This window comes from Urocampus carinirostris, chromosome 6 (assembly GCF_059441175.1).
Source record: "Urocampus carinirostris isolate Australia breed hairy pipefish chromosome 6, RoL_Ucar_1.0, whole genome shotgun sequence".
NCBI classification, from domain to species: Eukaryota; Metazoa; Chordata; class Actinopteri; order Syngnathiformes; family Syngnathidae; genus Urocampus; species Urocampus carinirostris.
This window is the reverse complement of record NC_142354.1, coordinates 42,197,128-42,316,581: the sequence shown is the minus strand read 5'-3', so window position 1 is coordinate 42,316,581 and position 119,454 is coordinate 42,197,128. Positions and strand designations below refer to the sequence as shown.

Below are 119,454 nucleotides of genomic sequence, written 5' to 3'. Positions count from 1 at the left end.
TCTCCCTTTTTCTTTTAATTTTTTTTTTTTAGCTGAGAAAAAAAAAACGCAAGAAATTGAGAAGAGCAGCCCCGGGGAAGTTTCACTCGTGTACACACAGGCTTGTAAAGTGTGGGAGGGAAACGGGTACTTTCCCATCTTGTTTCGGGTGATTTTGTTTAGTTGTGAATATAACTAATTTCTCACAAACCGTGGCTATAACAATACACTATATTTCTATCTATCTACCTTGGTCATATCCCTCAAGAGGGGTGACCGACAGCAAGACCAACACATACAATAACAAAGAAAATAAAAGGAGAAAAAAAAAAAAACATACAAACATTTTTGGACCATGGCCAACCCAATTGCCCAAACAAGTTAGGCACCTCGGCACCTAAGTTGGTCATGCTTTCGTCCCTCCAGATGAAATGGGAGACCAGAAAGCGGCCATGTCACTTGGGTCAGGGTGACACAACACACTGGTTTACCCCTGCCGCATCATACGGGTGCCCAGCCCATCCTTAAGAACGCGTCCACAATCCCAGTATCCTTTCACAACACCTCTCCACTCCTTCCTATCACCAACAAGAGCTCTAGCGGCCTTCCTCTTGGTCTCCTTCCATTGACGTCTGCTCTGTAGATCCTCTTCAACATTCGCTCCTCGTCTATCCTCTCCATGTGTCCAAACCAACTGAGTACTCTCTTATCCACACGCTTGCTCAGTTCCACTACTACTCCAGTTCTCATCTCATCTCATTAGCTGCACCGCTTATCCTCAGTAGGGTCGCGGGGGTGCTGGAGCCCATCTCAGCAATCATCGGGCAGTGGGCAGGGAACACCCTGAACTGGTTGCCAGCCAATCGCAGGGCACACGGGGACAGACAACTCACTCGCTCAGTCACACCTAGGGACAATTTGGACCGGCCAATTCACCTGAAATGCATGTCTTTGGAATGTGGGAGGAAACAGGAGTGCCCGGAGGACACCCACGCAAGCACGGGGAGAACATACAAACTCCGCACAGGAAGTCTGGAGCTGGATTTGAACCCACGCAGGAGGTTCCCATGACATGAAATGTGCCGCACTTGCGCTAACCACTGTGCCGCCGTGCTGCCCTACTCCAGTTCTGTCTCTCACAATTTCATTTCTCAATCTATCCAATCTTGTCACTCCTAACATAGTCCTCAAACACTTCATCTCAAAAACATTCAACTTCCTTCTTAAATCTGCGTTCAGGCTCCAAGTCTCTGCACCATACAACACAGTCGGCACAATCACACTCTCATACAGTCCCCTCTTAACATCCATACTCATACTCTTGTTGTTCATCACTCTCCTCAGAGCACCCAAAACCTTGCTTCCTTGATTGACTCCATTCCACCGACTGCAGCCACATCACAACCCAAGTACCTAAAGCTTTCAACTTCTTCCAGCACCTGTCCATGCAACCTTATTTCTAAAGTCATGCCCGTTCCATCACGTGAACACTTCATCACCTTACTCTTCCCAACATTCACACATAACGTATGCCTATCACATACTCTTCCAAATTCCATTACCAACCTTCTCAATGTTTCCTCAGAATCAGCCACAAGCGCTGTGTCTTCTGCAAACAACAACTGACAATATAACTACCGTATTTTCCGCACTATAAGGCGCACCTAAAAGCCTTTATTTTTTTCAAAAGCTGACCATGCGCCTTATAATACAGTGCGCCTTATGTATGGATCAATTTTAAAGTTGCAAAGTTTTCCAACTAACTTGCAGCCGCCGACTAGATTTTCCCCCGAACGCCAAGTAGTCCGCGGTGTATGCTGGGATTTATTTACCGGCGTTTCATTGGCTAACCAATGTGTCAATCATCATTTGAATCGATCACTATTGTCTATATTATTCGGAGGTAAAGGGGGCGGATCCTTTTTATCATTTACAGGCGGCCATTGGCTTAAACGGCAAACAAAGCCAGCAATTGGCCAAAAAGATGTGTCAATCATCAGTTGAATCGATCACTATTGGCTAAAGTTATTCGGAGGTCAAGGGGCGGATCCTTTTTATCATTTACAGGCTGCCATTGGCTTAAACGGCGAAACAAAGCCTGCAATTGGCCGAAAAAGATGAATGTGTATAGCATGTGGCTAACGGCATAGAGAAAGCATTTTTTTTATTCTGTATTTGTAAATATTGTATTCTCCTGGATTTACTACCCTCACGGATAAAAGAGGACATTGCCTGCACATTATTATGAACACAACGACTTCGGTGAGCTACTCCGGGTTATATATTGTCCCTGTATCTTGTTTCAGACTGAACTGGATATTTCTGTGATAAGCGGTGCAGATAATGGATGGAACGGAGTGTCTATTTTCAAATTAAACTCAATTCCAAGTGTTTATCGTCATATGCACATTAAAGTTGCGAGCGAAAAAGAAAATAGATACTAAGGAATGGTTGGCATTTCTTGAATCCCAAGACTCTAACCTTCCGAACGATGGAACGATGCATTTGAGTGACATCGTACGGACACCGCATCCGCACGTGTTCTCGACACGTATTGGCGTCTTTGCAAGCTTTGGGAATGTTAAGAGGGTAATAATAATAAGACTGAACTATCTGACTGTTATGTCCACGTTCCCATTGTAGCGCCTTATAATCCGGTGCGTATTATGTATGTCAAAAATAGGACCAAAAACTATTTTTTCGGGGTGCGCCCTATAACCCGGTGCGCCTTATAGTGCGGAAAATACGGTATAACAATAATGACTAGAACGGCTGTGCGTCATTAGAGCATGACCCCCTCTTTAGACGGGAATCCGTTTTTTGAGAGGCATTTCCATTTTAGGCAGGGTCAATTGCATTTTTACCTTTAGAGCAGGGGTGTCAAACAGGAGGCCCGCGGGCCGGATCAGGCCCGCTAAGAGATTGAATCAGGCCCGCGAGACAATGCTCAGAGAAGCGCAAGAGAAAAACAAGCTGCTGGTTGAAATATATCCACTTGATGTTGACAAAGCCAGGTGCTTCTTGCAAGGACTCTGTACTTGTATTTCTTTCACTTTCTCTCTCTTTTCCTCCCGTTTTCTCTCACTCTCTGTCTCTCGCTCTTTCACTCTCTGTGTCTCTCTTTTTCTCTTTGTCTCTCTCTCTCTCTCTCTCTGTGTTTTTACCTTCTTTTGGTCTCTTTCCTTTTTCCCTTTCTCCCTCTTTTCTTTCTCTCCTTCTTGCTTTCCCCTTCTCACTTTCCCCCCTTCTCTTTTCTCTCCTCTCTTTTGTTCTTTCTATTTCTCTTTGGATTTCTTTCTTTCTCCTTCTTTCTTTGCCTCTCTCTCACTAGTTCTCTTTTTATCTCTTTTGTTTCTCCTGTTCTTTCTCACACTTTTTTCTCTCTCTCTTTCTCCCTTTCTCTCTCTTTGTCCCACACTCTCTCTCTTTTTCTCACCCTCTCTTTCTCTTATTTCTTTCTCTCTCTCTTTTTGTTTCTCTCTTAACTGCTATTCCGGCCCCCGGGAGAACGTTTGTTCTATCATGTGGAGTTAAAATGAGTTTGACGCCCCTGCTTTAGAGTGACCTACCTGACTGCTTAAACTACATGATCCTGGACAAGCTTTTTTTGGCCTGAGAGAGTAGAATGTCTTTATGGAAAAAGTCTGAGTCATCAACACAAAAAATGCACAGTCAGAATTTTTTTTTGTGGGTGGCAGATTTCCCTTAAGGGATAACCCATCAGAATACCTGTGCAAGATGGGTTTGAGATGGTTTATTAGATGTCATTCTGGCCTGGGAGTGTCTTTCTGGAAACAATGCTGAGTCAGCAAAACTAAAAGTGCTGAGTATACTTGTTTTGGATTTTTTTTTTAACTTATAGGTCAACTCTTCTGACTGTTTGAAAGGTCTAGAAGAGGGAAATGTATTTTGGTTAAAAACTGTTGTGTCAGCGAAACAAAAGTCCTGAGTCAGTTATTTTTTGGGGCATTTTCACCACTAGAGTGAAATTTTTCTGGACTGGGAGAGTAGAATGTCTGGGAAAGCTGACGAGTTCGCAAAACCAAAAAATACCAAGTTAGCTTTTTGGGGCTGGTTTTACATCTGGGTTAACTTACCTAACTGCCTGTAAACCACAGGTGTCAAACAGGCGGCCCGCGGGCCAAATCAGGCCCGCTGAGGGATTGAATCCGGCCCGCGAGACAACACTCAGAGAAGCGCAAGAGAAAAACAAGCTGCAGGTTGAAATATGTCAACTTGATGTCATGTGCCTCTCACAAAGACACTGTACTTGTATTTATTTCTCTCTCTCTCTCTCTCTCTCTCTCTCTCTCTCTCTCTCTCTCTCTCTCTCTCTCTCTCTCTCTCTCTCTCTCTTTCTTTTCCACCCCTTTTCTCCCACTCTGTCTCTGTCTCTTTCACTCTCTGTGTCTCTTTGTTTCTAACTTTGTTGCTCTTTGTCTCTTCCTCTCTTTGTGTCTGTTAACCTCTTTTGCTCTAACTTCCTTTTTTCCTTTTCTCTATTTTCTTTTTCTCTCTTCATACCCTTTGCGCTTACTTTTCTCTTTTCTCTCCTTCTGTCTTTCTATTTCTCTTTGTATTTCTTTCTTCCTCTACCTTTCTTTTCCCCCTCTTTCACGACTTTTTATCTTTTGTTTCTCAAGCTCTCTCCCTCCCTCTCTTTTTCTTTCTTTGTCCCGCCCTCTCTCCTTTTCCCTTCCTCTTTCTCTTATTTCTTTATCCCTCTTATTCTTTCTCTTTAATCTACTAGTCCGGCCCCTGACAGAATGTTTGTTGTATCGCGTGGCCCCCAAGTTAAAATGAGTTTGACACCCCTGCACTACACAATACAGCATCATCTTCATCTACAATGAATTTCAACACCATCTTTTACAGTGTAAACGATGGTGATGAAATTCAATGTTTTTCCTGACCTAGGAGAGTGGAATGTCTTTCTGGGAAAAATGCAACAAAACCAAAAGTGCTGAGTCACCTTTTTGAGGATTTTTTCATATCTAGGGTAACATACTTGACTGCCTGCATTGTTCATTTTACCTCTGAAAAGTGACGGGTCCCAGGGACTTGCATGCTCAAAAATCTATGGGTCCCCAAAATTTAGTGTTATCGAGGTTAAAATTGTAAATCTGTGACAAATATATAATAAAAATCTATATATTCATTTAGTTTTAATCATCAAATTATTAATTCATTTTCTGCATCAAATTATTGATTAAAGGGATAACCACAAACCTGTCTTTTTTTTCATTTTCTCCTTTTATACTTCTTTTTTTTCTTAACTTCTTTATACAACATCATCATTCGTAATATAATGCATCAAAGCAAGTGAGCCGTTGGAGAGCCGGCTCTCTTGAATGAGTTGAGCCGAAAAAGCCGGTTCTCTAAAAAGAGACGGACTTTTCACCACACAACTCGAGATCGGCGTGCAGACGAAAACTCGAACCGCGAGACCAAAACAACATCTGCCGGATCTGCCTGACAAAAAGTTTGGAGTGCGGTAAATCTTTGTTTAAAAAAAAAGTAACTGGGTAATAATGACAATTTAGTGTCAAAAAAGTTGCGTCCCTGGGACGCACGTTGATTTGAGACTATGCGTCCCCAGCAAAAATGATGCGTCTGTGAAAGATGGTGGTTGGTGGCCATATCTGACCTCCTAATTTTTGTTCTTGGGCGGACAGTCACAAACAAAGAGAAACAAACAAACATAACAAACCATGATATCCCCACTGTCTCTTTGTTTGCTGATGATAATAACAAAAAAAAATATCAATGCATTGCTGAACTGTCATCTAGAGCACCTGCTATTTAGAATAGAATAGAATAGAATAGAATAGAATATACCTGTATTGCCATTGTTACGATATGAGTTAACATATTGTGACAAGGCAGCACGGCGGCGCAGTGGTTATCGTGTGTGGGGCACAGTTCTAAGGTCTTGGGAACCTCCTGTGTGGGTTCAAATCCAGCTTCCGGACTTCCTGTGCGGAGTTTGTATGTTCTCCCTGTGCTTGCGTGGGTTTCCTCCGGGCACTCCGGTTTCCTCCCACATTCCAAAGACATTTCAGGTGGATTGGCCGGTCCAAATTGTCCATAGGTGAGAATAAGCGAGCGAGTTGTCTGTCCCTGTGTGCCCTGCGATTGGCTGGCAACCAGTTCAGGGTGTCCCCTGCCCACTGCCCGTTGATTGCTGGGATGGGCTCCAGCACCCCCGCGACCCTACTGAGGATAAGCGGTTCAGCTGATGAGATGAGATGAGATATTGTGACAACGAAATTGGGCATGACACTCCAGTTTCACACATTCACAGTGAGGTAAAAAAAAAAACCAAGATAAAGGAACAGAGAAGATAAGGTTATAAAACAAGGAGGATAGGGTTATAGTTATCATTTACACAAAATTTACACAGAAATGTCGGCATGTAGGATGTTACATACAGTTTGGTATCGTAATGGTTTGTGCAATATGCATTTGGTGCAAAAATAGTCATTTATATTCGAATCCGATGCCAGTCATGGATTCGACTCCATACGATCCTCTTTTAACTCCTGTTCTTCAGACAATGAAACAAACGAACACGAGTCGTCATCCTTCTTTTGAAACCAAATCTGCAATTTCTCTCCAGCTGCCAAACAGATTTGGACGGGTCGAGCTCTAAAAGCAGCTTTTAACTCAGCCAAGTCATCCATTTGCCTTTCTCTCGTTAGCTATCGCCTTACATCATTTCCATCGAAAGAATCGATTTCCACAGGTCATCGGTCCAGCTTTGGGTGGGAAGTCTGGGAGTTCAAAGGTCAAGGGCAGGTCGCGCTCTTACTCATTTCATCGGAGCGTCGATCGATAGGACTGCCACGGAGCAGATGGGAAAACCAGCCGTGGCAATTCATTCTATTGATTTTTACTAGTGATAATTAAGACTTGTTTTTTCCTTAAGTCAAAGAGAGAACATCAAACCTATTCAATATTTAAAATATTCCAATAGGTTTACTTCGATGTATCGATCGACCTACCTTGTGTTCTAATTACCTACCTAATTGCCCTTATTCCCTTCCTACTTAGCTATCTACCTACCAACCTACCTACCTACCTACCTACCTACATGCCTGTTCTAATTACCTTCCTACCTGATTACGTACCTACCTTCCTACATAGATACCTGTTCTAATTACCTTCCTACCTACTTACCTGTCTCCCTACCTACGTACCTACCTGTCTTAACTACCTACCTGTCTTCGTGGCTACCTAGCTAGCTACCTAGCTACCTACCCACATACATACTAGTTTTAATTACCTTCATACCTGTTCTAATAACCTTTCTACCTACCTACCTACCTACCTACCTACCTACCTACCTACCTACCTACCTACCTACCCACTTTTCTCCCTCCCTACCTACCTAGCTATCTACCTAGCTACCTAGCTACCTACCCACTTCTCTCCCTCCCTACCTACCTAGCTACCTACCTACCTACCTACCTACCTACCTACCTACCTACCTACCTACCTACCTACCTACCTACCTACCTACCTACCTACCCACCCACTTCTCTCCCTCCCTACCTACCTAGCTATCTACCTACCTACCTACCCACTTCTCTCCCTCCCTCCCTACCTAGCTAACTACCTACCCTAATTACATTCCTACATACCTACCTACATACTTATCTACTTATGTACCTACCTTCCCACATGCATACATACCTGTTTTAATTACATTCCTACCTGTCCTAGTTACCTACCTACCTACCTACCTACCTACCTACCTACCTACCTACCTACCTACCTACCCACTTCTCTCCCTCCCTACCTTCCTATCCATCTACCTAGCTACCTAGCTACCTAGCTACCTAACTACCTACCTACCTCCCTACCTACCTACCTACCTACCTACCTACCTACCTACCTACCTACCTACCTACCTACCTACCTACCTACCTACCTACCCACTTCTCTCCCTCCCTACCTACCTAGCTATCTACCTACCTACCTACCCACTTCTCTCCCTCCCTCCCTACCTAGCTATCTACCTACCTACCTACCTACCTACCCACTTTTCTCCCTCCCTACTTACCTAGCTATCTACCTACCTACCTACCCACTTCTCTCCCTCCCTACCTACCTAGCTATCTACCTACATACCTACCTACCTACCTACCTACCTACCTACACACTTCTCTGCAAGTCTGCACTCTGAGGTCAATCAGCTGACCAGTTAATTTGTTTGTTGCAATTCAAATGAACGGAATTCATTTTCCGGCAAGTGTTTGAGGTAAACTTTCAGTCATGGGAACGGAGCTCGGCATCATGCAGCAATGACCTCATGTGCTCTGAGTTCTGCGAAAATACGCTTAAAACACGTTTACCTCATTCACTCACATGCAAAATGTCATATGTGTATATTTATGAGAAAAAGGCCGCACTTGCACTCCGGAGATGTTTGTCATTAAAGTTTCGTTGCTGGCGGGCTTTAAAAAAAAAAGCGGAATCTCTCTCTTCTGATTGCTTTTTTTCATTCGCGTTACCGCAACGGCGAGTCTCGTTTCACGGCAACGCCGGTGTGATTGCGCTCGGCAATACCAGGTTTTGCATCATGTCACCGCAATGATGATGGGATTGTAATTAGGGAGAAATATCGTTTGTGGGGAGTCTATGATGAGAGTCATGCAGAAGGCGATCTGTTTTCAAATATCACAATGCATATATCAGAGTTTGTACACTTTTGATATCCAGGCAAGGTGGAGCGGAATCGGAAAGTACAATAAATTGGACCAACTAATGTTTGCAGAAAGAAAAAAGTACACGACCAATGTTCCCTGTCATTTTCCTTATGGGTCTGAGCGTTCACACAAAATCGGTGAGCAACGCTTGAAACAACAGTGAGCAACGGCAATCCCAAGTGTGGCAACTAAGTCATTATCAAACATGTCCAAAATTTGACATCAAGTTACATTTTGCTGAGTTTCTGGCAATGCAAAATTATTTTTCACTTTTGAATGAATTGACTAAAGTATTATTGCAAAGGTTGTACGGCCTAAAAACGTCATTTGTTTTTACAACAATTCTTTCACAAGATTTTCATTTCTTTTTTTTCCTGGTATCTTTTGTCAAATAATACTAACAGTTTTGGGGGCTTATTTAGTCGGTTGCACGCTACAGAACTGTATTTAATCAAATTTTTTTAGTGGGAGTACAATGTTGGCAACAAGATTAACTTGGTATAATTGGAAATTATTTGAATGCCACGCAAACTTTTTCTTCTTTTTGCCTGTTTTTTTTCTCCATTTTTTAAAATTCCTTTAAAAAAATCTCATTGTGTTTATTTTTTCCTAGCTGTTACTTTTTTCCTTTTTTCTCTATTTACCTTTTTTTCCTTTGTTTCTTTCGTTTCCTTTTTTTCTGGCTTTTTCAGAATTTTTCCTTCTTTTTTCTCAGCTTTTCACTACTTTTTCATTTTGGTATTTTTTTCATTTCATTGCATTTCATTTTTTCATTTTGTGCACAATTTTACCTAATATATGGTCGTGTAGGGATTAAAGAAGCAAAAACAACCCGAAGAGCCGTTTGTGACCCGAAAGAGCCGTTTCTCTTAAGTGAGCCGAGCCGAAGAAGCCGGTTCTCGAAAAACTCTTCTGACTTTACTCAACTTCGTTCTACTTCAAAATACTGCATTTAGAAAACAGCGGCAGGGGAACCCGTGTATTTTTCCAGCGTTTTTATTTTCTTATCGAAGTTCTGCATTAAGTTGCTTTGGCTTTATATGGACCAAAATCGGCATGAAATCACTTGACTTTGTAACGCCACAGAGAGATGTGCAATAGTTACATTTTATTTCGGAGCCATACGTACTCATGAAAAGAGCCATATATGGCTCCGAGCCATAGGTTCCTTACCCCTGGGTTAAGGCCCAAAATGAAATGGGTCTTAAAACTGCTACTATCAGATAAAATAAAATTAAAATGTTTTTTCTATGGAGTATCTTACAATATCGGCTATTGGAGAACAAGAAGTAGAACCATACAGTATTCCGTTGTTACAGCAAATCCGGCTTGAAAATGAAAATGATGCACAAGAAAATATTTGCGTAATGCCGTGTTGCATTGCACGCAGGAATAAGTTGAGTGCCTTCTTTTTTTCACACGCCATAAAAATATCGACGTGCATGAACTTTTGACATTGATGCAGGCACTTCCTGTTCCACAACTCGTCTTTACATTTTTGCACTTCACTTTTCTAAAACTTTCCATGAGCTGCTTAGCCTTTAATAAGCTGCAAAGTTCCTTTATCTCTTTGTTTTCCTTATATCCTCACTGTAAAATGTGGAACTGGAGTGCCACGTCCAATTTCGTTGTCACAATATATCCCATGTTGTAACAATGACAATAAAGGTCTATTCTATTCTATTCTATTCTATTCTATTCTATTCTATTCTATTCTAAAATGAAATGATCTGCATTTATTTAGCGCTTTTCAAGTCAAGACTTCCCAAAGCGCTTTACAGTGTGCTTCACATTTCCCAACAGCAGCCTTGTATTGCAGCCATGTAAGACGCCAACCTGCTTATTGGGGGTATTAGGGGTTCAGTGTCTTACCCAAGGACACTTCGACATGTAACACGGACAAGCCGGGATTCGAACTGGGATCCCTTGTCATGGTCGCCGTGGCGACCGGTCTGCCCCGCCCCCTGGGCACCAGCTGAAGCAGATCAGCTAATTGCGTGGCTGCTATTTAAGGTTGGGCTGTGGGTATTGCGGGTGTTGGCTCACTATACCTTTTCTGTTCTGTTATGCCTTGTCCTGTTTAGTTTAAGTCGGAGGAAACCTGTACCTGACCATTCTGAGTGTAAGAATGTTTTTGTTCTGTTTTGTCCCGGAGTTTTTGGACAACTTTTATTTTTGTAAATAAAAGCTTTGATCGTACGCAATTGAGTTCTCCCTTCTTGCCTCCTGCCTCCGTTCTGGTCCGGTCACCCCTTCCATCTCGTGACATCCCTTGATCCCAAGACGAGCGCTCTACCTCCTGAGCTACTGCCGACCCTAAAATCAGCATATTATAAATAAAAAGGTGGAGAAAATCAATCAATCTGATCATTAGCATAATTACTGGCATACTGTATTTTTTAAAGCGCGATTGCAATTTGGACCCGAGCTCTTCCTAGTTTGTCTTAGCGATGCCAACAAAACCACAAGCATAGTTGACTGAGAGGTCACCGTGTGAAAATATAATTAAAGTAATTCATTCTTCTTTTGGGGGAAGTCCTTAGCGTTCTTGCTTGTCAGTCGACAACCGATGATTGATATGTGGTTAATTTGTTTTGCAGTGAGTGACAAGATAATCCTTCAACTTGAATCTCAACCTAAACGAAAAATTGTACCATGGTTATTTCAAACATTGCATTGAGTCTATTTTGCTGATGTTTCTTTTTTTATACTGTTATTGGAAAATCTATCTATCTATCTATCTATCTATCTATCTATCTATCTATCTATCTATCTATCTATCTATCTATCTATCTATCTATCTATCTATCTATCTATCTATCTACCATGGTCATATCCCTCAAGAGGGGTGACCGACAGCAAGACCAACACATACAATAACAAAGAAAATAAAAGGGAAAAAATAGCAAAAAAACACACACAAAATTTTTGGGACCATGGCCAACCCAATTGCCCAAACACCCAAACAAGTTAGGCATCTCGGCACCCAAGTTGGCTATGCTTTTGTCCCTCCAGCTGAAACGGGACACCAGAAAGCGGCCATGTCACTCGGGTCAGGGTGACACAACACACTCTTTTATTCAACAGCAGGGCCCGACAGCTTTCACTGGTTTACCCCTGCCGCATCATACGGGTGCCCAGCCCATCCTTAAGAACGCGTCCACAATCCCACTATCCTTTCACAACACCTCTCCACTCCTTTCTATCACCAACAAGAGCTCTAGCTTCCATTATATTTAGACCTCTTTCCTGCAGAGCACTCATAACACCATCCATGTCCTTCCTCTTGGTCTCCTTCCATTGACTTCTGCTCTGTAGATCCTCTTCAACATTCGCTCCTCATCCATCCTCTCCATGTGTCCAAACCAACCGAGTACTCTCTTATCAACACGCTTGCTCAGTTCCACAACTACTCCAGTTCTGTCTCTCACAATTTCATTTCTCAGTCTATCCAATCTTGTCACTCCTAACATAGTCCTCAAACACTTCATCTCAAAAACATTCAATTTCCTTCTTAAATCTGCGTTCAGGCTCCAAGTCTCCGCACCATACAAGACAGTCGGCACAATCATACTCTCATTTATTCCCTTAAAAATGGTAAACTAAATTCCAAAATAAATGTTTATGTAAAGTGGGAATCATCAGTTATTCCCCAAAAAACATCTGTGAAGTTGGAAATATAACAAAAAATCCCAGTTTTTCATCATTGTAACCAGTGTTCCCGCTAAGCAATTGCGCACTGCTCGCACATTCTCAGCGCACAAGAAAATCTAGCCGGCTCACAAAAATCAGGGCTCGAAATTGCTAATTAAGAAGCGACTTAAGTCAAAGTTACAGTGCATGAAGGTAACGTTGTGGTGAAAAAGGGGTAATGCTGCCATCTTTTGAAGGAGAGGGATTCCATGTGCCAAATCATGACAGAGACACTCCATATCCATTTAGTCTCTTCTCTGCGAAACACTCGAAAACTTCAGTATCGATTTCTGCGTCCAAGACTTTTTATTATTTCTCCAGCCATAGTGTATTGCAAAAATAACAATACAAATGAAAAGTCAGAAATTCAGCACTTTTTTACCGTACTGTTCACGTTTGCCCCATTGATATTGTTGTTCCTGTATAAGCCAAGCCCCCCAGGTGCGGCCTAGCATTTGCTGATGACACACAACCAAATAAGTTTGTGCATGTAAACTGACCCTCTGATTTCAATATTTCATTTTTTTGGTTGAAAATATCAATTAGATGCGAGAATATATGGTAGGAAGAATATCACAAAATCAGTAGGGAGAAATTATGTGTTCTCATACTCTGTACTTCAGACAGCGCCACCTTAACTGTATTTTGTAGTTAGTTATAAACATCCCAGCCTTACCATATCAATGTTTTTAGTGTTGTGTTGCTGGTGGAATGAGGATGTGCATTACTACTGTCCCAATCAGATGCAGATGTTTTAATTCATGCGTTTATTACTTCTCTTGCTCCCGAGGTCTAGCATCAAAAGTTTGCAGCTGGTTCAGAATGCAGCAGCTAGACTTTTGACTAAGACCAAAAAGAGCATATTACTCCTGTATTGGCCAACTTGCACTGGCTCCCAGTCCACTTAAGATGTGACTTTAAGGTTCTCTTATTAACATAAAAATGTTTGCATGGACTTGCACCCTCTTATCTCTCTGATTTGATTTCCCCCTATGTTCCTGCACGGAGTCTGCGCTCGGAAAATGCCGGTCTACGTGTGACTCCGAGAGCCAAGAAGTCTCCAGGCTTGAGAGCGTTCTCCATCCGGGCCCCGGTGCTACGGAATGCCCTGCCTCCGGAGATAAGATCTGCAACCTCTACGGAAGTTTTTAAATCGAGGCTTAAGACACACTTCTATTCCAAAGCTTATGATTGATGCCCACCTCATATTCTGTATTGTCCTGTCTTTTTCCGACTGCCTGCCTGGTGGTGATACAAAGGAGAAGGACGATTTGAGATGAGTCACCGGACCAGCGTTTGACCTGAAGCATGTCAACGCCTGCATGGACCAGCTGGCAGAGATGGGAAGCTGCGTCATGGCCGTCATAGACTTTCTGGACTAGTTTACAGGCTGGGGGCGTCGCTCCTGTCATACACTTTCCGGACAAATTTTCAACATCTTACCTCGTGTTTACTATGTTTGTGTCCTGTAATGCTAAATGTAATTCACCCTGGTCATCCTGGAAGGGGGATACCATTTGTGAGGTCCCTTCTCAAAGTTTCTCTTTTTCCTCACGCTGAGGTTTTGAGTTGTTCCTTGCCCGCATGTTGGTTTAATATCAGGTCATTGTGTCATTGTAATTCTGTGCAGTCCTTTGAGACATTTTTGTGATTAAGGGCTATATCAATAAATGTGACTTGACTTGACTACATTAGCAGAGGAGAAACCGTCAAATGAACACGTTACTCCCTACCCTGGAAAAGAGCACACACACACAATAATATGGAAAGAGTCTGGAAAGGACCCTAAAGGAACGCTAACCACGGTGTATCGGAATAACCCACCACCGATGCGACTGTCCCCCCACCACCAAAACAGGCAGCATTGTCACCAAAACAAAGCCCTTGTTGTTGTGAAGGTATTTTGCCCCTGCCTGTGAGTCAGAGAAACCCAATCCTTTCGACACACCTCGTCTTTGTCAAAACCAGAGAACGTGGCTACGTTCTAGGTCCGCCCCGTTGCAATCCGGCCCCGCCGTGGGAACACGTTCAAAAGGGTGAACTTATCTCTCACCTCGGAGAGCTGAGGGTAGGAAGCCGAGGGGCTCCTGGAGGGGCTCCTGAGTGTGTTTTGGCGCTACGCTTTTGGGGAGCGGCCCCAGTATTAAGAGGCTGAAATTCTCTCAGGAGCTCATCCATCATGTGAGCGAGGCAGCCTGGCGGAGGTTTTTGCTTTATTTTGCATTCAGGAGGGGGATGATCAATCACCGCGCCGGTGTAAAAGTGTCAATCGCATGAGCTATTTTTTCTCCTAGTTGGAGACTGAAAAAAAACTCGAGACGCAAATTTAGATCCACATTATTATTGGAGTTTGAATAGTGCTGGCCAAAGTCAATGAGCTGATATTGTATTTTAATTCTTGCAAAAATGACAGCCTTTGATATAAAACGTAAAATTGTGAAAGACATGTGTCAAACTCGTGGCCTGCCACATCATTTTATGTGGTCTGTGAGAGCTTAAAGAGTGATTTGACCATAGACTAAATTTCCCAGTCCTCTATGAATATACTCCACTTTATCCATATCAGTGAGTGGAATTGAGAAATAAATGATCCTAAAAATCCTAAAAAGATTTTGTTTTACAGTGATACCTCTACATACTACATCAATCCGTTCCTGGTTCTTGCTCATATCAATAATTGGTGGCGTCTTGAGCGAATTTTCCTCATTCGAAATAGCTGAAAACCAATTAATTCGTTCTCTGCCTCCCCAGATTATCCACTCAGCAAAATTTAGTCTGCCAAGGACAGCAAGCCACAGAGGAGGTTGACTTTTTACATTTTAAATGACAATTAAAAAAATGCAGGCTTTGTTTTTTTGCGACCTTTACATTTGGGTTGTCGTTTAGCTCTAGAATTGTCTCTTTGGGGCCCACCATGGACATCAATTTGTCTCTCTTGGTCTGCCTACTTGAGAGTGCTTCACATTTATGCAGGGTCTACTCCAGTCAATATGGGCCTGGTTTTTAGGAATGGGGCTGAGTCCCATATCCATGGGCAGTTGATGATCTCCAATAAGGGGATTCTCCTCACGTTGCTTTTCTGTGCCCCATATGTTGTCTTAAACCATAACATTGCTGGTGGTGTATGGGATGAGTATGCTCTTAGGATTTGTTTTGGGGTCTTGGATGCGTACAGTTCATCACATTGAATTGTATTTCATGTATGAGGGGATGTTTACATAGGGGTAGGGTTACTTTAAGTTGATTACTTTCAATGACTTTTGGAATACTCCAATACCAAATATGCTAATAAAAGACAAAATAAACTAAATATGAATAAAATGACTAAATGTTGTGCAGGCTTGGGGAGTAACAGAATACATGGAACGGCAAAAATGATGTTTGGATTCATTTTCATTTTGTTTCTGTCGCATTTGATGTTAGTTTTGCCGGAGATCAAAGAGATCAAAACCAGGAGAGAAAGCTTACCACGTGTTGTGAGTCTGAATTTTATTCACATTTACTTTCTTTTGTCTTTTATTAGCATATTTGGTATTGGAGTAATCCAAAAGTCATTGAAAGTAATCCAGTTAAAGTAACCCTACCCAACCCTGCATAGTGGTCTATTTAAAATCTAATGTCTATTTCGTTACAATATACCTCCTGTTTTTTTACAAACTATTTCGAAGATTTGACAATTTGTTGATAAACTAAAATATTTTGCTAAAGTGTGAACAAAAAAAACCCCTGAGAACAATAAAGAATAAATAAATAATTCATGAGCGTTTCATTTGAAAAAAAAATGAACAATTTATTTCTATCAGTCCGGATTAGTTTTTGGTTTATTCCTATTCTGACTGTGATGAGTTAGCGTCAGGGTTGGGTAGGGTTACTTTAACTTGATTACTTTCAATTACTTTTGGATGACTCCAATACCAAATATGCATGCAAATATTTTAATATGCACAAATTCTTACGATACCAAACTGTATTACGATACTAAACTGTATGTAACATCCTACATGCCGACATTTCTTGTGTAAATATTGTGTAAATTATAACTATAACCTTATCTTCTCTGTTCCTTTATCTTCCTGGCTTTTTTACCTCACTGTGATTGTGTGAAACTGGAGTGTCATGCCCAATTTCGTTGTCACAATAGGTTAACCCATTTTGTAACAATGACAATAAAGATATATTCTATTCTATCCTAATCTAATAAAAGACAAAAGAAACTAAATATGAATAAAATGATGACTCACAACACGTGGTAAGCTTTCTCTCCTGGCTTTGATCTCTTTGATCTCCGGCAAAACGAACATCAAATGCGACAGAAACAAAATGAAAATCAATCCAAACAGCTTGCCAACATCATTTTTGCATTCAATTTTGCATATTTAGTTTCTTTTGTGCAGCACGGCGGCGCAGTGGTTAGCGCTTGTGCGGCACAGTTCATGTCATGGGAACCTGTCGTGGGTTCAAATCCAGCTCCAGACTTGTGCGGAGTTTGTATGTTCTCCCCGTGCTTGCGTGGGTTTCCTCCGGGCACTCCGGTTTCCTCCCACGTTCCAAAAACATGCATTTCAGGTGAATTGGCCGGTCCAAATTGTCCCTAGGTGTGAATGAGCGAATGAGTGGTCTGTCCCTGTGTGCCCTGCGATTGGCTGGCAACCAGTTCAGGGTGTCCCCTGCCCACTGCCCGGAGATGGCTGGGATGGGCTCCAGCCCCCCCGCGACCCTAATGAGGATAAGCCGTACGGCTAATGAGATGAGATGAGTTTCTTTTGTCTTTTATTAGCATATTTGGTATCGGAGTAATCCAAAAGTAATTTAGAGTAATCCAGTTAAAGTAACCCTACCCAACCCTGGTTAGCATCATGTCAGCTGGTGTGTTTGTTGAGTCACTGCATTTGTACTCAAAGCTGAGTGAGGTTCACACAGGTAAACAGCAACTCAGCACGCTGACAATCATGAGAAAAACAACACAGAAACATTAACACCTGCCCCGAGGTTCTTCAATTGGATATTTCCGCGCCAAACATTCCTCTCAGAGTTTATTGGCCCCAGTGTTACGCTTCCTGCACCGGGTGAGAAACGTGTTAAGCAACCGTCCAAATGTTTTCTCACGGTTCGCCAGCGAAACCCACGGAAGACTCGCCCGCACTTGCTTTTTCTGCAGACGCCAAAACCAAAACATTGAATGACAGGAAGTGAAAAGGATAGAGTTCCCTTTCCACACCTTGATCATCACAATATTTCTCATCTCCTGGGTTGCAATCTTGGGTGCTTCCTCTCTGTGTGAAATTTGCATGTTCTTTCGCAGAAAATATGGGTTTTTCTCATTTCTCATCTCATTAGCTGCACCGCTTATCCTCAGTAGGGCCGCGGGGGTGCTGGAGCCCATCCCAGCAATCCTCGGGCAGTGGGTGAGGTATTTTTTCTTTGACATAACATTAGACTCACCTGATTTCCCGCCATCTTGCTGCTATGGGTACCTCAAAAAGCAAAAACCCTGTGAAAGGCAAAACAAATAAGAAGAACCATTGTGAGGTTTGGTCTCTCTGAGTCGCTGCAGTTTATAATCATCATTTCTTTTTTGTACAGGGTTTGTACGGCTGCTTGAAATCCTTGAAATTGGTTGAATGGTTGACACGGACTGAATATTGTTCTGGTTTTAAGGTCAGCGGGGCGGCAGTAGCTCAGGAGGTAGAGCGCTCGTCTTGGGATCAAGCGATCCCAGTTCGAATCCCGGCTCGTCCGTGTTACATGTCAAAGTGTCCTTGGGTAAGACACTGAACCCCTAATACCCCCAATAAGCAGGTTAGCGCCTTACATGGCTGCAAGGCCGCTATTGGGAAATGTGGAGCACATTGTAAAGCGCTTTGGGAAGTCATTGACTTGAAAAGCGCTATATAAATGCAGATCATTTCATTTCAATGCTTGAAATTTAGATGAACTGCATGAACTGCATGAGAATCGAAAATTGTTGCCCATCTCATGTTTCTTGAAAGTCTGACTCGAAAAACCACACAATAAATAATGGGGAATGTGGGAGGAAACCGGAGTGCCCGGAGGAAACCCACGCAAGCAAGGGGAGAACATACAAACTCCGCACAGTAAGTCCGGTAGCTGGATTTGAACCCACACAGGAGGTTCCCAAGACCTTAGAACTGTGCCGCACACGCGCTAACCACTGCGCCGCTGTGCTGCCCGTTTTTCTCATTTATTATTCATAAAATTGTCTGGATTACGGTCCACTTGATGATTGTTGAGAATGGCAAACACTGAGCCCTCTGTCAGTCATCGTACAGCTAACGGAAGAGTTTGCCGAGAGCAGCCCAAACACCATCTGGACGTCCATTCTTGCTGAACAGATGGTAGAACTACAATAGTACGTCCTGAAAATGGGGGAGTCCATGCTGGTTCTGAGAGACTCACTTGTCTTTTGGGTTCAAACATCTTGCGCAATTACATTGAAATCAATGTGACTGGACACAGTAACACATGTCCATGTTGATGGGTACATTGTGAAGAAGGAGAAGGTTATTATTTGGTTTTAGGTCAGTTACTCTTTTTCAACTCAATAAATGTTGAGGTAGAGCGCTCGTCTTGGGATCAAGATATCGCAGTTCGAATCCCGGCTCCTCCGTGTTACATGACGAAGTGTCCTTGGGTAAGACACTGAACCCCTGATACCCCCAATAAGCAGGTTAGCGCCTTACATGGCTGCACGGCCGCTATTGGGAAATGTGAAGCACGATGTAAAGCGCTTTGGGAAGTCTTGACTTGAAAAGCGCTATATAAATGCAGATCATTTCATTTCATTTCATTTTGGGGGATGGACCCAAATAAAGGGGAAGCATGAATTGAGGCAGGGGTGCTCACAATAATGGCATTTAAAAACAAAATCAGTAATAAAATAACAAACGCAAAAGGGTGTGAGAAAAACAAATGACGTGTCAAAAAACAATCAAACTAGACAAAGTCCAAACCGGAAACAGATACTGAAACGGGAAAGTGAAGATGCAAGGAACAAAATAACAAACAAGTGAGTGCTAAACAACCAGGGTTGGGTAGGGTTACTTTAACTGGATTACTTTCAATTACTTTTGGCTGACTCCAATACCAAATATGCTAATAAAAGACAAAATAAACTAAATATGAATCAAATGATGACTCACAACATGTGGTAAGCTTTCTCTCCTGGCTTTGATCTCTTGGATCTCCGGCAAAACTAACATCAAATGCGACAGAAACAAAATGAAAATAAATCCAAACAGCTTGCCAACATCATTTTTGCCGTTCCGTGTATTCCGTTACTTCCCAAGCCTGCACAAAATGTAGTCATTTTATTCATATTTAGTTTCTTTTGTCTTTTATTAGCATATTTGGTATTGGAGTAATCCAAAAGGAATTGAAAGTAATCCAGTTAAGGTAACCCTACCCAACCCTGAAAACAACTAACAAAATGTCCAAACCAGAAACAACAAAAAACAAATCAGATTTTGCAATGACTGTGGAAATGAAATGACTCGACTATGAGTGATGTCCAAAATGTCATTATAAATGGTCATGGTAATAACTGGTGTCTGGACACACCAGTACTCAATTGCAGACCCGGTGTGCACCCACTGGTGTAAAGTTGCGTGCCAGATCCTAACAGATAGGAAGCTTATGGCCATTTAAAAAAATGCTGATTATTCACGATTGACACAGGCAATGTTCCCTCTAAGCTGCGCGCGTGCGCAATCGCGCACTGCCCGCACATTCTCAGCGCACAAGAAACTCTAGCCAGCGCAATGTTCCCTCTAAGCTGCGTGTGTGCGCAAATGCGCACTTCCCAGAGCTTTTCCGCGCTCAAGAAAATCTAGCCAGCTCACATGAATCAGGGCTCAAAATGACTAATTAAGAAGCGACTCAAGTCAAAGTTACAGTGCATGAAGGTAAAAATACACGGGTTCCCCTGACGTTGTGTCCTAAATATTTTGAAGTCGAGTCGAAGTTGAACGCAGTTGAGTAAAGTTAGTAGAGTTTGTCGAGAACCGGCTTCTTTGGCTCGGCTCGCTAAAACGAACCGGCTCTTTCGGGTCCTAAACGGCTCTTCAGGTTGTTTTTGCTTCTTTCATCCCTATATCACCAAATATTATGTAAAATTATGCACAAAATGACTTAAAGGAAGGGGGAATAGAACAAAAAAGAAAAAAAATACCAAAATGAAAAAGTAGTGAAATGCTGAGAAAAAAAAGAAACAGAAGGAAGAGAAAAAAGAAGGAAAAATTTGAAAAAAAAAGCCAGAAAAAAAGAAAAGAATGAAACAAAGGAAAAAAAGTAAACAGAAAACAAAAAGAAAAAAGTAACAGCTAGGAAAAAATTAACACAATGAGATTTGTTTAAAGGAATTTTAAAAAAAGTAGAAAAAAACACAGAAAAAAGAAGAAAAAGTTGCATTCAAATAATTTCCAATGATATCAAGTGAATCTTGTTGCCAACATTGTACTTCCACTAAAAAATGTGATTAAATACAGTTCTGTATTGTGCAACCGACTAAATTAGCCCCCCAAAATATTAGTATTATGCGACAAAAGATACCCGGAAAAAAAAGAAATGGAAATCTTGTGAAAGAATTGTAAAAACAAATGACGTTTGTAGGCCGTACAACCTTTGCAATAGTACATGAGTCAATTCATTCAAAAGTGAAAAATGATTTCGCATTGCCGGAAACTCAACAAAATGTAATGTGATGTCAAGTTTTAGACATGTTTGATAATGACTTAGTTGCCACACTTGGGATTGCCGTTGCTCACTGCTGTTTCAAGCGTTGCTCACCGACTTTGTGTGAACGCTCAGACCCGTAAGGAAAATGACAGGGAACATTGGATGCCAGTGTTCACTTGTAGGTCAAAAAAAACCCTACAAGTCCTTTAAAAGCAGCACGGCAGCTGAGAGAGAGTCCCCTCAGGCCATTTTTGATTTTTTTCTTGTCACAGGCTTTGTCTTCCTTCTTGGGGTTTATATTTGGGGTCAAAAAAGGCACATGTGATAGATCAATAAAGATAGGGGAAGGGGCCAGTTCTGTATAGTGTTGAAAGTGATACAATTAGTGCTTATTAAGCTCATTTGAGAAGCTCGGGGTGGGAAACCCGGTCCTTGAGGGCCGCCTACCCTGCTTGTTTTTGGAGGTTTCTCTTCTTCAACTCAGCTGATACAAATTATCAGCTTGTTAGCAAGTTGGCATGAGCTTGTTAACACTCTCGGTGATTGCAGGACACGCGACCCCTCGCCGACTGGGTTGCTCACCTCTTCTACAGGAGTACTTACAATAGATGTCAACAGGGTTGGGTAAAGTAACTTTATGAAATGAAATGAAATGAAATGATCTGCATTTATATAGCGCTTTTCAAGTCAAGACTTCCCAAAGCGCTTTACAGTGTGCTTCACATTTCCCAATAGCGGCCGTGCAGCCATGTAAGGCGCCTACCTGCTTATTGGGGGTATTAGGGGTTCAGTGTCTTACCCAAGGACACTTCGACATGTAACACGGAGGAGCCGGGATTCGAACTGCGATCTCTTGATCCCAAGACGAGCGCTCTACCTCCTAAACCACTGCCGCCCCAACTTTAACTGGATTAAAATGACTAAATTTTGTGCAGGCTTGAGGAGTAACGGAATATATGGAACGGCAAAAATGATGTCGGCAAGCTGTTTGGATTTATTTCCATTTTGTTTCTGTCGCATTTTATGTTCGTTTTGCCGGAGATCAAAGAGATCAAAGCCAGGAGAGAAAGCTTACCACGTGTTGTGAGTCATACTTTTCGGGTACCCATCAAACAATCAAGTTATTTTGGGGGGAGAGAGAGTAGGAATTATTTGTAATCGTAGTATTAGTATCTGGCATTACGGGGTTACTTTATCTGGATTACTTTCAATTACTTTTGGATTACAATGACTAAATGTTGTGCAGGCTTGGGGAGTAACGGGATACATAATACGGCAAAAATGATGTTGGCAAGCTTTTTGGATTTATTTTCATTTTGTTTCTGTCGCATTTTATGTTAGTTTTGCCGGAGATCAAAGAGATCAAAGCCAGGAGAGAAAGCTTACCACGTGTTGTGAGTCATCATTTGATTCATATTTAGTTTCTTTTGTCTTTTATTAGGATATTTGGTATTGGAGTAATCCAAAAGTAATTGAAAGTAATCCAGTTAAAGTAACCCTACCCAACCCTGGATGTCAATCATCTGAAAAAAAAGCACCCAAAATCCATTAAGACGTCAGGGTTTTTTCTTATAATATTTGAAAGTTCCGACTGGTCTTTGAATGCACCACTAGTCCAGCACAGAATGCCAGAGGGTGCTTTGCGTCCAACTTCCTAGGGATAATTGTCTCCACCTAGATACATCGTTTTATTAGATTATATGACACCCTCGAGTCAAAAGTAAAATAGAGTTGTTCTATTGTTTATTTGGCTTAAAAATCACAGGATACAGTGGGACCTCGGTTATCGTGGTTAATGGGGACCAAAACCACCTGCGAAAAGTGGAAATCTGCGAAATAGCGACACCCATTTTTTTTTTTTTAATTAAATTATTAATTATTAATTATTTTATTCTGCGGGGCAGCACGGTGGCGCAGTGGTTAGCGCTTGTGCGGCACAGTTCATGTCATGGGAACCTGTCGTGGGTTCAAATCCAGCTCCAGACTTCCTGTGCGGAGTTTGTATGTTCTCCCCGTGCTTGAGTGGGTTTCCTCCGGGCACTCCGGTTTCCTCCCACGTTCCAAAAACATGCATTTCAGGTGAATTGGCCGGTCCAAATTGTCCCTAGGTATGAATGAGCGAATGAGTTGTCTGTCCCTGTGTGCCCTGCGATTGGCTGGCAACCAGTTCAGGGTGTCCCCTGCCCACTGCCCGGAGATGGCTGGGATGGGCTCCAGCCCCCCCGCGACCCCAATGAGGATAAGCGGTACGGCTAATGAGATGAGATGAGATGAGATTATTTTATTCTATTATCATTATTTTTTAGGCCCGCAAAGCTCTGAACCCGGGAACGTCGAACCGCGAAGTAGTGAGGTCCCACTGTGTGTGTGTCATGTCCTGCACGGTTGTCATGGCGCCCAGCTGGCCCCGCCCCATGACACCGGCTGACGTGCATTTCCTGATAACTCCTATGGGTACTTAAATGTGCCTTTCGGAACTGCCCTTTGCCAGATCGTTGTTTACCCTTGTTGAAAACGTGTTGATACCTGTTTATTCTTGTTTTGCTTGTTGGACTTTGTTGCACTCCGGTGTAACATTCTGAGAGATTCCTGCAAGTTCTGTTTGATTCTGAGAAATGCCTGGATTGTAATTTTGCCTGCATTTGAGCCTGCTTTGTTTTGTTTTTGGTCCGTTTGTGTGTCGGACATCTTTTCTTTCTCAATTAAAGTGACAGATCGTCTAGGCAAATGAGTTCCTACTTCTTGCTCCCCGACAGTCCCGTTCCATTTCATGACAATGTGTCTTTTAAATAAATACGAACAGCACGTGAAATGTTACAACAGACTGTATTGGAGTACCGTATTTTCCGCACTATGAGGCGCACCTAAAAGCCTTTATTTTTTTCAAAAGCTGACCATGCGCCTTATAATACAGTGCGCCTTATTTATGGATCAATATTAAGTTTTCCAACTAACTTGCAGCCGCCGACTCGATTTTCCCCCGAACGCCAAGTAGTACGCGGTGTTTGCTGGGATTTATTTACCGGCGTTTCATTGGCTAACCAATGTGTCAATCATCATTTGAATCGATCACTATTGGCTAAAATTATTCGGAGGTCAAGGGGCGGATCCTTTTTATCATTTACAGGCTGGCATTGGCTTGAACAGCAAAACAAAGGCTGCAATTGGCCGAAAAAGATGTGTCAATCATAAGTTGAATCGATCACTATTGGCTAAAGTTATTCGGAGGTCAAGAGGCGGATCCGTTTTATCATTTACAGGCTGGCATTGGCTTAAACGGCAAAACAAAGCCTGCAATTGGCCAAAAAAGATGAATGCGTATAGCACGTGGCTGACGGCACACAGAAAGCATTTTTTTCTATTCTGTATTTGTAAATATGTTATTCTCCTGGATTTACTGCACTCACGGATATAAGAGGACATTGGCTGCACATTATTATGAACACAACGACTTCGGTGAGCTACTCCGGGTTTTATATTGTCCCTGTATCTTGTTTCAGACTGAACTCGATGTTTCTGTGATAAGCGGTGCAGATAATGGATGGAATGGAGTGTCTATTTTTAAATTAAACTCAATTCCAAGTGTTTATTGTCATATGCACAGTAAAATTGCGAGCGAAAAAGAAAATAGAAACTAAGGAATGTGTGGCATTTCTTGAATCCCAAGACTTTAACCTTCCGAATGATGGAACGATGCATTGAAGTGACATCGTACGGACACCGCATCCGCACGTGTTCTCGACACGTATTTGTGTCTTTGCAAGCTTTGGGAATGTTAAGGGGGTAATAAGTTGGACTGAACCATCTGACTGTTTTGTCCACGTTCCCATTGTAGCACCTTATAATCCGGTGCGCCTTATGTATGTCAAAAATAGGACCAAAAACGATTTTTTCAGGGTGCGCCCTTTAACCCGGTGCGCCTTATAGTGCGGAAAATACGGTAACTATTTTTAAAATCAATTCCTTTTTTTCCCCAGATGACGCTTTTATCTAACGATTCTTCTTTGCGTATGATTTCTGCTCTTTCAGAGCCATAAGCCCACTGGATTTGAACAACATCTCATCTCATCTCATTAGCTACACCGCTTATCCTCAGTAGGGTCGCGGGGGTGCTGGAGCCCATCCCAGCAATCATCGGGCAGTGGGCAGGGGACACCCTGAACTGGTTGCCAGCCAATCGCAGGGCACACTGGGACAGACAACTCACTCGCTCATTCACACCTAGGGACAATTTGGACCGGCCAATTCACCTGAAATGCATGTTTTTGGAATGTGGGAGGAAACCGGAGTGCCAGGAGGAAACCCACGCAAGCACGGGGAGAACATACAAACTCCGCACAGGAAGTCTGGAGCTGGATTTGAACCCACGCAGGAGGTTCCCAAGACATGAACTGTGCCGCGCATGCGCTAACCACTGCGCCGCCGTGCTACATAAATTTGTCTCCTTCTGAAAAGATGTCCAAAAATGAGTTACTCAAGTCACGGTGAAGAGCCGCCTGGAATTGCCAAGGCGCCAACAGACAGGCAGTATTTCAAAATGATGTCTGTTTCACAGTTGTATTTTACAAAAACATTTGACAAGATAGATAAATTTAGATTTAGGGGCGGCAGTAGCTCAAGAGGTAGAGCGCTCGTCTTGGGATCAAGGGATCCCAGTTCGAATCCCGGCTCGTCCGTGTTACATGTCGAAGTGTCCTTGGGTAAGACACTGAACCCCTAACACCCCCAATAAGCAGGTTAGCGCCTTATATGGCTGCAAGGCCGCTATTGGGAAAATGTGGAGCACATTGTAAAGCGCTTTGGGAAGTCATTGACTTGAAAAGCGCTATAGAAATGCAGATCATTTCATTTCATTTCATTTTGGGGGATGGACCCAAATAAAGGGGAAGCATGAATTGAGGCAGGGGTGCTCACAATAATGGCATTTAAAAACAAAATCAGTAATAAAATAACAAACGCAAAAGGATTTGCAAAACAAATGACGTGTCCAAACACAATCAAACTAGACAAAGTCCAAACCGGAAACAGATACTGAAACGGGAAAGTGAAGATCTCATCTCATCTCATCAGCTGCACCGCTTATCCTCAGTAGGGTCGCGGGGATGCTGGAGCCCATCCCAGCAATCATCGGGCAGTGGGCAGGGGACACCCTGGACTGGTTGCCAGCCAAACGCAGGGCACACGGGGACAGACAACTCACTCGCTCAGTCACACCTAGGGACAATTTGGACCGGCCAATTCACCTGAAATGCATGTTTTTGGAATGTGGGAGGAAACCGTAGTACCCGGAGGAAACCCACGCAAGCACGGGGAGAACATACAAACTCCGCACAGTAAGGCCAGGAGCTGGATTTGAACCCACTCAGGAGGTTCCCACGACCTCAAAACTATGCCGCACACGCGCTAACCACTGCGCCGCTGTGCTGCCCCGAAAGTGAAGATGCAAGGAACAAAATAACAAACAAGTGACATTTTTATTTCATTTCATAGACGGCTAAAACGCACGAGAAACGATGACCGCGAGGAGAAAAATCCCCGATGCTGTTCGAATGCACGCAAGAGCGTTTTTATGATCACATATTAGACGGCCATCTTTGGAACCCCGCCCATCAGCTCTGTGTTGTGTCGCTTTAATACACCATAAAGTGGAGAAACATTAGTAATATTAGGCCGTATATCAAAGCGGAGGGGCAGCTCCCGCAGACTGAGGTTTCACCCGGCTGTGTTCCGAGCGCCGAACATCTGTTGTAATTTCTCTCAAATTGAAGTTTTATTAGCTGGTCATTAAAGCTGCCGCGATGGCGAAACCAGATGGCTTTTGGGTGACCTTAAAACTGCCCCCCCCCTTTTTTTTTATGGCTTTGGTGAAAATTGAACCAAAGGAAGCCGTGCGCTTTATAAAATTAAGGCAATCATTCCCACATTCCTGAGACACGGGGGGCACAGAATGCGAGTGCAATGCAGGGCAGTGGGGGGATACCTTGCTGGACCCTGATCTATTTATGTTCCAGAACCAATACGCATGTAAAATATGAGCCCACTATTTCTTGCTTTTGCTCATACAGTGGAACCTGGGTTCTCGACCATAATCTGTTCCAGAACCCTGTTCGAAAACCGATTTGTTCCATCACCGAAATCATTTTTCCCATTAAAAACAATGTAAATCGTTTTAATCCGTTCCAACACCCTGAATGTTTAGCAAGAACGTAAACATGAAGCTAACCCAGGCTAATCATACGTTCGCGTTATCAAAATCTTCTGTACGAAAGATTACGCTAACATGAACGTGTGAAAATAAAAAAATCAGGTCGTTTACAAGTCATTTAGCACCCAGGTCTCCGCAACTATTGGTGAGCGGTTCATTGGAAAGGGGGCTCCGTTCCAACACCCTGAAAGTTGGGCTCCGCTCGAACACCCTGAATGTTTACCTTGAATGTTTAACGTTAACATAAAGCTAACCCAGGCTAATCGTACGTTCGCGTTATCGTAATCTTCCGTACGAAAGATTACGCTAACATGAACGTGTAAAAAGTTTTATTTAACTTTTAAACTATATCACTTTAAACATCTTTAATTCCAGAAGCTCATCTCATCTCATCTCATCAGCTGCACCGCTTATCCTCAGTAGGGTCGCGGGGGTGCTGGAGCCCATCCCAGCAATCATCGGGCAGTGGGCAGGGGACACCCTGGACTGGTTGCCAGCCACTCGCAGGGCACACGGGGACAGACAACTCACTCGCTCATTCACACCTAGGGACAATTTGGACCGGCCAATTCACCTGAAATGCATGTTTTTGGAATGTGGGAGGAAACCGGAGTGCCTGGAGGAAACCCACGCAAGCACGGGAGAACATACAAACTCCGCACAGGAAGTCTGGAGCTGGATTTGAACCCACGCAGGAGGTTCCCACGACCTCGGAACTGTGCCGCACACGCGCTAACCACTGCGCCGCCGTGCTGCTCAATTCCAGAAGCTCCACATTTTAATTGTCCAGGAAACAAACGTTAAATTTTTTAGTAAATCTTCCAACCCCCAGTTAAGAAAAATAAATTAGAAAAGTAATCAAGAAAAATCTAGTAAAATAAGTAACTTTCGTGTCGAGTATTTTTATTACAGATTTTTGTTGACAATGTAGACCAGGGGTGTCGAACTCATTTTAACTCGGGGGCCACACGATAGAACAAACATTCTGTCGGGGGCCGGACGAGTAGATCAAAGAGAAAGAAAAAGAGAGATAAAGAAATAAGAGAAAGAGGAAGGGAAAATGAGGGAGGGCGGGACAAAGAAAGAAAAAGAGAGAGAGAGGGAGAGAGCGTGAGAAACAAAAGATAAAAATTCGTGAGAGAGGGGGAAAAGAAAGGGAGAGGAAGAAAGAAATCCAAAGAGAAATAAAAAGACAGATAGAGAGAAAAGAGAAAAGAAAGCGCAAAGGGTATGAAGAGAGAAAGAGAAAAGAGAGAAAAGGAAAAAGGGAAGTTACAGCAAAAGAGGTTAAAAGATACAGAGAGAGAAAGAGAGAGAAAGAGAGAGAGAGAGAGAGAGAGAGAGAGAGAGAGAGAGAGAGAGAGAGAGAGAGAGAGAGAGAGAGAAATAAATACAAGTACAGTGTCTTTGTTCGAGGCACCTGGCTTGGGGAACATCAAGTTGACATACTTCAACCTGCAGTTAGTTTTTCTCTTGCGCTTCTCTGAATGTTGTCTCGCGTGCCAGATTGGATCCATTAGTGCAGGGGTGTCCAACTCATTTTAACTCGGGGGCCACACGATAGAACAATCATTCTGTCGGGGGCCGGACTAGTAGATTAAAGAGAAAGAAAAAGAGAGAGAAAGAGGGAGGGAAAAGGAGAGAGGGCGGGACAAAGAAAGAAAGAGAGAGAGAGCGTGAGAAACAAAAGAAATAAAAAGAGAAGTCGTCAGAGAGGGGGAAAGAAAGGGAGAGGAAGAACGAAATCCAAAGAGAAATAGAATGACAGGAGAGAAAAGAAAGCACGAAGAGTAGGAAGAGAGAAAGAGAAAAGGAAAAAAAGGAAGTTATAGCAAAAGAAGTTGACAAAGACACAGAGAAAGAAACAAAGAGGAACAAAGGAAGAGAAAAAGAGACACAGAGAGTGAAAGAGAGAGACAGGGAGAAAAGGGGTGGAAAAGAGAGAGAGAGAGAGAAATAAATAAATACAAGTACAGTGTCTTTGTGAGAGGCACCTGGCTTTGGCAACATTAAGTTGACATTTTTCAACCTGCAGCTTATTTTTCTCTTGCACTTTTCTGAGTGTTGTCTTGCGGGCCGGATTCGATCCCTAAGCGGGCCCGATCCGGCCCGCGGGCCGCCTGTTCGACACTTGTGATGTAGACTAATTGTTGTGGCCCTATTTTGTACCTGAACTTTTCCAGTTGTAAAGAGACAAGTCAGCGCTGTTTTACATCTCTTATTTCCATTCGGCGTTTATTCCAGACGACATTTGTGGTTTTGTGTGTTAAACAGCGTAACATATAATATTACATCCGCTTCCCCTGGTGTTTATGCGCTCTCGTCTTCACTTTGCCGAGTCGCTGCCGTGCGACACTCGCTTTGGTGCCGACAATGTGACCCCGACCCGACATGCTTAGTATTAAACCCTTCGCGTCTTTACACACTGTAATCGCACCCGGAAAGCTCATCTTTGCTCTTTAAACACATCTGGGAGAACGTACGTTACGTTCAGGGTTGGGTAGGGTTACTCTAACTGGATTACTTTCAATGACTTTTGGATTACTCCAATACCAAATACGCTAATAAAAGATAAAAGAAACTAAATATAAATAAAATGATAACTCACAACACGTGGTAAGCTTTATCTCCTGGCTTTGATCTCTTTGATCTCCGGCAAAACCAGGGTTGGGTAGGGTTACTTTAACTTGATTACTTTCAATGACTTTTGGATTACTCCAATACCAAATATGCTAATGAAAGACAAAATAAACTAAATATGAATAAAATGATAACTCACAACACGTGGTAAGCTTTATCTCCTGGCTTTGATCACTTTGATCTCCGGCAAAACCAGGGTTGGGTAGGGTTACTTTAACTAGATTACTTTCAATTACTTTTGGATTACTCCAATACCAAATATGCTAATAAAAGACAAAAAAAACTAAATATGAATAACATGATGACTCACAACACGTGGTAAGCTTTCTCTCCTGGCTTTGATCACTATGATCTCCGTCAAAACCAGGGTTGGGTAGGGTTACTTTAACTTGATTACTTTCAATTACTTTTGGATGACTCCAATACCAAATATGCTAATAAAAGACAAAATAAACTAAATATGAATCAAATTATGACTCACAACACGTGGTAAGCTTTCTCTCCTGGCTTTGATCACTTTGATCTCCGGCAAAACCAGGGTTGGGTAGGGTTACTTTAACTTGATTACTTTCAATGACTTTTGGATGACTACAATATCAAATATGCTAATGAAAGACAAAAGAAACTAAATAGGAATAAAATGATGACTCACAACACGTGGTAAGCTTTCTCAACCTGGCTTTGATCTCTTTGATCTGCAGCAAAACGAACATAAAATGTGACAGAAACAAAATGAAAATAAATCCAAACATCATTTTTGCCCTTCCATGTATTCCGTTACTCGCCAAGCCTGCACAAAATTGAGTCATTTTATTCCTATTTAGTTTCTTTTGTCTTTTATTAGCATATTTGCTATTGGAGTAATCCAAAAGTAATTGAAAGTAATCCAGTTAAAGTAACCCTACCCAACCCTGTTGCGTGAGTCAAGCCAACCTCCAGCTGCCGGGATGATCGACAGATGACCGATCAGAGGAAGAGCGAGACAATGGCGGCTTTTATTTCGCTTGCTTGCATTCCGCCGTCAACCTCACACTGAATGGTTTAGCGTCTGGCTCAAGGTACTTCCCCGCACTCGGCGTCATTTTGCGTACGACTTCTGGAAAACATGTCGAGTGCGAGTCGACCCGGGCGGAGCGGATTTCCTCTCCCGCATCACCTCATAGGTGCCATTGTGATAGTAGAGATGATGACGTCATATTTTTACCTTTGACCTTTTGAGTCATAACGCAGTCTTCATTTGAGCTGTGAAAAGTGATGGGTCCCGGGGACTCGCATGCTCAAAAATCTATGGGTCCCAACAGAGATCTATGGCTCCCCAAAAATTAGTCTTATCCAGGTTGAAATTGTAAATCGGCGACAAATATATAATAAAAATCTATATATTCATTCCGTTTTAATCATCACAGTTTATTGGTAATACAAATCAGTTATCACTTCAGATTTTTCAGTTCACAATATTGTACACTATACAAAAAATATTGCTGAAATATTTATATATTCATGCAGTTTTAATCATCCCAGTTCATTGGTAATACGAAGCAGTTATCACTTCAAATTTTTCAGTTCATATATTCTTCGTGGTTTGCTGTCCTGCCACACTTGTAATATCTTCTCAAGTTTCAATTCATTATCATCCTCCTCAAAGCGTAACCAGGAATATAATTGAGTCCATTTTGACAGAAAAGTCCTTTTCTTGCTAGGAGTATTCTTTTGTTTATTTTCTTTCGTTGATGTCGTGTCCAGCATGGTCGCCGTGGCGACCAGCTGGCCCCGCCCCCTGGGCACCAGCTGAAGCAGATCGCCTAATTTGCGCGTTTGCTTCTTAAGGGGGGTTTTGGGTTTTGCGGGGGCTGGCTCATTGCATTTTCTGTCTGCATTTTCCGTTCTGTTTTGCGCTGTCCTGTTTTGTTTGATTCGGAGGAAACCTGTGTTTTCACGTTTAGAGTAAAAGCCTGTTTTTGTTCTGTTTTGTCCCTGAGTTTTGGACGACTTTTATTTTGCTTAATAAAAGTTTTGATCGTCAACGCAAATGAGTTCTCCCTTCCTGCCTCCGTTCTGGTCCGGTCCGCCTGACAGTTGAGTCGTTCGCTTCAACACGTGTGTTTTCCTTGCCTTCGCGATTTTCCGAAGAATTTCTCCGCTGTTTTTTCGTGCCGGAATTATTGCCGTTGTTACCACTTTTTGCATAATGTTTCGACTTATTACCGACACTGAAGAAATTACCAATTTTGTGTTGATTTTCACCTTCCCTCGACGACATATACAATGACGTCATCTCGAAGCAACGAGATCTCGTTTGCCGAGATCGGCGTGCGGACGAAATATCGAACCGCGAGACCAAAAGAACAATGGCGGATCTGCCTGATGAAAAGTTTGGAGTGCAGAAAGGTAAATCTTTTTTTTTTTAAAACAAAGTAATCGGGTAATAATGACAATTTTTTTTGTCAAAAAAATTGCGTCCCGGGGACGCACGTTGACTTGACACTATGCGTCCCCAGCAAAAATGATGCGTCTAGGACGTAAGGGACACGGGCAAACGAGAACACTGGTACAGTATATGCAATATTTCCTCAGTGAACACGATTTCATACAAGCTTCTCATTTCAAAATAATGCCGCTAAAAATCATCGATAATTTTTCCCTTGATTGGACTGACGCTTAATGATCAGTAGCTCAGGAGGTAGAGCGCTCGTCTTGGGATCAAGGGATCCCAGTTCGAATCCCGGCTCGTCCCTGTTACATGTCGAAGTGTCCTTGGGTAAGACACTGAACCCCCAATACCCCCAATAAGCAGGTTAGCGCCTTACATGGCTGCAAGGCCGCTATTGGGAAATGTGGAGCACATTGTAAAGCGCTTTGGGAAGTCATTGACTTGAAAAGCGCTATAGAAATGCAGATTATTTCATTTCATTTCATGATATCTTTGCATTGGTCTAAAGGAGGGAGCCTGGAGCCCATCACCTGTCTTCATGCGGTGAAATGTCAAACACGACTGGAGGTTAGCAAAACAGGTCACACGCACTTACGCACAATAAAGACTCGAGAAGCTCATCCAGCTAACCTTTCATCGTTCGGACGACGGAATCGCTGCCCCTCGGCCGCCTTCGTCCGCAAGCAGCGTTTTTCTTCTTGTTCTGTAACTTGAGCACCAGTGTGTTGAATCTGTGAGCGCTGACTCATGTAGAAGCAGTTCGGTTGTTTTTTGTTTTTGCACAGGATGGCTAACTTCTCGGCACCTGTGGCCGCGGGGACATTAGAGCACACAGGGGCTGGGGGTAGAATGGCAGGGACGGGGGATTCGAGCTGGGGGACCGTCTGGCTCTGGCATCCTCAGAGAGGTATCACTTTCATTTGAAAATCAGGAAGAGGGGAGATAAGAAAATCCCCAGTGTTCTGGTTTGCCCGCGTCCCTGCGTCCTAGACGCATCATTTTTGCTGGGCACGCATTGGGTCAAATCAACGTGCGTCCCCGGGACGCAATATTTTTGACGCAAAATTGTCATTATTACCCGATTACTTCTTTTTTTTTTAACAAAGATTTACCGCACTCCAAACCTTTCGTCAGGCAGATCCGCCATTGTTGTTTTGGTCTCGCGCCGATCTTGTTGCTTCGAGATGGCGTCATTGTTTTGGCGGTTGTCGAGTGAAAGAGAAGTATGCCTCCGTAAAAACAGTTGGTATTATGTGAAAATCAACAAAAAATTGGTCATTTCTTCAGTGTCGGTAAGAAGTCGAAACATAACACAGAAAGTGGTAACAACGGCAATAATTCCGGCACGAAAAAAACGACGGAGAAATTCTTCAGAAGACCGCGAAGGCAAGGAAAACACGTGTTTTGAAGCGAACGGTTCGACGAAAGAAAATTAACAAAAGAATACCCCTAGTAAGGACTTTTCTGCCCAAATGGACTAAATTATATTCCTGGTTACACTATGAGAAGGATGATAATGGATTGGACCTTGAGAAGGCATTCCAACTGTAGCGTGACAGCAAACCACGAAGATTATATGAACTGAAAAATTTGAAGTGATAACTGCTTTGTATTACCAATTAACTGTGATGATTAAAACTGAATAAAAATATAGATTAATATAGTTATATCAGCAATACTATTTTGTATAACGTACAATATTGTTGTGAACTGAAAAATCTTGAAGTGATAACTGATTTGTATTACCAATAAACTGTAATGATTAAAACTTAATAAATATATAGATTTATATATTTACAATTTCAACTTCGATAACACTAAATTTTGCAGACGTTATTGGACCAGTTTTTCAAGAAACGCAAGGCAAATGATTATTTGTATTAATCCCTTTATTCTTTGTTTGTTTATATATGTAATGTGCCTCTAGTTTTACGTTTATCGTGCGATAATCTAATTTTAAATGGATTTGTTTCATGTCCTGTTGCACTTTTATGATTTATATTCAAAGGGAATAAGCTGAGCCCTATTCCATTTTTCCTTGCAGATTAGACAAATATTTAAAATCCAAATCGAAAAACAGCACCGTACCCCACAGAGGAAAATAATAAAACAAATGAATGACATTTCAAACCTAAAAATAGTATCCCAAGTGATTCCGGTAACATAGAAAACCCAACGAACCTTATTATGTTTATCTGCTTTAGTATATTTATATGAAATCATTTTATAATTTATGATTTTTTTTTAATCAGGGACATTTTTAAGGTCATCATCTAAAATTTTTCTATAAATAAAAACCTTTTCGGGTGGCACAATTGCTTTTCACTGTTGTGGGAAAATATTGGAATTTGAGTTATGGAATCTCATGAAATTTTGAATATTTGTTGGGAGTTGATGCTTGCTTTGTATACTGATAATAAGGATTCAAATTGAATTATAGCTTCTATCTTTATCATGTTGAATTTTACTATTTGTTTGTATGTTCTGTATACGTTACGCACAATCCTAATCGTTTTTTGCTGTAATCCATTAAGCCTTTATAGATTGTATTTTCCCAAATCTCTGTAGAACAGGGGTCTCCAACATGGTGCCCGCGGGCAACAAGGTGCCCTCTAAAGACTAGTTAAGTTGCCAGCAGACCTGTTCTTAAGATAGCTCACCAGTACTGATTTATTGTGATTTCCTTGTAAAATATTTGTGTTAGTGTTTTTTTTTACTGTCTATTTAGAATTAGTTCTAATAAAGCTGGTCATAAAATAGTAACAACATAGAAATAAAGTAACACGTTGTTTTTGAAATTCATATTATACTTGTGCCCTAATTAGTAAAAATAAAATAAAATGCTCTTGCTTGAAAAAGGTTGATGAGCAATGTTCTCTCTAAGCTGCGTGTGTGCGCAATCGCGCAAGACCCAGAGCTTTTCCGCGCACAAAAAAATCGAGCCAGCTCACAAAAATCAGGGCTCCAAATTGCTAATTAAGAAGCCAATGAAGTCAAAGTTACAGTGCATGAAGGTAAAAATACACGGGTTCCCCTGACGTTGTGTTCTAAATGCGGTAGGTCTAAGTAGAATGAAGTTGAGTAAAATCAGTAGAGTTTTTCGAGAACCGGTTTCTTCGGCTCGGCTCACTAAAAGGAACCGGCTTTTTCGGGTCCTAAACGGCTCTTCAGGTTGTTTTTGCTTCTTTCATCCCTATTAGGGTGGTCCTTAATGGGGGTCGAAATTTTTTCTTTTGAAATATTGGGCTCTGACCCCCCGCATATGTTCTTATATCGATAAAAACACACTGTGTGCAATTTTGAACAATTTGGATAATATTTAGAGGTAGCTCAACGACTTTGAAATTTCCCAAAATGGTAAAATTTTGGCAATTTTCGAGAAAAAACGGAAATCTTAACCCTATGTGTACGGCGTTTTAGAACATCCAATTTCAGTCCATTGCTTATAATTGTAACACAAGAAAAGTTACAAGTAACTTTGTACACTAGGTCTGATATAATGTGCGAAAAATCCTTATTTTTCATACCAAAATTTCAGAGGCCTTGAGCGACCTCTAAATATCCTTTGATTTTGATGAAACTTTGCCTAATTACGTTTTGTATATATTGGAACATATTCAAGGGGTCAGAGCATGAAATTTTAAAAGTCGAAAAATAAGGACCACCCTAATCCCTATATGACCAAATATTGTGTAAAATAATGCACAAAATGACTTAAAGGAAGGGGGAATAGAACAAAAAAGAAAAAAATACCAAAATGAAAAAGTGAAAAGCTGAGAAAAACAAAAACAAAAGGAAAAGAAAAAAAAAGAAGGAAAAAAAAGAAAAGAAACAAAAAAAAAGGAAAAAAAGTAAATAGAGAACAAAAAAGAAAAAGTAACAGCTAGGAAAAAATAAACACAATGAGATTTTTTTAAAGGAATTAAAAAAATTAGAAAAAACAGGAAAAAAGAAGAAAAAGTTTGTGTTGCGTTCAATTAATTTCCAATTATACCAAGTCAATCTTGTTGCCAACATTGTACTTCCATTCAAAAATGTGATTAAATACAGTTGTGTATCGTGCAACCGACTCAATAAGCCCCCCAAAATGTTAATATTATGCGACAAAAGATACCAGGAAAAAAAGGAAATGGAAATCTTGTGAAAGAATTGTTGTAAAAACCAACGACGTATGTAGGCCATACAACCTTTGCAATAATACATTAGTCAATTCATTCAAAAGTGAAAAATGTTTTTGCATTGCCGGAAACTCAGCAAACTGTAACGTGATGTCAAGTTTTGGACATGTTTGATAAGGACTTAGTTGCCACACTTGGGATTGCGGTTGCTCACTGTTGTTTCAAGCGTTGCTCACCGACTTTGTGTGAACGCTCAGACCCGTAAGGAAAATTTACAGGGAACATTGTTGATGACACCCCCTGTTTTGGAATAACTTGAGTAGGGCACGATTAACGAACTGTGCATTTTTGGTTGAATATATGCCTGCATCTACTCAGTACTCAGGGTTGGGTAGGGTTACTTTAACTGGATTACTTTCAATGACTTTTGGATGACTCCAATACCAAATATGCTAATGAAAGACAAAAGAAACTAAATATGAATCTAATGACTACATTTTGTGCAGGCTTGGGGAGTAACGGAATACATGGAACGGCAAAAATGATGTTGGCAAGCTGTTTAACCCTGGATTTATTTTCATTTTGTTTCTGTCGCATTTTATGTTAGTTTTGCCGGAGATCAAAGCCAGGAGAGAAAGCTTACCACGTGTCTGAATTTTATTCATATTTAGTTTCTTTGGTCTTCTATTAGGATATTTGGTATTGGAGTAATCCAAAGGTAATTGAAAGTAATCAAGTTAAAGTAACCCTACCCAACCCTGCTATCTATCCATCTATCTATCTATCTATCTATCTATCTATCTATCTATCTATCTATCTATCTATCTATCAGGGTTGGGTAGGGTTACTTTAACTTGATTACTTTTAATGACTTTTGGATTACTCCAATACCAAATATGCTAATAAAAGACAAAAGAAACTAAATATTAATAAAATGACTACATTTTGTGCAGGCCTGGGGATTAACGGAATACATGGACCGGCAAAAAGCTGTTTGGATTTATTTTCATTTTGTTTCTGTCGCTTTTTATGTTAGTTTTGCCGGAGATTAAAGCCAGGAGAGAAAGCTTACCACGTGTTGTGAGTCATCATTTGATTCATATTTAGTTTCTTTTGTCTTTTATTAGCATATTTGGTAGTGGAGTAATCCAAAAGTCATTGGAAGTAATCCAGTTAAAGTAACCCTACTCCAATATTCTTTGCTAATTTAGATTCTATGCTATCTCTATTGGGTCCCCAGCTAATAAGATGGCTAATAATCACTCTTTTTTTAGCACAAAGTAACACAAAAGAGCTTCTTGCTTGTGTAAACAAGCAAGCTGAAGAGCTCCCAAGCAAACAAAGATCCTAAACAAAGATTGGAGAAGAAGAAAGCTTGGTGAGGAGGGAGAGGATGATGGATGATGAGGGAGGAGCTTTCTGATCCGCGCGTGCATTTACTTAACTTGAGTTCCCCGCGTGGGCCAAAGCAAACACGCAGCGCGCACGCAGGCTGCAGATCGGGGGAACTTTAGCAAGAAGTGCGTGGAAAGTTGTCAAAAAGTTGCCACTTTTGCCGCCTGGCTCCCCGCGGGTCCACCATAGTTCCTTTTTCTTGCTTTTTATATAGCTGATCTTTGTCTTTCTTTTGCGCATGGATACACGGATTTCTTCTCCACATCTTCGCTCAAAATGATGGTAAGTGAGCAACCAAATGTTCAACTTTTTCTTCGATTTTTTTTACTAAAAACGTTGAGGATGAAGAAGATCTTTTATTTCCACTCTTACGTTGAGTCACATCTCAATTTGCTTTGTATCCTGGCTTTGATCTCTTTGATCTCCGGCAAAATTAACATAAAATGGGACAGAAACAGGGTTAGGTAGGGTTACTTTAACTAGATTACTTTCAATGACTTTTGGATTACTCCAATACCAAGTGCGCTAATAAAAAGACAAACGAAACTAAATATGAATAAAATGATGGCTCACAACACGTGGTATGCTTTCTCTCCTGGCTTTGATCTCTTTGATCTCCGGCAAAATTAACATAAAATGGGACAGAAACAGGGTTAGGTCGGGTTACTTTAAATAGATTACTTTCAATGACTTTTGGATTACTCCAATACCAAATATGCTAATAAAAGACAAAAGAAACTAAATATGAATAAAATGATGGCTCACGACACGTGGTAAACTTTCTCTCCTGGCTTTGATCTATTTGATCTCCGGCAAAATTAACATAAAATGTGACAGAAACAAAATGAAAATCAATCCAAACAGCTTGCCGACATCGTTTTTGCCGTTCCGTGTATTCCGTTACTCCCCAAGCCTGCACAAAATTCAATAATTTTATTCATATTTAGTTTCTTTTGTCTTTTATTAGCATATTTGGTATCGGAGTAATCCAAAAGTAATTGAAAGTAATCAAGTTAAAGTAACCCTACCTAACCCTGATTATTATTTAGGTAGCAGTAGGTCATGGAATAATACGCGGTGTTGTTTTTCGTCTTCTAGGTATTATTTTAGGTAGTTGTAATTGTATTTGGTTGGTTGGATACCTTTGGGTCTTGGGCAAGTACAGCCTGGTGGCCCTCATCCTTCTCCAGGCCAACATATTTTCCCCCCAGGTCTCAAACCCGAGACCATCCGCGTGTTGGGAATGTCCTGTCCACTGCACTACACTCATCTATTTAATTTGTATTGTGTTTGTCCTTCTAATCATTATTTTAGGTAGTAGTAGCACTATTAAAATATACATAATTATCAATATTGATTTACTTATTGTTCTTCCAATTATTATTTTAGATAGCAGTAGTCATAGTCGTACCCTTACATGTAAAAATGCTGCTGAATGAATATGTTTTTAAGGCTCTTAAATAATGAAATCGTTGTACTCCTTTTTAGAATCCCAACCTTAAAATACAGGCTAGCTTTTTTATGTAATTACAGTTTATGTAATTATAAATTGTTATTAATTATTTTGATCTTCACAATTCGAATTATTTTTTGTTTTCTTGTTCTTCTTTAAATTATTTCTTTAGATTCTTATTGTTCTTGTAATCATTATTTAAGTAAAGTAGTATGAAATTAATTTTTTCTGATTCTAACTCTAAAATAACTTCTTATTTTTTGGAATCATAACCTTAGAATACAGACTGATTTATTCATGTAATTATAGTTTATGCAATTCTACTTTGTTATTTATTATTTTGATCTTCATAATTACAATTGTTATTATTTGTGTTATATTTCTTCTTCTATTTTTTACTTTAGGTAGTAGGGGTCATAGTAGTAGTAGTATTGTAATTTGCATAAATCGTATTGTTATTCTTCTTGTTACTGTTATTTCTTCTAATTGTTATTTTTTGTAAATAGTAATAGTACTCTTACATGTAAAAGCCTGCCCAATGAAAATGTTTTTAAGGCGTTCTAACTCTAAATGTAATTATTAATTGTTATTAATTCTTTTGATCTTCATAATTCGAATTATCTTTTGTATTCCTGTTCTTTAAATGATTTCTTTAGGTTCTTATTGTTCTTCTAATCATTATTTAAGGTAGTAGTAGTCATAGTAGTACCTTTAATATGAAATGAAATTTTCGTGATTCTAACCCTAAAATAACTTAACCGTTTTATTCTTTTTTGGAATAATAATCTTAGAATACAGACTGATTTATTCGTGTAATCATAGCTTATGCAATTCTACTTTGTTATTTATTATTTTGATCTTCATAATTACAATTGTAATTATTTGTATTATATTTCTTCTATTTATTACTTTGGGTAGTAGGGGTCGTAGTAGTAGTAGTATTGTAATTTGGAAAAATCGTATTGTTATTCTTCTAATTGTTATTTTTTGTAAATATGAATAGTACTCTTACATAAAAAAGCCTGCCTAATGAAAATGTTTTGAAGGCGTTCTAACTCTAAAATGACTTGACCAGCGTGAATCACAACTTTGAAAAAAAAAAAAAGTTATTACTCCAAATAACAGAGACTCACAATCAAGTCTTTGTCGATCAAATGACAAGTAAAATAAAAACTATACATTATAATGTCATTAGAACCCTCCTGTTGCCCTCATTTTAACGGACATATTACATGAAAATGTGACTAAATATGTTTCATTTTTTATAACGTGGGACCAATTCCAGAAGTCATAAAATTTAAAGTAAAAAAAAAAATAGGGGGGATTTTTTTCTGGGTTTTAACAACACAGTGGTGGGACATTTTGACCCAAGGACAACATAAGTGTCTAAAGATGAAGATTTGAATATCCCGATGTAAACTACGACATTTATAAATCCTCAACTCACACCGTAGAAGGTTGACAATAGAATCGTAAGATAACAAAAAAAAATCAAAACTTGTCTTGTATTTTATGAGCATTATCATTTTCATAATCAACAATATAATTAACAAAATGCCTGCAGGACGAGTTGTAGATGATCCCATACGACCCACTAAAATACTTACACCCAAAACACAAAGCAATATTTTATATTCTAACGTTTGGTTTATGATATCATTTATTTTTTAGTGTCCCAATAGATCAAGGTTGGGCAAACTATGGCCGGGGGCCACGTACAACCCATCAGGCATTTGAATTTGACCTGCCAAGCAAAAATATTACATATAAAATGATCATATACAGAAAACAATGTTCCCTGTAATTTTCCACGAGTCTGAGCATTCACACAAATTTGGTGAGCAACGCTTGAAACAACAGTGAGCAACCATAATCCCAAGTGTGGCAAGATAATTAAATATCAAACATGTCCAAAACATGACATCAAGTTACATTTTGCTGTACGGCCTCGAACGTCGTTTGTTCTTACAATTCTTTCACAAGGAATCCATTTCTTTTTATTTCCTGACATATTTTGTCGCAGAATATTAACATTTTTGGGGGCCTGTTTAGTCGGTTGTAAGATACAGAACTGTACTGAGTCACACTTTTTAGTGGAAGTACAATGTTGGCAACAAGATTCACTTGATACAATTGGAAATTATTTGAATGCAACACAAACTTTTTCTTCTTTTTTCCGTGTTTTTTTTCTACTTTTTAAAAAATTCCTTTAAAAAAAATCTCATTGTGTTTATTTTTTTCCGAGCTGTTACTTATTTCTTTTTGTTCTCTATTTACTTTTTTTCCTACATTTCTTTCTTTTCTTTTTTTCTGGCTTTTTTTTCGAAATGTTTCCTTCTTTTTTCTCTTTCTTTTGTTTCTCAGCTTTTCACTACTTTTTCATTTTGGTATTTTTTTCTTTTTTGTTCTATTACCCCATTCCTTTAAGTCATTTTGTGCATATTTTTACATAATATTTGGTCATGTTTGGATGAAAGAAGCAAAAACAACCTGAAGAGCCATTTAGGACCCGAAAGAGCCGGTTCCTTTTAGTGAGCCGAGCCTAAGAAGCCTGTTCTTGACAAACTCTACTGACTTTACTCAACTTCGTTCTACTTCGACTCGACTTCAAAATATCGCATTTAGGACACAACATCAGGGGAACCCGTGTATTTTGACCTTCATGCACTGTAACTTTGACTTAAGTCGCTCCTTAATTACTCATTTTGAGCCCTGATTTTTGTGCGCTGGCTCGATTTTCTTGTGCGCCGAGCATGTGCGAGCAGTGCGCAATTGCGCACGCGCGCAGCTTAGAGGGAACACTGATAGAAAATGGTAAAAAAATGTCCTACTATGGAAGTGTATTGGTTGGGTGCTACTCTCGTGCCCACTGTCTCTTCATGTGCCTCTCCCCGATAAAAATATAGTTAAAATGTTATAATGATATACTTAAAATGTACATTTGCCTCTATTTAATAATTGCATATCATCGCTGCTGTTCTCAAAATATATTGAACCCAATGCGGCCCGACTCAAAAAAATTGCCCATAGAAACCTCTCAGCCTTTATGTAGGGACCCTTAAAATGTGTTTTTAATAAAAACATTAAAAACAAGTTCTGTAGATTGAACTATTTAGTAAAAAAACTGACAAATATATTGCCATTTTATGTTTTTTTTACTGTTTTAAATTTTACAGTTGATACTTTACTATGGTTTTGTCTTCTGCCTTGTCCATTATTGTATTATTTTTCCCCAGGGCCATCACCCTCCTAAACAAGGGTACAAAAATTAAAAAATATACATAGAATAAAATAGAATAGAATATACCTTTATTGTCATTGTTACAAAATGGGTTAACATATTGTGACAACGATATTGGGCATATCTTATTTATCGACTTATTTTAAAATTCTTGTTGCTGGCAAATGTGATTACTTTTCATTGTCATTTTTATTCTTTTCACTACTATCATAACTGAGGGCAGTACCTAAGTACTACGTATTTATCATGACATTCTACTGTTTTAAATTTTACAGTTGATACATTAGTATGGTTTTGTCTCCTGCCTTGTCCATTATTGTATTATTTTTCCCCAGGGCCATCACCCTCCTAAACAAGGGTACAAAAATTAAAAAATATACATAGAATAAAATAGAATAGAATATACCTTTATTGTCATTGTTACAAAATGGGTTAACATATTGTGACAACGAAATTAGGCATATCTTATTTATCGACTTATTTTAAAATTCTTGTTGCTGGCAAATGTGATTACTTTTCATTGTCATTTTTATTCTTTTCACTACTATCATAACTGAGGGCAGTACCTAAGTACTACGTATTTATCATGACATTCTACTGTTTTAAATTTTACAGTTGATACATTAGTATGGTTTTGTCTCCTGCCTTGTCCATTATTGTATTATTTTTCCCCAGGGCCATCACCCTCCTAAACAAGGGTACAAAAATTAAAAAATATACATAGAATAAAATAGAATAGAATATACCTTTATTGTCATTGTTACAAAATGGGTTAACATATTGTGACAACGATATTGGGCATATCTTATTTATCGACTTATTTTAAAATTCTTGTTGCTGGCAAATGTTATTACTTTTCATTGTCATTTTTATTCTTTTTACTATTATCATAACTGAGGGCAGTACCAAAGTACTACGTATTTATCATGACATCCTACTGTTTTAAATTTTACAGTTGATACATTAGTATGGTTATGTCTCCTGCCTTGTCCATTATTGTATTATTTTTCCCCAGGGCCATCACCCCCCTAAACAAGGGTACAAAAATTAAAAAATATACATGGAATTGAATAGAATAGAATATACCTTTATTGTCATTGTTACAAAATAGGTTAACATATTGTGACAACGAAATTAGGCATATCTTATTTATCGATTTATTTTAAAATTCTTGTTGCTGGCAAATGTTATTACTTTTCATTGTCATTTTTATTCTTTTCACTACTATCATAACTGTGGCAGTCCCTAAGTACTACGTATTTATCATGACATTCTACTGTTTTAAATTTTACAGTTGATACATTAGTATGGTTTTGTCTCCTGCCTTGTCCATTATTGTATTATTTTTCCCCAGGGCCATCACCCCCCTAAACAAGGGTACAAAAATTAAAAAATATACATAGAATTGAATAGAATAGAATATACCTTTATTGTCATTGTTACAAAATGGGTTAACATATTGTGACAACGAAATTAGGCATATCTTATTTATCGACTTATTTTAAAATTCCTGTTGCTGGCAAATGTGATTACTTTTCATTGTCAGTTTTATTCTTTTCACTACTATCATAACTGTGGGCAGTCCCTAAGTACTACGTATTTATCATGACATCCTACTGTTTTAAATTTTACAGTTGATACATTAGTATGGTTTTGTCTCCTGCCTTGTCCATTATTGTATTATTTTTCCCCAGGGCCATCACCCTCCTAAACAAGGGTACAAAAATTAAAAAATATACATAGAATAAAATAGAATAGAATATACCTTTATTGTCATTGTTACAAAATGGGTTAACATATTGTGACAACGAAATTAGGCATATCTTATTTATCGACTTATTTTAAAATTCTTGTTGCTGGCAAATGTGATTACTTTTCATTGTCATTTTTATTCTTTTCACTACTATCATAACTGAGGGCAGTACCTAAGTACTACGTATTTATCATGACATTCTACTGTTTTAAATTTTACAGTTGATACATTAGTATGGTTTTGTCTCCTGCCTTGTCCATTATTGTATTATTTTTCCCCAGGGCCATCACCCTCCTAAACAAGGGTACAAAAATTAAAAAATATACATAGAATAAAATAGAATAGAATATACCTTTATTGTCATTGTTACAAAATGGGTTAACATATTGTGACAACGATATTGGGCATATCTTATTTATCGACTTATTTTAAAATTCTTGTTGCTGGCAAATGTTATTACTTTTCATTGTCATTTTTATTCTTTTTACTATTATCATAACTGAGGGCAGTACCAAAGTACTACGTATTTATCATGACATCCTACTGTTTTAAATTTTACAGTTGATACATTAGTATGGTTATGTCTCCTGCCTTGTCCATTATTGTATTATTTTTCCCCAGGGCCATCACCCCCCTAAACAAGGGTACAAAAATTAAAAAATATACATGGAATTGAATAGAATAGAATATACCTTTATTGTCATTGTTACAAAATAGGTTAACATATTGTGACAACGAAATTAGGCATATCTTATTTATCGATTTATTTTAAAATTCTTGTTGCTGGCAAATGTTATTACTTTTCATTGTCATTTTTATTCTTTTCACTACTATCATAACTGTGGCAGTCCCTAAGTACTACGTATTTATCATGACATTCTACTGTTTTAAATTTTACAGTTGATACATTAGTATGGTTTTGTCTCCTGCCTTGTCCATTATTGTATTATTTTTCCCCAGGGCCATCACCCCCCTAAACAAGGGTACAAAAATTAAAAAATATACATAGAATTGAATAGAATAGAATATACCTTTATTGTCATTGTTACAAAATGGGTTAACATATTGTGACAACGAAATTAGGCATATCTTATTTATCGACTTATTTTAAAATTCCTGTTGCTGGCAAATGTGATTACTTTTCATTGTCAGTTTTATTCTTTTCACTACTATCATAACTGTGGGCAGTCCCTAAGTACTACGTATTTATCATGACATCCTACTGTTTTAAATTTTACAGTTGATACATTAGTATGGTTTTGTCTCCTGCCTTGTCCATTATTGTATTATTTTTCCCCAGGGCCGTCACCCCCCTAAACAAGGGTAAGAAATATTTTAAATTATACATATCTTGCCAGTTAAAAATGTTTGGTCATATCTTATTTACAGGGTTGGGTAGGGTTACTTTAACTGGATTACTTTCAATGACTTTTGGATTACCGTATTTTCCGCACTCTAAGGCGCACATAAAATCTGATTATTTTTTTTAAAGCTGACTATGCGCCTTATAATCCGGTGCGCCTTATATATGGATCAATATTGAATTACAAGGTCTCGCAACTAAGAGAAGCAGCCACCGACTCCATTTTTCGCGTAGAAGAAGATTGTTTAATTTACCATAACAGTATCCGACGTTTTTTTGCGTGTCGACTAAATGGAGGAAAAGTCAAATGTTATGCCTTGCTGTTGTTCAAAGATGTTAAAGATGTGTCACGAAAATGCTTTACCTCAGAGAAAATAATAAAACGGCTGTTTATTCATTTTGGGAGTGAATGGAGTTGTGGAAAGCTTGTTTGTTATCTATTAATAAAGTTTGACTGACCTATCCGACTGTTTTGTTGACATTCCCTTTAGCGCGGCACCGTCTAATGCTACAGCCTCTACTGTAGCGCCTTATAATGTGGTGCGCCTTATGTATGGAAAAAGTTTTAAAATATATCATTCATTGAGGGTGCGCCTTATAAACGGTGCGCCTTATAGTGCAGAAAATACGGTACACCAATACCAAATTTGATAATAAAAGACAAAATAAATTAAAAAAATCCTACCCAACCCTGGACTTACACAAGGCGTTCAGAATGAATTTGTGTTTTCACCAAGAGGAGGGCGCCGAAGTGACGGGACGCCTTACAGGACGGGGAATTCTCAGAGCGTCAGACTTTTTCGAGGCTTATTCACAATTTATTGGAGCAAGTAATAAAAACCGTGACGGGGTTATGGAGGGGTTGGGTGAGGCGAGGTGAGGCGGTTGGGTAGAAGTGTTCGGAGGTGGGGGTCCGAAAGGGGCTCTCGCTGCGGAGTCCATAAACATGGGGCCTGATGTTATTGGGAGACAAACCGCGGCGCTAAATCAAACACCGGGCATACTAACACCTTCGCTATTTACCGTACACCCCCTAAACACACGAACACACTTCAATATAAAAAAAATTGTGTGCATGTGTGTTTGTTAGCCGATTTGTCACAACAAGATGAATAGAATAGAATAGAATATAACTTTATTCTCATTGTTACAACATGGGTTGAATATATTGTGACAACAGAATTGGACGTGGCACTCCAGGTCCACATTTTACAGTGAGGATAAAGAAATCAAAGAGAAAAGGAACAAAGAAAATGTTTGTACTGTCCTTGTTGCATAGGCTTTGTTTTCCTCCGGTGGGGGGTGTATGAGGGGGTGAGGGACAGACACAGATGGCCGGATCCAACTAGATGTTTGATCTTACTGTCCACACGGTCCAGTATTTTTTCCCTAATTGCTCAGTCCACGTATGTGTCAGTATCAAATGTGATACTCCAATGCCCGTGCAAAGACACTCCAACATTAGTGCATTCTTCAGACTGACTAGTAAAACAATTCGACAGATGAGCAGAAAAACTGCCTTACAAGTGATTTTTTGTGTGTTTTTCCTTTTTGCAATTGTCTTATACTGTCGTCTCACAGTACAAGCAATATGTAAGAACAAGTTACCCGTAAGTATAAATAAAACGATAAACAAGATATGACCAAAGATTTTTAACGCAACTGGCAAGATATGTATAGTCCCAAAAGGAGCGTTTAAGTACTCCAAAAACAATCAGTCCAATGCGTCTCAGCCGGGGTCAAGGGGCGGGGCCAGATGGGCGCCATGACAACCGTGCAGGACATGACAATATTTTTGTTTAGTATTTTTTTCTGGCAGCACGGCGGCGCAGTGGTTAGCGCATGTGCGGCACAGTCCTGGGAACCTCCTGTGTGGGTTCAAATCCAGCTACCGGACTTACTGTGCGGAGTTTGTATGTTCTCCCCGTGCTTGCGTGGGTTTCCTCCGGGCACTCCGGTTTCCTCCCACACTCCAAAGACATGCATTTCAGGTGGATTGGCCGGTTCCAAAATTGTCCCTAGGTGTGAATGAGCGAGCGAGTTGTCTGTCCCTGTGTACCCTGCGATTGGCTAGCAACCAGTTGAGGGTGTCCCCTACCCACTGCCCGATGATTGCTAATGAGATGAGATAATGATGACATTTTTTTCCCTATTTTACTATGTTTACTTTTCCTACGCAACTGTGGATCTGCGAGAATTGAATACAAATATATATCGGTAGTGAAATACCAAGAAATAGAAGTATTTTTGCCAACAGAACAACAAAATCAACCTTAAAAACCTGATCGAGGGTTTATCTGATTTCATTTTTATCTTTTTTTCAGTTGGTATGTTGGTGTTACGAACATAAATAATCCCTTTGTCTGTTTTTTTTTCCAAAGTTTGAGTTATGAGTATGCTAGTAGTTCTTGACAGTCAGCTTCAGGCAATAGTCTGCTTTACGCTCATGCGTAGTGTGACATATAAAAACATTTTTCTTGCCCCGAGTTTCAACCGAAGTTTGCAAAGCCCCATGTGACGTCCATGATTTCCCTTGAACCCTTAATATTGTGGATTAAGCTCTCAAGTGACACTATTGACTCAATAGTCCCTGTAATTTTCCAGGGGTCTGAGCGTTCACACAAAGTCGGTGAGCGACGCTTGAAACAACGGTGAGCAACAGCAATCCCAAGTGTGGCAACTAAGTCATTATCAAACATGTCCAAAACTTGACATCAAGTTACATTTTGCTGAGTTTCCGGCAATGCAAAATTATTTTTGTCTTTTGAATGAATTGACTCATGTACGATTGCTAAGGTTGCAGGGCCCTTAAAACGCCATTTGTTTTTACAATTCTTTCACAAGATTTACATTTCTTTTTATTTTCTGATATATTTTGTCGCATAATTTTAACATTTTTGGGGGCTTATGGAGTCGGTTGCAAGATACAGAACTGTACTTAATCACATTTTTGAGTGGAAGTACAATGTTGGCAACAAGATTCACTTGATATCATTGGAAATTATTTGAATGCAACACAAACTTTTTCTTATTTTTTTCCGTGTTTTTTCTACTTTTTTTAAAATTCCTTTAAAAAAAATCTCATGGTGTTTATTTTTGTCTTTTTTTTGTTCTCTACTTTTTTCCGACATTTCTTTCTTTTCTTTTTTTCTGGCTTTTTTCTAAATTTTTCTTTCTTTTTTTCTCTTCCTCTTGTTTCTTTTTTCTCAGCTTTTCACTACTTTTTCATTTTGGTATTTTTTTTCTTTTTTGTTCTATTCCCCCATTCATTTTGTACATAATTCTACATAATATTTGGTCATGTTGGGATTAAAGAAGCAAAAACAACCTGAAGAGCCGTTTAGGACCCGAAAGAGCCGGTTCCTTTTAGTGAGCCGAGCCGAAGAAGCCGGTTCTCGAAAAACTCTACTGACTTTACTCAACTTCGTCCTACTTAAACTCGACTTCCAAATACCGCATTTAGGACACGTCAGGGGAACCCGTGTATTTTTACCTTCATGCACTGTAACTTTGACTTAATTCGCTTCTTAATTAGCAATTTTGAGCCCTCATTTTTGTGCGCTGGCTAAATTTTCTTGTGCGCTGAGAATGTGCGTGCAGCTTAGAAGGAACACTGATATTGAGCAAATATTTTGGAATCATTCAATTATCTTATCCCTCAATCACCATTTCGTATAATATACAGTCGTTTAATCAAAGATCTCTTCTCTGAATTATCTGGAGGACGCCTAACAGCACAAGCCTGATGTTAGAGAACATTTCCCAGTCGGTCGGAAAACTCAGACGAAAAGTGTGTGAAACGCGTCGTAAAGAGATCGGATGTCAGCCATGGTGCACTTTGATTCATGTTATGTATTAAAATAAGCAGGTTTTATTCTGTAAAAGAAGTACATGATCCACAGCTGTGACTGTTAAGATAATATTTGGGAATACTTTAACAGGTCCTGCTGGTCCTTTTCTTGGTTTATTTTTTCGCCTTTCCCCCAAATGCATGGGTAGTGTCTCTGAACACTTGTTTTCTGTAATGGCAAGGACTCAAGCCTGTGGTTGTACGGAGTTAGATATTTGTTTCATTATACACACACAACAATTTCCCATAGTAAAGTAATCCCTCGGTTATCACGGTTAATGGGGACCGAGACCACCCGCGAAAAACTGAAAATCCGCGAAGTAGCGGCGCCCCTTCAAAAATGCTTAAAAAAATGTATTCAGGCATTCAGTATATCCCCCCGCCATTAAACCGAAGTTCCTCCATGATAAACAGCGCCACGGAAGAAGGGGCTGAAGTGGAAGGAGTTGAGGGGGGGTGAGCGAAGCGGCAATGACTAAGCATTGGGTCAGGGCCTCTCCCTCCCCTTCACAATAAGAGTGTCCACACGTGTCCTCAGTTGACATAAGCTCGCGCTTGCTCAAGTCAATGAATAATTTTATTGAGAAGGTAAGGTATATTTTTTAGACCCGCGAAGCTCTGAACCCGCAAAAGTGGAACCGCGAACTAGCGAGGTTCCACTGTATTGACATTTTGTCAATCAATGTGATTGTCGCTAACCAGGTCAAATATCAATGCACTTATATATTTTTCAATGAAAGACGTCAGTTTTATATGTGATTGTCAAATTGTCCGTGTAAACCAGGGTTGTCAAACTCATTTTAACTCGGGGGCCACACGATAGAACAATCACTCCGTCGGGGGCCGGACTAGTAGATTAAAGAGAAAGAAAAAGAGAGATAAAGAAATAAGAGAAAGAGGGAGGGAAAAGGAGAGAGGGCGGGAAAAAGAAAGAAAAAGAGAGAGAGGGAGAGAGCGTGAGAAACAAAAGATAAAAAGTCATGAGAGAGGGGGAAAAGAGAGAGGAAGAAAGAAATCCAAAGAGAAATAGAAAGACAAAAGGAGAGAAAAGAAAAAAGAAAGCACAAAGGGTAGGAAGAGAGAAGGAGAAAAGGGAGAAAAGGAAAAAAGGAAGTTAGAGCAAAAACGGTTAAAAGACACAGAGAGAGAAAGAGACAAAAAGCAACAAAGGAAGAGAAAAAGAGAGACACGGAGAGTGAAAGAGACAGAGTAGGAGAAAAGGGGTGGAAAAGAGAGAGGGAGGGAGAGAGAGAGAGAGAGAGAGAGCACTAAAGGGACAAACAATGAGAAAGGAGGAGAAACAAAGAGGAAGAAGAGATAAAAAAGACAGAAAGAACATGAGATAGAGAGTGACAAAAAGTGAGAGACAAAAAAGAAAACAAGCAAGAGGAATGAAAGAGAGAGAGAGAGAGAGAGAGAGAGAGAGAGAGAGAGAGTCAAAGAGAGAGGAAGTGAGAAAACGAGAGAATAAGAACTTTTAAAAAATATATAGAAATGACAGTGAGGTTAAGAAAGAGAAAGAGAAATAAATACAAGTACAGTGTCTTTGTGAGAGGCACCTGGCTTTGGCAACATCAAGTTGACATATTTCAACCTGCAGCTCAATTTTCTCTTGCGCTTCTCTGAGTGTTGTCTCGCGGGCCGGATTCAATCCCTTAGCGGGCCTGTTCTGGCCCGCGGGCCGCCTGTTTGACACCTGTGGTGTAAACTTTAAATAACTAAAACGAGGTATGATATAAATATCTAATCAGAATCAGAACCACCTTTAATATCATTATTTAGCTACAACGTCATTACGGTTGCACTCCAGTTTGCAAAATATACAATATAAGGACTAAAAATATATATATATTTTTTTATAAAATATTCACCTTTAATATAGAGCAGGGGTGTCAAACTCATTTTAACTCGGGGGCCACAAGATAGAACAAACATGCTCTCAGGGGCCGGACTAATGAGGAAGGAAGAATGAAATGGAGAGATGGACAGAAAGAAACAAAGAAAGAAAGAAAGAGAGAAGGAAATTGAGAAAGAAAGAGAAAGGGAGAAAGAAAGAAAGAAAGAAAGAAAGAAAAGGAAAGATGGGATAAAGAAGGAAAGAAAGAAAACAGAGAAAGATTAGTAGATTGAGGAGAAAGAAAAAAGAGAGAACGAAATAAGAGAAAGAGAGGCAGAGGAAAAAGAGAGAGGGTGGGACAGATAAAAAAGAGAAAGGGAGAAAGAAAGAGAGAGAGGTAAAAAAGAGAGAGCGATATGAGAAACAAAAGAGAAAAAATAAATTGTGAAAGAGGGGGAAAGAAAGAGAGAGAAAAATAAATCCAAAAAGAAAGAGAGAAAGAGAAGGGGAGAAAGAGGGGGATGCAAAAGAGAGAGAGAAAAGGAAAAAAAGAGAGAGAAAAAGCGAAGAAGAGGAACAAAGAAAGAAAAAGAGTGAAAGAGCGAGTGAAAGCGCAAAAGATAGAAGGTGAGAGAAAAAGTTAGGACGAGAGAGAGAAAGAAATACAAGTACAGCGTTTGTGAGAGGCGCCTGGCTTTGGCAAAATCAAGTGGACATATTTCAACCTGCAGCTCGTTTTTCTCTCGCGCTTCCCTCAGCTTTGTCTCGCGGGCCGGATTCAATCCCTTAGTGGGCCTAATCTGGCCCGCGGGCCGGCAGTTTGACACCTGTGATATAGAGTATTCACATCTAAAAGGAAAAATAAACAGAACCGGGATATTGCACTTAAAACTGTAACAAAGTGAACACGAGAACTAAAAGACCTTTAATATTTGTGAAAAAAAATTCATACTTTATTTTTTCTCTACAGTAATCCCTCGCTATTACATGATTTACTTTTCACGGTTTTGCTGCTTCATGGATTTGCCTTGGGCATTGTGTTCTTCATTCAAATGTGGCTCCTTCATAATTTTATGTGGCTTGAGAGAGCTTAAAATGTCCATGTGTTTAAAAATAAATCAGTCGAAGGAGTGCTTTAACAAAAAGCTACATTTACCACAATGGCTGTCGACTATGATACCCACAAGTGACTGCTAAGGCAGGGTTGGGTAGGGTTACTTTAACTGGATTACTTTCAATGACTTTTGGATGACTCCAATACCAAATATGCTAATAAAAGACAAAAGAAACTAAATATGAATCAATTGATGACTCACAACACGTGGTAAGCTTTCTCTCCTGGCTTTGATCTCTTTGATCTCCGGCAAAACGAACATCAAATGCGACAGAAAAAAAATGTATTCCGTTACTCCCCAAGCCTGCACGAAATTTTAATTCATATTTAGTTTCTTTTGTCTTTTATTAGCATATTTGGTATCGGAGTAATCCAAAAGTAACTGAAAGTAATCCAGTTAAAGTAACCCTACCCAACCCTGGTGCTAAGTGCCACTAAACGGCAGTGTTTCCATATCGATATCCAATTGAGACATAAATAAAATGTCCAAGAACACTTTGTTATTTTGATATATTTAGTGTATAACATGGGCAGCACGGCGGCGCAGTGGTTAGCGCTTGTGCGGCACAGTTCATGTCATGGGAACCTGTTGTGGGTTCAAATCCAGCTCCAGACTTCCTGTGCGGAGTTTGTATGTTCTCCCCGTGCTTGCGTGGGTTTCCTCCGGGCACTCCGGTTTCCTCCCACGTTCCAAAAACATGCATTTCAGCCGGTCCAAATTGTCCATAGGTGTGAGTGAGCGAATGAGTTGTCTGTCCCTGTGTGCCCTGCGATTGGCTGGCGACCAGTTCAGGGTGTCCCCTGCCCACTGCCCGGAGATTGCTGGGATGGGCTCCAGCCCCCCCCGCGACCCTAATGAGGATAAGCGGTACGGCTGATGAGATGAGATGAGATGAGATGAGTTTATAAGATATTATATATGTGTAGGAACGTTTTTCCAATGCAACTGTAATGTTTGTGACTTAAATAAATCATAAATTCCGAGTTATTTTACATGTTGGAGTATGGTCGTTACATTTATTTTACACGCCATTCAATTACATTTTGTGACATTCGTAAGTGACATCAAGCTCTTTGAAGACAGATGTTCCCCATAGTGAAAAATAATTTGACACCCCTGGGATAAACACTAAATAGTCTCCCTGCCTACTATCATTTGACAATACCTTTGGTATGTGTAAAGAAAAATACATTTCAAAAATGTCTATATAGTACTTTTATTTATTAAACCAGTGTTCTCGTTTGCCCACGTCCCTGCGTCCTAGATAGGCAAGCCAGTGTTGTTCTATGATTTCATAAAATTTATGAAACAATAATAATGCAAGACCCTGTGTCCCATAATCATCAAATACACAACGTTTCTCCCTCCCACAGACTATTGAGGCATATTTTGACCTTCATTTTTTTCCCCGTAAATAATGGTTTGAAAACAAGGTGCAAGCAGAGTTCCTTTGTAACTATGTCACAAAAAAAACGCAAATAAAACGTAAGGGATGTATTCCCTTTCAGCAGTTGGTGCATTTGAGAGAGAGGAGCGTGCTGTGTTGCATAGCTCCGCCTACTCCTAACGCTCACCCAATGACATTGTCTTGTTTTGCTGGGGACGCATCGTGTCAAATCAACGTACGTCCCCGGGACGCAACTTTTTGGACTCGAAATTGTCATCATCAATTTTAACAAAGATTTACCGCACTCCAAACTTTTCGTGAGGCAGATCCGCCATTGTTGTTTTGGTCTCGCGGTTCGAGTTTTCGTCTGCACGCCCATCTCCAGTTCGAGTTGTGTAGTGAAAGTCCGTTTCTTTTTAGAGAACCGGCTTTTTCGGCTCAACTCATTAAAGCGCCGGCTCCCAAACGGCTCACTTGCTGTTAAAGTCAATCATTATTAAGACTATTTCGTGGCCATATTTACCCAAATAAAATACATATATATCGTTAAAATCGAATCATACCAATAGCAGATTTCCTTACGTCCTTCATGTGATGTTGTTACAAGGGAAAGAGACCCCGCCCACGACGTGGGCGTAATTTATTATACTTCAGGGAGAAAGTTCACATGAGCATTTCACAATAAAAGAATATAAGATTGATAAACATACAAGAGATGCAATTAGACTGATTATTGAAACGTTACTTCATGTGTGTGTATATGAGAAACATTGTTTTTATATCTAGTAATATAAAAACAAGCTAATTACCTTGAGACAGAAACAGGTCAAATGAACACTGTTAAACATTTGCTTAAGCCTGTAAAAAGGGGTTTGTTCTTTGGTTTTAATGTATAATAGAGTATTCTGTTGTATAATAATAAAAAATAAAGTAAAAATAAAGGATGCTACTTACGGATTTTGCCTAACTTGGGTTTTTTGGGAACATTACCAGGATAATCCAGGGTTTACTGTTCTTGCCATTTGTCTGCATCCTCCCTCATCCTCAGTGCTTTATTTTATTTGTGTCAACCAAACCACAATAGACAATCCATCAGTCTGCTATTTTTACCACATTTTCCTCCTCACGTTCGCACCGATAATTCATGGCTGTCAAAAAGATTCGGGCATTCCAACAACACTGACTTTGACAGATGGTCAGTCCTTGATGTTTCACAGAAAAAGGCGTTCATTAAAATTAGAGTGCATGATACCTACATTTAGTAATTGGGCCTCTTGTAATCGATCATATCGACAACTTTTTGCATTAAATTAGATAGATAGATAGATACTTTATTCATCCCCGTAGGGAAATTCACACTTCCAGCAGTCTACCCTGTTGTTTATTAACGGATTAACATGATGCCCCAGGGGTGCTTGTAGCGGAGTGGATGACGTCACACGCCAGTCCAAAAGTTCGACATCCCTGCAGCAGATGGAAATCTTTTTCTTTGTGTCCAGGGATACACCACCTCGTGTTAGCGAGTCCGTCTCCTCTCCGATTCCCATAGGCTTTGGTGTCTCTGTATAGCGACGCTGAAGCCGGATTGCTCCGGGTAGCTCCGGGTGGCTACACGTTAGCGTCCGGAATGCTAAACGTGAGCCACGTTTCCGCAAGACACAGCAACTGCGCTCCCTGTGCGCTTCGATGTTTTCCACCAGCACTCGTTGATCTCATTTGGTAGTGAGTTCGCATTTACCATGATTGCGGATGGTACCGAAGACTTATAACGCAGCTAGCCGCTTAGCTAGCTCCGGTTCTTCCCCCACGATAGGCCCCTTTATCACGCCGGCACGAGAATTCTTCAGGGCAAGGAGTTGATTCCTTGAATCAATGCATTTTTGTGCGCTAAAACCCATGTCCATAGGATAGAAGTAATCCATAGTGTAGTTGTCAAAATGGGAAGAAAAACACCGAAGATAGAAGCAGACAATAAAACAAAAAATCACAAAAAGTGAGAGATAACAGGGGAGCTGCTGAAAAGGCAGCCGCTCATGGCAGTGCCGCTTTGATCTAATTAATGCATTAAGTCAAGTCAAGTCATTTTTATTTTTATTTGTATAGCCCTTAATCACAAAGAGTCGCAAAAGGCTGCACAGGTTATTGCATTATTTCAGACTATTATTACATCATCCCCGGATCTGGAACCAACATGAGGGCAAGGAAAAACTCAAAAACCTCAACATGAGGAAAATGAAGAAACCTTCAGAAGGGACCGCACATGTGGTATCCTCTTTCAGGATTACCAGTCAGCAAAGGATGTTGCAATTACAAATAATACAGAGATATTCCATTAAGTTTTCCCGCGCAATATCAACACTTTTGCAAAAAACAAAAACAAATAAAAAACAGTCATACAGAGCCATAACATGCGGTTGCAGTGGATGAAAAGCAAAATATGCTTACATTATTTTCTGTTGCCAAGTATTAGCTTTTTTGAGGTTCTTGCCACCTCCAATATGGCCGGCTTGGTTGCCCTGGTACAGCCCACTGGCTTGCCTATTGATTAAGTTTTTTGTGTTAATTTCTGCTGTGTTAAATGAAGTGGGCAAGTCCGTAAAGCGTCCATGCTACTTGAATGCCATGAAACTAGTGGATTTTACACTAAGGCCTTCGGTATTGTTACCTCCGAACTACTTCAACCCTTAATAACTATTTTATGTCTATAAACAGGGTTGGGTAGGGTTACTTTATCTGGATTACTTTCAATGACTTTTGGATTACTCCAATACCAAATATGCTAATAAAAGACAAAAGAAACTAAATATGAATCAAATTAATTTTGTGCAGGCTTGGGGAGTAACGGAATACATGGAACGGCAAAAATGATGTTGGCAAGCTGTTTGGATTTATTTTCATTTTGTTTCTGTCGCATTTTATGTTAGAGATCAAAGAGATCAAAGCCAGGAGAGAAAGCTTACCACGTGTTGTGAGTCATATTTAGTTTCTTTTGTCTTTTATTAGCATATTTGGTATTGGAGTAATCCAAAAGTCATTGAAAGTAATCAAGTTAAAGTAAAAAGAAAAAAATACCAAAATGAAAAAGGAGTGAAAAGCTGAGAAAAAAAGAAACAAAGGGAAGAGATAAAAAGAAGGAAAATTTAGAAAAAAAAACAGAAAAAAAGAAAAGAAAGAAACGTAGGAAAAAAGTAAATAGAGAACAAAAACAAAAAAGTAACAGTTTGGAAAAAATAAACACAATGAGACTTTTTTTAAAGAATTTTTTAAAAAGTAGAAAAAAACACGGGAAAAAGAAGAAAAAGTTTGTGTTGCATTCAAATAATTTCCAATTATATAGAGTGAATCTTGTTGCTAACATTGTACTTCCACTAAAAAATGTGATTAAGTACAGTTCTGTATCTTACAACCGACTTAATAAGCCCCCAAAAATGTTAATATTATGCAACAAAATATATCAGGAAATTAAAAAAAATGGATATCTTGTGAAAGAATTGTAAGAACAAATGACGTTTGCAGGCCGTACATGAGTCAATTCATTCAAAAGAGAAAAATAATTTTGCATTGCCGGAAACTCAGCAAAATGTCAAGTTTTGGACATGTTTGATAATGAATTATCTTGCCACACTTGGGATTACGGTCGCTCACTGTTGTTTCAAGCGTTGCTCACCGACTTTGTGTGAACGCTCAGACCCGTAAGGAAAATGACAGGGAACATTGGTGATAGTACAAGAAAATGACTTGTTCAAAGGTTGTTCAAAACATTGTATCCCGCTCCTTTTAGTTCATTGAATTATATTATCTTTTAAAAAAAATCGATTGCTGTAATCGAACCCCGGACGGCAGCTGTCCCTCCGATGCAGGACGCCACCCACGATGTGGCAACATCCCCCCCAGAACCCCTCCAACCCGCACAGGCGCTGATAATAATCTTTACTTTCCACTGAAATGTAAGAAGAAACTGCGGCTGCGCTGTTATTTTTTTAAGTGTCTGAATTTGGTTTCAGCGTTTTTCCACAGGCTTTCCTTGGTTCTGGCTTCGAATTCCCAAGAGACAGCAGTTTTCTTACGTGATAAATTATTGGTCCACTCAGTGACGTTCAGAGAAGTTTTTGTCTTGTGGGGCACAGTCACATATACCGTATTTTCTGCACTATAAGGCGCACCTAAAAGCCTTTATTTTTTTCAAAAGCAGACCATGCGCCTTATAATACACTGCGCCTTATATATGGATCAATGTTAAGTCGCAAAGTCTCGCAACTAAGGCAAGCCGCCGCCGACTCGATTTTCCCCCGAAGGCGAAGTCGTTCGCGGTGTATGCTGGGATTTATTTACTGGCGTTTCATTGGCTAACCAATGTGTCAATCATCATTTGAATCGATCACTATTGGCTAAAGTTATTCGGAGGTAAAGGGGGCGGATCCTTTTTATCATTTACAGGCTCGCAAAGGCTAAAGGGGCGAAACAAAGCCTGCGATTGGCCGAAAAAGATGAATGTGAATCGCACGTTGCGTTGCACTACGGCATAGAGAAAACATTTTTTTTACGATTCTGTATCTGTAAATATTTTACTCTCCTGGATTTACTACACTCACGGTTGTAAGAAGACCATGGTTACGTATCATTATTGAACGTGATGGCTGCAAGAGAACCTAGGTGAGCTATGCGGCTTTATATTTTCTGGGTATCTTGTTTTAGAACGATCTTGATGTTTCTGTGATGAGTCTATTTTGAAACTAAATTCAATTCTAAGTGTTTATTGTCAGATGCACAGTAAACCCCGTTTCCCTGCACAATAAAATTCTTACTTTGCTGTCCACACAGTTGCCAGCAAAAAATAAAATGGAAATTAAGAAATGATATTTGGAATGATGCGTTTGAGTGATTGGTGACATCGTACAGACACTGTTTCTGTACATGTCTGAGACACGTATTTGCTTCTTTGCAAGCTTTGGGAATGTTAAGGGGGTAATCAGTTGGACTGAACGATCTGACTGTTTTGTCGACGTTCCCATTGTAGCACCTTATAATCCGGTGCGCCTTATGTATGGAAAATGTAGGACCAAAAGCTATTTTTTGGTGGTGCGCCCTATAACCCGGTGCGCCTTATAGTGCGGAAAATACGGTACATGAAATTGAAGCTACTTCCTATTTATTATTTTATTGGCAGAGCAAGACAAGAATATATAAACCGTAGCATAGTAAAAAACATTTTATTATCTTAACTTAAACTGCTCTTGCTGCTCCTTTGGAGTAAAAGCATCAATAGATAAGTACGCCTCCATTGGGATAAAAAGTCAACGAGAAAAATAAAATACTGGGTGGCTTGATTTGTTTCTGGCTGACAGTTATGGCAGCACTGTCTAAAGCACAGAGTACGAGGGAGCTGAATTCCTCCTCATGTAGATTGTCTCCCGAACGTATATACTTGCATCAAATCCGAATTTACAAATGTATATACTGAAAGCAGGGGGTCAGTTTATATGCACTTGTTTGGTTGAGTGTCACCAGAAGTGAATGGTAGGCAGTAGGGTTGCAACAACGAATCGATAAAATTGATGAGTGAGTGGGAAATAGAGAGAAATATCAGGGAAGAAGGGAAGAATGAGTGAGGGAAAGAGGGAAGGAAAGAACGAGTAAGAGAAAGAAGGAAATGGGGAAAAAGCAAGAAAAGGAAGGAAGGAGGAAAGAAAAAGTGAGAGAAAAAAAGGATATATGCATATATGTATATGTACAGGGTTGGGTAGGGTTACTTTAACTGGATTACTTTCAATGACTTTTGGATTACTCCAATACCAAATATGCTCATAAAAGACAAAAGAAACTAAATATGAATAAAATTACTACATTTTGTGCAGGCTTGGGGAGTAACGGAATACACGGAACGGCAAAAATGATGTTGGCAAGCTGTTTGGATTTATTTTCATTTGGTTTCTGTCGCATTTTATATTAGATTTGACGGAGATCAAAGCCAGGAGAGAAAGCTTACCACGTGTTGTGAGTCATCATTTTATTCATATTCAGTTTCTTTCGTCTTTTATTAGCATATTTGGTATTGGAGTAATCCAAAAGTCATTGAAAGTAATCAAGTTTCAGGCAACATGGGGATTCAAAGGCTTGGCACAACAGAGTTTAGCAGGAGTTTCTCAGACGCTCCAACACCAGGCGACTTACAAGATAGCGTTTAAGTAGTCAGGGAGCAATCTGTCAACTAGTTTCAGCTGGTGTCCATGGGCGGGGCTAATTGGGCGCAGTGGCAACCGTGACAAAACCTGGCGTCGCATAGCGGGGACCAATTGGGCGCCATGGCAACCGCGACAGAATAGTGAAGTGTGAAAATGCGCTTCTCTGGCCCCTAGCTTTTGTGAGTGCAATCACCTCCTGTGTTAAATGTTACTGGAACTCCCAATTGTTTTTTATCGTTTTATAATTTTTTGATGTTTTTATCTCTAAATCTATATGGACTGCCCATGTGTGTCAATCGTCAGTGGATTGAGTGATAGGATGGCATCAGGGTTGGGTAGGGTTACTTTAACTTGATTACTTTCAATTACTTTTGGATTACTCCAATAACAAATATGCTAATAAAAGACCAAAGAAACTAAATATGAATAAAACGACTAAATTTTGTGCAGGCTTGGGGAGTAACGGAATACATGGAGGGGCAAAAATGATGTTTGGATTCATTTTCATTTTGTTTCTGTCGCATTTTATGTTCGTTTTGCCGGAGATCAAAGAGATCAAAGCCAGGAGAGAAAGCTTACCACGTGTTGCGAGTCATCATTTTGTTCATATTTAGTTTCTTTTGTCTTTTATGAGCATATTTGGTATTGGGGTAATCCAAAAGTCATTGAAAGTAATCCAGTTGAAGTAACCCTACCCAACCCTGGATGGCTTCATGTTGAAGCTTAAAAAAGTTTAAAAGAAAGCATTGTCAGACAAACTGCTAGTTATTAGTTGTGGGGAGGGGAGATGGTTAGTCAAGTGAAAATGAGGGTGGAGGTGGACCACCTTGTCTGCGGGATAAATTACAAGGGATCTGCAGCAGGTTCAACCCCCTCGCCAACGATTTATTAGATGCCCCCGAGTCGGAGCAACTCTGGCAGATCTTCGGCATCTGCCGTTGTGGTGAAAGGAAAACCCTTGTATTTTTACCTTCATGCAGCTTCTCAGCTTTTCACTCCTTTTTTTTTGTTCTATTTCCCCCCTTCCTTTAAGTCAGTGTGTGCATAATTTTACATTATGTTTGGTCATATAGGGATGAAAGAAGCAAAAACAACCTGAAGAGCCGTTTAGGACCCGAAAGAGTCAGTTCCTTTGAGTGAGCCGTGCCGAAGAAGCCGGTTCTCGAAAAACTCTACTGACTTTTCTCAACTTCGTTCTACTTCGACCTTGACTTCAAAATACCAAATTTAGAACACAAAGTCAGGGGAACCCTTGTATTTTTACCTTCATGCACTCAAACTTTGACTTAATTGGCTTCTTAATTAGCAATTTGGAGCCCTGATTTTTGTGAGCTGGCTAGATTTTCTTCTGCGCGGAAAAGCTCTGGGTAGTGCGCAATTGCGCGCACACGCAGCTTAGAGGGAACATTGGTTGCACCTATTAGAATGCACTACACAAATCAGTATTACTGGCACAGTAAAAACAGCATGATTAGGAGATAAGCACGTATGCTTTTTCATAAGTCATCTAAATACACACAGTATCTCTTTTTATAATTTTATTTTCATGCGCTTTATAGTCCGATGTGCCTTTTGTATGAAAAGAAAATGACCAAAGACAACTATTTGGAGTACAGTTTATAATCTAGTGTACCTAATAGTCAGGGTTGGGTAGGGTTACTTTAATTGGATTACTTTCAATGACTTTTGGATTACTCCAATACCAAACATGCTAATAAAAGACAAAATAAACTAAATATCAATAAAATGACTAAATCTAGTGCAGGCTTGGGTAGTAACGGAATACATGGAATGGCAAAAATGATGTTTGCAAGCTGATTGGATTCATTTTCATTTTGTTTCTGTCGCATTTGATGTTAGTTTTGCCGGAGATCAAAGAGATCAAAGCCAGGAGAGAAAGCTTACCACGTGTTGTGAGTCATATTTAGTTTCTCATCTCTCATCTCATTGGCCGTACCGCTTATCCGTATTAGGGTCGCGGGGGGGTTTGGAGCCCATCCCAGCCATCTCCGGGCAGTGGGCAGGGGACACCCTGAACTGGTTGCCAGGGCACACAGGGACAACTCACTCACTCAGTCACACCTAGGGACAATTTTGGACCGGCCAATTCACCTGAAATGCATGTCTTTGGAATGTGGGAGGAAACCGGAGTGCCCGGAGGAAACCCACGCAAGCACGGGGAGAACATACAAACTCCGCACAGTAAGGCCGGGAGCTGGATTTGAACCCACGCAGGAGGTTCCCACGACTTCAGAACTGTACCGCGCACGCGCTAACCACTGCGCCGCCGTGCTGCCTATATTTAGTTTCTTTTGTCTTTTATTAGCATATTTAGTATCGGAGTCATCCAAAAGTAATTGAAAGTAATCCAGTTAAAGTAACCCTACCCAACCCTGGTCAAAGGCATCACATTTCCAATTTTGAATATTGTGGTGTGCAAAATATGGTGTGCTGTGTTGGGCGTGTTACTGAAAAAACAACAAGTAATTAGTTGCAGGTACTAGTTACCTGACTTAAAAGTTAATTACGTTACCCCCCAGTTTACTACACCCAAAAGCATGTTACCCTGAAAATAACTTTCTTCTTGTATTCTATATACTCACTTTAAGCTTTAGCCGTATAATAATGTGAGTCATCATTTTATTTATATTTAGTTTCTTTTGTCTTTTATTAGCATATTTGGTATTGGAGTAATCCAAAAGTAATTGAAAGTAATCCAGTTAAAGTAACCCTACCCAACCCTGTTTCTGTCACATTTTATGTTAGTTTTGCCGGAGATCAAAGAGATCAAAGCCAGGAGAGAAAGCTTACCACGTGTTGTGAGTCATCATTTTATTCCTATTTAGTTTCTTTTGTCTTTTATTAGCATATTTGGTATTGGAGTAATCCAAAAGTAATTGAAAGTAATCCAGTTAAAGTAACCCTACCCAACCCTGTTTCTGTCACATTTTATGTTAGTTTTGCCGGAGATCAAAGAGATCAAAGCCAGGAGAGAAAGCTTACCACGTGTTGTGAGTCATCATTTTATTCATATTTAGTTTCTGTCTTTGATTAGCATATTTGGTATTGGAGTCATCCAAAAGTAATCGAAAGTAATCCAGTTAAAGTAACCCTACCCAACCCTGCTTATAGTGCAGCCGAATAGTGAATCAAGACACAATCAAAATACTGTTCCATTATAGAGCCGTCAGTCTGCTGGCTGCTTTACGAAAACGGTGAGAAGCAGATGTGGGCAATTTCCACAAAAGGAGCAGGGTGCTCATGTTGGCCTTTGTGTGTTTTTTTTTTTTTTAATCTGACAAATAAAGAAAAGCTTTGTGCTCGCTAGTGAACACGCAAACCAGGACAGTCGTGCACACACCTTAACCTCCCCAATGTAGCTCCACCCAGAGGGCAGCATGTCCAACTCCAAATGGGGGGCCTCCAGGTGGGCTCCCCATATGGCGGGAGCACTGACCGGTGGGTTCACCTTATCAGGCCGCTGATGGAGACCATTTATTAGAAAAGGTCAAAGTGTCATCGGAGGAGTGGACCAGACGTGGAGCCATTTGGAAGACGGCTGATTCGGCACTAGTTCACTGTAGGGCTGCAACAATTAGTCAACGTTGTCGACAAAGAACCATAATGGTTATGATTGTCGACAATGGAATTCGACTGCGCAGTGTTCCCTGTAATGTTCCTTACGGGTCTGAGCGTTCACACAAAGTCGGTGGCAACGCTTGAAACAACAGTGAGCAACGGCATTCCCAAGTGTGGCAACTAAGTCATTATCAAACATGTCCAAAACTTGACACCACGTTACATTTTGCTGAGAATCCGGCAATGCAAAAATTTTTTCACTTTTGAGTGAATTGACTAATGTATTATTGAAAAGGCTGTACGGCCTACAAACGTCATTTGTTTTTACAACAATTTTTTCACAAGATTTACATTTTTTTTTTTCCTGGTATCTTTAGTCGCATAATACAAACATTTTCGGGGGCTTATTTAGTCGGTTGCACGATACAGAACTGTATTTAATCACATTTTTTAGTGGAAGTACAATGTTGGCAACAAGATTGATAATTGGAAATGTTTTCTTCTTTTTCCCTGTTTTTTTTATTCCTTTAAAAAAATCTCATTGTGTTTATTTTTTCCTCGCTGTTACATTTTTCTTTTTGTTCTCTATTTACTTTTTTCCTTTGTTTCTTTCTTTTTTATTTTTCTGGCTTTTTTCTCTAAATTTTTCTTTCTTTTTTCTCTTCCTTTTGTTTCTTTTTTTCTCAGCTTTTCACTACTTTTTCTTTTTGGTATTGTTTTCTTTTTTGTTCTATTCCCCCTTCCTTTAAGTCATTTTGTGCATAATTTTACATAATATTTGTTCATATAGGGATGAAAGAAGCAAAAACAACCTGAAGAGCCGTTTAAGACCCGAAAGAGTCAGTTCCTTTGATTGAGCCGAGCCGAAGAAGCCGGTTCTCGAAAAACTCTACTGACTTTTCTCAACTTCATTCTACTTCGACCTTGACTTCAAAATACCACAATTAGAACAAAAAGTCAGGGGAACCCGTGTATTTTTACCTTCCTAATTAGCAATTTCAAGCCCTGATTTTTGTGAGCCGGCTAGATTTTCTTGTGCGCGGAAAATCTCTGGGTAGTGCGCAATTGCGCACACACGCAGCTTAGAGGGAACATTGCTCCTGCGCCAAAGTGTCTCTGTCTCGAGCAGTAACATAAATGTACAGAAATAGCAGCGTCAATGTCAACTACGCGTACCAAAACCTATAATGTTTAGTAACATTTTAGTTTGTATACGGCGGATAAAAAGACTACTTGCAAAGTTTGAGAGCAGATCTTGTGTGCCATGGCAATAGCTCGGTGAGGCATGAACAGTTATAGATAGATAGATAGATAGATAGATAGAGAGATAGATAGATAGATAGATAGATAGATAGATAGATAGATAGATAGATAGATAGATAGATAGATAGATAGATAGATAGATAGATAGATAGATAGATAGATAGATAGATAGATAGATAGATAGATAGATAGATAGATAGATAGATAGATAGATAGATAGATAGATAGATAGATAGATAGATAGATAGATGGATAGATAGATAGATAGATACTTTATTCATCCCCGATGGGGAAATTCACATTTCCAGCAGCATCCCTGAGCTGAGAACAATACAATAATAAAGCAAAAAGAATACAATATACAAATACCCAGTGTGACGTGCAAATGCCCACTGTAGCGTGTTATATAGAATAACTAAATAGTGCTACACAGAATACATATTGCAATAAGATTCGGTAATATGCAATGTAGGTGGTGTGGTTTACTGTGGGCTTTTACTCTGCCGGGTAGGGTTAAAGAGCCTCATGGCATGAGGAAGAAAAGATCTCTTCAGTCTGTCCGTAGTACAAGACAGTGACAGCAGTCTGTCGCTGAAACTGCTCTTCTGTCTGGAGATAATGCTGTGTAGTGGATGCGATGGATTGTCCATGATTGACCGCAGCTTTTCCAGTGCCCGTCTCTCAGCTACTGTTGTTAGGCTGTCCGGCTCTTTGCCCACAACAGAGCTCGCTTTCCTAGCCAGTTTATTGAGACGAGAGGCATCCTTCTTCTTGACGCTGCCTCCCCGACACGCTGTCGCATAGAAGAGGGCGCTTGCCACTATTGTCTCATAGAATATTTTCAGGAGCTTTTTGCAGATTTTGAAGGAGGCCAGCCTTCTGAGGAAGTAAAGTCGGCTTTGCCCTTTCCTACATAGAGCTTCTGTGTTGGCAGTCCAGTCCAGTTTGTTGTCCAGCTGCACCTTCAGGTATTTGTAGGTCTGGACAAATTCTACACATTCTCCTTTGATGGTTACAGGAACCGGGTGAGTTCTGGTTCTCCTGAAGTCCACCACCATCTCTCTGGTCTTGGTGGTGTTCAAGTGCAGGTGATTTGCGTCGCTCCATCGGACAAAGTCCTGAATCAATTTCCTGTACTCCTCCTCCTGCCCATTTCTGATACATCCCACGATCGTAGTGTCGTCGGCAAACTTTTGCACATGGCAGAACTCAGAGTTGTACTTAAAGTCCGATGTATATAGAGTGAATAGGAACGGAGAGAGCACGGTCCCCTGCGGAGATCCTGTGCTGCTAACCACAGTGTCCGATGTACAGCCCCCCTGTTTCATGTCAGAACAAAACAGACTGACTTGTGTCACGAAGCGGAGCGGGAAACAGGAAATAAGGACCCATTCGCGTAGACATACTCACAATTTATTGGGGGAAGGATGAGGAGGGTGCGCACACTCGATCCGGGGATCGATGGTCGCGGACCGGATTAGAAATCCAAACAAAAGACAAGTTGTCAAAAACAGTGAGGGTGCAAGACTTGACCTTGTGGCTCCTTGTAACCCATTCGTAACCCCGACTTGGGGGCCCCGTCGGTTTGTTTTAGCTTCAGTAACATCCCACGGCCGTCCACATCTCCACTTTGGTTCTGCGTAGCTCGAGTTTGGAACCTCGCTGTTCCCATAGCTTCATGAAGAACTGCAAAACGCCGTTTATTGAGGGTGTCTGTTGCAAACGGATGAAACCGGTGTCAAAAGGTTTCCGAGCAGACGTCTCTTTCACTTTGGTTTCCTGACATATTGTCAAACACTAAAAAATCGCTCTAAACATGACATTCCCTAACAAATTATGGAAACACGGATGCTTCCTGAATCAGTTCGATCAAAAGAAACTAAATATGAATAAAATAGACTCAATTTTATGCAGGCTTGGGGAGTAACGAAATACATGGAACACCAAAATTGATGTTGGCAAGCTGTTTGGATTTATTTTCATTTTGTTTCTGTCGCATTTGATGTTAGTTTTGCCGGAGATCAAAGTGATCAAAGCCAGGAGAGAAAGCTTACCACGTGTCATGAGTCATCATTTTCAAAGAGAATTTACAAATTTATATACTGAAAGCAAGAGGTCAGTTTATATGCATTTTTTTGGTTGAGTTTCACCAGAAGTGAATGGTAGGCAGTAGGGTTGCAACAACGAATCAATAAGATTGATGAATGAGTGGGAAATAGAGAAAAAAAGAGAGAAATATCAGGAAAGAAGGGAAGAATGAGTGAGGGAATGAAGGAAGGAAAGAAAGAGTGAGAGAAAGAAGGGAAGGGGGAAAAACAAGAAAAGGAAGGAAGGAGAAAAGAAAAAGTTAGAGAAAAAAAAGACATATATATATATGTATGTATATGTACAGGGTTGGGTAGGGTTACTTTAACTTGATTACCAGTTAAAGTAACCTTACCCATCCCTGGTTATCACTAATATCAAACTGATCCATACTGATTCCGTCTGATGAACGATGGTCTGCATTTATATATCTCTTTTCATGTCAATGAAGACCTTTACAATGTGCTTCACACTTTTCCCTTTTACACACTAACTAACCGATAGCAGCATCAGTCATGCAAGGCACCTACCTGCTATCGGGGGCATTAGGGATTCAGTGTCTTGCCCATGGACACTTCAACATGTAACACGGGAATCGAACCTGAAACCTCTTGATCCCAAGACGAGCGCTATTACATTCTAGATTCATACTTTGCATACTCTGCAGTCTTCACTTTCACTTTTACTTTATTTTAATTCATTGATTTTATTATGTTTTATCTGTGGTTTTAATGCATTTTAAAAACCACTTTTTAAAATGTCAATGTCTTTTCTTCTATGTTTTAACTGTGATTGTGTGTTTTCAACCTGTCTCTTTGCCATTTCTGTAAAGCACTTTGAAATACCTTGGGTTGGGTAGGGTTACTTTAACTGGATTACTTTCAATTACTTTTGGATGACTCCAATACCAAAATATGCTAATAAAAGACAAAAGAAACTAAATATGAAGACAATTTTTAAATTTTACATGGAACGGCCAAAATGATGTTGGCAAGCAGTTTGGATTTATTTTCATTTTGTTTCTGGCGCATTTTATGTTCGTTTTGCCGGAGATCAAAGAGATCAAAGCCAGGAGAGAAAGCTTACCACGTGTTGCGGGTCATCATTTTATTCATATTTAGTTTCTTTTGTCTTTTCATATTTGGTATTGGAGTAATCCAAAAGCAATTGAAAGTAATCCAGTTAAAGTAACCCTACCCAACCCTGCAAATAAACTTGCCTTGCCTTTTTATTGATCACTTGATCAGATCAATGAAAAGATTCATTTTACAACTCTCAAATATATCTCACAACACATTTTCAAATTCACACTTGTTTCCGAAAATAAAATTAGAATTACAATTGTATTTAATGTCATTGATAGCAGCACGGCGGCGCAGTGGTTAGCGCTTGTGCGTCACAGTTCATGTCATGGGAACCTGTCGTGGGTTCAAATCCAGCTCCAGACTACCTGTGCGGAGTTTGTATGTTCTCCCCGTGCTTGCGTGGGTTATCTCTGGGCACTCCGGTTTCCTCCCACGTTCCAAAAACATGCATTTCAGGTGGATTGGCCGGTCCAAATTGTCCCTAGGTGTGAATGAGCGATTGAGTTGTCTGTCCCTGTTTGCTGGCAACCAGTTCAGGGTGTCCCCTGCACACTGCCCGGAGATGGCTGGGATGGGCTCCCTCACTAGTTGTAAATTGCAATCGTGCTCCGGCTTTTTTCTGTTCAAATGTTTATTTTGCATCATAACGATCAACATCTTACACGACAAGTTTTACTCATACTGTGTTATGATACATGCCATGGTGGTGGATGACAGCTTTTCGGTTTCCTTTTCGCAACAGGAGAGCTGAGACACGGCAGGACCTGACAGGATTTGTGCAGAAAGGAGAAAAAGTGTCCTTGACTCTTGATTTTTTACCAGGTGAGAGATTGTTTGGCCATTTACCGTAAATTCCGGACTATAGAGCGCACCCAATTATAAGCCGCACCCACCGCATTTTAAGAGGAAAACCGATTTTGTACTTACACAAGCCGCACCTGTATATAAGCCGCATGCGCCCACATTATAAAATGTAACACAAACACAAAATTAACCCAAACTTGACTTTAAGTCCCGCGATTGAAACTAAATGTCCTTCATTAAAGAACACAGTCCAAAAATCACAGCCGGCAAAATGAACGGAAAATGATACCGGTTCTTAAGGTTTGATGCAGACCTGCAGAATCCGGGTCCCGTTCAAAGTAATCCAAGGAAAAAAGTGTATATGTCCAAAGGTAAGGGTGGGAAAAATATATAACCACTATTGTATTAATAAAATAAAAATTAATAACAAAAAATGAGCGTGGTAACTCCCGTTAAATACAACTTTGTCTTTTTAGGTGTTTTATTTGTTTCACTGGAAAAATGATATTTGATATTCCATTACTTATAGAGCTTTTCTTCATAACTTACTAAAAGAATAATTTAAAACCCTAGATTTTTTTCAGAGTAGAATTATACATGTATTTATGAAGGTCAGGGTGGGGTAGGGTTACTTTAACTGGATTACTTTCAATTACTTTTGGATGACTCCAATACCAAATATGCTAATAAAAGACAAAAGAAACTAAATATGAATCAAATGATGACTCACAACACGTGGTAAGCTTTCTCTCCTGGCTTTAATCTCTTTGATCTCCGGCAAAACTAACATCAAATGCGACAGAAACAAAATGAAAAGAAATCCAAACAGCTTGCCAACATCATTTTTGACGTTCCGTGTATTCCGTTACTCCCCAATTCTGCACAAAATTTAGTAATTGTATTCATATTTAGTTTCTTTTGTCTTTTATTGGCATATTTGGTATTGGAGTAATCCAAAAGTCATTGAAAGTAATCCAGTTAAAGTAACCCTACTCAACCCTGATTATATCTAAGAAACTGCAGTGCGCCTTACCAGTTTATATTATGTCTTTATCAGGGCCATAAATCATTGATCGGAGCCCCCCTGAAACCCTCAGCTGGTGAGTTTACTCTGACGTTCTTTTTTCGAAAATACATGAATACGTGAATGAACATTTGTCCTGATGTGAACCCTATGAAGATTTTTGCAACATTTTTCATATTCAAAATCCACCAAAACCACAAACATTTTCTACTTAGTGAGTTTATTAGCTTTACAAATGTTTTTTTAAACAGGCTGATATCGACATTGATGAGCGTCAAAGACGAAAAACATACGTAACGTGACATAGGGTGTATCAATTCATGTACCGTATTTTCCGCACTATAAGGCGCACCTAAAAGCCTTTTTTTTTTGAAAAGCTGACCATGCGCCTTATAATACAGTGCGCCTTATATATGGATCCCGAAGGCGAAGTAGTCCGCGGTGTATGCTGGGATTTATATACCGGCGTTTCATTTCCTAACCAATGTGTCAATCGTCATTTGAATCAGTCACTATTGGCTAAAGTTATTCGGAGGTAAAGGGGGCGGATCTTTTTTATCATTTACAGGCTCGCATTGGCTAAAGGGGCGAAACAAAGCCTGCAATTGGCCGAAAAAGATGAATGTGAATCACATGTTGATTTGCACTACGGCATAGAGTAACTATTTTTACTATTCTGTATTTGTAAACTCTCCTGGATTTACTACACTCACGGTTGTAAGAAGACCATGGTTACGTATCGTTATTGAACGTGATGGCTGCAAGAGAAGTTAGGTGAGCTATGCGGATTTATATTTTCCCGGTATCTTGTTTTAGAACGATCTTGATGTTTCTGTGATGAGTCTATTTTTAAACTAAATTCTATTCAAAGTGTTTATTGTCATATGCACAGTAAAGAACCCCGTTTCCCTGCACAATCAAATTCTTACTTTGCTGTCCACACAGTTGCCAGCAAAAATAAAATGCAAACTAAGAAATGTTTGTTTGGTGACATCGTACGGACACCGCATCCGCACGTGTCTACGACACGTATTTGCTTCTTAGCAAGCTTTCGGAATGTTAAGGGGGTAATAAGTTGGCCTGAACTATCTGACTGTTTTGTCGACGTTCCCATTGTAGCGCCTTATGTATGGAAAATATTAGACCAAAAATTATTTTTTGGGGGTGCGCTCTATAACCTGGTGCGCCTTATAGTTCTGCTTTTTATGTTTATTTACATTACATTTATATCCTATAGGACAACTTTCTGTTTCCTCCAACTTTCATTTCTGGTACCATGAGTAAAAATAGTGTGATAATGCCTTATTTTATGTCAGAAATTTTACTGGGGTCTCAAACTCAATTTTCTTGGGGGCCCGCCAGAGCTAAAGTTGCTCTGTCCACTCCACGCATCGGCCCGGTGGAAATTACAGTAATATGTTTGTTGTTCCTTCTCAGATTCTTGGGTTTATATCGGTGAAGACACATATCATTTTTACAAGCTCCGTGTAATTTTTCTAATTCGATTATTTCAAATTTACGCGTTCCTGGATGATTAAAGCCAGGATTCGTACGGGTGCATGAAATGCATGAAATGTTACATATTGAAGCAGTTATCAGCGTGGACTATGATACGAATACCGTATCGTCAGTGGCTTTTTCCTTCTAGAAAGACTTTTTTGTCTTCACATTTCTTTTGCAGGTCTTAATTTCCGGGGGACGGCATGATGGCGGCGTACGGTCAAACGCAGTACAGCCCTAGCCTCCAAGCTGCCGGAGCCTACGCCCCTTACACGCACCACACGCAAGGATACGGCGTGCCGGCCTACAGTCAGTACACACAAAACTTCCTTGACACACTTCCTTGCTCGTATCAATGAAAATAAATACTAAAAATGGTTATAGGTTCGGGCAGCATGGTGGTGCATCGGTTAGCGGCACAGTTCTGAGGTCATGAGATCGAACCTCCTGTGTGGAGTTTGCAGGTTCTCCCTGTGCTTGCGTGGGTTTCCCCCAGGCACTCCGGTTTCCTCCCACATTCCAAAAACATGCATGTCAGGTTAAATGGTCGGTCCAAAATGTCCCTAGGTGTGAATGAGCGAGCAAATTGTCTGTCTCTGTGTGCCCTGCGACTGGCTGGCAACCAGTCAAGGGTGTCCCCTGCCCACTGCCAGAAGATGGCTGGGATGGGCTCTAGCACCCCCGCGACCCTACTGAGGATAAGCGGTGCAGATAATGGATAGATGGATGTATAGACTATACAGGGGCAGCATAGTGGTGCAGTGGTTAGCGCATGTGCGGCACAGTTCTGAGATCATGAGATCGAACCTCCTGTGTGGAGTTTGCAGGTTCTCCCCGGGCGTGCGTGTGTTTCCCCCGGGCAATCCAGTTTCCTCCAACATTCCAAAAACATGCATGTCAGGTTAAATGGCCCGTTCAAATTGTCCCTAGGTGTGAGCGAGTGACTTGTCTGTCTCTGTGTGCCCTGCGACAGGCTGGCAACCAGTCAAGGGTGTCCCCTGCCCACTGCCAGAAAATGGCTGGGATGGGCTCTAGCACCCCCGCGACTCTACTGAGGATAAGGGGTGCAGATAATGGATAGATGGATGTATAGACTATACAGGGGCAGCATGGTGGTGCAGTGGTTAGCACATGTGCGGCACAGTTCTGAGATCATGAGATCGAACCTCCTGTGTGGAGTTTGCAGGTTCTCCCCGTGCTTGCGTGTGTTTCCCCCGGGCACTCCGGTTTCCTCCCACATTCCAAAAACATGCATGTCAGGTTAAATGGCCGGTTCAAATTGTCCCTAGGTGTGAGCGAGTGACTTGTCTGTCTCTGTGTGCCCTGCGACAGACTGGCAATCAGTCAAGGGTGTCCCCTGCCCACTTCCAGAATTGCGGTATTTTGAAGTCAAGGTCGAAGTAGAAAGAAGTTGAGTAAAGTCAGTAGTTTTTCGAGAACCGGCTTCTTCGGCTCGGCTCACTAAAAGGAACCGGCTCTTTCGGGTCCTAAACGGCTCTTCTGGTTGTTTTTGCTTCTTTCATCCCTACATGACCAAATATTATGTACACATATGCACAAAATGACTTAAAGGAAGGGAGGAATAGAACAAAAAAGAAAAAAATACCAAAATGAAAAAGTAGTGAAAAGCTGAGAAAAAACAAAAAACAGACAAAATTAGGCACTTCGGCACCCAAGTGGGTCATGCTTTGGTCCCTCCAGATGAAACGGAACACCAGAAAGCGGCCATGTCACTCGGGTCAGGGTGACACAACACACTCTTTTGTTCAACAGCAGGGCCCGACAGCTTTCACTGGTTTACCCCTGCCGCATCATACGGGTGCCCAGCCTATCCTTAAGAACGCGTCCACAATCCCACTATCCTTTCACAACAATATGATAAAATATTTACAACAATGTGGTTGCTATCACCCTGCAACTGGCTGGCAACCAGTTCAGGGTGCCCACTGCCCGAAGATACCTGGGATGGGCTCCAGCACCCACCACGACCCTACCTAGCTAAGCGGTGCAGTTAATGGATGCATGGTTCTCATCAAATTGTAATATTTCATTCAAATGTCAAATTAATATTTTGTTTATTCATTTGTTACTTTCCAGCTCGGTGGCCTTGGGGGTATGGCGCCCGCCCCGAGACTGGGAGGTTGTGGTTCAAGCCTCAGCTGAGTCATACCTAAGACTTAAACATTGGTACCCGTTGCCTCCCTGCTTGGCGTTCAGCATTAGGGGTTGGAATTGGGGGGTTTGGTCACGTAATGACCCCCAACACCTCAGTTGGGTTGAGCGACGGGGCTGGGAATCCCCTCCTCTAAATCAATCTCCCAAAAGAGTCAGAAATGACTCTAGCCACCTCCCACTAGGGGGGTGTGGTATATTTATATATTTTTGTTACTTTGCTTTTTAGCGGCTCTTGTGACTTGTCTTCAGAACGCAGCAGAAAGTCATCAAGTTGGTTTCTGTATTTGTGTACAGACATCAAGACAGAAGAAGGTCTGAGCCACTCGCCAGGCCAGACGGGACTTTTGGGTTATTCCAACTTCAGCAGCGCGCCGGCCAGTCAGAGCCTCTACGGCTACTCGCACACTCACGGTGAGCGCCACTTACGAAGATCAAATTGGACGAATACATTCGTTTTGATCTAACATCGCAATCTCATCTCTTCATTTTTTTATCTATATCATGCAACTGTTCTCATTTGGAAAGTACAGTATCCTCATCATTCCTTTGGACTTTACTGACTTTTCTTATATGCAGGACCTTAACACCTTTTGTACAAACTTAGTGTTTTTTTTTTCAAAGAAGCACAAAATGTGTAAAAATGCATCATAAAAATCAACCCACAAAATCAATCATTTGACTATGGAGGACCAATCCTGCCATATGTAAAACTACATTTATGAATAAATGAATAAATACAAATATATGTCGGGGGCGGCAGTAGCTCAGGAGGTAGAGCGCTCGTCTTGGGATCAAGGGATCCCAGTTCGAATCCCGGCTGTCCGTGTCACATGTCGAAGTGTCCTTGGGTAAGACACTGAACCCCTAATACCCCCAATAAGCAGGTTAGCGCCTTAAATGGCTGCGCTATTAAAAAAAAAAAAAAAAAAGGCAGAGACAAAAGCTTACATAAATCACGTACAGGGTTGGGTAGGGTTACTTTAACTGGATTACTTTCAATTACTTTTGGACTACTCCAATACCAAATATGCTAATAAAAGACAAAAGAAACTAAATATGAATCAAATGATGACTCACAACACGTGGTAAGCTTTCTCTCCTGGCTTTGATCTCTTTGATCTAGGGCAAAACGAACATAAAATGCGATAGAAACAAAATGAAAAGAAATCCAAACATCATTTTTGCCGTTCCATGTGTTCCGTTACTCCCCAAGCCTGCACAAAATTTAGTAATTTGATTCATATTTAGTTTCTTTTGTCTTTTATTAGCATATTTGGTATTGGAGTCATCTAAAAGTCATTGAAAGTAATCCAGTTAAAGTAACCCTACCCAACCCTGATTCACGTAACACCTAAATATATGACATAATGGCAAAGTATTCATTTATGTATGCATTTTGTCATTTATTTATTTCGGTATTTAGTTTGACTTTCATTTTGTCGTGTATTTTGTCACAATAAAATGTTATTTAAATGAGGAGTTGCCTATTCAACTATTGGTTGATCACTGTTGAGCTAATATGCTACATGTAGAAAAACACAGGCATTGGACCCACCCCTCATTTGAATAAAAAATATATGACGAAGACCAATTAAATAAATGACCAAATGCATAAATATATAATAAATTGCATACAGTATGTCATATATTTAAGTATTATGTGATTTATTTATTATTTATTTATTTTTAAACTTTCAAGGTAAACATTCAGGGTGTTGGAACGGAGCCCAACGTTCAGGGTGTTGGAACGAAGCCCCCTTTCCAATGAACCGCTCACCACTTGTTGTGGAGACCCGGGTGCTAAATGACTTGTAAACGACCTAATTTTTTTATTTTTACACGTCCACGTTAGCGTAATCTTTCGTACGGAAGATTACGATACGCGAAGGTACAATTAGCCTGGGTTAGCTTCATGTTTACGTTCTTGCTAAACATTCAGGGTGTTGGAACGGATTAAAACGATTTACATTATTTTTAATGGGAAAAAGGATTTCAGTGATCAAACAAATCGGTTTTCGAACAGGGTTCCGGAACGGATTATGGTCGAGAACCGAGGTTCCACTGTATTTCAATAATCAGTGGTCTCCTCAATGATTGGCTGGTTTAAGACCCATGGCTGTGACGCCTCATAATGAGCCGAGGGGTGACGAAAGCAGCTCCGTCTCCTTCCTCACCTCTCGTCTTGTTTTTGTGACCCCAGTCCCCCTCCTTGCACACACCTGTTCCCCATTAGTTGCGGTCTGGACTCTTGGCGTCAAACATCTCCATGTCCCGCTGCCCCCCCAGCCGGCCTCCTCCTTTCTCAGGGTCAACCCACGCCTCCTCTCTCAGTCCTCCATTTTCCTTCTTCGGCCAACAGCGAAACACGCAGGGAAAGGACGGAAGGAAAGCGATAAAACAGACGAATGGGCAGACGCGAAAGGACAGGAATGGATTAAAAGGGCGAGAGAAACAAAAGTTTGATATGTCGTCCCTGTCCCGATGGTTTCAAAAGAACTGTGAAGTAGGGGCAAAGTCAAAAGCACATTTTACGGGGTCTAACAGCCTCCACATTTGCACATCTGGTTAGCTGCTCCTCTTGCACTCTTTGCACTACTGTATAATACTCATAACTATAATTATTTAGTATATTAGTACTTCAATACTCCAACTCAATACAACATTTTATTTATACCTGTACATGCAAAGAAATTGTGCGGGTCAGATTTATCGACATTTCGTTTTGTATACTCGTGTACTAGAATGACAATAAAGCATATCTGAATCTGAATAAGGAACAATAAACTGATAAGAAAACTTCATTGATCTTTGTTGGATAGGATTCAGCCTTTATGCTATTTTAGCTTTGAGGAAAACTTCCACTTTTTTTGTTAATAATGAATGCCAAAAATCATTTTTTATGTAAAGAAATATGTTGCCTCCACACCAACATGAGATTCAAATTCCTCAAAAAACGTTTGCAGATACAGACAAATCTCTATATACAAGCACCTGTAGACAAGAGAATTTCAATATACAGTGGAACCTCGGTTCTCGACCATAATCCGTTCCAGAACTCTGTTCGAAAACCGATTTGTTCGAACACCGAAATCATTTTTCCCATTAAAAATAATGTAAATCGTTTTAATCCGTTCCAACACCCTGAATGTTTACCTTGTATGTTTAACGTAAACTTAAAGCTAACCCAGGCTAATCCTACGTTCTTGTTATCGTAAGCTTCAGTACGAAAGATTACGCTAACATGAACGTGTAAAAATAAAAAAATCAGGTCGTTTACAAGTCATTTAGCACCCGGGTCTCCACAACAAGTGGTGAGCGGTTCATTGGAAAGGGGGCTCCGTTCCAACACCCTGAGTGTTTACCTTGAATGTTGAAGCTAACCCAGGCAAATTGTACGTTCGTGTTATCGTAATCTTCCGTACGAAAGATTACGCTAACATGAACGTGTAAAGATAAAAAAAATCTCGTCGTTTACAAGTCATTTAGCACCCGGGTCTCCACAACAAGTGGTGAGCGGTTCATTGGAAAGGGGGCTCCGTTCCAACACCCTGAATGTTTACCTTGAATGTTTAAGCTAACCCAGGCTAATTGTACGTTCGTGTTATCGTAATCTTCCGTACGAAAGATTACGCTAACATGAACGTGTGAAAATAAAAAAAGGATAAAGAAAAGAATTATGAATAGGATTTTTTACCTTTGTGGTGGTCAGCAGAAGGCGCAGATGGACGGTGAGAGGGATGGAGGAGGAAGGAAAATTGTTGTTTGGAAGGAGAGTCCCCTTCCATAAAAACTTCGGGGAGCTCTTCTGTCTGAGGGGTGCTCACACGTTCAAATCTCTTTGCTACGGATGACTGGCTACAGGGTGTTCTTTTCTCTTAAAATATCTATCAATGACACTTGCTTCTGCCTTCTTTTTAGCACTTTTCGGAAGTGGTTCATGACAGTGTCATTAAAGTCATGATGACTCTGGTGGCTGCAGCTTCATCGGTGTGGTGAAATTCTGTAACTCTGCCCATTTGCTACACATTTGTTTAATATCGGACGTCCCCTAGTGTATTGGAGGTGCAATTGCACCTCAGAAAATTAAAAGGAGTAAAAAAATGTGATGTGAAACATCCACCCCGGTGTTCGAACTCCGATTTTTGTTCGAACAACGAAGCAAGAATTTCTCGAAATTTTTGGCCGGACTCCGATTTGTTCGAACGGAGAGGCGTTCGAAAACTGAGGTTCCACTGTACAAGATTTATTTGGAACAAAAAACTTGCCTGACATCCAACTGAAAAATCCAAATTACAAGCATTCCCAGAGGCTACCAGTAGAGACCGCCCTATACCACCATCAGCTGAAAAGACACATCCAAAAAAAGTAGCATTGGTCATGCTACAGCTCAATGTCTTCCTTTCATTGCCTAACCTATTGCTGTAACATTTCGAAGGAGAGGCAGAGACTAATCGCCTTGCACAAGTTTTTCTTCCAAAGACCTTAAAATAAAAGCTTTGTCCAGCTAAATTGGCAAAAGGAAGCGAAAAATAAATACATAAATAAATATAGATGACAAATGAAAAGCATTCCATTTGATCTCATTACCACACTATTTTAGTCACAGGACCAGAGACGAATTATCAGGGAGAATTGAAGAAAACATAATAGAGAAAAAAGAAAGTCTTCCTAAAGGATATACGAGATATGTTCCAAACAATTGTTCGTAAGTTGAATTTGTTCGTAAGTTGAATTTGTTCGTAAGTTGCTTCAGTGCTATATTTTGTATGGAATGTATGTTTGAGAGCAGCACGGGGGCGCAGTGGTTAGCACGTGTGAGGCACAGTTTTGCGGCCATGAGATCGAACCTTCCTGTGTGGAGTGAGCATGTTCTCCCCGTGCTTGCGTGGGTTTCCTCCGGGCACTTCGGTTTCCACCCACATTCCAAAAACATGCATGTCAGGTATTGGCCGGTCCAAATTGTCCCTAGGTGTGAATGAGCAAGTGGATTGTCTGTCCCTGTTTGACTGTCTGGCAACCAGTTCAGGGTGTCCCCTGCCCACTAGCCCAAGATAGCTGGGATGGGCTCCAGCACCCCCGCGACCCTACTGAGGATAAGCGATGCAGATAATGGATGGATGGATGGATGGATATATGCTTAAGGTTTATATACGTATGTTTAAGGCTTGTATAAGTAACCTGCATTGTTTTGTACTAAAAATAATCATTCTATAAAATAATATTCTCTATAAAGGTAAATAAAGTTAAGTGTGATTTACTTTTGGAAGATGAGCTTCAAGAGTTAGACGACATCCTCCTTCGTGGTAGAGAGTGGCCGAAAAAAAGCGATCCAACCATTTCCTCAACCGCATCAAGCTTTCTTATTCCACTTTCATTTCAAAAGAAACAGCTCACCTCTTCCTTACACTTCACACCATCCATATTGAATGGATGCATGAGATATAAAACAATAAAAATGTCAAAGTTCTTAGCGCGCTGAAGATACAGTATAGTATAATAAAAATATGACTCACAACACGTGGTAAGCTTTCTCTCCTGGCTTTGATCTCTTTGATCTCCGGCAAAACTAACATCAAATGCGACAGAAACAAAATGAAAATAAATCCAAACAGCTTTTTGCCATTCCATGTATTCCGTTACTCCCCAAGCCTGCACAAAATGTAGTCATTTTATTCCTATTTAGTTTCTTTTGCCTTTTATTAGCATATTTGATATTGGAGTAATCCAAAAGTAATTGAAAGTAATCCAGTTAAAGTAACCCTACCCAACCCTGTTGGAAGAACATTAAATAAATACGTTGTACATTTTGTTTTGGTATTGTGATCATGGTTTACGTTGTCAATAAATGATTTTAATCATGGCCTCATGTATTAAGCATTTGTCACTTGCTATGCTTCTTCAATTCTATTCTATTCTTTGTTTGAGCTGAGAAAAACTGAAACACAATTTTATACCGATTATTAATAAAAAATTAGAGGTGAGTGTTCCATACAAGTGCGCTTTACACATAAATAAACCCACTTCACAGTTGTTTCGACACAATAGTCGTCAATCTATTTTCAGGGATGCTGTCCCAGCATGGCTTTTTGCTGTCAAAACAAAGCCAGCTGGTGTCATAAATCCTTCACAAGAGGCTCACGGGTTCCCCGACGAGTTCTTGGTGCAAATTTACACACCTCCCATCCAATGTTCCTTGTAATTTTCCTTACAAGTCTGAGCGTTCGCACAAAGTCGGTGAGCAACGCTTGAAACAACAGTGAGCAACCATAATCCCAAGTGTGGCAAGATAATTCATTATCAAACATGTCCAAAACTTAACATTTTGCTGAGTTTCCGGCAATGCAAAAATATTTTTCTCTTTTGAATGAATTGACTCATGTACTATTGCAAAGGTTGTACAAACGTCGTTTGTTCTTACAATTCTTTCACAAGATATCCATTTCTTTTTATTTCCTGATATATTTTGTCGCATAATATTTTTTGGGGCTTATTTAGTTAGTTGTAAGATACAAAACTGTACTTAATCACATTTTTTAGTGGAAGTACAATGTTGGCAACAAGATTGAGTTGGTATAATTCTTTATTATTTGGATGCTCTTCTTTTTCCTTTTTTTTCTATTTTTTTTTTCATTCCTTTGAAAAAATCTCATTGTGTTTATTTTTTTCCTAGCTGTTACTTTTTTCTTTTTGTTCTCCATTTACTTTTTTTCCTTTGTTTCTTTCTTTTCTTTTTTCTGGCTTTTTTTCTGAATTTTTCCTTCTTTTTTCTCTTCCTTTTGTTTCTTTTTTTCTCAGCTTTTCACTACTTTTTCATTTTGGTATTTTTTTCTTTTTTGTTCTATTCCCCCCTTCCTTTAAGTCATTTGGTGCATAATTTCACATAATACTTAGTCATGTTGGGATTAAAGAAGCAAAAACAAACTGAAGAGCCGTTTAGGACCCGAAAGAGCCGGTTCCTTTTAGTGAGCCGAGCTGAAGAAGCCGGTTCTCGACAAACTCTATTAACTTTACTCAACTTCGTTCTCCTTCGACTCGACTTCAAAATTCCGCATTCAGGACACAACGTCAGGGGAACCCGTGTATTTTTACCTTCATGCACTGTAACTTTGACTTAAGTCGCTTCTTAATAAGTCATTTTGAGCCCTGATTTTTGTGCGCTGGCTAGATTTTCTTGTGCGCTGAGAATGTGCGAGCAGTGCGCAGCTTAGAGGGAACACTGCTCCCAACCTAACAAGCCAAGCCATGAGCTTAGTACACAAACAAGGGATGAAGACAAAACGTGGGAATTCCTCCCATGTGCGCAGGTGATAAGATTACAAATGATACGATCATGGACCGAGTCGCTGGAGGCAAACAGATATGAGATGTTCTTGCCCGGACTCGATTTGAAGCACCTGCGTTGTTGTTGTGTGTCAAACATAAATCACTCGAGAAACTGCAACTTCCTGTGCAGCGTTTCCCAAGTATAATAACCTCAGATTTGTTGTTGCTGATCACAATCTAAATCTGATGAGAGAATGACCCCGGTTTGAAATTTTGCAGGTGCTGGCATTTCTTCGGGTATTTTTCAAGGCAGCCACGCTATCTCCACGTCCACACCTTTCAACCCTACGCAGCAAGTGAGTGTATTCCTCCCGAATATAAGTCTAGCACACATCTTGAAATGTAATACAGTAATCCCTCGGTTATCGCGGTTAATGGGGACCGAGACCACCCGCGAAAACTGAAAATCCGCAAAGTAGCGGCGCCCCTTCAAAAATGCTTCAAAAAACGTATACAGGTACACAGTATACCCCCCCGCCATTAAACCGAAGTGATCGCTGGCATGATGGCAAGGAGTTATTGGGTGACTCATCCAGAACTCTTCACACTGGAACTGAATGTACCAAAACATGACCCACAAGTGTAGCCATGTCTTACATCGTCAATTTACACAGAATAGGTCTGCGGCGAAACCACTACGAACCATTCAGTATGATTGTATTAACCACTCTCAACCACATGCAGCCATCGCAACTTGTTAACACTACCGGTTACATATTGAAAATAAAAACAGTGAAAATGTCATATTTGATGAGTGTTTGTGAAGCGTTTTGGGAAACAACAGTTCAAAAAATGATCTGTGTTCATTTTAATGAAAGTGAAAGAGCTACCTTCTGACAATAACAACATACTTTAGCTAACGGCATCGAACGGCTTTTACAACAAATACACGAAACTACACACAATTAGCCGTGTTTAGGTAGTACAAACAACCGCTCGCTTTTGGTATAATAAAGTCAAACTTGAGATGAAATGTGACGGAAGAGAATATACTTACGTCGCGTCGCCGAGTTCCTACTCAATAGACTGAGCGCCACATAAGAAGGGGGTGAGGTGGGAGGAGCTAAGCGGCAATGACTAAGCATTGTGTCAGGGCCTCCCCCCCCTTCACAATAAGAGTGTCCACACCGCGTCCTCAGTTGACATAAGCTCGGGCTTGCTCATTTCCGAATTTTCTGCGAAAACCACGTTGAACAAAAATCTAAGATTCCGTTTTTGCGATTTTAAGCACACAAAACGCCTTTTCTGGTTAATGGGGTATGAAAAGAAATGATGAAATAAATTGCTTGTACAAAACTGAATGTAATTAGCTTAACGTCATCTTAATTAACAACCTTTCATAGGAGATACAGAGTTTTAAAAAATGCCCATGACTTTTGAAACACCCTTCATTGTGATTTGATTTTCTCTTCTAACGATGGTGTGTTCACTTGTTACCTGCTGCCAGGAATTTTCATCGTATACCAGCTACAGTCAGAGTCAGTACTCTCCGTATTACAACTCGCATCACTACAATAACCCGTACCTGAGCGGAAGCAACATAAGCCCTGCCTCCATCGGCAACCCGTTGGCCTATCAGCACCCGGAGCATGCTGTCATGTTGCCCAATCACAGCCCAGAATCACACACGGGTATGTATTTCAAAAGAAAGTCAAGTCATGTTTATTTGTGACGCCCTTAATCACAAAGAGTCTCGGAGGGCTGCACAGACCACAGATTATTGCAAACCACAGACTATTATGACACCATCCCCTGATCTAAAACCTACATGAGGGCAAGGGAAAACTCAAAACCTCAGCATGAGGAAAATGAAGAAACCTTGAGAATGAGACAATAGTCATTCTAAAATGTTACCAAAAATATATATTTTAGGCAATATTGATGCTTATGTTTTATGTTTTTATTATATTAATTGATTTGAATAAAAATACATCTATAGCTCACACTTTCGGTTACACTGTGTGAAGTTTAAATTTTAGCAAACACTCGGAGTAAGAGGAGAAGACATCAAAGGATTTGAACTCGCAACCATGATTATCTGACTATCAGATAAGAGAATTCGATCCTCTCCTGAAGCCGTCCTCGGAGTCCTGTATTTTTATTAAATATTCAAGGTTATCATTCTTCCATAGTACGCAGTTTCCCTTTCAAATACTACAATGAATACATTTGAATAATATGCTTCAACTACAACATCTGTTTCAGAACAGAAGTCAGGAGAAGCAATGCGCTTAAAACATAAAAACTATGATACCGTATTTTGCGCACTATAAGGCACACCTAAAATCTTTTTTTTTTTTTAAATGCTGACTATGCGCCTTATAATCCGGTGCGCCTTATGTATGGATCAATATTGAGCCGCGACAGGTCTCGCAACTTACGGTAAGCAGCCACCGACTCCATTTTTCGCGTAGAAGAAGTGCGCTTTGCATACTGGGAAATATTAAACAACGATTCTCTTTTATTTGTGCGTTTGTATAAAGACCCTATAATGGCTCCTATTAAGAGAGACACTTTCAACGCAGAGTTTAAACTCAAGGCGATCAGTCATCCAGTAGAACACGGAAATAGAGCAGCAGCAAGAGAGTTTAACATTAATGAATCGATGGTGCGGAAGAGGAGGAAGCATGAGGATGAGCTGTTTACGTTTTACATTTTACAGTTATTATATTATTGCTTTATTGTTATTGTTTTTGCACATTACGAGTGTCAGTATATTGCGATTGCAGTAACGTTTAATTTACCATAACAGTATCAGACGTTTTTTGCGTGTTGACTTAATGGAGGAAAAGTAAAATGTTATACCTTGCTGTTGTTCAAAGATGTTAAAGATGTGTCACGAAAATGCTTTACCTCAGAGAAAATAATAAAACAGCTGTTTATTCATTTTGGGAGTGAATGGAGTTGTGGAAAGCTTGTTTGTTATCTATTAATAAAGTTTGACTGACTTATCTGACTGTTTTGTTGACATTCCCATCTAATGGTTGCATAACGTAACTACAGCCTCTACTGTAGCGCCTTATAATGCGGTGCGCCTTATGTATGGAAAAAGTTTTCAAATATATCATTAATTGAAGGTGCGCCTTATAACACGGTGCGCCTTATAGTGCGGAAAATATGGTACTTTCCATTGCACAATATTTTGAAAAAAAATCCGACAGTGTAAACAATACAATATAAAAAAAATATTTTAACACTATTAGAAAAAAAATCATAAAAAGTCAAGTGCCAAACCCAAAAAGCAGCAATGTAAATAAAAAAAATATACTGTATAACAGTGTCAACAAGACAACTAAAATACCTTCCTTTCATTACGCAAAGTTTTGAAAATAAAGACAGCGGTGAAAATAAAATCGGATCGAATCTGAAAGTTACGACCCACTAAAAACTTTATTATAGCGATAAATAAAAGGGGACAGTTTCAATCACAAGACAATAGCATCGATCTGATCCAAGTACCTGCTCAGTATCAATAATACCAATACTCGGATCGATCCGCCCACCCCTATTTCGGTGGCGCTGAATGAATTGATGTTTCTGAGGTTCAAAAGTGACTGAGTAACATATTTTGTGTCTTAAGGGGAGTACCACCCACCCCCAAGCCCACCGACGCCAGGTAAAGAAGACGGAGACAGGGGCACGGTGTCCATGCGGAGAGGGTCCGATGGCAAGTTAAGGGGGAGAAAAAAGGTTACTGACCCGGCACCGCCTTTGGATGCTGACATTGAGGTTAGCCACTTAAACTCCATCCATTCCTCCATCTTTTCAAGTCAATCATGTTTAATTTTACAGGGTTAGGTAGGGTTACTTTAACTGGATTACTTTCAATTACTTTTGGATTACCGTAATTTCCGGACTATAGAGCGTACCTGTTTATAAGCCGCACCCACCACATTTTAAGAGGAAAACCGATTTTGTACATACACAGGCCGCACCTGTATATAAGCCGCATGTTAAAAGAATGTATCACAAACACAAAATTAACCCAGACCGGACTGCAAGTCCCGCGATTGAAACTAAATGTCCTTCATTTAAGTACACAGTCCAAAAATCACAGCTGGCAAAATATATGGAAAATGATACTGGTACTTAAGGTTTGATACAGACCTGCAGAGTCCGGGTCCCGTTGAAAGTAATCCAAGGAAAAAAGTGTATTTTTCCAAAGTTAAGGGTGGGAAAAATATATATTCACTATTGTCCGCCGCGTCCACAAACACTCACCTTTACCGGTCCCCACTTCCCGTCACCCCGCGTTTGTTACGCCCCTTCTTTTTTAATTGGCCCGTGCAAGACATATCAGAATAAGTGTCCAAAATAAATACAAATAAATACATTACAAAAATATACAGTTGCAAATACATATTATACATGGGTTACACATATTTACAAAGAAAGACGGTACACCGAGAGAGTTTTCAAAGCTTTAATAATAATAATATTATCCCAAACAGTGCCTGACAGGGCAGTTAATGGTAGCAACACGCTAGCAACACGCTCGCAACACAGTAAACGGGTCTGTTAAAAAAGTATACCGTACTTGTAAAAATCACGGTAAACCGTCCTCATCTTCCTCCTTAGAACGGAAGCCATCAAAGTCGTCTTCCTCAGTGTCGGAAAGAAACAGTGTAATATAGACATTGTCCCACGGTCTCGCAGCCGGACTCGCAATCTCATTGTCGCTGGAACTTTCATCCACTCCTGATTCTGTGCCCTCCTCTCCGGCTCGCAGCAGACCGGCTTTTCGGAACCCGTTGGTTATGGTGGATTTTTTGATGCTGCCCCACGCTGTCAGGATCCACTGGCAGACTTGCGAAAAAGTTGCCTTTCGCATGCGGCCAGTTTTAGTGAAGTTGCAGTCTTCCTCGGCGCATATATTCCACCGGTCTAAATCTTACCTTTTGTACTCGAGCGCCGCTGGAGTCCGTTAGAAAAATGACATAAATTGGCCGCATCACTGAATAAGCCGCAGGGTTGAAAGTCTGGGGACAAAGTAGCGGCTTATAGTCCGGAATTTACGGTACTCTAATACCAAATATGCTAATAAAAGACAAAAGAAACTAATTATGAATAAAATGATGACTCACAACACGTGGTAAGCTTTCTCTCCTGGCTTTGATCTCTTGGATCTCCGGCAAAACGAACATCAAATGCGACAGAAACAAAATGAAAATCAATCCAAACAGCAGGACCTTAACACCTTTTGTACAAACTTAGTGTGTTTTTTTTCAAAGAAGCACAAAATGTGTAAAAATGCATCATAAAAATTAACCCACAAAATCAATCATTTGACTATGGAGGACCAATCCTGCCATATGTAGAACTACATTTATGAATAACTGAATAAATAAATACAAATATATGTCGGGGGCGGCAGTAGCTCAGGAGGTAGAGCGCTCGTCTTGGGATCAAGGGATCCCAGTTCGAATCCCGGCTGTCCGTGTCACATGTCGAAGTGTCCTTGGGTAAGGCACTGAACCCCTAATACCCCCAATAAGCAGGTTAGCGCCTTAAATGGCTGCAAGGCCGCTATTGGGAAATGTGGAGCACATTGTAAAGCGCTTTGGGAAGTCATTGACTTGAAAAGCGCTATTTAAAAAAAAAAAAAAAAAAAGGCAGAGACAAAAGCTTACATAAATCACGTACAGGGTTGGGTAGGGTTACTTTAACTGGATTACTTTCAATTACTTTTGGATTACTCCAATACCAAATATGCTAATAAAAGACAAAAGAAACTAAATATAAATCAAATGATGACTCACAACACGTGGTAAGCTTTCTCTCCTGGCTTTGTTCTCTTTGATCTCCGGCAAAACGAACATCAAATGCGACAGAAACCAAATGAAAATAAATCCAAAGAGCTTGCCAACATCATTTTTGCCGTTCCATGTATTCCGTTACTCCCCAAGCTTGCACAAAATTTAATAATTGTATTCATATTTAGTTTCTTTTGTCTTTTATTAGCATATTTGGTATTGGAGTAATCCAAAAGTCATTGAAAGTAATCCAGTTAAAGTAACACTACCCAACCCTGTTGGAAGAACATTAACTTTTAACTGTTATCCTTATATACTTTCAAGTAGAAATCTTGCACTTCATTTTAATTATTTTCTCGTTTTACTAAATCAAAACTGTCAGGACCAGAACGGAAACAGGACCCAATTGCATTTCGTTTCTCAGAAGTTTTACTAAGGGAAAGAGGAAGGGCTGCGCTCACTATCCGCCGTTCGCTAGGCGCAGGAAGCAAGTCGCTCTCGTACTCAGTTTGTGATCCGAACACTGAAGTGGATCTTCTGTAGCGAGCAATGGCGGTGTCAAGGACGGAAAAACAGGTCGATAGCCGGGACAGGAGAGCAAAAATGTGGTCGGGGTCAGAAACGGGTCGTAAGCCGGGACGGGAGAGCAGACGTGGTCGGATCAAAAATGGGTCGAAAGTCGGGACGGGAGAGCAGACATGGTCAGAATCAAAACGGGTCGTAGCCGGAGACAGACGGGAGCAAAAATGGGACAGGTGGGAGTCAGGGTCGAAAAAGGCTTGTTTAATATAAACTGAGGCTCGCAGACAGACTGACAAAAGGGGACGGGTAGGAGTGGGTCTACATAGGGTCAGGGAGCCAATCAGAGTCCGAGGTAGCTGGCCCCAAAGGAGCAGCCACAGGTGATTCACATCCATAATCATGACAAAAACAAAAAATGAATTTTGAAAAAAAACTGAAAACATTTAGAACCAAGTAAAAAATGTTTGGGTTTCAACACAGCATTGTGTTTATTTTAAGTAAATAAGATGCAAATATAGTTAAATCCCAAATTACAGAACATCTTTAACCAAAATGAATGATATGATACCTTCTGAGCCATGGTGATCACCAAAAACTATACACAGTACTGTCAATTTAGGAAGCATGATATTTTAAGCCTTAAAAAAAACATAAAATTGGTGTCAGGCATTCATTTTTAAATATTTGACTGATTTATGTTGGATGAAAAAAAAATGCCTTGGCTCAAAAAAGGTTGGGAAACACTGCATTAGTGTACTCAAACCCATCCCAGATTACGATGTTTAGTTATACAGTGGAACCCCGGTTCCCGACCATAATCCGTTCCAGAACCCCGTTCGAAAACCGATTTGTTCGATCACCGAAATCATTTTTCCCATTAAAAATAATGTAAATCGTTATAATCTGTTCCAACACCCTGAATGTTTACCTTGAATGTTTAACGTAAACATGAAGCTAACCCAGGCTAATCGTACGTTCGCGTTATCCTAATCTTCAGTACGAAAGATTACGCTTACATGAACGTGTAAAAATAAAAAAATCAGGTCGTTTACAAGTCATTTAGCACCCGGGTCTCCACAACAAGTGGTGAGCGGTTCATTGGAAAGGGGGCTGCGTCCCAACACCCTGAATGTTGGGCTCCGTTCTAACACCCTGAATGTTTACCTTGAATGTTTAACGTAAACATAAAGCTAACCCAGGCTAATCGTACGTTCGCGTTATCGTAATTTTCCGTACGAAAGATTACGCTAACATGAACGTGTAAAAATAAAAAAAAAAGGATAGAGAAAAGAACTATGCATAAGATTTCGGACCTTTGTGGTGGTCAGCAGAAGGCGCTCGCACAACTCCTTCATATTTTGCTATTATTTCTTTCTTAAATGCAATAGTTGTACGCACTACTTTTCTTTTTTCACCTGTAGCAACTTTGCTGCTTGCACTGACTTTCTTCGGAGAAATAATTAGGGGCTAAAACACCCGTACGCCGCTCAGCATCGCACCCTAGCGTACGCACTCACGCGTTCGAACTCCGATTTTTTAGACCGAACAGCCAAGCAAGAATTTCTCGAAATTTTTGGTCGGACTCCGATTTGTTCGAACTGAGAGGCGTTCGAAAACCCAGGTTCCACTGTACTCCATCTAAATTTTCAATGTTCCGCATCAAGTAACCTTACGTGCATTTAACAATCCTGAAGACTGACCATGATTCAAAATAAGCATATATAAATTAGGTAGCCATTTTGATTAAATTCCGCAGTACTTCAACAAGGTGCTCACCAGATGAACTATACTTGTACAGTAAATAAATTAAATCCAGATCCCCGAGATACATCGTGATGTACATTTTTTGTCTGCATTCCATCGAACACATTTTTGCAATAAATCACGGGTCGTATTTCGGTATACGAACAAAAAACATTATTGATTTTGAAGGACCTGCCATCCCACATGTATGAGGAAAGAGTAACACGAAAGACAGAGGGAGATGCTTTTGTTTTTGCCTTTCCCTGCACAGCGCACTCTCTTCTTCTGAGGTTAAGGCTACATCGTGTGTTTTTTCCCTGCAGCGAGTGTTTATCTGGGACCTGGATGAAACCATTATCATTTTCCACTCGCTCCTCACGGGGACCTTCTCCTCAAGGTTTGGAAAGGTATTGTCAAGCCACCCGTTTTCTCCCACGTTCCCTTTTCTCAATTCCCTTTTACATTTTGGTCATGACTGTGAGGGAAAAAACTATTAAAAATGTAGCGTTTACCAAATTAACCAAACACAAACTTCATTCTCCTAACAATGCATGCTCATTTCTTAATTTAGGGAAAATATTGACAAGAGACCGGAATTTGAATGGTCTAAAGTTGCAGGAGGTAAATGCTAATAAGTGTTTGGGTTCGTATGTGGCAGCAGGGGCAGCACAACGGCGCAGTGATTAGCGCGTGTGCGGCACAGTTCTGAGGTCATGGGTTCAAATCCAGCTACCAACCTTCCTGTGCGGAGTTTGCATGTTCTTCCCGTGCTTGTGTGGGTTTCCTCCGGGCACTCCAATTTCCTCCCACATTCCAAAGACATGCGTTTCAGGTGGATTGGCCGGTCCAAATTGTCCCTAGGTGTGAATGAGCGACCGAGTTGTCTGTCCCAGTGTGCCTTGCGATTGGCTGGGAACCAGTTCAGGGTGTCCTCTGCCCACTGCCTGAGGATGGCTGGGGTTGGCTCCAGCACCCCCGCGACCCTACTGAGGATAAGCGGTGCAGATAATGGATGGATGGATGGACGAATTCCATCAAATTAGTTGAATTATTGTCTCTCGAGGCTTCCTCGAGCCTCCTTTTTCGATTGCCCCTCTCATTCTCCGATCTGATCTCCCGTCTCTTCTTCTGTCTTCTGTCTTCTGCCCATGTCTTTTCACAAGCTGGGGTGTTGGCTCCTCCCCCTTAAATACAGTTGTGTATCGTGCAACCGAATAAATGAGCCCCCAAAAATGTTAGTATTATGCGGCAAAAGATACCAGGAAAAAAAACGTTACAGTGCATGAAGGTAAAAATACAAGGGTTTCTGACGTTGTGCCGTAAATGCGGTATTTTGAAGTCAAGGTCGAAGTAGAACGAAGTTGGGTAAAGTCAGTAGAGTTTTTCGAGAACCGGCTTCTTCGGCTCGGCTCACTTAAAGGAACCGGCTCTTTCGGGTCCTAAACGGCTCTTCAGGTTGTTTTTGCTTCTTTAATCCCAACATGACCAAATATTATGTAAAATTATGCACAAAATGACTTTAAGGAAGGGGGAATAGAACAAAAAAGAAAAAAATACCAAAATGAAAAAGTAGTGAAAAACTGAGAAAAAAAGAAACAAAAGGAAGAGGGAAAAAAGAAGGAAAAATTTAGAAAAAAATCCAGAAACAAAAGAAAGAAATGTAGGAACAAAGTAAACAGAGAACAAAAAGAAAAAAGTAACAGCTAGGAAAAAATAAACACAATGAGATTTTTTTAAAGGAATTAAAAGAATAGAAAAAAACAGTTTCCAATTATATCAAGTGAATCTTGTTGCCAACATTGTACTTCCACTAAAAAATGTGATTAAGTACAGTTCTGTATCTTGCAACCGACTCAATAAGCCCCCAAAAATGTTAATATTATGTGACAAACTATATCAGTAAATAAAAAGAAATGGAAATCTTGTGAAAGAATTGTTGTAAAAACAAATGACGTTTGTAGGCCGTACAACCTTTGCAATCGTACATGAGTCAATTCATTTAAAAGTGAAAACAAATTTTGCATTGCCGGAAACTGTAAAAATGTAACTTGATGTCAAGTTTTGGACATGTTTGATAATTAATTATCTTGCCGCACTCGGGATTGCCGTTGCTCACTGTTGTTTCAAGCGTTGCTCACCGACTTTGTGTGAACGCTCAGACCCGTAAGGAAAATGACAGGGAACATTGCTTACGAAGAATATTTAATTACAATCGAAGGAAGTTTACTCCATTAAACACAAAACTGCCAATAATCATCAGTTTATTGATACTGTAACATTAAAAAAAGCTAGCTTGTGCCCAATTCAAGCGCAGCGAGCGTTTCACACGCTTGCTGTTATCCCGCTCGACCCCGTGTTTCTTTTCATAAGGCGGTCGGCTTGTTTAGCTACGCTAGCTTCCTGCGGCATGATTGACAGCCAGCGGGGTGTTTGACATAACACAGGAGCGAAGGAGGGGGGCACCGAGAGTGATGCATTTCTTGTTTTTGGCCCTTGATCCACTGTTTTGAATTCTCACGATCCCCATGCGGCTCGACGCAAGGCTGACGGGTTTGAGAGCGAGATCGGCCATGGAGTCAGGCTGCATGCTGTTGTTTTCCTTTCACTGTTCTTTCGTTTTTTTCTTTTTCGAACCGTCCGCGGAACAGATGAGCAAAAAATGTCTTGAAGAGTGTTGAAATGTGACTCAGAGGCCAAAAATTCCCGATTATTTCCCTGGGCCCGAATGCATCTCCGCTGGAATCGAGGAACTTCACGTTGAGTTGACCCAAAACTTTAGGAGGAATGTTGCTAGCAGAAAAATCTGTCTGCCTACTTTTTACTAGTTTGTAAACAAGCAGGCTTTTTCCCGTTTAATGGAACGTGATCAGTTAAAACCGCGGTCAGCAAAGGCGGGACTGGTGCCGAATGCTGCTCTTTGGTGGTTCCTAGTTGCACTCTGCCGCTTTTTCAAAAATGTTTGATAATGGAAAATCATATGTTTTTTGTAGGAGAACATGACACAAACATTCTTAAAATGTTCCAATGAGGGTATATATACATTTATATATATATATATATATATATACATATCTCATCTCATCAGCCGTACCGCTTATCCTCATTAGGGTCGCGGGGGGGCTGGAGCCCATCCCAGCCATCTCCGGGCAGTGGGCAGGGGACACCCTGAACTGGTTGCCAGCCAATCGCAGGGCTCACAGGGACAGACAACTCATTCGCTCATTCACACCTAGGGACAATTTGGACCGGCCAATCCACCTGAAATGCATGTTTTTGGAACGTGGGAGGAAACCGGAGTGCCCGGAGGAAACCCACGCAAGCACGGGGAGAACATACAAACTCCGCACAGGAAGTCTGGAGCTGGATTTGAACCCACGACAGGTTCCCATGACATGAACTGTGCCGCACAAGCGCTAACCACTGCGCCGCCGTGCTGCCCATATATATATATATATATATATATATATATATATATATATATATATATATATATATATATATATATATATATATATATATATATATATATATATATATATATATATATATATATATATATATATATATATATATATATATATATATATATATATATATATATATATATATATATATATATATATATATATATATATATATATATATATATATATATATATATATATATATATATATATATATATATATATATATATATATATATATATATATATTTTTTTTTTTTATTGGCTCTTTCAACATTGTGGGTCTCCAAACCCTGAGCAAAACTTTCTGACACCATTTTTTACAAACACCAATGTTTACAATAAATGTACTCATTCCTATGGTTTATAAACTTAAGAGGTCAACTTTTAAATTAAAAAAAAAAACATGATTGGGCTCAGGCAAATGATAAGACATAAAATCACTTTAAGTTGACCTTACAATTTATGACCACGGGTAAATAAATCCCTGAATACTTTAAAAAAATTCCAATAGTTTCAGAGTTTTATGTTTTCGCCATGTGCAGGCCATTTGTTTTTGCAGTATTGTACATGGGTACAGTATTGCTAATTGCCATACATAATTTAATACAAGGGTTTTAATATCAGGGTAACTGATAAGAGCCGGTTCCTTTTATGTGAGCCGAGCCAAAGAAGCCGGTTCTCGAAAAACTCTACTGACTTTACTCAACTTTACTCAAGCTCAGGGGATACATGAGGGATATTCAGTATGCCCTAATAGAACTTATAATAATGATATTAATTTTAAGTTGTAAAAACTTGTTCTGTTTCATTATGTTTGTAACTTTTCTTTCAAATTTGAAAAATAACATTTAATAGGTGAAAAGTATCTGTTATGTCAGATTATAGGTAAAAAAAAAATTCTCAATTTACAAAAAAAAAAGAAAAAAAACCTATAATAAATCATAAAATATGAAAACAAAATTAGCAACATTATCTTCCAAATGACAAGTGGACTCTTACTTGAAAATATGTCAGAACTCGAACAGACGGTGGACCCAAATGCGTAACGTTTTCACACCAAGCTTTATTTTACGGAAACGGGGCAGTCATGCGCGGGAAAACAAACGCCAACGATTCGTCGATCGCTGGGCAGAAGAAGTGAGACAGAGAAGTCCGGCGCGGGAAAACAGGAAGCCAGAGGCAGACGAGATCGAAACCGGACAGGACAGACGGGATCGATACCAGATACAGGATACACGAGCAGATACCGAACAGGACGGGACAGACGGGATCGATATCTGATACAGGTTGCACAAGCAAGATACCGGACAGGACGGGACGGACAGGATCGATACCTGATACAAGTGGCATGAGCAAGATACCGGAGAGAACGGGACAGACGGGATCGATACCGGATACAGGGTGCACGAGCAAGATACCGGAAAGAACGAGACAGACTGGATCGATACCAGATAGTGGATACACGAGCAGGACACCGGACAGGACGGGACTGACGGGATCGATAGCGGATACAGGATGCACGAGCAAGATATCAGAGAGGACGGGACAGACGGGATCGATACTGGATACTGGATGCAACAGCAAGATACCGCACAGGACGGCACAGATGGGATCGATACCGGATACTGGATACACGAGCAGGATACCGGACAGAGTCAAAATGCATGTCTTGCAAGTGCAGAGGTTCGTTGACGGACTTACCAGGAGTGAATCCGAGCACTGAGTTTAAATAGGAGGGGAGCCAATCAGGCAACGAGCGGCAGCTGGCGCCAAACGAGCGGGCCCAGGTGAGGGCAATGGGCAATCGTGACATAATATAAATTAAATTACTTATAATATGTATTGTTTGTTAATGCTACATCCATTGCAACCTGGGCATCCTTTTTATTTTATTTTTTAATTTTTATTTTATAGTATATTTTATTGTGTTACATTTAATTTGAATTGTATTGTTTGTTTATGGGCAGCACAGCGGCGCAGTGGTTAGCACGTGTGCTGCAAAGTTCTGAGGTCGTGAGATCAAACCTCCTGTGTGGAGTTTGCATGTTCTCCCCGTGCTTGCGTGGGTTTCCTCCGGGCACTCCGGTTTCCTCCCACATTCCAAAAACATGCATGTCAGGTTAATTAGCCGGTCCAAATTGTCCCTAGGTGTGGATGAACGAGCGAATTGTCTGTCCCCGTGTGCCCTGCGACTCGCTGGCAACCAGTTCAGGGTGTCCCTTGCCCACTGCCCAAAGATAGCTGGGACGGGCTCCAGCACCCCCGTGACCCTAATGAGGATAAGCGGTACAGATAATGGATAGATGTTTGTTAATGCAACATCAATTGCAGCCTGGTCAACCTGGAATTTTCCTCATGCTGCTGTTTTTGAGTTTTTCCTTGCCCTCATGTAGGTTTTAGATCAGGAGATGGTCTAATAATAGTCTTTGGTTTGCAATAGTCTTTGGTCTGTGCAACCCTTTGAGACTCTGCGATTTTGGGCTACACAAATACATATGACTTGACTTAATATTAAATTGTCTCTCATTTAGCGAAATTGACTTTTTAGTGTATATTTATTTTTTAGTTTAGTTTTTTAGTTTTTAGTTTTTTAGTTTTTAGTTTTTTTAGTAGTATTTTTTTTTCAAATACAGTGCCCCCTTTATATACAAGATTAATTGATTCCCGAGTCGCATCTGGAACTAATTTTCCGCTTAACAGCTAACTGAAAACCATTTTAAGACGTTCCCTGCCTCCCAATCAATATGTATCACGGCAATATACTTCCTTGTACTACTTTTTTTTTTAGAATAGAATAGAATAGAATATACCTTTATTGTCATTGTTACAACATGGGATATTTTGTGACAACGAAATTGGACGTGGCACTCCAGGTCCACATTTTACAGTGAGGATGAGGAAAACAAAGAGATAAAGGAACAAAGAAGACGTTTGTACTGTTGTCAGGTTTAACCCAACTGATGTAAACAAAACCTATATACAAAAAAGACACAGAGAACGTGAATTTGACTTACTTGCAAGGAGAGATGGCCATAGTCTACATAATGCAGACTACTGGACACTCTGAAAAAGTCTTATGCTCCTTGCCTTTTTATTGTGTTCGGAAGGCCCTAATTTACATAAGGTCTCTTCTGCTAAAGGGAGGGGGAGTGACAAAATAAACAGTTGAGACCTGTTTATACGATAACATGTTATCATATTCTATAGTAAACGAAACTAGGCGAGCCTGCGGTCAGAGAGGTCCCTTATCTCGCCGCAGATAGGTGTCGGCTGTTTAGTGAACATCTTGTTTCCTCCTTCTTCAAACACAAGCAAGAAAGGCACACAGTATGCAAAGAAGATAATGCAACAGTAGAATAACATATTTATAGTTTAAATCCATCAACTGTCCTTGCTGAATAGGCTTTGTTTTCCTCCGGAGGGGGGCGTATGAGGGGGTGAGGGACAGACAGAGATAGCCGGATCCAACTAGATGTTTGATCTTACTGTACACACGGTCCAGTGGTTTTTTTCCCCTAATTGCTCAGTCTTCGTATTAAATTTGGGAAGTACAGTCCTTAAACATGCCCGATTAAAGTCGCCGGCGACGATAAAAGCTCCGTCAGGGTGTGCAAGCTGCTGTTTATTGATAGCAGCGGGCAGGAGATTTAGCGCTATGCTAACGTTAGCATCCGGTGGAACGTTAGCATCCGGTGGAACGTAAACAGCAAGCACAATGACCACAGTTAGCTCTCTCCGTAGATAGAAGGATCTACACGATACTGCCAGAACTCTAGATAGATAGATAGATAGATAGATAGATAGATACTTTATTCATCCCCTAAGGGAAATTCACATTCTATATCGAGTAAGCAGTTTGAGTCAATGATGCGGCTGTTATTGCAGCGCATAGTCCCCACCCCTGTTTTTACCTGAGTCTCCGTCTCGTTTCACATTGAAGACTGAGTGAAAACATTTTTTTTGATCCTTGTAAAAGTTAAGTGAGTTTTTTTCTTAGCCACTTAAAAACATCCGAGAAAAACTGAATGTTTGCTTACCCTGAATCTCCCCCTTTGATTTTCCAAGAAAGGCTTTTAATATATAGGACAAGGTGATTACGGATAATTATTCGAACTATTAGAGAAGAGGAACAATACTTAATCCTTCAACGCTACCTCCTTCTTCCTGTCAGTCATTTCTTCTTCTCCGGGGCTGTGAAGGCCCCTCCTTAAACATTATTTGCATCACTGCCTCTTTATTTGAAAGGGCCCATTTTGTAATTGGGTAATTACTCACCAGACTCCGAGACACAGCTTGTCAATGTGAACCTGTTAATCCGACGTTCACCTTTGGCTAACTTCCCGATGCCTCTCCCATTTGGCACGTCCCTGGCACATTTGACAACACTCCAAACGACAAACTGCACATCTGGGTTCACTTTCGGCGTCTCGGGTGACGACGTGTTGGGTCACAAAGTATCACGTTAGATAATAATTTTAGTTGGTTTAGTTTGTTAACTAGTGGAGTGAACATCGTGGAGAGTTCATGTTGCTCTTTACTTTCCCTTAACTGCAGAAAGTAGCGTAGTCATAGCCAATGTTCCCTGTAATTTTCCTTACGGGTCTGAGCGTTCACACGAAGTCGGTGAGCAACGCTTGAAACTACAGTGAGCAACAGCAATCCCAAGTGTGGCAACTAAGTCATTATCAAACATGTCCAAAACTTCACATTTTGCTGAGTTTCGGGCAATGCAAAACATTTTTGCATTATTAATGTATTATTGCAAAGGTTTTACTGCCTACAAACGTCATTTGTTTTTACAAAAATACTTGCACAAGATTTCAATTTCTTTTTTTTCCTGGTATCTTTTGTCGCATAATACTAACATTTTTGGGGGCTCCTTTAGTCGGTTGCACGATACAGAACTGTATTTAATCACATTTATAGTGGAAGTACAATGTTGGCAATAACATTGACTTGGTATAATTGGAAATTATTTGAATGCAACACAAACTTTTACTTCTTTTTCCCTGTTTTTTTCTATCCATTTTTATGTCCTTCAAAAAAATTATTTTTTCCTAGCTGTTACTTTTTTCTTTTTGTTCTCTATTTACTTTCTTTCCTTTGTTTCTTTCTTTTCCTTTTTTTCTGGCCTTTTTCTGAAATTTTCCTTCTTTTTTCTCTTCTTTTTGTTTCTTTTTTTCTCAGCTTTTCACTACTTTTTCGTTTTGGTATTTTTTGTTCTATTCCCAATTCCTTAAAGTCATTTTGTGCATAATTTTACATAATATCTGGTCATATAGGGATGAAAGAAGCAAAAACAACCTGAAGAGCCGTTTAGGACCCGAAAGAGCCGGTTCCTTTTAGTGAGCCGAGCCGAAGAAGCCGGTTCTCAAAAAACTCTACTGACTTTACTCAATTTCGTTCTACTTCGACCTTGACTTCAAAATACCACATTTAGAACACAACGTCAGGGAACCCTTGTATTTTTACCTTCATGCACTGTAACTTTGACTTAATTTACTTCTTAATTTGCAATTTCGAGCCCTGATTTTTGTGAGCTGGCTAGATTTTCTTGTGCGTGGAAAAGCTCTGGGTAGTGCGCAATTGCGCATACACGCAGCTTAGAGGGACCATTGGTCATAGCCCCTGTAGTTGGGTATACTCTAAACCACATATTGTACAAGTGAAGAAAATTATAGAGCTGCTTTTTGAGTTGAACTCTTCCTGCAGGATTCCTCCAAAGCGGTTTCGCTGGGCTTGTGGATGGAGGAAATGATCTTCAATCTGTCCGACTCCAGACTCTTTTTCAACGATTTGGAGGTAAGTTTGCAAGACTTACCTGAAGAATAATAAATCAAGTAATCATTTATTCTTTTCATCATCATTGATGAAAATATTTTGATCAGATGGATTTTCTCGTTTTATATCTCGTGTAAAATATAACTACCGTATTTTCCGCACTATAAGGCGCACCGGGTTATAGGGCGCACCCCCAAAAAATAGTTTTTGGTCCTATTTTTGACATACATAAGACGCACCGGATTATAAGGCGCTACAATGGGAACGTGGACAAAACAGTCAGATAGTTCAGTCCAACTGATTACCCCCTTAACATTCCCAAAGCTTACAAAGAAGCAAATACGTGTCGTAGACACGTGCGGATGCGGTGTCCGTACGATGTCACTCAAATGCATCGTTTCAAATATCATTCGGAAGGTTAAAGTCTTGGGATTCAAGAAATGCCAACCATTCCTTAGTTTCTATTTTCTCTTTCGCTCGCAACTTTACTGTATATATGACAATAAACACTTGGAATTGAGTTTAATTTAAATATAGACACTCCATTCCATCAATTATCTGCACAGCTTATCACGGAAACATCAAGTTCAGTCTGAAACAAGATACAGGGATAGTATATAGCCGGAGTAGCTCACCGAAGTCGTTGTGTTCATAATAATGTGCAGCCGTGGTCCTCTTATATCCGTGAGTTTAGTAAATCCAGGAGAATACAATATTTACAAATACAAAATAGTAAAAAAATGCTTTCTATATGCTGCCAACCACGTGCTATACGCATTCATCTTTTTCGGCCAATTGCAGGCTTTGTTTTGCCGTTTAAGCCAATGCCAGCCTGTAAATGATAAAAAGGATCCGCCTCTTGACCTCCGAATAACTTTAGCCAACAGTGATCGATTCAACTGATGATTGACATGTGTTTTTGGGCCAATTGCAGGCTTTGTTTTGCCGTTCACGCCAATGGCCGCCTGTAAATGATAAAAAGGATCCTCCCCTTGACCTCCGAATAACTTTAGCCAATAGTGATCCATTAAAATGATGATTGAGACATTGGTTAGCCAATGAAACGCCGGTAAATAAATCCCAGCATACACCGCGGACGACTTCGCCTTCGGGGGAAAATCTAGTCGGCGGCTGCTTGCCTTTAGTTGCAAGATTTAGCGACTTAATATTGATCCATATATAAGGCGCACTGTATTATAAGGCGCATGGTCAGCTTTTGAAAAAAATAAAGGCTTTTAGGTGCGCCTTATAGTTTCATTTCCTAACCAATGTGTCAATCATCATTTGAATCGGTCACTATTGGCTAAAGTGATTCGGAGGTAAAGGGGGCGGATCCTTTTTATCCTTTACAGGCTCGCATAGGCTAAAGGGGCGAAATAAAGCCTGCAATTGGCCGAAAAAGATGAATGTGAATCACACGTTGGGTTGCGCTATGGCATAGAGAAAACATTTTTTACTATTCTGTATTTGTAAATATTTTACTCTGCTGGATTTACTACACTCACGGTTGTAAGAAGACCAGGGTTACGTATCATTATTGAACGCGATGGCTGCAAGAGAGCTTAGGTGAGCTGTGCGGCTTTATATTTTCCGGTATTTTGTTTTAGAACGATCTTGATGTTTCTGTGATGAGTCAATTTTTAAACTAAATTAAATTCATAGTGTTTATGGTCATATGCACAGTAAAGAACCCCGTTTCCCTGCACAATAAAATTCTTACTTTGCTGTCCACACAGTTGCCAGCAAAAAATAAAATGGAAACTAAGAAATGTTTGGCATTTCTTGAATCCCAAGACTTTAACCTTCCGAATGATATTTGGAACGATGCATTTGAGTGATTGGTGACATCGTACAGACACTGTTTCCGTACATGTCTGAGACACGTATTTGCTTCTTTGCAAGCTTTGGGAATGTTAAGGGGGTAATAAGTTGGACTGAACTATCTGACTGTTTTGTCCACGTTCCCATTGTAGCGCCTTATAATCCGGTGCGCCTTATGTATGGAAAATACGGTACATAGATAAAATTCAGAAAAATGCAGCCAGGATTTCATTTTAATGTTGACATTGAGTACTTTAATGTGCACCTAAGATGCTTTATAAGCAATATATTTTTATGGAGCACTCCAGGGACAAGATTGACATCCAAGGCCAATAAAATACAAGACATTGACTTTTCTCCTCAACCAATAAGAACATCTTATTTATGAGCTTTTTAAATTTCACCAAAGTGGAATGTGGAGCTTGCGTGTCATCAACTATTTAGCACTCGTTTTAAACTTTTCGGAAGCTACCTTCTTTGCAACTGCCATTTACTGTCATGATCGTTCTCTCACCTTTGTAATTTTGTCGGCGAGCTGTCCATTTTTTATTTTGAAAGAGATTGAAAAAGAAATTCAAATCTCAAATCGTAGAATAGAATAGAATAGAATAGAATAGAATATACCTTTATTGTCATTGTTACAAAATGGGATATATTGTGACAACGAAATTGGACGTGGCACTCCAGGTCCACATTTTACAGTGGGGATAAGGAAAACAAAGAGATAAAGGAACAAAGAAGATGTTTTAACTGTCTTTGTTGTATAGGCTTTGTTTTCCTCCGGAAGGGGGTGTATGAGGGGGTGAGGGACAGACAGAGATGGGCGAATCCAACTAGATGTTTGATCTTACTGTATACACAGTCCAGTGTTTTTCCCTAATTGCTTAGTCCACGTGTTGAATGGATTTGGGAAGTACAGTCCTTAAACATGCCCGATTAAAGTCGCCGGCGACGATGAAAGCTCCGTCGGGGTGTGCAAGCTGCTATTTATTGATAACAGCGGGCAGGAGATTTAGCGCTATGCTAACACCATCTTGAAGAGAGTTCTATTGTGTGTGTGACAGAAACATGAGAGGTATGGGCGGGGTAAGGTATGAAAGGACAAAAAGAAGCCGACAAAGCCATTTGAAAACCCTATTTACTTTTTTTGTTGTAGTTTTCAGGCTTCACTTAAATCTCTTAGGGAGCAGCAGCATGTGGTTGACAAGTGTTGTTAAGTCGGAAGGTGCAATTATCACCTCACAGGCTCCCATTAAACCTTCCAAAGATGTCCGCACCTTCTTTGTCTTGTACCTACTCAGTGTTGATTTTACCTGTGAAAAGTAATGGGTCCCGGGGACTCGCATGCTCCAAAATCTATGGGTCTCAACAGAGATCTATGGGTCCCCAAAATTTAGTGTTATCCATGCCCTTAGAAACTATCGTATTTTCCCTTACAAAATACAGAAAAATCTTTTTTTTTTTAAACATGTTTATTGATGTGGTTTAACACGTTATATTGTACATGTGTTTCCTTATATCATATATATTGTTAATGAACATTTTGTTGCGAGACACTGAGTTGCTCGACATGAATGAGGTTTATTATAAAAAAAAGGTAAAAAATGAAGTCGCTTGGACGTTCACTGTAGAAGGAAAAAATACATGCAAATATAATGAAGTAGAATAATACATTTTCTTATTCAAATGATGAATTCATTTTCTGCATTCAATTATTGTTGATAATATACTGATTAAAGGGATAACCTCAAACCTGTCTTTTTTCATTTTCTCCTTTTATACTTCCTTTTTTTCTTAACTTCTTTATACAACATCATGATTCGTAATATAATGCATCAAAGCAAGTGAGCCGTTGGAGAGCCGGCTCTTTTTAATGAGTTGAGCCGAAAAAGCCGGTTCTCTACAAAGAGACGGACTTTCACTACACAACTCGAGATCGGCGTGCAGACGAAAACTCGAACCGCGAGACCAAAACAACAATGGCCGTTTTGCCTGACGAAAAGTTTGGAGTGCGGTAAATCTTTTTAAAAAAATGATAATGACAATTTCGTGTCAAAGAAGTTGCGTCACGGGGACGCACGTTGACTTGAGACTATGCGTCCCCAGCAAAAATGATGCGTCTAGGACGCAAGGACGCGGGCACACCAGAACACTGGGGTTACCTACCAAAAAAACGAAAAAAAAATTGAGTTTGAATATTTGTCAATTTTATTACAAAACACCAGCACCTTTTTGGCCATCTTCAGAGAGTTCATGAAAGTTCCTCACAGATGGTTTTAGGAGGCGGACGCTACCTCATCTTCCCCACATCCATAGTTTAATTCCTCGGGGGCCCGGCCTGACGCCCACCAAGTGGAGACCCCCGCATGGGTCCTACTGTTAACGTGAACTACACAAAACATTTCATTGGCTTACTTGTAGACAGCTGCTGTTAAAAAGAGAAAAAAAAAACATCTGGAATTTTCTAGCATCTCCTTGGTTTCTGGATCTCAGCCACAGTGCGTAGGAGTTTCCAAGTCCTCGCTTTTATGCTTCGATTCCTTCAAACATTCATCATGTAGGCCATAAATCAACTGTCAAATACATTTTATGTTTTGGGGCGTTGTGTTTGGAGGGGACAGTGTGCATTTGTGGTAAAAAAATAACCCTTCATGAATTATGGGGCGGCAGTAGCTCAGGAGGTAGAGCGCTCGTCTTGGGATCAAGGGATCCCAGTTCGAATCCCGGCTCGTCCGTGTTCGAATCGTCCTTGGGTAAGACACTGAACCCCTAATACCCCCAATAAGCAGGTTAGCGTCTTACATGGCTGCAATACACCGCTTATCCTCAGTAGGGTCGCGGGGGTGCTGGAGCCCATCCCAGCAATCATCGGGCAGCGGGCAGGGGACACCCTGAACTGGTTGCCAGCCTATCGCAGGGCACACAGGGACAGACAACTCGCTCATCCACACCTAGGGACAATTTGAACCGGCCAATCCACCTGAAATGCATGTCTTTGGAATGTGGGAGGAAACCGGAGTGCCCGGAGGAAACCCACGCAAGCACGCGGAGAACATACAAACTCTGCACAGAAAGTCCGGTAGCTGGATTTGAACCCACACAGGAGGTTCCCAAGACCTTCGAACTGTGCCGCACACGCGCTAACCACTAACATATTTGAAAGAAAATGGAGCAGTTTGGTCACTTTGAGTCTCTGTCATTTATATTCTTCCTTGTGCTTTTCAGCACTCGTTTCTGGTTGCCTGGCACAAGACAATGAGATCTAGTGGTCGAATAATAAAAACTGTTTCTTTAACTTTAAGTTTCTGATGAGTAAGTCTTGAAAATAATCGTTTTTCTAAGGTGGGGTGCGGAGTTTGAGATGTCTTTAAAAAGTTGAAAATCTGATATTTTCTCGATTGCATACGTGTTAACACTGCCCGACTGAGTTTTTTTTTTGAATGAATGAAAACTTTTATTTCGAACGTAAAAATTAAAACAGGAATAAAACAATGAGTCAACAACAGAATAGATAGATAGATAGATAGATAGATAGATAGATAGATACTTTATTCATCCCCGTAGGGAAATTCACACTTCCAGCAGTCTACCCCATTGTTTATTTACAGATTAACATGATGCCCTAGGGGCGCTTGTAGCGGAGCGGATGACGTCACGCTAGTCCAAAAGTTTGACATCCCTGTGGCAGATGGAAATCTTTTTCTTTGTGTCCAGGGATACACCACCTCGTGTTAGCAAGTCCGTCTCCTCTCCGATTCCCCCCGGCTTTCGTGTCTCTGTATAGCGGCGCAGAAGCCGGATAGCTCCGGGTAGCTCCGCGTGGCTACACGTTAGCGTCCGGAATGCTAAACGTGAGCCACGTTTCCGCAAAACACAGCAACTGCGCTCCCTGTGCGCTTCGATGTTTTCCACCAGCACTCGCTGATCTTATTTGGTCGTGAGTTCGCATTTACCATGATTACGGATGGTACCGAAGACTTATAACGCCGCTAGCCGCTTAGCTAGCTCCGAATAATGTCACATAACATGTTCGAAAAAAACAAAGGCTTTTTTTCAACTTTTGTTTCTTACTTTTGTCAGGAATGCGACCAGGTTCACATCGATGATGTAGCGTCGGACGACAACGGGCAGGACCTAAGGTACAAATCATTGATTTGGATTTTTATGCTTTGAATCTTTGGTTTTACATTCAATGTTTGTACTTCATTTGGTTTTCCATATTGCTATTACGGAAAATGATAATTGCTAAGGTACCGAAAGTGATGAAATACCAAAATGTTTGATGTTTTGGTGTTCAAAGTATAGAGTGCTTCGAGGTCCTAAGATTTACCCACAATGCATTGCTGGCGGCCATTTTGGAAGTCCACAAAGCTTTTCACTTCATTGTTATTGTTCAGCGAACCAGTTAGATTCTACATTGTAATGCTAGTTGAGTAAATAAATAGACAAACTGAGTAAATATTTGCTCCTCTCGCTATCACCGCTTGTAATCGACAGACTTCCAAGATGGCGGCACGAAGCCGTGTTACTATTTTTAGCACAAAGCGCGGAGCCCTCTATAGGTGCAATTTGGGAAATAAAACAGTTCCTTTGTTAACCTTAATTTCAATGGAAAATTCCATATGGATGGCTCATAAATCATCTCTAATGTTTTTTTTTTGGCAGGATAATTAGGTATGAAAGTAAATATTTAACTAATCTGATTTTTTTCTATAAAAATGTACATTTTCAAAATTGTGAAATCGTAGTTTGCCTTTTAGTGAAATTACCGTACTTTCCGCACTATAAGGCGCACCTAAAAGTCTTAATTTTTTTCAAAGCTGACCATGCACCTTATAATACAGTGCGCCTTATATATGGCTCAATATTAAATCGCAAGGTCTCGCAACTTACGCAACAGCCGCCGACTCAATTTTCCCCCGAAAGTGGAGTAGTCCGCGGTGTATGCTAGGATTTATATACCGGCGTTTCATTTCCTAACCAATGTGTCAATTATCATTTGAATCGATCGCTATTGGCTAAAGTTATTCGGAGCCTCGGATAGGCTAGAGGGCCGAAACAAACCCTGCAATTGGCCGAAAAAGATGTGTCAATCATCCGTTAAATCGATCGCTATTGGCTGAAGTTATTCGGAGCCTCGGATTGGCTAGAGGGCCAAAACAAACCCTGCAATTGGCTGAAAAAGATGTGTCAATCATCCGTTAAATCGATCGCTATTGGCTGAAGTTATTCGGAGCCTCGGATAGGCTAGAGGGCCGAAACAAACCCTGCGATTGGCCGAAAAAGATGACTGAATAGCAAGCTTGCTAAACTACGCCATAAAGAAACATGTTTCATTAGTCTGTATTCGTAAATATTTTACTCCCCTGGATTTACTACACTCACGGTTGTCAGAAGACCATTGTTGTGTATCATTATTGAACGTGAGAACTTAGGTGAGCTATGCGGCTTTATATTTTCCCGGTATCTTGTTTTAGAACGATCTTGATGTTGCTGTGATGAGTTGAGTGAATTAAACTCAATTCCAAGTGTTTATTGTCATATGCACAGTAAAGTTGCGAGCGAAAAAGAAAAAAAAAACTGAGGAATGGTTGGCATTTCTTGAATCCCAAGACTTTAACCTTCCGAATGATATTTGAAACGATGCATTTGAGTGACATCGTACGGACACCGCATCCGCACATGTCTACGACACGTATTTGCTTCTCTGCAAGCTTTGGGAATGTTAAGGGGGTAATCAGTTGGACTAAACTATCTGACTGTTTTGTCGACGTTCCCATTGTAGCGCCTTATAATCCGGTGCGCCTTATGTATGGAAGATATAGGACCAAAAACAATTTTTTGGCGGTGCGCCCTATAACCCGGTGCGCCCTATAGTGCGGAAAATACGGTAAATATATAGTTGTATATATTTGTGTCCCTAGCTATTGATATGTATCCGTCCGAAAACAAAAACAAAAATAACAGTAACAACTCAAAAGTCTTGAACATTTTCTCTACTTTTTTTTAGGTGACTTTAAACGATATTATTATTCCATTGAGTTGTGACATTGCCCTAGCCCAGGGGTGTCAAACTCATTTTAACTCAGGGGCCACACGGTAGAACAAACATTCTGTCGGGGGCCGGACTAGTAGATTAAAGGGAAAGAAAAAGAGAGAAAGAAATAAGAGAAAGAGGGAGGGAAAAGAAGAGAGAGGGCGGGACAAAGAAAGAAAAAGAGAGAGAGGGAGAGAGCGTGAGAAACAAAAGATAAAAAGTCGTGAGAGAGGGTGAAAAGAAAGGGAGAGTAAGAGAGAAATCCAAAGAGAAATAGAAAGACAGAAGAAGAGAAAAGAGAAAAGAAAGCACGAAGGGTAGGAAGAGAGAAAGAGAAAAGAGAGAAAACTAAAAAAGGAAGTTAGAGCAAAAGAAGTTAAACAGATACAGAGAGAGAAAGAAACAAAGAGCAACAAAGGAAGAGAAAAAGAGAGACACAGAGAGTGAAAGAGACAGAGAGTGGGAGAAAAGGTGTGGAAGAGAAAGAGAGAGAGAGAGACATATATATATATAGAGAGAGAGAGAGTGAGAGAGAGAGAAATAAATACAAGTACAGTGTCTTTGTGAGAGGCACCTGGCTTTGGCAACATCAAGTGGACATATTTCAACCTGCAGCTTGTTTTTCTCTTGCGCTTCTCTAAGTGTTGTCTCGCGGGCCGGATTCAATCCCTTAGCGGGCCTGATCTGGCCCGCGGGCCGCCTGTTTGACACCTGTGCCCTAGCCTTACACCCCCACCTTTTGATATGAATCTAATATTATGCTGAAAGTCGAGCCTGCCCCTTCGTATTTCTGGCATAAGTATTTATTTAATTTAAGGCTGAAGATTTCCGTTCGATAGAAGTAGTGGATACAGGATATCTTTTTTTCACCTTTCCGTTGTGACATTTCTATATGCCTTCTAGAAGGCCATGGTGTCACTTACTCAAAATCTGATTGGCTAAATTAACAGGTTCATCATACATATTTTATGCCTCTGTGCCTGATTGTGGATATCTGACTGTGGCAACCAATGTTCCCTGTAGTTTTCCTTACGGGTCCGAGCGTTCACACAAAGTCGGTGAGCAACGCTTGAAACAACAGTGAGCAACGGCAATCCCAAGTGTGGCAATGAAGTCATTATCAAACATGTCCAAAACTGGACATCACGTTACATTTTGCTGAATTTCCGGCAATGCAGAATTATTTTTCACTTTTGAATGAATTGACTCATGTACTATTGCAAAGGTTGTATGGCCTACAAACGTCATGTTTTTACAATAATTATTTCACAAGATTTCCATGTCTTTTTTTTTCCTGCTATCTTTTGTCGCATAATATTAATATTTTGGGGGGCTTATTGAGTCGGTTTCACAATACACAACTGTATTTAATCACGTTTTTTAGTGGAAGTACAATGTTGGCAACAAGATTGACTCGGTTTAATTGGAAATTATTTGAATGCTACACAAACTTTTTCTTCTTTTTCCCTGTTTTTTTTCATTTTTTTTATTCCTTAAAAAAATCCCATTGTGATTATTTTTTCCTAGCTGTTCCTTTTTTTCTTTTTGTTCTCTATTTACTTTTTTTCCTGTTTCTTTCTTTTCTTTTTTTCTGGCTTTTTTCTGAAATTTTCCTTCTTTTTTTGCTTCCTTTTGTTTCTTTTATTCTCAGCTTTTCACTACTTTTTCATTTTGGTATTTTTTTCTTTTTTGTTCTATTCCCTCTTCCTTTAAGTCATTTTGTGCATAATTTTACACAATATTTGGTCATATAAGGATGAAAGAAGCAAAAACAACCTGAAGAGCCGTTTAGGACCCGAAAGAGCCGGTTCCTTTTAGTGAGCCGAGCCGAAGAAGCCGGTTCTCGAAAAACTCTACTGATTTAACTCAATTTGGTTCTACTTCGACCTTGACTTCCAAATACCACATTTAGAACACAACGTCAGTGGAACCCTTGTATTTTTACCTTCATGCACTGTAACTTTGACTTAATTGGCTTCTTAATTAGCAATTTCCAGCCCTGATTTAATAAGCATTACCTGATTCAGGTATTTTTAGGCCAGGAGGGAAGGCCTCGCATGCCTGAACGGTCCACCACTGCTATATGATAATCATCATCCATTAAATACGCTATGGAATCATGTCTCCGATTTGGAAATTTGAGGGATAGTGCACTGAAAAACACATTTCTCTACTCTGGAATGTTCGAGTCAATAGTGTGAAGATTCGCAATAATCAACAAGATGATGATTGTTTATGATTTAGGACCTCTGGTGCCTTTGTTTTGCAGCACGTACAATTTTGCAACGGATGGATTCCAGAGTCCGGCGGGTGCAGGCTCCCTGTGCCTGGGCTCGGGTGTCCACGGAGGGGTGGACTGGATGAGGAAACTAGCCTTCCGCTACCGAAGGGTCAAGGAGATCTACAACACCTACAAGAATAACGTTGGAGGTGAGGAGTTTTCTCCAAACAACCGCTACATTCACGTAAAGCAGGGGTCGGGAACCTTTTTAATCAAAATACCGTAAATTATGGACTATAGAGCGCACCTGATTATAAGCTGCACCCACCACATTTTAAGAGGGAAACCGATTTTGTACATACACAAGCCGCACCTGTATATAAGCCGCATGCGCTCACATTTAAACATGTAACACAAACACGAAATCAACCCAAACCCGACTTCAAGTCCCGCGATTGAAACTAAATGTCCTTCATTAAAGTCCACAGTCCAAAAATCACAGCCGGCAAAATGAACGGAAAATGATACCGGTACTTAAGGTTTGATGCAGACCTGCAGAGTCCGGGTCCCGTTGAAAGTAATCCAAGGAAAAAAGTGTATATTTCCAAAGGTAAGGGTGGGAAATATATATCAGATGAACACATTTACTCACGCAACTCCTTTTTCTGTAACCAACTTTTTACCTCCTCTTCTTTCCTTGTCCGTCCCTCACCTTTAGCGGTCCCCACTTAATCTCGGCACCCCGCGTTTGTTCCGCCGCTCATTTTTCGTTCACCCGTGCAAAACATATCAGAATAAGTGTCTAAGTACAAATAAATAAATTCCAAAAATATACAGTTGCAAATACATATTATACATGGGTTACACATATTTACAAAGAAAGACGGTACACCGAGAGAGTTTTCAAAGCTTTAATAATAATAATAATAATAATATAGCTTTTACAGGGCAGTTAATGGTAGCAACACTCGAGCGCCGCTAAAGTTAGCTTTTTTGGAGTTGTTTTTCAATGAAAAATAACATAAATTGGCCGCATCACTGAATAAGCCGCAGGGTTGAAAGTTAGGGAAAAAAGTAGCAGCTTAAAGCCCGGAATTTACGGTACATTAATTTTATTTTGGGAAAGAGCCACACCAGATATTATGAGACAAATTGACTAAATTGCTAAACCGGCGCCCCAGACAAAAGCTTAGTCTTCACCACTTTAAACTTGTCTCTTTCTTGCAATGACTCAAGATCGGTTCAACTCATTTTGACCCTTTTTTTCATACATATTGGTTTCAAAACCAGATGCAAGCAGTTATTTTGTAAAAACGTCACAATATTCTGCAAACAGGGAGCCTGATGTGCTTACCTTTGGCGCAGACGGCGTAGGGCGAGAGACGGGAGCTCCACCCATCCCTCCCACTCACCCAATCAAATAACTTTAAGTTCTCTTTCCGGTGTTTTGGCGTATTTACAGTTTGTTCTGTGGATTCATCATAAACTATCTGAACACTGAACACATATTATATAGTGAGCTTTTTTTATAAAGGATTCTTTAGCCTTTTTTTTGGTGTGACACCTCGACTGTAAATTGTAGTGAAAAACGTGATCGCTGCTTGGCCATGTGGCTAGGACCTTGACTCAGCCTCTTGGCTGGGAGCAAGTGTCTCGGCCTCTTGGCTTTGTAGTGTATTATGATTTGACCGATAACGGATAATGGATAATTGATAAAGAATATAGAACAATAAACCTCTACAAAACCCCCCCCCCTCCCTATATATTCTGCGAAGTACTGCTTCAAAATTCAGCTTTGGTTTGGCTTTGCTTGTATCTGAACAGGATTAATAGCTCATGTTTTGAACGAGATGGAGAAAATTTGCATGCAATCAAATTTGTCTCTGAGCCATAGGTACTCATAGAAAGAGCCATATATGGCTCGCGAGCCATAGGTTCCCGACCCCTGAAGTAAAGCAACATTCACAAATTGTGTGGCCTGTGCCGCCCCCTGGTGGTCAGGTTTGCTAGGTAGCCCCAAGCGAGAGGAGTGGCTTCAGCTGAGGCGAGAGATGGAAGTGCTCACTGACCTGTGGCTCACGCAAGCACTCAAGGCTCTGGCTCTCATCAGCACCAGGTCAGTCTCCTCACTTAGCTCTTTTGGAGTTGTTTTTCAATGAATTTTATCGCAGCACTTTTTTATCTTGGAAGAATAAATGCATATAAATGACTTTGTTGCAAAAGTGTGAACATATTAATATCATTTGGGACAAGGGTGTAGGTTTGGAATTGGTGAGGAGAAAGCACATAACTCACTTAAAATCTAAGCGATCACGTATGATTAGTGGACACCAAACAATGATTTCAGTAGCCTAGATGGTAGGGCGCCCGCTTTGAGACTGGGAGGTCGCTGGTTTGCGCCTCGGCCGAGTCATACCTAAGACTTATAACATTGGTAAAGTGGCGGCACCCTCTGTTGGCTGCGGCTGCATCGGCTCGCTACAACGGGTCAGGTGTATCGACATTTCGTTCTGTGTACATTGTTACAAAGAATGACAATACAAAGGATATTATTATTATTAAATTATTATTATTATTTCTCGATATTGGTAGGGACACATCCGACCCGTCTATGCCAAAACTCACCTTTGACTTGGGATACTACGTATTTATTTGTGTATAATGGGAACTTTTTTTTTTTTTCAAAAAATAACTTAAAGTCTGGGCGAGCGTCATATACTAGGTTATACAGTGGTATATTACCCTATTTGAGTAAAGTTTGATCACAATATTTGCACAAAATTACATCAAAACAGCATCATGGCGGTGAGCAATGTTCCCTCTAAGCTGCGTGTGTGCGCTATTGTGCACTACCCAGAGCTTTTCCGCGCACCAGAAAATCTAGCCGGCTCACAAAAATCAGGGCTCGAAATTCCTGATTAAGAAGCCAATTAAGTCAAAGTTACAGTGCATGAAGGTCAAAATACACGGGTTCCCCTAATGTTGTGTCCTAAATGCGGTATTTTGAAGTCAATGTCAAAGTAGAACGAAGTCGAGTAAAGTCAGTAGAGTTTTTCGAGAACCGGCTTCTTCGGCTCGGCTCACTAAAAGGGACCGGCTCTCTCGGGTCTTAAACGGCTCTTCAGGTTGTTTTTGCTTCTTTCATCCCTATATGACCAAATATTATGTAAAATTAGGGAGAGGGAATAGAAAAAAAAAGAAAAAAATACCAAAATGAAAAAGTAGTGAAAATCTGAGAAAAAAAGAAACAAAAGGAAGAGAAAAAAGAAGAAAACATTCAGGAAAAAAAGCCAGAAAAAAAGAAAGAAGCAAATAAAGGGAAAAAAAGTAAATAGAGAACAAAAAGAAAAAAGTAACAGCTAGGAAAAAATAAACACAATGAGATTTTTTTAAAGGAATTAAAAAAATAGAAAAAAAAACAGGGAAAAAGAAGAAAAAGTTTGTGTGTCATTCAAATAATTTTCAATTATATCAAGTGAATCGTGTTGCCAACATTGTACTTCCTGTCATGGTTGCCGTGGCGACCGGTCTGCCCCGCCCCCTGGGCACCAGCTGAAGCAGATCAGCTAATTGCGTGGGTATTGCGGTTGTTGGCTCATTACACCTTTTCTGTTCTGTTATGCCCTGTCCTGTTTAGTTTGAGTCGGAGGAAACCTGTACTTGACCATTCTGAGTGTAAGAATGTTTTTGTTCTGTTTTGTCCCGGAGTTTTTGGACAACTTTTATTTTTTTAAATAAAAGTTTTGATCGTCACGCAATTGAGTTCTCCTTTCCTGCCTCCTGCCTCCGTTCTGGTCCGGTCATCCACCTCGTGACACTTCCACTAAAAATGTGATTAAGTACAGTTCTGCATCTTACAACCGACTCAATAAGCCCCCCCAAAATGTTAATATGCGACAAAATATATCAGGAAATAAAATGAGCATGTTTCCGTGTGGTCTCAGGCCCAACTGCGTGAATGTGCTGGTGACCACCACCCAGCTGGTCCCGGCCCTTTCCAAAGTGCTACTGTATGGTCTGGGAGCTGCCTTCCCCATAGAAAACATCTACAGCGCCACCAAAATTGGTGAGTGGGAAATCCACGAGCAGGGACAATATATCCTTCATTTTGATTTTTCTTTTTAAACGACTAAAGTCTTTCATTGCTCAGGCAAGGAGAGCTGCTTCGATCGCATCTCTCAACGTTTCGGCAGGCGAGCCGTTTACGTGGTGGTCGGAGACGGCACCGAAGAGGAGACTGTGGCCAAGAAGGTCAGGTCCATTTTTCAATTTGGATCACGTCTCGACTTTGGGATGGATGGATGGATGGATGGATAGATGGATAGATAGATAGATAGTTGTCTAGATAGATGTCCAGATAGATGTCTAGAAAGGTAGATATATGTCTAGATAGATATATGTCTAGATAGATGGATATATAGATAGATGGATATATAGAAGGATATATAGATGGATATATAGATAGATATATGTCTAGATAGATGGATAGATGTCTAGATAGAAAGATGTCTAGATAGATGGATAGATGTCTAGATAGATAGATGGCTAGATAGTTAGATGTCTAGATAGAGAGATAGATAGATAGATGGATATATAGATGGATATATAGATAGATAAATGTCTAGATAGATGGATAGATGTTGTTGCACGCTATCTTCAAGGAAACTTAATGTCTGCCAAGAGTATCTTCAAGGATGTCTACCCGACCTTTTCCCACAACTGTAAGCAAGTCTTTCTAAATTTCTACATGTATGCAAATCTATTCTACAAATGCAAGTGTATTTACCACAACAATGTCTAGATAGATGTCTAGATAGATGGATAGATGTCTAGATAGATAGATGTCTAGATGTCTAGAAAGATAGATAGATAGATAGATAGATAGATAGATAGATAGATAGATAGATAGATAGATAGATAGATAGATAGATAGATAGATAGATAGATAGATAGATAGATAGATAGATAGATAGATAGATAGAAAGATAGATAGATAGATGTTTAGATGTCTAGATAGATAATATATGTCTAAATAGATAGATAGATGGATACATAGATAGATGGATAGATAGATGGACATATAGATAGATATATGTCTAGATAGATGGATAGATGTCTAGATAGATAGATGTCTAGATAGATAGATGTCTAGATGTCTAGATAGATAGATAGATACATAGATAGATGTCTAGATGTCTAGATGTCTAGATAGATAGATAGATCTATGTCTAGATAGATGGATAGATGTCTAGATAGATAGATGTCTAGATAGATGTCTAGATGTCTAGATGTCTAGATAGATAGACGTCTAGATGTCTAGATAGATTAATAGATAAATAGATAGATAGATAGATAGATAATGCTAGATGTCTAAATGTCAAGATTGATAGATATATGTCTAGATAGATAGATAGATAATGTCGAGATGTCTAGATAGATAGATATATGCCTAGATAAATTGATAGAAGGATATATTGATACATAGTTGTCTCGATGGATGTCTAGATAGATGGATAGTAGATGGATAGATTCAGATTCAGATTCAGATTCAGATTCAGATCTACTTTATTGTCATTCTAGTACACGTGTATACAGAACGAAATGTCGATGCATCTGACCCCCACAGTTTCCTTGAATGTACAGATATAAATAAAGTTGTATTGTATTTTGTATTAGATTTATAATAAACTTAAATTTAAATTGATGTTCTGTTATATATTCTGATTATCAATCCTTAATACTATGCAACAATGTTTTTTTTTGCGATGAGTCATCTTATTGTGTTTCAAGTTGAGAATAATGGGGCAGGCAACTTTATGGCTGGGTAAAGGATAAATGACTGAGATAATAAAAAAGTTTATAACTTAAAAACTCATACAATCATGACTATATATGGAAACAATTCGGACTAGATATAACCAATAAGTTGTAGCTCTTTTTCACATTTACTTTACGTTTTTGGTGCATGTATTGTTTCTTCCGTGTATTTGAAGAATTTTTCTCTGCGTTTTCAGAAGAACATGCCGTTCTGGAGGGTTTCTTGCCGTGCCGACCTGGAGGCTTTGAGCCACGCGCTGGAGCTGGACTACCTTTAGAGGATGCGGAGTCCTCGAGGCCTCCTCACTCTTAGACAGGGTTGGGTTACTTTAACTGGATTACTTTCAATTACTTTTAGATTACTCCAATACTAAATATGCTAATAAAAGACAAAAGAAACTAAATATGAATCAAATGACTAAATTTTGTGCAAAAATGATGTTGGCAAGCTGTTTGGATTGATTTTTATTTTGTTTCTGTCGCATTTTATGTTAATTTTGCCGGAGATCAAAGAGATCAAAACCAGGAGAGAAAGCTTACCACGTGTTGTGAGTCATCATTTGATTCATATTTCTGTAACCGAGGTGTACCTGTCGCACCAAAGATCCACATTCACGCTGGACTGGATGATGAGGTTTTTATTACAGTTTCTGCAGATGAAATGAGTCACAACATTAGCTTCTCTGCTAGCTTTGATCTCATTGGCAGCTCGCTCTGTAGACTGCCCAAAGCATATCAAAGAGCTTTCTTTTCAATTTACATAAAATACATTTTAGAATATCACAATTCATTTTTACATCCGTTTTAACAGGATACTTTTAACAAGAGATCGTATAGTGTTTTTTTAACGTTTACAATGAATTCAACATATTTTTCTTTCGTCTGAATTTTAACCAACATCATCCTTTTTATATACTGTACATGAGAAAATAGAAATAAGAACAATAATGAGTATAAAAACGGATACAATTTACCTGCAGATGAAATGAGTCACAACATTAGCTTCTCTGCTGGCTTTGATCTCTTTGATCTCTATAAGGGGAATTAACATTTTAGCACAACAGAAACAAAACGAAAATAAACAGCTTGACAACATCAATCACATTACTGTGCATGTTGAGAGATTTGTCAGCTGTGGTTATAATGTTTAAAATTAAAAAATTTTGTGGAGCACCAAAAGATGTGTCTTACCGTTGGCAGCTCTCTCTGCAGACTGCCAGCAGGTGGCCCTGTTAGACTCATCATTGCGGGACACTTACCCAAAAACTATTTCAGCAGGAATTTCAATAAAACAAAAGTTATTATTACACCCGTTACATTTAGTTTCTTTTGTCTTTTATTAGCATATTCGGTATTGGAGTAATCCAAAAGTCATTGAAAGTAATCCAGTTAAAGTAACCCTACCCAACCCCGCTCCTAGATACACAATAAACAGAACTCCTGAACTCTTGAACAAAGACTGATGATTCCAAGTCAAGTCGGAGACCAAAACAAGTGGCCAGAGGACGAAAACTTCAGCACTAACCCCGGGAACTTCTCCAAACGCCCTTTCTTTTTCCACCTTGTCGCTTTAGTTCATTTCATCTTACTTTAAAAAATGCTGTTTCTTGAGTAGATTCTTGATTTTAAATCTTAAAATGATATAGAATTTTAGTGGGGGGAGTGACATAGACGCTATGCTAAGTTTAATGTGAGCTATTTATTATCCGTCATTCAAATTACTAAAAAGAAAAATGAGTCCAATTTTATGGTGTTTGCTTCCTATTTGGGGATGTCATGGTTTGGTGCTTCTTAACCCTCCTTGTGCTTCCCTATTCATTTCTTTTGTAAAATAGACGGACTATTCTGGTCACACATGTGCCTGCCATCTTTGTGACAGTGATGTGTATATAATGCTTTGTTTTTGGTTCAAATAGACAAATAAAAATAAGTTAATTGGAGATTGTATTTTCTTTCGACGACATTTTGAGAAATGATACAAGAAATCAAGTCATTTATTGAAAGCTAAATTGTGAAGGTGAGATGAATGAATTGTAATTCAAGTCCAGTCAAGTCATTTTTATTTGTATAGCCCTTAATCACAAAGAGTCTCAAAGGGCTTCACAGGTTATTACACAGACTATTTTTTCAGACTGTTATTACACCATCCCCTGATCTGGAAACAACATGAGGGCAAGGAAGAACTCAAAAACCTCAAGTAAAGTCATGTTTATTTGTGATGCCCTTAATCACAAAGAGTCTCAAAGGGCTTCACAGGTTATTACACGGACTATTTTTTCAGACTATTATTACACCATCCCCTGATCTGGAACCAACATGAAGGTAAGGAAAAACTCAAAAAACCTCAACATGAGGAAAATGAAGAAAGCTTGAGAAGGGACCGCACATGTGGCATCCCCCTTTCAGGATTACCAGACAGCAGTGTTCCCTCTAAGCTGCGCGCGTGCGAAGTTGCGCACTGCTCGCACATTCTCAGCGCACAAGAAAATCTAGCCAGCGCACAAAAATGAGGGCTCAAAATGACTCATTAAGAAGCGACTCAAGTCAAAGTTACAGTGCATGAAGGTAAAAATTCACGGGTTCCCTGACGTTGTGTCCTAAATGCGGTATTTTGAAGTCGAGTCGAAGGAGAACGATGTTAGTAGAGTTTGTCGTGGAACCGGCTTCTTCAGCTCAGCTCAAAGGAACCGGCTCTTTCGGGTCCTAAACGGCTCTTCCGGTTGTTTTTGCTTCTTTAATTCCAACATGACCGAATATTATGTAAAATTATGCACAAAATGACTTAAAGGACGGGGGGAATAGAACAAAAAAGAAAAAAATACCAAAATGAAAAAGTAGTGAAAAGCTGAGAAAAAAAAAAGAATGAAAAGGAAGAGAAAAAGAAGGAAAAATTTAGAAAAAAGCCAGAAAAAAAGAGAAGAAAGAAATGTAGGAAAAAAGTAAATAGAAAACAAAAAGAAAAAAGTAACAGCTCGGAAAAAAACACAATGAGATTTTTTTTAAAGGAATTAATGAAAAAAAATACAAAATAAAAACGCGGAAAAAAGAAGAAAAAGTTTGTGTTGCATTCAAATAATTTCCAATGATATCAAGTGAATCTTGTTGCCAACATTGTACTTCCATTAAAAATGTGATTAAGTACAGTTCTGTATCTTACAACCGACTAAATAAGCCCCCAAAAATGTTAATATTAAGCGACAAAATATATCAGGAAGTAAAAAGAAATGGATATCTTGTGAAAGAATTGTAAGAAAAAACCTTTGTAGGCCGTACAACCTTTGCAATAATACATTAGTCAATTCATTCAAAAGAGAAAAATAATTTTGCATTGCCGGAAACTCAGCAAAATGTAACGTGATGTCAAGTTTTGGCCATGTTTGATAATGGATTTGTTGCCACACTTGGGATTGCTGTTGCTCACTGTTGTTTCAAGCGTTGCTCACCGACTTTGTGTGAACGCTCAGACCCGTAAGGAAAATTACAGAGAACATTGCCAGACAGCAAAGGATGTTGCTATCACAAATAATAATAATACAATAGTTTCATTAAAAGGACACTGAGCAATATTTGACCACAAAATGTTGCTGTATTATGTGGCAAAAGTAAGCGCTACAGTGCAAAAAAAATAATACAAACTATAGAGGCTCAGAGTGACCAAACCGCACTATTTTGTGACCTACGAGTATTTAAAGGAACATTGTGCATTAATCAGTGCCTTAAAAAACATTGTTAGTTAAAGCATTAAGCAAAAATACATGAACTATTATCCAAACGAAAAGAAAAAGTCAATAGATTAATAAATTCGTCTTTACTTTAAATGAGGCTCACTGAAAAGGAGCTGAAATGATTGACCCCCAAAAAATTCAAAAAACATTTGAAAGGATAGGCAGCAAAAAAATGATAATCAAAATAATGTGTTTTGGTCACTTTGAGCCTCCGTAACTTGTATTCTTCCTTGTGCTTTATAGCACTCGCTTTCGATTGCATTTTACATTACAGTGACATCTAGTGCTCAAATATGATAACTACTAAATGATTATTATAAATACTTGCTTATTATTCAAATTAATATTGTGTCTTAATTGAAAGAATAAACGTTTTTCCATCAGGGGGCGCTAAAAAAATACATATACTATAGTTTTTAATATAATGAACACCGTAAATTCCGGACTATAGGCCGCTACTTTTTTCCCTAACTTTCAACCCTGCGGCTTATTCAGTGATGCGGCCTATTTATGTCATTTTTCTAACGGCCGCCAGCGGCGCTTGAGTGATGCTACCATTAACTGCCCTGTCACAGCCACCGTTTGGGATGAAAACTATATTATCATTATTAAAGCTTTGAAAACTCTCTCGGCTTACAGTCTTTCTTTGTAAATATGTGTAACCCGTGTATAATATTTATTTGCAACTGTATATTTTTGTAATGTATTTATTTGTATTTATTTTAGACACTTATTCTGATACGTTTTTCACGGGTGAACGAAAAATGAGGGGCGGAACAAACGCGGGGTGCCGAGTTTAAGTGGGGACCGCTAAAGGTGAGGGACAAACAAGGAAAGAAGAGGGGGTAAAAAGGAGTTGCGTGAGTAAACGTGTTCATCTGATATATTTTTCCCACCCTTACCTTTGGAAATATGCACTTTTTTCCTTGGATTACTTTCAACGGGTCCCGGACTCTGCAGGTCTGCATCAAACCTTAAGTACCGGTATCATTTTCCGTTCATTTTGCCGGCTGTGATTTTTCGACTGTGGACTTTAATGAAGGACATTTAGTTTCAATCGCGGGACTTGAAGTCGGGTTTGGGTTCATTTTGTGTTTGTGTTACATGTTTAAATGTGGGCGCACGCGGCTTATATACAGGTGCGGCTTGTGGATGTACAAAATCAGTTTTCCTTTGTGGGTGCGGCTTATAATCAGGTGCGCTCTATAGTCCGGAATTTACGGTAGTTTTTTTTACACTGGGAGAGGGTAAAGAATACACAATGTCCCTTTAAATTTCCAAAAATGGGAGAAAATTATAAAAATGTTTTATTTCCACATACATAGTTTAAATGGATAAATAATAAATACAGTTGTAAAAGGATCAAACACATAATTAAATGCATGAATTGAAATAATTATACATACAAAATTACCCCCAAAAAACATTGAAATAACCTATCATAGCTTTGTGACTACATTTGCACGACAGATAAAATGTGGAAAGTCTCTTTCATAATTGCTAATCACAGTTTTTGAGGGCGTAACATGAACAATTCGAGAAAAACGTGAAGTTTTTATACATAGTCATTGCTAATAGCATTATTACAATTTCATAAAAAAAGTGCAGTATTATAGCTATGGTACGCATATTACCAATAACAGTAAAGGCACAGCTTGGCAATTAAAAAAAAAACTAACAAA

The 119,454-nt window shown here is 40.0% G+C and overlaps 1 protein-coding gene across 3 annotated transcripts; it reads left to right on the top strand.

Moving 5' to 3' along the window:
* Positions 1-37,958: 37,958 nt before the first annotated feature.
* On the top strand, positions 37,959-115,937 carry eya2 (EYA transcriptional coactivator and phosphatase 2). Of its 3 annotated transcripts, XM_088339049.1 has the most exons (17): positions 37,959-38,148; positions 68,802-68,881; positions 69,921-69,963; positions 71,569-71,696; positions 73,857-73,973; positions 81,105-81,181; positions 82,333-82,516; positions 84,466-84,614; positions 89,227-89,310; positions 98,083-98,172; positions 104,053-104,111; positions 108,279-108,439; positions 110,232-110,346; positions 112,175-112,296; positions 112,381-112,481; positions 114,245-114,365; positions 115,468-115,937. In XM_088339049.1, the coding sequence occupies exons 4-16, from the start codon at positions 71,591-71,593 to the stop codon at positions 114,323-114,325; spliced, it is 1,446 nt and encodes a 481-aa protein (XP_088195175.1). In that variant the 5' UTR covers positions 37,959-38,148; positions 68,802-68,881; positions 69,921-69,963; positions 71,569-71,590; the 3' UTR covers positions 114,326-114,365; positions 115,468-115,937. The 3 variants fall into 3 exon arrangements, with proteins under 3 accessions (XP_088195175.1, XP_088195174.1, XP_088195176.1); XM_088339048.1 differs by having other exon boundaries at positions 114,245-115,937; XM_088339050.1 differs by lacking the exon at positions 69,921-69,963 and having other exon boundaries at positions 114,245-115,937.
* The last annotated feature ends 3,517 nt before the right edge of the window (positions 115,938-119,454 follow it).

Excerpts from the sequence above, each read along its gene's own strand:
- eya2 (XM_088339050.1), top strand. The coding sequence starts at position 71,591 with ATGATGGCGGCGTACGGTCAAACGCAGTACAGCCCTAGCCTCCAAGCT. Across the intron at positions 73,974-81,104 it reads CGGCTACTCGCACACTCACG|GTGCTGGCATTTCTTCGGGT; the intron begins GTGAGCGCCACT and ends GAAATTTTGCAG. Across the intron at positions 108,440-110,231 it reads CTACAAGAATAACGTTGGAG|GTTTGCTAGGTAGCCCCAAG; the intron begins GTGAGGAGTTTT and ends CCTGGTGGTCAG.